This window comes from Paramisgurnus dabryanus, chromosome 19, assembly GCF_030506205.2.
Source record: "Paramisgurnus dabryanus chromosome 19, PD_genome_1.1, whole genome shotgun sequence".
In the NCBI taxonomy this organism is placed as follows: Eukaryota; Metazoa; Chordata; class Actinopteri; order Cypriniformes; family Cobitidae; genus Paramisgurnus; species Paramisgurnus dabryanus.
The window spans coordinates 25,157,821-25,301,999 of record NC_133355.1 but is presented as its reverse complement, the minus strand read 5'-3'; the positions used below and the strand labels follow the sequence as shown (position 1 = coordinate 25,301,999).

At 39.5% G+C, this 144,179-nt stretch overlaps 5 protein-coding genes and 1 long non-coding RNA gene across 7 annotated transcripts; 3 read left to right on the top strand and 3 right to left on the bottom strand.

Moving 5' to 3' along the window:
* Nucleotides 1-34,741: 34,741 nt before the first annotated feature.
* med10 (mediator complex subunit 10) lies at nt 34,742-38,841 on the bottom strand. The gene is made up of 4 exons (XM_065294495.2): nt 38,584-38,841; nt 38,343-38,426; nt 37,975-38,077; nt 34,742-35,158 (listed from the first exon to the last, which is right to left on the bottom strand). Exons 1-4 carry the CDS (start codon nt 38,703-38,705, stop codon nt 35,063-35,065), a joined length of 405 nt encoding a protein of 134 aa, XP_065150567.1. The 5' UTR covers nt 38,706-38,841; the 3' UTR covers nt 34,742-35,062.
* A 165-nt stretch (nt 38,842-39,006) lies between these two features.
* ube2ql1 (ubiquitin conjugating enzyme E2 QL1) lies at nt 39,007-53,096 on the top strand. The gene is made up of 3 exons (XM_065294330.2): nt 39,007-39,786; nt 39,995-40,812; nt 48,054-53,096. The coding sequence occupies exons 2-3, from the start codon at nt 40,114-40,116 to the stop codon at nt 48,183-48,185; spliced, it is 831 nt and encodes a 276-aa protein (XP_065150402.1). The 5' UTR covers nt 39,007-39,786; nt 39,995-40,113; the 3' UTR covers nt 48,186-53,096.
* An 8,549-nt stretch (nt 53,097-61,645) lies between these two features.
* On the bottom strand, nt 61,646-69,967 carry LOC135784053 (uncharacterized). Its single transcript, XR_010545975.1, has 3 exons — nt 69,256-69,967; nt 61,899-62,097; nt 61,646-61,708 (listed from the first exon to the last, which is right to left on the bottom strand). It is a non-coding gene; the product is annotated as an uncharacterized lncRNA (long non-coding RNA).
* A 9,280-nt stretch (nt 69,968-79,247) lies between these two features.
* Nucleotides 79,248-104,022, bottom strand: nsun2 (NOP2/Sun RNA methyltransferase 2). Its single transcript, XM_065293849.2, has 19 exons — nt 103,806-104,022; nt 103,472-103,629; nt 102,998-103,102; nt 102,791-102,896; nt 102,613-102,684; nt 102,081-102,165; nt 101,801-101,993; nt 97,413-97,487; nt 97,132-97,262; nt 96,933-97,006; nt 95,779-95,909; nt 93,027-93,123; nt 91,477-91,682; nt 91,173-91,265; nt 90,634-90,769; nt 86,788-86,868; nt 85,841-85,979; nt 85,593-85,632; nt 79,248-79,984 (listed from the first exon to the last, which is right to left on the bottom strand). Exons 1-19 carry the CDS (start codon nt 103,884-103,886, stop codon nt 79,666-79,668), a joined length of 2,322 nt encoding a protein of 773 aa, XP_065149921.1. The 5' UTR covers nt 103,887-104,022; the 3' UTR covers nt 79,248-79,665.
* A 511-nt stretch (nt 104,023-104,533) lies between these two features.
* Nucleotides 104,534-111,080, top strand: srd5a1 (steroid-5-alpha-reductase, alpha polypeptide 1 (3-oxo-5 alpha-steroid delta 4-dehydrogenase alpha 1)). Its single transcript, XM_065294362.2, has 5 exons — nt 104,534-105,024; nt 105,109-105,275; nt 106,039-106,140; nt 106,966-107,116; nt 107,983-111,080. The coding sequence occupies exons 1-5, from the start codon at nt 104,717-104,719 to the stop codon at nt 108,047-108,049; spliced, it is 795 nt and encodes a 264-aa protein (XP_065150434.1). The 5' UTR covers nt 104,534-104,716; the 3' UTR covers nt 108,050-111,080.
* Nucleotides 111,081-111,617: 537 nt separating this feature from the next.
* Nucleotides 111,618-129,865, top strand: tent4a (terminal nucleotidyltransferase 4A). Of its 2 annotated transcripts, none has more exons than XM_065293834.1 (13): nt 111,618-112,715; nt 114,179-114,302; nt 114,404-114,450; nt 115,449-115,569; nt 115,668-115,775; nt 121,416-121,544; nt 121,727-121,940; nt 122,044-122,170; nt 122,261-122,367; nt 122,447-122,628; nt 122,902-123,048; nt 123,169-123,222; nt 127,534-129,865. In XM_065293834.1, the coding sequence occupies exons 1-13, from the start codon at nt 111,922-111,924 to the stop codon at nt 127,678-127,680; spliced, it is 2,301 nt and encodes a 766-aa protein (XP_065149906.1). In that variant the 5' UTR covers nt 111,618-111,921; the 3' UTR covers nt 127,681-129,865. The 2 variants fall into 2 exon arrangements, with proteins under 2 accessions (XP_065149906.1, XP_065149899.1); XM_065293827.1 differs by having other exon boundaries at nt 111,619-112,715; nt 123,169-123,324.
* Nucleotides 129,866-144,179: the final 14,314 nt, after the last annotated feature.

Genomic DNA, 144,179 nt, shown 5'->3' with positions numbered 1-144,179 from the left:
ATTTCCTAATTATAAGCTTTTGATGAAATTGCACCAAAACTAAACGTGCATAAAAACATAAAAAAAATCATTTAAATAAGCGAAAAATCTTTTTTATGAGCTCAAAATGTTGAATATAATGTGCTATTGCTGAAAATTGCCCATCTCTAAAGAAGAATATTCATCTTTAAAGTTAAAGAAACAAAAAAGTACTGATAAGCATTCTCAAATATGTATATTCTGCAAGCACTCATTTATCCATAATGATGTAATTTATTTTTTAATAACATATTGTCGCTGTCGGGCAAAGATACTCTCTGGACACCAAGACCATGTCTATGGGTTCAAGAATAACAAAATATTGGCCATTTGAAACTCGAAAGTCATCACTTTATTTTGTCCCATTGTTTTCCATTTTGCGGGTGATAAAACTCCTGTGCACGTCGTTCAAATTCATTGAAATTTTGTTCACTTGTAGTTTAGCAAGTATGTATAATACAATTTCAATAATGTTTTTACACTGCACATCGTCTGAGGAAATCCGAAGTTGCGTCGAGGGGAACCAAGCTGACAGCCGCGACAGCAGAGATTGTCACGTAGTACCTACAAAAGGGTACCTGCAGCGATATCATTCTGGCTTGGTGGGATGTCAGCCAGCGAGAGTCCTCTGATTCTGGCCTTGTTCTTTTACTCCTCAGAGTCTAAAACCAGGAGGGCATATTAAGTATTCATTGTATTTTCATTTTAACAGAGCAGCTATGGTTGCGCGTTTCACACACCTCTCCAAACCACGTTGTTAACACTATGCTTGTTCGACTTCATGCGGCGCCACAAGAACCGACAGCCGGATGACGTCAGAGTACCGCGAAAATGATTCAAGAAATCATATTTCGCCTCGCTCTCGCGATACTGTGACGTCTTCCGGCTGTCGATTCTCGGGGCGCCGCATGAAGTCGAACAAGCCTATTGACAGCAGCAAAAGCTACGCATGCGCTTTTAACTTGTAAAACTCAAAGGTGTATGGGTAATGTAGTCTCTGCTCTCGGTGGGACGAATTAGGTAGCTTGCATTGTGAAGGGCGCTTTGAAAAGCGGCAGCGCAGCCAAAGGATTAAATTAAGCCTCTGATTTAAACAGATGTGCAAATGAGCGTTCTGGTACGCTAGAAGTACGTTCTGGGCGCAGGGAGAGGTGGTGGTACGCAAGAGCTATATTTGGAAGTGGCGGTACTGAGTACTGGCGCCTACCGGCCCACATTAAAGCACTGGCGGTAGCAAAGGTAGACGGCCCTTTGAAAAGCAAAAGAAAGCTGATAAAAATGAGAAACCCACACTGAAATAAATTGGAGTAGGATTTAGGCTACTTAACAAAATCTAAACATTTTTCACTCAGAAAAGGCTAGTAAATATAAACAAAATTATCAGCAGCTTTAACTTTATTACTTTTTTAATTTTAATTCACTCTTTGTTTCAGCGATGTTTATAAATATACTATATTTTTGCATTTTGATTACAAACTGTTCTACACTGAAAAGAAACTAATGTAATCTTCATGATTTAATCACGTAAAACACAAGTCTAAACACAAGCACCACTTTTCTGAATGATGATAATCACAAACATCCCAGAGTTTGTAAACCAATTGTTTGTAAACATATTTAATGCTAACTACTTAAAAATTCAGAAAATATTTTTTACAGTGTATAAATAAAAAGACATGAAGGAAGTTAATTCCAAAATGTAATTAATTGTACATGGTTTAGCTGCTTGTTTTAGCAGCTACCAGTGACACAGAGTCAAGAAATTAAAAACCACCCACCCCTAGGTCTGCCAATTCTTTGCCAACCCCCAATGCTAATCGATCACCTCATCATCAGGGAATCAAAAGAAAACCGGTTTATCCAGTTTTCACCAGCGCGTTGGGTTTTAATTTCAACCCTTGCAGTTTCTTTGTTAAAATGCTATTTAAGCAAATAGGCCTAATACATACGCTGTATGTTATTTTAAATGAATGTTTATAACTTATAAAATTAAGTGGATATCAGGTAACTTAATTTGACATATGTTGATATAACCTAGGCTCTTTTTGTTATGAAACATGTTCAATGGTTACAGTGCCTCATGGTGGGGTTGAACCCCTGGTTCAGTTTACCCCATCTGGTTCACTTTGCCCCACAGCCACCGTTTTGGAAAACTGCCTAGCTTAGTAATTCAGGCTAATCTTTAGCTAAATCATTCACATGGTTTTATACATTAGCCTATCACCAATATGTATGGTATAAATATTTAGACCTGGATAAATCTACTTTGACATAACAGCCATTATACCTGGTATGTATACATTTTACTTTGATAGGATAAAAACTTTTTTTTTTTTTTTTTAAATCATACTTTAATCATAACTCTTTAATTTGTCCTTCTCTTTAACATAGCCAAATATAAATTATGGTTGCTACCTGTATTTGTGGTCACACGGCTACAAATCTGTATGGTTGCCTAGATAAAGGGGGTGGGTCAACTTACCCACTGGCTCACTTTGCCCCACTCTCCCCTACTTGGTATTGAGAAACGGGCATTGTTTATCGAAGCCGGAGCGCGAGCTACAAACTACAGAGCGAGTGCGCGGGTGCACAATGGTGAAAGAGCAACACACGATGTAAATAACTAAACCAGTGCTCGCAGTACAGACACTTTATATTTTAGCGTACTGCGTACCTTCACTTTCTTTTGCGTGCCACCACTTCTCATGTTGCTGGTACTTTGCCTTAAAGAGTCAAAGGGCGTTTCTATGTGGCGCTGCGCAGACAGTTCGGCAACTAAGACATCAAAGTACCGCGAGAGCAAGTCGAAATGTTACAAATGGTCCGACTTTACCTTTGCTCTCGCGGTACTCTGATGTCATACGCCGACCAGTCAGCGCCGCACCATTTAAAGTCGAACACACAAAGCGTCAAGGCAGGGCCGCTGGAAGTCATTTTGAACAGGGGGTGCTGTGAATTTTTTTAACCAAAAAACCTATGAGCCTATAGGCCTATTTAAAATACATTTTAAAAATAAATACATTGAGATTTACTACTTTATTGTCATATACACTTCAGGGCACACAGCCAGGGTCTGAAACACAGACATCATCAGTTCTCAGATGAATATGCGCTATTAATCAGAAGCAAAAATACTTATCCCAGGGGGAATTACTTTCGTTACAATTTACATACAACATATAATATTATAACAACATATAATATTAATTAAACTTCACAGTTTTCAATGTCCATGCGGACGAACATATTTTACTTTCGTTTTTAAGTTAAGATCACACGTCGATTAACAGATGTAAAATATTCTTACATTAACATACCAAGTATATTTTTATATAGATCTTTTTTTACTAAATAGTACTATTACTGTCTTTTTTAAACATATAAATAATTCATAATTTGAACAAAAATAATAATGGGTTTAGTTCTGATATTGTATACTTTTAATAAGAAAAACATGGTGTATAATTACATTTTTAGAATAGGCTTTATATAAGGTTTGTACTGTAAAAATACTTTATTTGTTACAAACAAAAGATAAAGAATTTACAAACGTGTGGAGAGCCATTTCAGCACTTGGACAGCGAAATGTTTTTTTTAAAAGCATTACTTAAAATGTTTTCTCATCTCACCATATCTACAGGTGCAGAGTCATTATATACAATAAATCCGTTGGGTAGCATTTAAAAAAAAACATTTAAAAGTAGATGCATTTGTTTAAAGCAAAGCATTTATTTACTTAGCTACAGATGAAGCAGCTCTTTGCGCCTTCTAACGTCTCATAATTGGTCATCATTTATGTCCAAGAGACTCAATAATAATCTGTTACATTTTAATCCTTTAATTTTTCATATTAAAAAGCGTTTTTGTGCTGCTGCGCATCCATGTAATAAACAAACCCGCGTTGTCATTCCGTTAATACGCATATTATCAACGCGCTCTTTACTCGAACAGAAAAAACTCGCCTCGCGAATTGCGCCGGTTGTATAGAGATTCCAAAGTCTCTCATGAGCTAGAGGACAAATATCCAGGGAGTTCAGTATTTCTGTGTGGGCATGCATCAGGGAAAGGTGTGTGAGTCTTTTCTGGGTCATGGTGCTGCATACCAATGTCTTCAAAAGATGCAAGGCGGAGAAAGTGCGCTCGGATGAGGCCACGGATAGGCACAGTAATGAAATTAAAATCCAAAATACACGTAATAACCTACGTGTGTCAAAAATAATTTCCTAAAATATTCATAAGTAATATATCAATTGTGCAAAATATTTTAACCTAAAAAAAATATATTTCTCGCCTTCCCGCGACCATGCGTCAAGGTCTGGAGGAAAATGATACCTGCCCGGATCCCACGCACGCATCTGCAGTTATATACATTTTACAAAACCAGTATTCATTAGATTTTAAGAACTTTTTTGCCACTTTTAAAACTGTAAAACTAAATAAAAAAGATATCATATGCCGAATAAGCATGTAAGCATATGTTTTCTTGTTCGCTCCACGCAACACGGGTTTAAACGCCGTTTTTTTTCTAAAGAATAATGTTTACACTTTATTGGTGGTGGTTGAGAATAATTTATATTGCTTGCAGAATAATGTATATTGCATTTTAGCGCAATATAAATGTATCATATTGTTATTCTTAAATTAAAGAATACTAATATATTTTTTACAACATTTTTAACTTTAAAACATACATATAAAGATGCTTTGTACAATAGCTTTGCTTCTGACAACAATTTTCTGTAATAAATCAGTAAATGAATCACAAAATGTGTTGAAAGTGGCGAATAAAATGCTTGTCAATTCAAACAAAGGTGTATAAAACCGCTTTAATTAACAATAACTAAACTGTGCTCTTTTGCATACCTCTACTTTTCTCATGTCTTTCTTTATACCACCTTTATCTTTTTAAAATCTTGCCACTTTTAGAAATAATTTGTTTGCATTTTTTGTATACTGCACACTTTATTTGCATCAACTATACCCATAATAACATTTTCTACGTTTTTCTTTCAATAAGGAAATCTGTTTATTGTTATGAATAACGGGATAAAAAAGGATAAAAAAAAATCATAACACTGACTGCCTATATGCGCAAGAAAGGTATTATTAAAGTTTTAAATATGTAAAACTAAATAAAGATATCATATGCCCACTGTACAGTATGTAAGCATAGGCCCATGTTTTCTTGTTCGCTCTGCGTGGGTTTAAACGCTATTTTTCTAAAGAATATTTTTTTTTACTTTATTGGTGGTGGTTGAGAAGAATTCCTCTTTCCATATGTATAGCATTTTAGCGCAATATACATGTGTCATATTATTGTTCTTAATATATTAAGAACAATAATACTAATATATTTTTACAACATTTTTAACTTTAAAACATGTATTTTTATACCACATGAATCTCTTTAAAATAGTAATACTTTTAGAAAAACGGACATAATTATTAATATTATGAACAAACAATGAAACGGTGTCAAAATTCGACAACACAAATAATTAAGATATTCATTGTAAATAGAGTTAAGGGTATTAGGCTCACACTAAATTCTTTGTTGCACTTAGTATAAATGCCCATTGCACGTACAGTCATCTTAATAAATGTATGCGCTGTTATGCTGGCAAGAAGGGGTTGACGTCACTTTGCTGTTTTAATAGAAATATTAAATATTCAGCAATGCCCTTATTAACTTCTGGAAACAACCGCAATGACAACGCATATAAAAATGTAGTTTTTTATGCGCCACCTGGTGGATTTTCTGTGAAGCGAAACACATTAAGGGAAAAGGGAAAGTAGCCCCCCCGAAAACACTTGCAGAATTCTGCGTGACTCCGCGAGACGATTTGGCGAATGCCGCGGGAGAAAACGCGCGTTTTTAAAGGCCACATCTGTACCTAACAATAGCCTAAACATTATACTTTGCCTTAACATTAGCTAACAGCTATTTCAGAAAAAATGGAAAGTCGTTTCAAGGCGGAGCAAGCTTTATGTTTACATTTACTACACTGTACAGTATACTTTAAATAATTATGTAAATTTAAAATAAATGTAACTATATATATATATATATATATATATATATATATATATATATATAGTTGTGTCCTTTTTACGGTGTAACAACCCAGTCTCACCCCATTTCGTCAATATTTGACGACACTTGACCATTCGTCATATGTTGACGTGAAGGGTATACCTTTCGCGTCATTTTTTGACGAACTGGGGACTTCAATACTATTACGTCCGTTGCATTCTCTTTCCTATTTTATTACCATTTGCGCGTCGGTTTAGGGTTAGATTTACATAACGAATGGTCAAGTGTCGTCAAATATTGATGAAATGGGGTGAGACTATGTTACGTGTAATTATACATTTAGGTACTGACTGAGTAATAATGATTAACAACATTTATACCACGGGTCTATTGAATGCTGTATTGTGATTGGCTGAGAAATGTTCCACTTGTATGCATTATTTTTTCTTACCGCACACCTAACTTGTCAAATGTCTTAAAAATAGGCAATGTTTGTGGTAAACGTGGTATAAGAGGAATAATTGACTCCGTTCCTTTGAATTATAGGAAAATAATGCACACCCGCAGGGAAATGGCACTCCGCTTCACGTTGTTTTGCGTGCATTACCACCTTGGGTGTGCATTTTTTTCTTATAATTCAATGGCCCGTCGTCAATTATTCCTTACATACTTACTATAAAACATTTGGTAACAGTTTATTTACATATATTTATAATTACTATAATAATAACAACAGTAAATTATACATAATTACATGTAACTAACCCTAATCCTTGTCAAAAATTACTTATAAAAACAAGTTGAAATTGTTTAACTTGTTAACATAAAAATATATGTTGATTTGATATCATTTTTTACAGTGTACAGTATTACTGGCAGCTGGGTGCCAGTAACTTACTGTAGACTTTACATTTATGTTATTACTGGCAACAGTTTGTTCAAAGTTAAATGAACATAAAACATTTTCCGTCTTTATCTTCTACAGTATACCAATAAGCAAACAAAGATCACTTGCCTTAGAAATGATAAACCACAAAATCCAGTGAGATAAACTCTGGTTGATTTTACCAAATCTCCATTTCTCCAGAACTTGAAAACAATTGAATCAAATATTGATAAATTGTCATGTTTATGTAACATTTCTGCCAAAGGAACTGTCACAAATGCTCATTTTCCGCTATGCAATCTAACCAGCATTCAGCTTTTCAACCATAGACAGTAATGACCACCTTTGGTCTGTTGCTGTGATATGTCAACATTGCCAACATATGGGGAGGGGGACTGCTCTATGAAAAATGTGGACTGCAATTTTTCAGGATAAAAATAATCTATAATATCTTACCATGTACCAAGTAACCAATAGTGTTCAAGATCTACAAACATTGGACACATTTAGAAAATCCACCAGAAATAATACATCCATTCACATTTGTCATACAGTATATGATTAAAAATAAAAAAAATATATACTATTCCTAATCAGATACTATTTCTTTTATCGTTGAATACGTTTCATCATTTTTATTGAATCGGTGCCATGTGTTTTCATTGTAGATTCTCTACTGTGCAACATGGGGGAGGAACCCCATGTGTCATGATGATGCATCTGGCAAACAAAGGATGCACAGCCAATGGTGCACCAATGAAGATCACTAGGAAGCATCCTTCACAAAACAAGTAAAAATGATGGTGAAATGTTGTCCGTGTATAAGCAGAGCTATGGTGACAGTGAAAAGCAATTAGCTAGCTAGGGAATTTCATAGAAATTTGGCAATGAGAATTATTGGCAGACTTGAAGAGAATGAAAGAGCTGAAGGACTGAATAAAGGAACACAGACACATCCTTTCAGTACAGTATGCCTTTCAAAATAGCATTTAAAGAATTAACAATATTTAAAATATGTGGGATTATCCACAGTGGGCTGTGTTGAGATGATGATGTAGGTCCTGGGCTCTTCTTGAGTCACAGTCAAATCCACTATAATGTAATGTAATATAGTTCCACTATCGTTGCGTAGGAATTAAATCAGAATTTCTTACTGAACACCTACAGCAGTGTAGGCAAATATAATATGACTACTAGTCCTTGAGAGCAAGAGATGTGGGTTTGAATCGTGCATGTGGGCATTAACAGGAATCCCTGGTTTTACGAAAAAACTCAGAACTTGCATCATTAAAATGTCAAGCACTTACATAGCACTTAGACCCAGGTCTCACAGTGGAAAATCAGTTAGTGACCCAATGGCATTAACTTTTAAAGAACAATGTATTTGTTTTGCTTGGAGTCCATGTTCTCCACCATTTTTTTTTTTATGGCTTCTTAGCTCCCATTGCTTTATGAGATAGCAAAATGTCCGCTGGTTGCTTCAGAATTTGAATGAATGCAGCATGTAACCTGTGCATCATTTGCCTGCTGTATTATAAATATATACTATTCATCTGAAATTCAGCTTTGCATTCTGGGTAGCATGGAAGTATGCATATTTGAAATGTAAAATTCACATGAAATGTCTATCACCCACAGTTTTAGGAGCAAAAGAAGGAGATTTATGCTTCCTCCTCCTTTCCATCGACGTGATGACATTCAGATCCGCTCAGAGAATGAAACCGAGGTTGTCCCCCCACACACCCTCCCTGCGGGACACGTGCGCAAGTGTGCAAAAACACAGACACAGGCTGTACTGATGATGTGGGGGGCAGAGAGCAGAGTAGACAGAGATTAATTATGTTCAAATGGCCATGCATAACTCACATCTGCTGCACCTAAGGATCCCGGGGCGCGAGCTGGAAACAATGAGCCTGTTACAGACTATTAGACATGTCCCCATCCTCCCCCCAAATCTATTCATGTAGGGGTTCCTGAATCGTGCCGGGTGACCACCCGCCAGCCAGCAACCCCCTGAACAACTGCTTATTATTCAAGCTGTCTTGTTCGAATACAACTAGAACTAAACTAAACTTAATATTAAACTTGAACAGTCAGTGAATCGTCATGCAAAAGTATGGACATGATTTAATAACATGAATTTTATTTCACTGATCTCCAGATCTTCTGGGTATCTCCAGGTGGGATGGTAGATATGGTTTATGTACATAGACACACACATGCGCGCGCGTCTATAGAAAGGGCAGAGGTGACGGCCGAATGGCAACACAAAAGCAGACAGTGCTGTAGAGTTTCATGGGGTTTATATTCATCTGGCATCGTCCTTAACAATCCAAGGGGACATTCTGCCCTAAGCAGAATCTGTCTTATGACACTGTGGGGATAAGGCTAAATAAATTAACATCCAGTTGGGTATTGTGGCATGCTAATTATGACCCGTCGGCTGGCCTGCTGGAAACTTCTGAAACAAATTAGAGGCAAATAAATAGTTTGAATTTAACTATTTACTATTTTATTATGGTAACAATCTTTTTCGTGTCTCCCGCACAAATTTCTATAAATATTTTTTGTGTCCATGGAACGACTTTCTTTTGTGTCATTTTATGTATTATTTTTAAATGAAATATGTTTTTTTAAATAAATATTATTTTATTTTAAAATCATTGTTGCCTGGGGTTGGGGTTAGATTTGGGGTTTGGATTAGCATGTACTTTTATGTATTGTTTTTCTTCCACATTTAAAACTATTCTTTGGGTTAGGATGTCTAAAAATGTAACAGAAAGTGATTCTAACCCCAAACCCAAGCGACAATGGTAAAAAATTGAAAAAATTATCAGAAACCAATACATAAAATGAATGTCGTGCAACGTACGCGAAAGTCTATTTATAGAAATTTGTGCGAGTGACACAAAAATGACATTCAAAAAAAGCTGTGAGATCAGTCTGTGTATACCTGTCTTCAGTGGAACTCATATATATCATAATTGTCTGGTGGTCTTTTCCTTACAATAGCTGCGTTTCCATTGCAAATCTTTAGTGTTATTTTCTAAATGATAAAAAAGACAGTGTTTCCTTTACTCAACGATATGCGACTGAAACGCCTCACAATAAGTCATTCCAAAAATAACATAGACTGATGTTGGTAAGTTTAATAATATCACATTCACCGCACTATTATTTTTAACCGAAAGAGACGTAAGAGTATTATCCAAACATTAATGCCAAGGAAAGCGCCCTTATACTTAGTAGCGACAACGTATAGTTGTTTCTTGAAGGTAACCTCTTATATTTGAGAGAGCAGACATGTGTTGAGGTGTTTCTGGGAGGTTTTAGTACATACCGCTTCATCTTCAAATAATGATTGTATGACTTACTTACATCAGTTGACCTGAAAATGTGAATAAACTGTTAACAATGCAGTTTTGATAAATTCACATTTTCCAAATTGGCTGAAAAACCACTTCATGTGAGCCTAAAACGTTTTGCGATATATGGGAGTTTTTGCAAAATTGACTTGTTTCCGATGGCTTCTTTTTTAATTCGCAATGTCAATTTGAGCAATTTAAAGGGTAATGGAAATGCAGCTTTTAAAAATTAAAGAAATTACACAAACTCGAGCTACACTGTCAAAAAATATGGTAAAAATCGAAAGAGTTTGGTTCCAAAACGCTAAAAACGCCATTTTAAAAAAAAAAAATACCGCCAAAATCAGTATTGTATCAAGTGAGTATTTGAAAGTAAATTTTTTTATTTTATGCAAAATACAATATCCGGCGTGTCATATTTTCTCTCTTTTTTCCCAAAACCCGCAGGAAAAAGTTGGCCCCAAGGGGATCTTATGAACTTTCCATTATTTTACGCAAAGCCAACGAAAATCAAGCAGGACCATTAATGTTTATTTTTTATCAGTGTATACCACTAGTCAACTAAATGAATATAAATTGGCAAAGATGAATGCACATTTATTTACTGATTCAATAGATTTATAGCATTTTGAAAAAAAACTTGGATTTATTGCATTTTGTGAAAAAAAAATTTGTTTTTTAATAAATCTTTGAAAATCAAATTATGGATTTACATTTTTTTATGTTTTTATAACCTAAAGATGCTGTGTGAACGTTTGTAAAAGAAAATAGTAGTTTTCAACTTGTCACTTTCTTGGTATAGAAAACACATTTTTACCAAAAATTGTCAAAATGGATTTATAGCGTTTTGGAACCAAACTATTCATCTGTACCATTTCAGATATGCACCCAAAAAGTTTAGAATAGTACCTTGGAGGTACATATTTGTACCAACGTGCTTATTAGTACCTCAAAGATACATATTAGTAGCTCATATTTGTACCAAATGTATACATACAGTACATATTAGGACCTTTATAAAGGGCACTGCCCCATTGACAGCTCGGGTGCATTTTTTTCTAACAGTGTACAAAAATGAAATTTAGACCTATAGACCATTTTTTTTACATTTTAGTGACCGAGTCTGTAAAAACCCAGATTAAAAAAGATTTTGGGCCCTATTTTAACGATTTGAAACGCAAGTGCGAAGCGCAAAAGCGCAAGTAAGTTTGTGGGCGGATCTTGGGCGCTGTTGTTATCTTCCCGACGTGAGAAATAACTCTTGCGCCAGGCGCAAATCAATAAGAGGTTGGTCTGAAGTAGGTTCATTATTCATTGGTGTGGTTTGGGCGTAACGTCAAATAAACCAATCAGAACGCTATCCAACATTCCCTTTACACGCAAGAGTGCAAGTTCCATGGCAGGTTGCTATTATTATGACGGATTTACCAGGCGCACGCCAGGAGCGGTTCACAGCCGAGGAGACCCACGTTCTTGTAAGAGCAGTCAAAGACAGAGATTTTTTTTGTTTTGTATGCTGATAGGAGAAACCCGCCCAAATCAGCGTAGGTTAAACAGGAGTGAGAGGAAATAGCCACAGTCTCATCAGCTGGTATCCCCATCGTTGCGCCAAGCGCTACAATGATGTCAGGAGACGGGGGAATCCCAAGCTTGCCAGCATAAATCGGGCACACCATGTAACGGGAACTGGATCTGCCTCCACACATGACCTGAAACCAGCAGAGGACATCACATTTTAATCGTTATTTGCATGAGAATTTTTTAACGCAGCCACACAATAAATAAAAACTATCACCACAATGCTCACCACTATGATTCCCCTTATGTGTTAATATTTTTTATTGTAACAATTTATGATTTGCAAAAATAACTGTTGCATCTGTGTAGATTAGATAAGCAAAGGGTGTGCGCGTTGTGCACGCTATACATTATGGTCAAGCATGCGCCCTTAAATAGCATTATGAACCACGTGCAACGCGCCACTGACTTTAAACTTTTTTTTTCTGGTCAGTTGCGCAATTGTTTTTTGAAACTGCAAAATAGCATCAGGGATGGTTTGCGCCGCAACACGCCTCTTTTTTTGCGCTGAACCACCCAGGGAATGCAAGTTCATTCCCTAGTTTGCCGACGTGCGTCTGTGGAGGGAAAAACCCGTTGTGCGCCGGTGCAAAATACGAATGATACATGCGTCACTGACAAAGTCAATTGCGCTGGGTGCAAGATAAGGCCCTTACTGTTTTCTGCATAAAATCATTATACATAATGTAAAGCACATTCTGTGAAACTATAGAATTGATGTATTTAATATTGACTGAGTAAGGTCATGTCAAAGATTGAAATCATTGTTAAATCAATGACTGAAATTAAACTTTGATCAAATGGTCCATGTGCCAGAGTTCATCCATTTATGTTACAGGATTTCACTCATAGCGTTTATCCTTTTACGGCTTTCTCTGTGACTGTCCTTATATCAGTTTACCATTTTGAGTGAGGAATGAATCTCTTTAAGACACTTGCTAAATGCCTGAAAAGTATTTCAGGTAGGCATTTCACTTGATCTTAGCCCCATGATTGATCACAAGAGCCATTTGCAATACACATGACTGCTTTTCTCAAATAGCAAACACTGTCAGAAAAAAATTGGCGAAAAATGGTCCCTAGCTGTCACTGACGCATTCCTCTTTCAAAAAAATGTTTTTTTGTACTTTCATATTTCATATTATTATTAGAGGTACATACCAAGAGTTTATATCTGTACCTAACGGTACATACTGTATTAGGACCTTTTCAAAGCCCCATTGACAGCTTGGGATGATTGTTTGATCATTTTTCTTGACGCTGTAACCAATTACGTTTCATATACACACTGGTTCATTGATCTTTTGGGTTGGATTGTTGTTTCTTTAACCACAGTCCTTACATTTCAGTGCAGTTGGAAGTGCATTGGAAATGTTCCTCACAAGCTATCTTCTCTTACAGAAGTCAAGGGTTTATTCTAGTAAAGGTTTAGTAACCATGGTTGTATTGATTTCCATTTGTGAAACCATGGTTTCACTACAAAAAACTGTTACAAAAATAGTTACTGTAGTAAAGAGATGATTAAGAGGTCTAGGTCTAAGACAACCTAGTCTCAGCCACAGACTGAATGTCTTATGCATGTGGCACACTTTACTGGAAACATTTCTGCAGATTCAAAGTTGTCTCCTGATTGGCTGAATTATACAGTTTAGGATTTCTGGGAGATGTGTGTGTCGCGATCTTTAACGGTCCATCCGGAAACCACACAAAGCCGTCTGATCGAATAAGAAAGAATGCTTCGTTCAGAGAAGTGAAAATGCTTTGTCAATATCACTTGATGCCTCGAAAAGTATGCGAGATTCATGGCATAAAGTCTTTCAATGACATCCAATAGTTTTTTTTGAAGCAATGGGTGACCCTTAAAGAGCACCTATTTCATTGCTAAAAAAAACATTATTTTGTGTTTTTGGTATAATACAATGTGTGGTTCGCGTGGTTTATGGTTAAAAAACACATTATTTTCCACATATCGTAAATTTTTGTATCTCCAGATTTCACTCTCTTTCTGAAAAGCTCTGTGTCCCTGATTGGCCAGCTAATCTGTACATTGTGATTGGCCTGAATACCTCTGACGTCAAAAGGAAATGTGACGCGCCTTACCATGTTTGAAAGATTCACTCACAATGCAATGCTAACAGGAGTTAACTATGTTTACATTAATGCGTTAATCCTTTAAAACGCGTTACTTTTGCTATGTTTACGCCTTTCATTTACTCTACACCACCGGTTTTGACCCTCATAAACGGATTCGTTCGCAAACGCTGCAGACCCTGTTTTAGTTTGAGAACTCAGACGTTGCGCTGCAGTGTAAATGAACGATGACGGAGTCTTATGTAAATGAACAGCTGATTTTAACGTGACAGCGCATCATTTTCAAACTAAAAATTATTTTTATTCAGGTAAACAGGTAAACAACGGAGGTTTTGCCAAAAATAGTAAACATACCAACCAGATATTATAAAAGATTTTTTTTTAACATGTATCCTTATAGATAATGTCTGTTTTATATTTATGTGTGAGTATTGTTGAGTTTGAATATTGTTGTAATGTTGTTTATGTTTTGTTTAAATTTGGTTAGCTTATTAAGACGCCATATAGGGCGTTGTAAAGGCCAATATGAAGGGAGAATTGTAATGGGTCAGACATTATTTTCGAGTTTAATTTAAGTTTTGTTTGCTACTTTAAAATGAATTTCGTTTCATATAATTTGTCTCTTAATTTTAATCGATGTTTTGTTGATAAGTTTTGTTATATAAATTAATAAAAACAATAAAATTAATGTCATATTAATATTTAATGCTCGTTTAGCTGATTGCGCTTTTTGCTAATTCTGTGTTGCTAGAGGAGGACGTGCACGGACTTCGCACACTTTTAAAAATTAACGTCATATTAATTTTTTATAAGTTATTCGGTGTTTTTCTAAAAAATACAGTCAGCTCGTACGAAAATTTTTAAATGGACTAAGATCATAAATATGAACTATGAACAATTAACTATTATAAATATAACAGCGTGAAATGGTTGAAGAGGAACTCTCTACATTAAAGCAATAAGCATTTCTGTAGGCTAAAACTATACTTCACCTCTTATTATGATTTGATTGAAGTTTGCATTTGCTGAAATTTCGCTACTGTTTAGTACTGTTCACTTGAATGCTTTCTTTTTAACATGTACTAATACACACTTACACACCAAAGCACATGTAAAATCGTGAATCGGACCATTAGCGCTCTTTAAAATAGGTATTCAATGTGTTTGCCATTGTTGTTATAAACTTTAGAGACCTTCATAAATAAATGATGTACTTGTTGGACACCAGTCTGTTATTGTGGAGACATTTCCTCACCCCTAAACATGACGCAGCATAAAGTGAAACGTGCATAGTTGCTATACATGTCAGTCATATGGCTTCTTGTGCAATCCTTGGCCATTCAATGTTGCCATGGCTACGCAAGACTATTTTTAACGCGTTAGGTCAAAAATAGATAATGTTTATATTAAGTCATATATTGATGTCTATATTAAGCCAGAAAATGTTTATATTTGACCCAACAATGGATTAAAATAACATCAGTTCCTATTTACGTTGAACAAATATAGGGTACAAGAAGACAGATATTACATTTTGTGTGAATGTTCTCTTCATGTCCTTGACCTTGTACTGCCTTTACATTTCATTATTTTTAATTAAACTCTGAATCATCAGAGCAGAACAAGCCAGGACAAAATGTTCAAATGCCCTTTGTATAAATAATATTGCATTTGCATGGGTGAACCGTATCAAAAGCGGTGAGAACAGCACACAACTCCACAGAGTACCGAAGATGACGACCACACTCTTAAGAATAAAGGTGCATCACAATGCCATAGGTGAACCATTTTTGTCTGAATACTTCTATAAAGAATCTTTAACATCAAAAAAAGGTTTAAAGATTATAAAAAGGTATGAATTAAATGATTCTTCTATAGCATCGCTGTGAAAAACCCTTTAAACACCATTATTTTTAAAGCGGACATATAATAAAAATCTGACTTTTGGGTCCCCAGTGCTTCAATCGACCTGGAAAATGTGAAAAAGATCAACCCAGTAACTTAGTTTTGGTAAACCATTCTCTGCAAGCATGTGAAAAATGAGGTCATTAAAATGTGGCTCCCCTTGTGATGTCAAAAGGGGTTCTTATTATAATAATACCACCCCTAAATCTGCACTATCCAATCACAACACTGCCATTTAGTGCAAAGAGAGAGAGAAATAATTGACAGCACAAAAGAGTTTCAATTTCAACAAACCATCATTTGGGTGATCAGTGTTTGCATTTCATCAGCTCATTTGCATTTAAAGGGACACATCCAAAAACGGCACATTTTAATGCTATAATAAATTATCTATCTGGTATTTTGAGCTAAAACTTCACATACACACTTTGGGGACACCCAAGACTTATTTAACATGTTTAAAAAAAGTGTCATAAAATGTCCCCTTTAAGAGTGCAGCGGGTCCTTTTTTAATAATCCAGCTGTCAACATTACTCAACATCAAGCACTGATAGATTTTGCATTGGTACATTATCTAACACAACACCATCATTACTCCAACAGGAGGGAAATGGTTTAAAGCTGAAGGCTGTCAACAAACAGTCCTAATTAAACCTATGGGAACTCAAAGAGCATCGTAAGCCTCTACGCACCGGCCCTGTGTGGTGCGTTAGATACTTGTCGGAAAATCATACTGATTGTATATTAAATAAGAAGCCTGGGGCTGAGGGACAATAGGCAGGGAGGAAGGGAAGAAATTAGATTTGATTCCCAGCAGGCCTCTGATATTCGAATAAATGCTGCGGGAAAAAGAAATTGTTTGCCTACTTTGATATATTTGCTCACTCATTATGCATAGAAGTACATGATGACAGTTTTTTTTTCTTTTGATGAACTGCCTCTTTAAAGTGGAAATGACAATTTATTGATAATCCATATGTCATTGGTTGTTGTTGTTGTTGTTGTTTTTTGCAAGAGATGAGTCAAGATACAGCACCACATGACCAGCCGCGGCTTTGTGCCTTGCCACGTTTTAATGAGGGAAGGATTGAGAGAGCAAGACGTCCATCTCCATGGAGACCAAAGAGATGTACAACATTGCCCTTTCTCTGAGCAACCCTCAAGGCTATAGTTTCTATCTCTAAATGAATGGTCCTGACAAACAACACTTAAATGCAGCCCACTATAGATTTGAGCATACACACTGACCAGGGCATATGATGCATGCACTCTTCAAAGGTTCCTAAAATGTTTCAAAAAGAACTTTTAACATCCACCGAACCTTTCTGTTGCACAAAAAGTTCATGGTTTTGAAAACTTTCTATAGATCATAAAAAGGAAAGAAGTCGATCTTTAAAGAAGCTTTGACTGAACGGTTCTTTGGAGAACCAAAAATGTTTTGTGTGCACTGAGAAGAACCATTGTTAGAAATCATATTATGAAAATATGTTACACTCTTAAAGGACAAGTTCGGTATTTTACACTTAAAGCCCTGTTTTCTGTTTATTTATGATGAAATATTCAAGCTCTCAACGGAAGAATGTACGGGTGTGAGGCGTTTGGAAAAATAGGTCCACAAGTTTACAACGAATGCTAAAACTCCTGTTGGAAAGCATCTTTTGCAGCGATTTTTGTGTGAGCATATCAGTGAACACCCCTGACCACTCGGTGAGTTTCACGTCTTTGTAAACGTTTTGTGAAAGTTTACTGCATTTTAGAAAGGAGTGTTTCAGTGCAACTATACAGCCATTGTAGAGGTGGGAGGTGATAGAACAGAAACCGAAAATTCTCGGGCCAGCATCATATTTACAAATTTCAGTCAAAACCGTTCTATTTCATCATAAACAATCTGAAAACAGGGCTTTAAGTGTAAAATACCGAACTTGTCCTTTAAAAATAAATGTTTCCACCAAAAAAGGTTATTTTATGGCATCTTGAAGCACTTTTATTTTTAAAGTCCCACTGTGGGGAAACCAGGTTTTTATTGTTGCTTATATGTGGTGTTTTTAAATTCATCATTTAACGCCATTGCTGAGTATTTTCTCTATAAAATTAGAGACTGTTTCATTTATGCATTTTGAAATCGCCTTGGTTTCCAACCTCAAAAACATGTAACCAATCATATTAACACATTTAAACGTGTGGATGTGTTTCAGTTATAATTATTATGTATGGATGCCGTGTAGATCAAAGGGGCTGTTTGGAATTAAGATGTGTTTTCATCGATCGGATCACAGGTGGACGAGAGAGACACATTACGTTTACACCTGGTATTTAAATCCGTCTCTTTTGTCCACTTTCGACCGCTTCTGTCCTGAATACTGTGAGGGGACGGTCCGTGAGACGGTGGGCGAGTCTCTCTGCTGACAGTCGACTGCTTGTTTAGCAAGTAAATGTGCTGCACAGAGTTTTGTACGTGTGTATGTAAGAGCTTTCTCTGAATTTTCAGCGCAATTCATGAAATAGGATCGCGCAACTTGCACGCTTGCAAAACGAAACTACGGAGATCCTCCGCTTTAGTTTTATCAATGAAATGCTAAAAATAGCGCTGTTCACCGTATGTTCACGCCAGAAGTCAAAAAAAGACGTAAAACTTGTGTTTAATACCTCAGATTAGATAAATGGGCGGAGAGAAGGCGGTCGCGTGTGGCTGTTCGAACACATTCAACCACATATGCGTTCCGCAACTCCAAAGCGATCCGATCGAAAGTGGTTTCGACTACCTCTGGATGTGGTTGAAAGTGGTCGATAGTGGACGAGCTCAAAACGTTTTGAACACCGTTAACACCTGGCATTAACGTCGTCCACTTGTGATCCGATCGACGAAAACGCATGTTAATGCCAAGTGTAAACAGCCTCAAAGATCAGTTCACGTATGCATTGTGTAAAACCTTATGTGTCTGAAACTGCTAAATGTAGCATCTATTTACATTTATATCTATGGTCCGAAGTGGTGCGAAAGAGTGGAGGCGGGGACTAATTCGCATATTCATATCTATGGTCTGAGTTGTGCAATTGAGTAGAGGCGGGGACTAATTTGCATATTCATAGATCCGCCTATAATAAATGAGGCAAGGGTGTAGTTACATTCAAGGTGAGACAGGTAAAACTTGTAAATATGCTATTTTGATCCTCAAAGATGCATTTTAAATGATACAATTTTTGACTGCAGGGTGACTTTAATAGTGTAAGATCATGAAAACTATCATATGAACCGGTGATAGATGAAGGTGCACATTATGCAACTCAGAACTAAAACATCACTACAGCTGCCCTGATATTAGCATTCACCCCTGCACGCATGCACACGTGTGCCCAATCCATTTCTGCAAATTCACAGCTATTGCAACCTTTAGCCCGAAAGGGTAAAATGTGAATGACTCAAACACATATGCAGATGAGTAGTTTGCTTTGAACATATGCATGTATGCGTGTGTCTGTTAAATATGCATCAGATCCTGTTCCGACACATGTCCCTCTTTCTCCACCCCCTATACGGCGGCTTTTGTCTTCACCCTCGGAAGGCGGGGTACGTCGCCATGGTGACTATTGCAACAGGAGGCTGAAGGGTTTGACTTCCCCATGACCTTCACAGAAGGGAGTGATTGTCTCTGAAATAGAGCCAGAGCTTTCCTTCATGTGGAAAGTGTTAAATCAAGAGAAAAATTATCAGACTGCATGATGAAGCACCTTTATACAGCATTACAAAACCAGTACAATAATAATTAAGGTAGCATTCGGCAGCCCACTAATCATGAAGCATACACACGGGCATTGCATAGGACTAACAGGGAAAATAAAAGGTTTATACATTGTATTTGTGGAGAAGTCTTGTTTAGGTTCATCAGTATGCAAACAAAGTTATTAAATGCCATGATGCCACAGTGGTGTTACAAGGCATCAAAAGCATCAATTTGGCTAATGCGTACACTTAAGCGTGAATTATCGTTCTGCATAGGACCTACACATTAAGCTACGCATCACGCCCCGTTAAGCAGTGTTCGAGTTATGTCATTAGGTGTGTTCGAGATCATCCGGCGCCGCTGCGCAGACCGATCGGCGAGGTTTGCCGTTTGCAGTCGAGGGAGGAACTGAAGACGGAGCCGTCAAGCCGGACACCTGCTGCTTGCCGTAGTGACGTGTGTGCCGTGTTTCCTTTAATCGCTAGATGCTGAATTTGATAAATTAAACCTTTTAATAAAAAGTTGCAACCAGAAACACTTTATATCGAATATTTTAATTGCTGCTTATACTGTATACCCGAAAATAATAGGAAACAAGCCTATATTATTAAAATACCAATAGAGTTTGTTATTGGCATTTTTATTTTATTACACGACACAATATTACATATTTTAGCATATTAAAGTGTTTTTTCCTGTTTTAAAACATGAATTTATATTGTTTATTAGTGGAACTAAAGGTTGGATTAAACTCGCACGTGATCGTTGTCATCAGTGAGGCAACCAATCACGTAAAGCTGTGTTGTCATCACAACTCCGTGCAGCCGCTCTGGAGAAGCTGCACCGGCTGAGCTGGCCGGCTACTCTCGAAACACATTCGCGGTACTTAAAAACCATATGACACAGTCACGTGCCTGCAGCGCCAGCTGAAGTCGGACAAGATTACTAACGGTAATGCACTGCTTCAAGTCAGCCGCCGATCGGTCTGCGCAGCGCCGCATGAAGTCGAACACACCTAATGACTGTGGGAGTCTGTAGCAAAGCACAGGAGTTTTAAATTCCTGTAATATTTTAATTTTAATCAAATCCAGTGGCCCCCCTACTTTATATTTTTGTGCTTTATAGGGGGTCCCTCAATGCTTATAGGAGGTCCAGGACCTGCCCCCATCATCATAAATATTACACATACCTTATATGGTTATGTCACAGGAGTGACGATCTTTGAGGCGGAACCAAAAATTGGGAAGTTTTGGTTCCGCCCGGATGTTTCCGCCCGGACCGGAAAGAGCAAACACCGGAAATCCGGTGGCGTCGCGAAGGCTGTAATCAGCTAAACTACACACAGCTGAGAGCTATTAAGAGGAGCGCCGGGTGATTGGAGGAGAACAGCACCCAGGGGAGTATAAAAAGACAAGTCAAATCACAGTCTGGGCGGATGTTATCCACCGATGTGTTGGTGTGTATTGTAGTGCCGAGTTGAGCTCGCCTAATACGCTATATTCGGATTGTTGTATTGCTCTCTCTCCACGTAAGGATTATAGATCGATGGAAATGAGGACATTGAAGACCTTAAAGGTGAAGTACTAGCCGGACACTGACATTGTTTGAGAGAAACGGAAGGAGAGGAAAACTTACCACTGTGAGTATATACCTGTGGGAACAGTGGTGTTTGTGGCTGGAAAGCGCCCTGTCTAGCTGCCTGAGTTACTGTTGGCATGAAGACAACTTAGGACGAAGAAAGATAGAGACCGTGAGTAACCAAAACCCTTGAAGTGAATGTTGATATACATATTGGATTGATTCATTGTTTGAGTGTTCTTAAGAGAGAGATCGAGTGGCCCTACCCCTGGACCAGTGTGGTGGGTGAGCCGAAGGTTTCCGTGGGAAAGTAGCTACAGCAACGACAGCAAACAAACGCTAGGCCATTACCATCTCCCTATTTCTCGCCCAGAGCGACGTGGAAGAGGACGGGTGTCTATTGTGTGCACTGAGCGTGGTGGGGTGAGTCTTTGGAAATTTTCACTTGAAGTGGTGTTGTGTAATGCCGTGTATTGCAGTGTGAGTGCTGTGTCTTGTTTGACGAAATCCCGTTCCCAGTCACTCGTCCCGGGACGGTGAAGAGGAAAGAACGGCGCTAGAAAACCCTGTATAATACTGCTGTAGTGTGCTTTCAGTTTCACAGAATTACAGAGTGGCGGCGAAGAACTGTGCGAGTAGCAGTGTGTGTGAATACTGTACCTATTATTGTTAACTTACCTGTGTTCTCTCATCATCACAGAGTAGAGGCAGGAGAGATCCGCTGGCCCGAGGTCTCGACGAAAGGGCGCCCCGGTCCAGTTTTCGATTGACCAACGGGTCTCGAGGAACGGGCAGCGTTCGACCCGGTGTGCCGGCGTGGTTCTCGCCCCTCTGTTCATCAACGGGTTCGCCGAGAGGGTCTTGGCCCCCGGCGTCCCAGTACAAACCACTGCTTAATCGCCGCATTGCAGAAACTAGCCAGCGTAAGCTCGCGACCCCTGTAAGTCTCTATGTAATTTGTTACGTCTGCTGATTGACAGGAAAGCGAGTGAGTTGTGTGAGCTGTGGAGAGAAAGAGAGCCAACGTTGAACACTGAGATACAGAACTGTGGAAAGAAGGAGAGCCATACCTACCTAGAAGCTGTAATCAGCGCAGAGGTGAGCAACGTCTTGAGAACGATTTACTGTGTCCCTGTACCCCAGCAGAGTCTGTGGAGAGAAAGAGAGCTAACGTGAACACTGAGAAATCAAGCTGTGGAGAGAGCCATACCTACCTAGAAGCTGTAATCAGCGCAGAGGTGAGCGAACGTCTTGAGAACGATTTACTGTGTCCCTGTACCCCAGCAGAGTCTGTGGAGAGAAAGAGAGCTAACGTGAACACTGAGATATCAAGCTGTGGAGAGAGCCATACCTACCTGGAAGCTGTAATCAGCGCAGAGGTGAGCGAACGTCTTGAGAACGATTTACTGTGTCCCTGTATCCCAGCAGCCGTCTGTGGAGAGAAAGAGAGTCAACGTGAACACTGAGATATCAAGCTGTGGAGAGAGCCATACCTACCTAGAAGCTGTAATCAGCGCAGAGGTGAGCAAACGTCTTGAGAACGATTCACTGTGTCCCTGTATTTCAGCAGTCGTCTGTGGAGAGAAAGAGAGCTAAAGTGAGTCACCGAGCAAGGACCTGTGGAAAGTAGGCGGTGCACCGCTGTGCGCCGAGTCAAGGTACAACAACAGAAAAAGACCCATACCAGCACTCATTGTGTTTTTATTCTGCCTCCAGGAAGGAAGAGGAGCGCGCCACGAGTAGAGGGAACCCGAGGCAGGAGCCCGTTCCCCCACGTACGACCTCCCACCCTTAGTCCTTCATTGGGCCGTGGCCCCCCCTGGAGGGCAGAACTTGAAATTAGTTTTAATTTCCCCTTTCCCAGTTCCCCCCCCATATTTTAATTATTTAACTCAATAAAGAACATTTTATATTTACTTGTGCTCGTTGTTGTCTGGTCATTGGGTTGGTTTTGGGGACCTCCTCGAGGTGGAAGTTTAGAAGGGGCGTGGTTTATACAACTAGTAGCCAGCCCCTGGCCGGTGACAGATTTTGGCGTAGTCGGCAGGGCCCCACCTCGAGTTGAGTAACCAGACTAGCCCAATGACCGACAACGCAGGGCCTGCAGCCCAACCCCGTGCGGTGCCTGTCTTTATGGGCAGCCCTTGGGTCCAAAAGTATGGAGGAATAGAGTCGGAAATACGACTAACGGAATGGAAGGCCCAGTTGGAGTACTTAGCCGACCTGCAAAGCCTTAGTGTAGCCCAGCGGCTCCAGTTCGTATTAAACTCCCTAGAGGGAGAAGCGCGGCGAGAAGTACAGGCCGCCCCTGAAGCTGTCCGAGCCAGTGCCCAAACTATATTTCAGTTCCTTACCGAGCAATATGGTGACCACACCCCCGTAGCTGTCCTCCGTTCCCAATTCTTCAACAGTAAACAAGGCCCCCGACAACCCATTAGAGCTTTTGCCCTGAGACTGCGAGAGCAGTTCACCCGGCTACAGGCCCGCCGCGATCATGGATTGGGAGATGGCGAGACTTTGCTGCGCGACCAATTCCTCCTGGGGATGAAAGAGGGCCCCGTGAGGCAGAGTTTGAGGGTCCAGTTTCGCAGAGACCCCGACCTCACATTTGAAGATCTAAGGAAGGAGGCGTTAGCCTTGGAGGGCGATGAGGTCGAGGTGAGTGAGACCCCAGTCTGTGCCGCGGTAAACGAAAGCGTGCCACCACCACCAGAGCGCACGGATTGGAAGCAGGCTATAAAAGTAGAACTGTTGAAGGATGTCCGGGAGCAGATGTCAGAGTTATCCAAAACTCTTCTGGGAGAGCTGCGCCAAGGTAGGGCGCGGGAGGAGCCAAGGCCGGCACCCCGAGAGCGAGTATACTCGGAGAGGAGCCGAGAGCCGCCGGGACGCCCAAACCGCTATAATAGACCCCGTTTTGAGTGGGATGACCAGGGACGACCGATTTGCAATCGTTGTGGTGAGCCCGGGCATTACAGTCGTCAGTGTGGGCCTCGCAGGGCATCTGAAGGGGGTTTTTAGGACGACCGGCCACAGTGGGTCGTGTGGCCGGGACCCCTCAAGAAGACCCGGGAAGAAGGAACGGTTCAAGGCAACAGATGATCGGGCATAGCCCGGTGGCAGAAGTAAAAGTGTGTGGCAAGTGGATTCAGTGCCTGGTAGATACGGGCTCACAGGTAACGATGTTTGCAGAAAGCCTCTCCAAGGAGATATTCGGACGAGAAGGAGTACAAGGAGCAGAGGCCCCCTGGTTGACGTTGAAGGGCGCTAATGGCCTGGAAATCCCCTACATCGGCTATCGCCTAACGGATCTGGAAGTGCATGGGGTGGTCGTCCCCCAAAAAGGTGTGGTCATTGTGGAGGATAGGTGCTTAGGCACCCACAGAGCCCTATTGGGCATGAACGTCCTCTCTGAGTGCTGGGAGGAGATATTCCGGGCTAGGCCTGGTCCAAGGATCTCACCTGCCGAGAGGCCCAAGTGGGAGCGCGTGGTGGCTGACTGCCGCCGGGTCCAAATGAATCAGGTGCGTAGAGATCGGGAGGAAGTGGGAAGAGTAATGTGTCGTTTTGCTTTGTCTATTCCCCCTAGGAGCGAAGCTATCGTCTGGGCAAGAGTGCCCCTTCGGGAAGCGAACCCCGAGGAGTGGGTGTTGGTGGAGCCACACACGGATTGTCCACAAGTGGAGGTAGCACGGGGACTAGCGGCGGTATACCGGGGAAGGATCCCTGTGAGAGTGAGAAATGAGCACCCCTATGCAGTCCAACTATATCGACACCAACGACTGGCCCGGCTAACGACGGTCACGCCTCACCAGGTGAGAGAAGAAAGGGACGTCAGTTTTCGTCAGGTGTGCCCCACTGTGATAGAGGTGGCCCTGACCCAGATGGATGCCCCGGCGAGTAGCCAGGGGGGAGGTATGCCGAAACATCTGGCGGGTGAGTCACTGCAAGGGGATGACCTGGGACGGGTACAGACACAGAAACTGCAGGCACTCCTTCGGAAGTGGCAACATGTGTTCGCAAGGCATGATGAGGACTATGGGTGCACCCGGGTGGTGGAACACCATATCCCCACTGGGGATGCGGGGCCAAGCAGGGAGAGGTATCGACCGATCCCACCTACCTTATATGCGGAAGTACGTACACTTCTGCAGGGCATGTTGAGCCGGGGCATCGTCAGAGAGAGTAGTAGCCCCTGGGCGGCCCCCATCGTGCTCGTACAAAAGAAGACAGGAGCCTGGAGGTTCTGTGTGGACTATCGTAAGCTGAACCTGGTAACAAAGAAAGATGCTTTCCCTCTACCACGAATTGAAGACTCCCTCGCTAGCCTCACGCAGTCAGCCTGGTATTCCACCTTAGATCTGGCCAGTGGATATTGGCAGGTACAGGTGGCCGAGGTGGATCGGGAGAAGACGGCCTTCACGACCCCATTCGGATTGTTCGAGTGGGACCGGATGCCTTTCGGACTCTGCAACGCTCCAGCCACCTTCCAACGCTTGATGCAACGCTGCCTGGGAGGTCAGTTGATGGAGTCGGTATTGGTGTATTTGGATGATGTGATTGTGTATTCCCCAGATTTCGATTCCCACCTCCGGCATCTAGAGGAAGTCTTTCGAGCCATGGAGAGATACGGGCTGAAACTGCAGCCGGACAAATGCCACCTGCTGCGGCGAGAAGTGAAGTTCCTGGGCCATGTGGTTAGTGCAGCGGGGGTGGCCGTGGACCCCGAGAAAGTCTCTGCCGTAAAGGAGTGGAATGCGCCGAAAACTGTGAGGCAAGTACGATCCTTTCTAGGGTTCGTGGGATATTACAGACGGTTTATTAAAGATTTCTCCAAGATTGCCAAGCCTCTTAACCAGTTGCTGGTTGGCACAGGACGAAGCCGGGGCCGTGGATCGCCCTTTATTAACTGGGGTGATGATTGTGAGAGGGCTTTTCAGAGGCTGAAGCAGGAGTTGTTACAGGCCCCCATCTTGGCGTATGCTGACTTTTCTAAACCCTTTGTCTTGTATACAGACGCGAGCAACCTGGGACTGGGGGCGGTATTGGCCCAACGACAAGAAGGAGCTGAGCGGGTGATCGCCTATGCGAGCCGAAGCCTCCATCCGGCAGAGAGGAATGATGCCAATTATAGTTCCTTTAAGCTGGAGCTGCTGGCCCTGAAGTGGGCCTTGAGCGAAAAGTTCAAGGACTACCTTTGGGGAGCCGAGGTAACGGTTATTACAGACAATAACCCTCTAGTGCATTTACAGACGGCGAAGTTGGGGGCTGTGGAACAGCGATGGGTGGCTCAGCTGGCCAACTTCAATTACAAGTTGCAGTATCGGCCCGGGCGAGAGCATACGAACGCAGACGTCCTTTCGAGATTGCCAGAGGCAAAGAGCCCCAGACGCCAGGGGTATCAAAGGGAGGATAGCCACGAGGAGGGCTATATGATAGGGGTCGTGGAAGCACCAGGAGGCCAGAAGGAGGCCGTGCCAGGGAACTGGGGGTGGGACCCCCGCCGATGGATAGAGAGGCAAGCTCAGGACCGGGACGTGCGCCAAGTGAAGGTGTGGGTGGAGCAGGGCCAACGGCCCACGCCGGCTGAAAGATTAGCCCAGACGGAGACGGGGAGAAAGTTACTGGGACAGTGGGAGAAGCTGGAGCTACAGGAGGGGGTGCTTTGCCGGAAAACCCGCGACCCGAAATTGGGAGAAGAAGTGTGCCAGATTGTGGTGCCCGCCGACCAGGTAAATGCATTAGTCTCAGTCTATCATGACCAGTTGGGACACCAGGGACAGGAGAGAACCGTATCCTTATTACGTAGATTCTTCTACTGGCCGGGGCTGGAGGCGTCTGTGCACAACTTGATTCAAGCTTGCCCCCGGTGCATGTTGTTCAAGTCTAGACGAGAGGCCCGAGCACCGATGGTACCTATCCATGCGAAAGCCCCCCTCCATATAATGGCCATGGACTTCCTGACGCTGGGCCGCCCTCAGGACCGTTATCAGAACATCCTGGTCATCACTGATCTGTTTACTAAATACGCCTGGGCAGTTCCAACGCTTGATCAGACAGCCAATACCACCGCCACAGCCTTATGGCGCCATGTTTTTCAGACGTTTGGATGCCCCGAGTTCCTGCACTCCGACCAAGGGGCGAATTTTGAGTCCAAGGTAATCCGTGAGTTGTGCCAGTTGTATGGATGCACAAAGACCCACACCACGTCGTATCATCCCCAGGGAAACGGAGGCTGCGAGAGGTTTAATCAGACCCTATTGGGGTTACTGGGGACCTTAGACCAACAGCAGCAGAGAGATTGGGTGAGTGCTTTACCGAACCTTTTGCAAGCGTATAATAACAGTGTTCATAGCACAACGGGGTATGCCCCTACTTACCTGATGTTCGGCAGGCACGTGCGAATGCCCACTGACCTGGTCTTGGGGGTAGCAGCAGACCGGGAAGAAGTGAGTGTAACAGAGTGGGTGGGGCGCCATCACCAGCGCTTACACTTCGCGTATGAACAGGTGTCGAGGAGAATACAGACGGCAGGAGAAAGGAGCAAACGGCTGTATGATCGGACTGCCCGAGATGCCCCCCTGTTACCAGGTAAGAGGGTCCTGGCGAGAGATAACCGGCGGCAGGGAAAGGGCAAGCTAAGCAATCGCTGGGAGGCTATCCCGTATGTGGTCTGCAAACAGCAGAGGCCGGGACAACCGGTGTACACCATCCGACCCGAGGGAAAGCCTGGCCCCGAACGTGTGGTACACCGTAATATGCTTCGCCCTTGTCCGAACTACCCTGAGGCCGTGATAGAAGGGCCCGCCGAGCCAGTATCGGAGGCCCCCTGGTTGGAAGGATGGGCTGTGGTACCAGGGAGACCCATGGTAGCGCTACCCCCGGCCGCCCAGAGACAGCCAGAGGTGGCACCAGAGCCAGTCGAACCCCCAGTGGCCCAGATGCAGCCTGAGCTGGCACCTGAGCCGGTTGAGCCCCCGGCGGCCCAGATACAACCAGAGGTAGTACCCGGGCCAGCCGAGCCCGATTCACCCGTAAGGCGCTCCCAACGAGAGAGTCGAGGACGCCCCCCTGCCCGGTACGGTGAGTGGACAACGCCGAGGCATTCTAGGGACTAGAATGTATTGGTGGGGGAGGATGTCACAGGAGTGACGATCTTTGAGGCGGAACCAAAAATTGGGAAGTTTTGGTTCCGCCCGGATGTTTCCGCCCGGACCGGAAAGAGCAAACACCGGAAATCCGGTGGCGTCGCGAAGGCTGTAATCAGCTAAACTACACACAGCTGAGAGCTATTAAGAGGAGCGCCGGGTGATTGGAGGAGAACAGCACCCAGGGGAGTATAAAAAGACAAGTCAAATCACAGTCTGGGCGGATGTTATCCACCGATGTGTTGGTGTGTATTGTAGTGCCGAGTTGAGCTCGCCTAATACGCTATATTCGGATTGTTGTATTGCTCTCTCTCCACGTAAGGATTATAGATCGATGGAAATGAGGACATTGAAGACCTTAAAGGTGAAGTACTAGCCGGACACTGACATTGTTTGAGAGAAACGGAAGGAGAGGAAAACTTACCACTGTGAGTATATACCTGTGGGAACAGTGGTGTTTGTGGCTGGAAAGCGCCCTGTCTAGCTGCCTGAGTTACTGTTGGCATGAAGACAACTTAGGACGAAGAAAGATAGAGACCGTGAGTAACCAAAACCCTTGAAGTGAATGTTGATATACATATTGGATTGATTCATTGTTTGAGTGTTCTTAAGAGAGAGATCGAGTGGCCCTACCCCTGGACCAGTGTGGTGGGTGAGCCGAAGGTTTCCGTGGGAAAGTAGCTACAGCAACGACAGCAAACAAACGCTAGGCCATTACCATCTCCCTATTTCTCGCCCAGAGCGACGTGGAAGAGGACGGGTGTCTATTGTGTGCACTGAGCGTGGTGGGGTGAGTCTTTGGAAATTTTCACTTGAAGTGGTGTTGTGTAATGCCGTGTATTGCAGTGTGAGTGCTGTGTCTTGTTTGACGAAATCCCGTTCCCAGTCACTCGTCCCGGGACGGTGAAGAGGAAAGAACGGCGCTAGAAAACCCTGTATAATACTGCTGTAGTGTGCTTTCAGTTTCACAGAATTACAGAGTGGCGGCGAAGAACTGTGCGAGTAGCAGTGTGTGTGAATACTGTACCTATTATTGTTAACTTACCTGTGTTCTCTCATCATCACAGAGTAGAGGCAGGAGAGATCCGCTGGCCCGAGGTCTCGACGAAAGGGCGCCCCGGTCCAGTTTTCGATTGACCAACGGGTCTCGAGGAACGGGCAGCGTTCGACCCGGTGTGCCGGCGTGGTTCTCGCCCCTCTGTTCATCAACGGGTTCGCCGAGAGGGTCTTGGCCCCCGGCGTCCCAGTACAAACCACTGCTTAATCGCCGCATTGCAGAAACTAGCCAGCGTAAGCTCGCGACCCCTGTAAGTCTCTATGTAATTTGTTACGTCTGCTGATTGACAGGAAAGCGAGTGAGTTGTGTGAGCTGTGGAGAGAAAGAGAGCCAACGTTGAACACTGAGATACAGAACTGTGGAAAGAAGGAGAGCCATACCTACCTAGAAGCTGTAATCAGCGCAGAGGTGAGCAACGTCTTGAGAACGATTTACTGTGTCCCTGTACCCCAGCAGAGTCTGTGGAGAGAAAGAGAGCTAACGTGAACACTGAGAAATCAAGCTGTGGAGAGAGCCATACCTACCTAGAAGCTGTAATCAGCGCAGAGGTGAGCGAACGTCTTGAGAACGATTTACTGTGTCCCTGTACCCCAGCAGAGTCTGTGGAGAGAAAGAGAGCTAACGTGAACACTGAGATATCAAGCTGTGGAGAGAGCCATACCTACCTGGAAGCTGTAATCAGCGCAGAGGTGAGCGAACGTCTTGAGAACGATTTACTGTGTCCCTGTATCCCAGCAGCCGTCTGTGGAGAGAAAGAGAGTCAACGTGAACACTGAGATATCAAGCTGTGGAGAGAGCCATACCTACCTAGAAGCTGTAATCAGCGCAGAGGTGAGCAAACGTCTTGAGAACGATTCACTGTGTCCCTGTATTTCAGCAGTCGTCTGTGGAGAGAAAGAGAGCTAAAGTGAGTCACCGAGCAAGGACCTGTGGAAAGTAGGCGGTGCACCGCTGTGCGCCGAGTCAAGGTACAACAACAGAAAAAGACCCATACCAGCACTCATTGTGTTTTTATTCTGCCTCCAGGAAGGAAGAGGAGCGCGCCACGAGTAGAGGGAACCCGAGGCAGGAGCCCGTTCCCCCACGTACGACCTCCCACCCTTAGTCCTTCATTGGGCCGTGGCCCCCCCTGGAGGGCAGAACTTGAAATTAGTTTTAATTTCCCCTTTCCCAGTTCCCCCCCCCATATTTTAATTATTTAACTCAATAAAGAACATTTTATATTTACTTGTGCTCGTTGTTGTCTGGTCATTGGGTTGGTTTTGGGGACCTCCTCGAGGTGGAAGTTTAGAAGGGGCGTGGTTTATACAACTAGTAGCCAGCCCCTGGCCGGTGACAGTTACACTTACTTAATCTGGCAACCCAAGAGGGGTACATACAGGAGCATAACTGACAATGGAAAGCATAAGTTAAATGCTAGGTTTTGCAATGTTTTATTTTTTTTATAAAATTACAAACCCACTCTTGTAGATTTTTTTTACTCAATCGGAAGTGGTGTCAACCGGAGTTTGCATTTATGGGCCATTGCGGTCTCATTTAAGCAACCATGGCACCCAAGCTGTCTCAATCTTATTGGGTATTTGGCAGTGGGCAGGATCACACAAACCAAGACAAAAACTGACATTCCCACACGGAGAGAATCTAGCTACAGTATTGTTTTTCAGAGAATTAGATACGTTAACTTAGCATGTTTCCTAAATATCTATGAATTTATTATAGTTTTATTATTTATTTAGTACAGTCAAAAACCTACATACAGCTCATATGGGTGCTTCTGGGTGGCTTCGTGGATCATGTTGTAAAACTGTAAACTCTATTTTTTCATTGTTTGAAACGTCTCAAGTTAATAATCAAGAAAACAAAAACAACTGCCTGTCATGTTATTTATTATTCTAAATAAACACATTTATATATTTAAAATAAAACGCCACTGTCTATCACATATAATAATTTTTAAGTAGAAAATAAAAGTTTGCAGAGTTTATTTTCAGTGTACTCAAGCTAACTCCATGGCAGTCATCTCATATTCTGATGGGAACTATTGAGTCAGATGTCAAATGTCAAATGTACGTCGTATGTACACTTAAAGAGCACCTATTGTGCGATTCACGTTTTTGAATTTCCTTTGGTGTGTAAGGGTGTATTAGTACATGTTAACAATATGCAAAAGGTACAAACCCCAAAGTAAACAATGACACGAGTTATCGTCTCCAACGTAAATCTCTTTTCTTGGACAACAACAAACACACGGATTAGGCAACAGTTTACTTCCTGGGATTAGTGATGTAGACAACACCGACATTATCATAATTCCTCCCGCTTTGACTCACAGCCTGTAAGTTAACTCCTGTTAGCATTGCATTGTGACCGAATCTTTCAAACATGGTAAGGAGCGTCACATTTACGGCTGACGTCAGAGGTATTCAGGCCAATCACAATGTACAGATTAGCTGGCCAATCAGGGACACAATGCTTTTCAAATAGCCTACGTGCAATTCAGGAAGAGAGATCTGGAGCTACAGAAATGTACGATATGTGGAAAATAATGAGTTTTTAACCATAAACCACGGTTTGGACTACAACCCTCTATTTCCTGCTTTAATGATGTCAGTAGAACAGTTTTTGACTAAACTCCGCCCACAGGAATACGTCAGTCACCAGCTAAGCTAACGGTAAGCTACACTACCCAAACTACACAAACTACACAATCAAAACTCAATACGTATTTCTGAAGGAGGGACTTCATAGAACAAGGAAGACATCAGCCCGTTTTTAGGACAGTGAAAACAGCGCTATACAGATAAGTAAACTAGGGTGACCAAACGTGCCATTCTTCCCGGACGCATCCCGTCCAGGATTTTGTGTTCGTCTTCCAGAAGACGTATTTGTCGACCGCATACGTCATAGAGGATTATTATTATTATTACAGAAAAGCAACCGTTACATTTTAAGGTAAGAATGAAAATACGATTGTATATCTTATGTTTTTAACTGAATGGCGTATGCGGTCAACAAATACGACTTCCGGAAAACGCACCGAAATCCTGGACGGGATGCGTCCGGGAAGAATGGCACGTATGGTTACCCTAAGTAAACTGTGTGAAAAAACGGGTTTTTTTAACATGTGAAACATGAACGCATTATATATATTGTGCACTGTAAACACAATCAAAGCTTCAAAAACACAGAAAGAACGGGACCTTTAAGATCTGTCAGTTCAAGTAATTTTTTTAGCTAGGTCTAGGACTAAAGCCTTGTCTGAAATGATATGAGGTGGTTTCAGCACAGCTTTAGTATTACATTTTGTAACTCTCTTGTAATGCTACAGACCTTAAAATAAGATATTAATGCATGACTTGTTGAGAAGATGTGTGATTGGATGATAAAACAAGCACACTGAATTATATTTAAAGCGACAGGAATATCACAGCAGGGCTCCAGACTGCCACCAAATGGTGGCATTTTGCCACCAAAATCTGAGAGTGTGCCACTGAATTTTACATCCAGTCGCACATGTGCGACCAGTAAATTTGACCTTTTTTGTGATGTGAGAATGAATTTGAAACAGCACATTGTACTTTCTGGATCTATCATTATAGTATTTATTAGTAATACAGTGGAAATTTGTAGAAATGTTAATATTTGGTTAGCATGTTGATTTACAGTGTGTGCCCTTACATTTTCTGGTTGCGCCCCTAAAATTTTCAGTTGGGGCCACTGTGCTCCTAGTGAAAAAAGTTAGTCTGGAGCCCTGCACAGAAAATGTGGGGTCTTCTTCAACTTATGCCAGTCACAACAACCTGTCGACCTGTAACACCTTACAGCAGCAATCTTGACACCATATATGTATATGGACCACAAAACTAAGTAGCACGTGTATATAGTTGCAATAGCAGAAAATACATTGTATGTGTCAAAAAAATTATGCCAGAAATCATTAGGATAATTAAGATGGCTCTCCTGATTTTGCCAAGTGCTTGATGTCCTCAGGGCGACATTATGTAGACCCTGGGACAACATTTCAATCAACCAATCAGATTTCAGAAATAGGTTTACAGTTTGTTTTAAGTTTAAGCTTACAAACAGGATTAGCTGTTTATAAACCATTGTTTTTCTCTGATTTTAGGGTTTGGTTATGGTTAGGGTTGGGTTTAGGTTTTTTAGAAAATTATGTCCTTGGGTCAACACAATGTTGCCATGAGGACATCTCTCACTTGGAAAATCAGTTCGAGCAATTAAGATCATGCTATATAAAGATATTTTGTAAATTTCCTACAGTAAATATTATTTTAACATTAGTAATATAATGTGTTGCTATGGACTTCATTTGGACAACTTTAAAGGCTTTTTTTAATATTTAGATTTTTTTTGCATACTTAGATTCGAGATTTTCACATTTTTGTCTTGACCAAATATTGTCCTTCAATATGCAAATTGTGTAATTCTATAAATCTCTCTTTTTTATTGACCCTTATGGATGGTTTTGTGGTCCAGGGACATATATACCAACTGGTTGTAAATCATATACAAATATGAAATTTAAAAAGTATGCTTCCAAAGAATAATATTTCTGAAAACACGTACAAGTAAATGAGTGATACAGCGTTAAGTTTTTCAAGGTTGTTAAGGAATGCGTCATCACTTCCAATTGAAAGGAGGTGGAAGAGGTGTTTGTTGTATAGATGAACAAATTATTTCACTTCATGAGTCATCAGATGTTCACTATTCAATTACAAAAAGTCAAGGTGGTGAACAAAGCCTGATTGCTGCCCACTACATGCAAGTACACGCACACCACCTTCCTGACATGAAGTACCTGAGAAGATGAATAGCAGGTTCCTTTATAAGTGCCTCTGCTGCTAAACCTTCACTCCCACTACAGATTTTATGCTTGGGTGCATTGCACACACAAGATGATGACTAGACTCGAAAAGAATTTTTAAAAGAAGTTAAAGAGGAAGCTTCCAATTACCTTCTGCATCACGAACACACCATTAAAATTCTCTTGTTCATCTGACTATATATTTTCTGTGTCATAAGAGCAGATGTTCAAAGTTTAAATTCAAAGAACCCCACGACTGGGACAAAGGGTATTTCAGGGAGACAAATATTTAAACTTTTAGCCTTTGTTATTTAAGTACAAAGGTACAACATCATTCAAAGCCATTCATGTTCCAACTGCAATGTAAATTAATAAAGGACCCCTCTGAAAAACAATTGTCACGAGAAAAGACACCTGCAGTTTGTTGAAACAGGAAAAACTGCCATTAGATTGTCATATAGGGTACCTACGTATATCATAAGGTTACTTACAAATCCATTCCCTAACCACAACACCAAACATAAATTAGACAGAAGGTAACTTTAAACAGTTGCTTTAATAAAACCAAAAACACACATATTTTCCATTATAAATGAAAGAAATACAATCACATAAACAAAAAACCTGTTGTGACTACAAAACAATCAATTTATTCAACTGGAAAATGCTGCAAAAATTACAAGGCATTAAGAAAAATCCCCCAGTTTTCCAACCACTATTTTGTGAAATACGAAGGCAAATGCAAACATGAAAAAGCTGTAGAAACTTGCATATCTGACTGATATGATCAGAATCATAAAAAACATTTTATATTAATATCCACATATGTACATCTTGTGTTTGAACCGGAAACGGCGATCATGAAGGAGGGTCGTCTCCGTGAATAGCCTTATATTTGGCCATCTCTTCAGGAAAAACTTTTCCCAGCTCGGATATAAGGAGGCTTTTAAATTTCTGTGAAAACAAAAGAAACCACAGAACACAGTAAAAGGGTGTGCCTTTCTTTACATTATTCCCACTGCCCACAGTTTGTTTGCAATACGTCTGATAAAAAGCTCAGTCTGTTTACATTTATGCATCTGGCTGACACTGTAATCCAAGTAACTTGCAGTCAATTCAAGTAAAGTTTTATCAGCAGGTGCATTTCCTGGGAATCAACCTCATGACCTTTATGCTGCAAACACAACCCTCTGCATTGCTCGATATATGCACTGATCAGACTTTACACAAATTCAGTTTATTGTTTTTATGTATTTTTTTTGTATAACCTTTTGTAAAGAGCGTTGCACCAATAGATATATGTGACCCTGGGCCAGAAAATCAGTCAAAAGAGTAAATTATTTAAATTGAGATTTATACATCATCTGTAAGTTGAATAAATATGCTGATGTGTGGTTTGTAAGGATAAGACAATATTTGGCCAATATACAACTATTAGAAGATCTGTACTCTGAGGGTGCAAAATCTAAAATTTGGGAAAATCACCTTTTAAGTTGTCCAAATGAAGTCATTAGCAACACATATAATACTACTAATAATAATAATAGGGTAGGAAATTTACAAAATATCTTTATGAAACATGAACATTCATGAATCATATCAACATTCAGAAAAATATTTGGTTTTATATTTATTGGTTCATTCTAACCCCAAATAGCTGGAAGAAATCTAAAATTCAAGCCAAACCAAAGCTCGTGTCTTAGGAGGTTAAAAAGAAAAATCGATAACGTTGTATACACAATGTATTTTTGGCTATTGCTACAAATATACCCGTGCTACTTATGACTGATTTTGTTGTCCAGGCTCACATATATACATAGATGCCTCATTAGTGCCTGTTTCTATAGGCCGCTATATGCAGGTCACTTGCCATATTGGTATGTACCAACGCTGTATTTAAACCAGTGCTGTCAAGTGCGCAGTATTCCCGCAGAATCTGATAACTTTAAAACTCACAATGCGAATTGTTTTCCAACGAGTTAAAGGTAGGGTAACAGATTTGATCCTGAAACATTTTTAGTTATGCTGGTTAAAAGTCTCCTCACATCCTGATAGCAATCACTGTGTTAAGTTGTTTAAATGTATTTGTAGAAATTTATGTCATCTGTGAAAGGCGTAGGAACAAAAAATGTTCAACAAATCATAGATTTCGGTGCGAACGGACGTTTTCTTTTTTGTCCCTCATACGTAAGCGCAATTTAAATGCCCACCGCGCAGCGAGTCCACGCAGACACCATACGTCATCGGCGCGTTCACGTGCGCTCATCTCCTGTCTGTAAACAGCGAGAATGGCAAACTTTTCTGCTGAATTGACACAGGAGGCACAAAACTAAAGGCATCTTTTATAACAACAACAGCAAAAACTGCCTGGATCAGCAAGAGCAAAAACTCAAACTAACATCTGTAAATTTACTGCTTTACCACGAGATGAAAACAGCTGCAGGAGGCAAAGGGTCTGAAAGGGTCGTTGCACTGTTTATTTTGGTAAGGTAGGTACGCGATATGTTTGTATTGAGATGGATTCAGATATTCTACTTTGATGAAACATTGTGTTGCTTATGAAATTTGTGTTCGTTTACGGATTAGTGTAACGATATAGTTACTACGTCTACACAACCGAACGTGTGCTTAAACTAATTCTGATGTAAACCAGTTGTTTATGTTGGTTATTTTGGAAGTGTTGTTCGCTTTGTACTGTAAAGTTTTCTTACTGCTGAATGAGACATCTGACGTGACCGTCTGATCTGTGCGTGTTCATGTGTTTGGAAAGAGGCGTGACTTTGGATGGCGATTTGACTTGAGGGTGGGATCAGGATTTCATTGCTAGGCGGCTACCGTTAAATGTAGAAGGATTTTGTTTATCGGCTGTGAATACTGAAGTAAGATTATTTTATTTATGAGAGTAAAGTTTATATATTTGGGCTAAGGTCATAGTGATAGATTTGAAATTTTCCATTGGGGTGGTTTTGTTACACAAATCTGCCAACCCTGCCAACTTGGTCCATAAACACTAAAGAGCAAGCTGACCGTGTGTCCAAAACAGCAGTTATATGTATGTTTATGATTTTCAAATCTTATCTGCTGTTGTGTATAATTGCTAAACTTTGTGTATTTTCGTTTGTAAGTTTAAATCTGGATATTTTTCATACACAATTGCATTGATTGCCCTCAGAAGGCCTTTATTAACCCATAGGAGCCATGTGGATTACTTCTGTGAAGGATATATGCACTTTTGGGGGGTTAAGAGTCAAGGATCCTGTTTTCTACAGTTTTAAAGCTTAGAAGAGGACATTTTCTAAAATAACTGAAATTGTGTTCGTCTGAAAGATGATGGGCATATGCCTCTCGGATGGCTTGTGGGTAAATAATGGGGTAATTTTTATTTTTCACTGATTTATTCCTTTAATAATTTTGGTCATTACTTTAAACGAACAAGTCAATATTCGCTCGTTTCTGCAGCTTACATTCAGATATCAGATTTAAACCTGGAGACACTAAAACAGTCACAATGAATAAATAAAAATTTATAAAAATTAAAACTAAACTGTACTTTAGCCCCCTCCATTACTACTGACTACAGTGGTCTGCCCCTTTAGCAAAAAACAATTTATCATTCAGCCAGTGAAGATGAATGGGAAAAGGACGGAAACAATGTTAATACGTATTAATATTTATCTGTAACCAGAATCTGCAACTCACAAACATGTTCAATAATGTAATTTTATAACAAATATTGTTAGTTTATAGCGCCAACACTATAAAATACTCACCGTCAAGGTGTCAATCTTTCCCTTAACCTGTTCATTTTTAGCCAATGCTCGCTCTAAGCACTCCTTGGTATAAAGTTGAGGGTTACGACCCTGATCAATATACCTGTGGGCAAAAATCAATAGTCATCTTGAGTGTTCATATCTATGCAAATGTATGATATGTTCCTAACAATAGCAGGTTTGTTCATTACATAGTGACTGAATTGATCCAAAACTGATTCTGAATGAAAGGAGTTTACAATCAGAGGATCTTTTATAAATAACTTTAACATGTTACCTACAATGTGCACCATTTTAATTGATAAGAATTTATATATTAAAAAGATTTAAAGCAAGTTTGTGTTGCTTGGTAGGTCCAAATCACTCACTCGAACACCTCCAAAGGTACATTAATGTCATGAAGTTGCTGTCTACATTTCTCAACGTCCTGTAATCCAGTGACCATAAAGTTCCTGAAAAATAAATGACCAGGTTTAATCGTACACTAAAACAGTACTGCTAATGCAACAACAATTGGACAAACTCAAGCAGCATTATTCATTATTAGCTATTATTTGAAGAAATCCCCGTAATGTTGCAGATAAATGTTAAGGTCAAAAGACAACTCACAGTTTCTGATTGAGTCCCGTTTGACTGCTTGGTTGAAAATCGCTGACAATTATACCGAGTTGACGAATGTTCTCGATAAATTTCTCGAGATGTTCCTCAAGATTATCAAACTTCTCCGCCATGTTGACTCGTGTTTGACATAAAGTTAAGTGTGTACTAAAGTTAATGGGGATAAAATGATTAAGTTAGTGACAAAAGACGGACATCTCTTCACGTTACGCAGCTCCCATGACAGGCGTTCCGCTTTACGGCGGCGTTGTATCCAATAGCGTAAGAGAATGTACTGTTGCCTTGGTAACGTTGTGCTGCAAAGCGTTTCCAATTGCTGCAATGACTATGTCGGAAAGCATTACACAAATATTTGGAAATTGTAGCATTTCTGCTATAAACCCTTTCGTCATATACTGCCAACAAAGTAAAAAACATTTTACATATAACAAAATATGAATTTCTTTTATTTTCTATGTAAAAATGACTACTCTATACATTTATTTATTTTAGTTCATTTCAACAGATTTATGTTTATGCATACGGCAGACGCTTTTTTCCAAAGGGACTCACGGTGCATTCAAGATACACATTTTATCAATATTGCTGGGATCAAACCCATGACCTTTGCGTTGTCAACGCAACTTAAACGATCTAATGCATAAAACTGTTCTTTAATAAAGGTCGGTCTAGCTGAGGGGGAGGTGTATTAACTCATTGGCATAACACAGCTGAGGCATCGGAAGCTCTCTAGTCCCTCTCCCCCTCTCACAGTAGCGCATAGACGCATTATTTATGTCCCCAACTCGTATTCTGACAAGTCCAGCCTACTTTAGCATGATTGGTTAGTTGCCGATCTATGATTGGCCAATTGAGGCGTCAATCGTACAGCTGTGGAAACCGCATCAAACAGCGATCCGCACAAGGGGCGGGGCTTGTCGTAATACGGGTGGGAAGAAAAAAAATAACGCGTGCAAGCAGCTTCATTACTCATTCCGTCCAGGTACAGCGGATGCCAGCCGACCTAAAGCGCTCCGCGTCTGCTATTCTTGTATGTGTGTGTACACTTTGTGCTAGATTATCGGCTCGAGCAACATTATCGCTGCTGCAGTTTTATCAAAGGCTTTGATTCACATTGGGATAGCAGGCGCACACCATTATCGCACTTGTGTACGTATCATCGGATGCTTTTATACGATCAAACGAATTATTGGGGTAAGTCTATGAGAAACAACACAATAATACATGATGTCGATGTGGTACCCATAGTTAAACACTGTGTGGCTATCTGCAGTCGCCGCATATAAGAGCGTCGACCAATTCATATCTTCAATCGATTATCATGACATTTATTTTCAAATATGCATGTTGATTGCATGTTCCCAGATAATCTGCGCTATAAATGATCAATTTTGTGTTACAGTGCAGTCGTGCGGAGAAATGATGCATTGAGGACGGCACTGCGTTGCGGTCGTATCTTCCGAGCCACATTACGCGCATCTCAATCGGGAGAACTGTCAATATTACGCGCAGGGAAACGCAATGGCGACTCTTTTGCGCAAAATCGGCCTCATCCGCTTGCACGACCGAGACACGGAGGACCCGAAGCATCATCACCAAGGCTCGCTAAAAGGGACTAAAGGCAAAAACAACACGAAGCACTGCAACGCCAGCAACGAGACCAACAACATCCTCAGCACGCCAGAGATCAAAGCCAAGCGCTTCGACGTGTCCGGTAAGGAAAAACAAGTCGTCAAACAGGACAAACCGATCAAGGACGCGAAGGAGAAACAACAAACGGGGGGTAGCAAGTCCACGAGCGCTGCCGTGATGCCTCCGCACGCGGCTAACCGGCAGCACTGCACGCAGGTGCGGACGCGGAGACTGATGAAGGAGCTGCAGGAGATCCGGCGGCTCGGGGATCACTTTATCACGGTGGAGCTGGCGGACGATAACCTGTTTGACTGGAACGTCAAGCTGCACCAGGTGGACAAGGACTCGGCGCTGTGGCAGGACATGAAGGAGACCAACACCGAGTACATACTGCTGAATGTCACCTTCCCCGACAATTTCCCCTTCTCCCCGCCGTTCATGCGCGTCCTCACGCCGCGCCTGGAGAACGGATACGTGCTAGACGGCGGTGCGATCTGCATGGAGTTATTAACGCCTCGCGGCTGGTCGAGCGCGTACACCGTCGAGGCCGTGATGAGGCAGTTCGCAGCCAGTCTGGTGAAAGGACAGGTGAGAAATGCGTCGTGCGCGCTGCGTTATCACCATCTCTTGTTTCTTGACGCCATTTTTGCATCCATGCACAGGTGATTTTGTCCATCATAAAGCATGCAGTAGTACATATCCAAAACTGTGCTTGTGTTGTCAAAATCATCGTTTCCATACTGGCCATATAATGGGGTCCATGTTGCATGTAACTGTTGTAATTGCATAGCAGTGACAGTGTAATTACAAGGGAGGATTATTGACTATTACAGTGGATCTCAACCTTTTTGACCTTTGTACAACAATATTTGAAGGCATAAATGTAAATTTAGGAGAGGTATATTCATTAAAACATAACCATGCACTAAGAAATATCTCGAATTTTAGCTTATTCTTTTAGCTTGCTTATTTTAAATCATTTAAGCCCCCCCCCAACTCCCTTGGATATCTGTTGTGGCCTCATTGAAAAACACTGGCCTATTAGCATTACTACATGGAACATTGTAGGAGGATGATGTATTTGTCATTGTGACATTGCATTGGTCTTAATGCAGATCTTCATATTTTCTACTGCATTACTTGCACTCAAAAGCAAGACTGATATAGCTTATGTGTGATATATTTCAAAATAGGGTTCTTTATTTAACCCACACCAAAATGGGTCTTGCTGCAGTTTAAAGCATCGTAATCTGGTGCCATTTTAAACCATCTTACTTAAGGGAAGCCTGCAGCCTGAATCTTAACTAGTAATGAGATTAGATTGGCTACACAGATAGATCACACTGGTCATTAGATGGTACTCCTCTAGAGATGACTGCAGAGACCACTGTGGATCATGGAAATGGATGCAGATCCATAATGAATGCTGAAGCTAGCCATTAACCCTCCGTTGTAAATTTAAGAGATAGGGCCTGTTCATTTTCCTCTACCTCAACGTGTCAGGAGCTCTTAAATGGCAAATTCATGATGAGTCTGAGCCAGCACTGACTGAATAACCATTTTTCCTCAAATGATCCTAAAGCACTCAGGGGTAATTACCATTTAAGCTGTTACTGACACAACAGAGCCCCATTTAGCATGCAGTGAATTTACGATATAAAGAAATGGTCGCATTTTGTCTTTCAGTGCGGGGCATTTATGCTTTCACGTCCTTGGGTTATATACTTTTCAAAGTCAATCATTTTTTAATGATTTAATGAAGCCTCTTTAATGGATTCGCTGTGAACACAGATATGTCCGACCATCATTAAACTTTTAAAAGGTTTTTTATTGTTTAAATTCTGCGTAACAAAAATTATGCATTTAGTTGCATTCGTGGACATGTCGTATATAGCAGTGAAATTTTAATTTGTATTGTAAAACAAATCTTACGAAGGTGATGTTAAGTAGTACAATAATCTATTCGATCTCCATAAGTGATTAACAGTATGCATTGCATTCATAGTCTCTTCACATGTGACGTAAGCATGTGAATAAATCACACATGGGCATGTGATGCTATGAAGCAAAGAGCACTGCTGTTTACCCTTATCTGCCACATGCAGGTTACGTAATCGCCGTCTGGGTTATCCCAGAACTCACAAAGGCCGAGCGTGGCCATTGACTGATCTCCATTCACAGGATTACCCATCGGGCACTTCACACGGGTACAGCGTCTCGCTCGATACGTGTTACACCAAAATAGTGCAGCGGACGCTGGTGATGCCTTTAGCACACTGCAGGAGAAATGCAGACACTGACACGACTCCCCGCACATTCCCTTTCTCCTCTCCAGAGCTCCCGTATGGGATCTCATGCGTGAGAGAGGCGATTTCCAAAAGAGACGGTAAACACTATAAAGCTTAATTGAGGGTCCATTGGTTTCTTTTAATCCAAAAATCACAGGCTTTTCTAGCCACTTCTCGATCCAGCTCACGCTGTTACTTCTGGGCCATTAGAGCTCGGTCTGACTGATAGAGCCCAGGGGAACAGAGAGTTATTTCTGTCTCGCTGTCCCTGCTGCCTTACATCAGCACTGGCACTCGACTGACCCCAGTCCTGGGGCATTTTAAACTACATCCTTTTTTGCTCAATTTGTGGATGCCAAGCCTGCAAGAGTGTTTGTCTTGTGCAGTGGTGTGAGATTTATATGATAATGCATCGGTGCAGAATCTTTTTGCTGGTCCTTAAAGGAATAGTTCACCAAAAAATTGAAACATGGAAATATAGGGACGATATAAAAAGCGACACATACCACAAAAAAAATCTGGGTTATTTTAACACAATCTCGTGGCAATCTGTATGTATTTTACAAGAGGTGGCTAATTCGTATTCCTTCATACGACCACATTCATACATTTAGCTAAAAATCTAAACAGTGGACCTTTAACCCATCGTTGGGGCAAATATAAATATTTTCTAAGTTAATTTAACCCAGCGGCTGGGTTTGTCCCTTTTGACCCAACACTGAGTTGAAAGTAACCAGGCATTTTTAGAGTGAACATGTCTGAGTGCTTTTTTCTATACAAAAGATCAGCGCTCATAAATGCATTATAAAGGTATACCGTTATATAACACTATTCACTGTCTTCATAGTATTCTGCATGCATATAAAAGCTTTGTGTGAGGAACAGACACAGTCCTCTTTTACAGAGCCATATTTTATTTGAGCTTGTGCTTAATTCAGTAATATTGATTTTTGGAAGTTTAAATTTATGAATAATTAATGTATGTGAGCTATAGCAAAAAGAGAGGATTGTTATCGAATTTATGCAATATTTGACCTCATTTTGGGCGAAAATGTTTAGAATATAGCACAACAGTCGTGATAACTTTTATAGCTTTAGTTTAACAGTACAATACAGCAATGGCAAGTGCTATCAACGGCAAGGTCATGGGTTCAAATCCAAAGGAAACACATGGGTACCTTGAATGCATTGCAAGTTACATTGGATATAAGCATCTGCCAAATGCATGTCTAAATATAATGCAACAATCCACATTTATTGCATGGTAAGAGCAGCATATTTTGCGTTTCTAAAATAATATAGGGTAAGTAAATTATGTCATGTGTTTATTTTTTTTAGATGAGTTACGTATTATGCTCCTGTATAGCTTAGTGTAGTGCATTGCATTAACAGCACAGAAGTTAATGTGTTTAAATACTGATAAATAACGCATACCTTGTAAGACATTTTGGATAAAAGCATCTGCCAAATTAATAAATCTAAATAATGCTTTTAAATATGCACATTTCTTGTATGTTACGACCAGATTTGAGGTCATAATTTGATCTTCTATTATTTATTAAAAAAAAAAATTTGTTTTGCTTATGCATTACAATGGCGTCCCGCGTGTCACTGTGGTGTGCTACCAGGTCAAACCAGGTTGTTGGCTGCCATTTTGAGCATGCCAGGCCAAAAGTGCTTTCTTTTGTGCTTATATAGTGCATCATTGGCAGAATGAAGAAGAGGCTTTAGGGTTTGGTGGTGAGTCAGAGACATGGCCTCTGTAAACACCTTGATTCATTAGTGGGCGAGTATAAGCATGTAGATGCCTGTGTGCATTGCAGTATGGATATTCTTGTACACCTTATTTTTCAACAGATCACATTTTGAAGTTATTTGTAATTCTGAGCCTTGTTGTGCATGTTTCAATGTCCACATTATTTCAAATAAATTAAAATGTTTATTTTTTTCCTAATATTTGACATTATGACAGGCTTTCTCAATTCAGTATTTCTAAGAATAACATTTGCATTTTTTTATCTTTACGTTTTTAGTTTTGCTCAGATCAGAGATGTAAAAAGCAGTTTCGTGTTGACATCTCAGCATGGTTGTTTTTGATGGAGTCTTATAATCTTTGGTTCTTTGAGGAAAATGGCGATACATTGCGCATCTTAATACATTAGCGAAAACCTTGCTTTTATGGTATATAACAACTCTTGTGTTACACTTTAAAATTATCACTTCAGAGGAAGAACGTCTGGGTGTTTTTACTGTGCAATGCAACATGGATCACTTTAATTCTGAATATATGTTTTAGCAGTGAAATAGATGAACCTGATGCTCCTAAAGCTTGTTTAAATAATTCAGCCCCAGGTTTTGTAAAGCACGGCCTCTTGATTTACTGTATCTTCAAAGCTCAGAGCAGTCAGCTTTGAAATTAAAAATTGAGAAACCTTTGAAAATGGTGCACCAGCATTTATTCACACCATAATCAGTTATTCACAGTTTTGCATTTGCATGTCTGTTGCGTAATATCAAAGATATTGGATATACAGTAACAAGATTGAGCACTGCTATCATTACTGTGAATACGTCTTACTGTATGTTCACACAGCCACCGATTCGAGCTTCCAAAGTTACCGGAAGTCATTCATTTACAATGGAAGCTGGCTTCTCTCTGACCAGAGCGTCAATCAGAAAGTTGAAAGAAGCTCAACTTTATGGTAATGAGCTATGACGCGGTTCAGCGGCAAACAGCGGTAAAACGCCAGCAACCAATCAGAATATAGCCTGGCTGATTCCGGTGAAACATACAATGTAAACTTTCATTCCTACCAAAACATTAGTTTAGAGAAAACGGACTTCAGAGCGGCCAAAGCGTCAACAAGCTTCCTCATACTTTTTGACCGGGCGGCCTGAGCTTCATTGGAATCTCAAGTCGGCGGCGATGTGAATGTACAGTTATTCAGCCTGCCGCCATACTGTTTCCAAACCGAGGCTGTAAGGGATTGACGTCCAGAGCATGCGCTTTTAACCTATTGTTTTGTATCCGGATGCTGCTCATTCAGCCATCAAAACACAGAAAATACATAATTTTAAAAATTTCCACAGGACACTGAACCTCAGAATTCATGGATTGTTCAAATGAAAAGGGACCATGGCCGGACTTACCATTGGGCTTGAGCCCAGGGGCCTCGGCCAGTAGATTTCCGTATACCCACAAGCGCGAGGATATGTAATACTAGCGTGTGACAAACTTTTGACACTTACATTCATAAATTGACATTTGAATCACTCACCATTCACATGCTCCACTTTTGGCGGTTTGAACCTCATATACAGTCGGCTATTTGGTATTTGGCTTCATGCGGCACTGCGCGATCCGATCATCATATGATATAAAATTATAGCAGATTCGCTGGATTAATCTAAACCATGTCGGAAACTGCCCTTTAATATAGCTCTGATATATTTTTTATTTTAGGTTGTTTACTGTATGTGCACAATTTACACAAGTGGTCAGTGGGGTGGTACCCTTTCAAATAGTACACCTTTGTACCTAAAGAGTGCATATAATGGGTACAAATGTATCCATATCTGTACGTAAATGGTAAATATTAGGACCCATTTAAAGGTTACCGTCCCAGTGACCGCTTTTGTAGCTTTTATTCTGAGAGTGTAGGGCCCAACATTTATTCAAGCCCAGGGGCCCCCACCCCGGTAAGTCCTGCCCTGGAAGGGACATTTTTGTTTTGTTAGTAGCCTGTTTGCCAATTGCTAATTTCGAATGTTGTGTGCATGTTTACTTTTCTTTAAAAAACTAATATAGTCCTTTAACTCAGTACTGTACATATCTCCAATTTATACAGATTACCAAAAACGCAAGGCACGAATATGTTAAAAACTTTTCTCTGGTAAGTTTTTTTTTAAAACACATTGACTGAAATCAACAGTAGTAGGATTAATTTCTAACTAAATAACATTTGGACACAACTTTGATTGTTCATATGAGGTTTTACCTCTAACAATACTTGCACAACGGCCTATCACGTAATTAGCTTGTTATCAAGTTATTCCTGTATCATGTCCTGAAAAAACATAATGGAGAAAACACATGCGGGACATACTCTTATGATCTATACAATCTGGAGATGTATACTTGATTGTAGTCATAAAATATTGTATTGTTGCACTATATTGGTGTTTTAAAGAAAAGCAAGCATGCTTACAACATAAAAAATTAGCGATTAGCCAACAGGCTAATAACAAACAAAATGTTATGTACACAATGCGCTGCTCTTATCTCAAAATTAGGTCATATGTGCCTTCTTATTTTAACAATCCATGATTTCTGCGGTTCTTTGTGTTTTGATGACTGAAAGACCAGCATCCTGGTACAAAACAATAGGTTTAAAGCGCACGCTCTGGATGTCAATCCCTCACAGCCTCGGTTTGGAATCAACATGGCGGCGGACTGAGTAAGGCGTATAGCGGACAAGCCAATGCTCAAAATGGCCACTCCTTCAACGCAAGTCCCGCTTTATAGTTAAATGAACCAATCATAAATCGACAAAAAAATTATGATTTTCTGGGGGAGAGTCAGGTGAGGCGCTTGCCAAAAGTTATGATAACGTTGATGTCAGGTTTAATTGTTGGATTGAAATATGTTGTTTAATTGTGATTTTAGCACCCAATTTTAGAGATATCTGTCTTTTCGCATTCAACTAGATAGGACTTTTGTAGAGTGACTTCCCTGAAGGGACTTAACTAAGAAAAACAGATAAATAAATCATTTTCAGCGTGCAACCCCCCTTGTATAAGGTGCATCCCTTTAATGGCCCCCCCAAAGAAAATGTACAAAAAAATTTAATTTTAATTTAACAAAACACTTTACACAACGTAGTGCTGTTGGTTAGTAGCCTTATTTTTCTGAGTTTTAATAACACCGAATTTATGATAAATTAAACTGTGGCCCCCCTGGCACTGTCTCAGGGCCCCCAGTTTGAGAACCACTGATGTAGATAACAGTAAATTGAAAAAATGACTTTAGCTGGGTTTTACAGACTGGGTCACATTTTTCACGTGGCCATTCGATACATCCATCTTTATTAAGCCTGTCAGAAAACCTATATTTGTGATCTTGGCTTGGACCACACAACCAGTTACAAGGGTCAGTTCTTCGAAACTGAGATTTATACATCATCTAAAAGCTGAATTAATACGTTTTCATTGATGTATGGTTTGTTAGGATAGGACAATATTTGGATAAAACTATTTGAAAATCTGCAATCTGAGGCTGCAAAAAAAATCTAAATATTGAGAAAATCGTTTTTAAAATTGTACAAATGAAGTCCTTAGCAACACAAATAACTAATGATGAATAAATTTTTAATATATTTTCTATATGAAATGTAAAAAATATCTTCATGGAACCATTTTTGGCATTCAAAAATTTATTGTTGTCTGTTGCTACTAATATACAAGTGCAACTACTTTTGTGGTCCAAGGTTTTTTTTTATTGTATATTTCCAAAGTTAACCCAAACGTTTTGTTTTTTTCCAGGGCCGCATCTGCAGGAAAGCAGGCAAGTCTAAGAAGTCCTTCAGTCGTAAGGAAGCCGAAGCTACCTTTAAAAGCCTGGTGAAGACCCACGAGAAATATGGCTGGGTTTCCCCGCCCGTGTCTGACGGCTGATGTCAGCACGTTTGACGGCGATCCTGACATGGCTTTTTTTAGTTGGGTTTTCTTCTTTCTTCATCATCAAACTTAACCACGAGAAAAAAAACAAATGCTACCGCGTCATATCTCGCACATCTCTGAACATTCACAGTCGCCTCGAACGGTCTTCACTCTTCATACAGGTGCAAAGGACACCGGCTGTGACATCACAATGACTGGCTGTGACATCACCATTTCTCATGAGCGGGCATCATTACGGCTAGGATATGACTTTGGATATGAAAAAAGCTGAAAGCGAAGTGAAACGTGCACCTATTTCACAACTTTATAGGCCTGTCAACTTGTCTGTATGTTTTCCTCTTTCTCCATCCTGACCATTTCTCTTTTTTTATAGCTGACAATGCATTGCACTGAACAGCGTCAGACTTGCCCCCATTTACATGCAAATGACTTTGTTAATACTTAATAGATAGGCAGATCATTACAGTACATTTGAGGTTCAGTTGTTCTCGTTTCCTTCTCTTTGGCTGTGTTGTTTTTCACGGTTGGATGCAACATGATGATTGTAATTTATGTAGAGCTGTGCTCTCTCTCTCTCTCTCTCTCTCTCTCTCTCTCTTCTGTCTCTTTCTCTCCATTACTCTCTATACGCGTGGCAAAACGTAGACATCACTGTGTTGCGTAGATGGTCATCGATTTCCAATGGAGATAAAATGCTATTCTTGTTGCTTATGCAGAGGTCCGAGAAAAAAATAAACGTGGTAGGGAACCACCTCTGTTGGTCATTATATTATTTGTTTTTGGAGAAGACCAAAAGCTCTTTATTCTGATGATTTAGATACCAGATGGCTTGACGTCCCAATGGGATCTGGGTTAGCATGTGACATGTATGGTGATGTTTGCACGTCAGGCTTATTCGAAATCTCCCTGTGGAGAACAAAGCTGAAAACAAGCGGACTGAGCCCTTTGTTAGCGCCAGCATAAGGACATCCCCGTAAATTGGCACATTGCATGTCACAGCCGATGGCCTGAGAGACAAAATCTATTGACGGCAGTACTTTCTTATAGTTCTGGTTCATGGATCGATATGTTTTTGGTCGTGGGCCCAATACCTCAGTAGACTAAAGCAGTGGTAACCAGGACAAAATGGATGACAAACCAGGATGTATTGTTTAGAAAATGCGGGTCGGTCAGCTGGTCAAGGTCACGCGTACCTGGTGCCACCCTCCACTGTCGATAAAATCCATAAAAAGATGGACAGGGAAAGAGCGAGTGGGAAGAATCCTTTGTTCACCAGCCTTGAGGAATGAATGCGGCCCGTTTAGTCACCTGATTGATGTTCCCTGACGCCTTGATGTTTATTGACTTCTTCAAATGTCAGCGTGAATCTGGAGCAGCGCAGGACTGCATCTTGGGAGCCTCAAGATGTAAAAGAGCTCTGTTGATTTTAGATTTCACCCATGGTGCTCTACAACACAGCATCTGAAATACGAACGGCACAATAGATTGAGATTGCTGTGATACTAATAGTTGTATTAAAGGGACAGTTGACCCAAAAAATTATCGTTTACTCATCTTCATTGAAGGTTGTACTGGCCAGACAAATTGTTTAAAATCCATACTTCTAAGAAGTTGATAGTATTTCCATCTCATGTTGTGTGTCACAGAAGAGAGAAAGCTCAAACAGGATTTGGAAGAAAATCAGGCTGAGTAATCAATGATGTTTTATTGGAAAAAATCGGATGTTCTTGCTGGTTGCAACACAATCTAGGGCTGCGTGGTTTATCGAGTTTTGGTAATATATTGGCGAATTTTCCCAGCGGGATATAGGATGAGACAATACCGTCAATATCGGTACGTCTGATATGACCCTCCTTTGCAACAGAAGCTTTGCCAGAAACCTACACTGAGGTCAGACGTAAGCTTTTCAACCAGCTTTTATGTTGTGTAGTTGTGTATTTTCAAATGGGGAGGAATCCCCTGTCTTTGAATTTCAAATTCATCATACGCTGCCTTAATAAAAATGATTGTGACATCTCACGAGGCTTTGACTTTGTAGAAAATGCAGAGGTATTTATCGTACATACCGAGATATGAATTTCGGTCGATATCGCACACAATCTAATGGCAATTCGATCTATTTTACGTTTTAGATACTTGGTGGCTAATTCATATGAATTTGTGCGATGTCATTTGTGTCCCTGAATCACAAAACCGTTCAGTTTTTTGAAATTGAGATTTATACATCATCTGAAAGCTGAATAAATAACCTTTTCATTGTAACATGCATTGTTTTTAAATTTGGCCGAGATACAAACAATTTGAAAATCTGGAATCTGAGGGTGCAAATCGCCTTTAAAGTTGTTCAAATGAAGTCATTAGCAATTGCATCCACTCATAAAAATAAAGCTTTGATACATTTACGGTAGGAAATTTGCTAAATATCTTCAGGGTACATGATCTTTAAGTAATATCCTAATGAGTTATGGCAATTATGACCCATACAATGTATTGTTGGCTATTGCTAAGAATATACGCATGCGTTTTAAAGCGACACTCCACTTTTTTTGAAAATATTCTCATTTTCCAGCTCCCCTAGAGTTAAACAACTGATTTTTACTGTTTTGGAATCCATTCAGCCGATCTCCGGGTCTGGCCCTAGCACTTTTAGGGGCTGGACACACCAAAACTTTTAAACGCGACTGAAAACGTCTTGAGGACGCCGAATGCCAGCTGTTTTTCAGCTAAGTGCCAGCTTTCTTCAGCTGAGCGCTTTGGTAGCTGTGATACTTCAGCTGCGAGCCGGTTGGTTGCTGTGGTAATGTCCCGCCCCTCCTCCACTGTGATTGGGCGGCCGTGTGAGAACTGACATTGACGAGTGGAGCTTTTCTCCTAAAGTTGAATCTCTTTCAACTGTCGACGCTCAGCGCCGAGCGTTGAAAAACCGCAGAGTGCCGGTTTTCAGCGCGGAAAAAACCCGCTAGCTGCTGGCTTATTTGAAAAACGCCGGGCTTCCATTGGAAACAATTGAAAACATGCGCCGGCCGCGGGCGTAAAAGTTTTGGTGTACACAACCCCTTAGCATAGCTTAGCATAATCCATTGAATCTGATTAGACCATTAGCATCGGGCTAAAAAATAACCAAAGAGTTTTAATATTTGTTCTATTTAAAACTTGACTCTTCTGTAGTTACATCGTGTACTAAGACCGATGGAAAATTAAAAGTTGTGATTTTCTAGGCCGATATGTCTAGCAACTATACTCTCATTCTAGCGTAATAATCAAGGAATTTGCTGCCGTAACATGGCTGCAGCAGGTTCAATGATATTACGCAGTCCCGAAAATAGTCCCCTTGGTAACTTTCAAAAGCAGGGGACTATTTAAAAAAAACGGATTGTCCCTTTAAAACTAGTTTTCTGTGGTCCAGGGTCACATTTGTACATTTTCTTATGGTCTGCTTTTGCCCAAGTGAGGGTTGTGTTCAGGAGTGGAGTTAATTGCAGAAGTATGGTCCATTATTTGCGTGTACACGAGGGTGACGCAATTTTCATCATCAAAAGAGTGTGCGCGTACTGAATGCGATTTTTGAAACCTCGTGTACAGTGTACATGTAGGTCGCCCATGCGCGTACATGAATATGTAGTATGTAGCATGTAATGCGCATGCATCGAACAGTAGCACACGTGTATGAGTCAAATAAACTACGCTTTGCAAGGCTGTGCATTCAACTATGTGCATACGCTCACTTTTGTGTAAAAACAGACTATACGCAGGGCGTATTTCCACGTATTTCCTTAAAATCAACTGTTTTGTAACTCGCAAAGTACGAATTTATATTAATTGCCACCTTGTGAGTATCAGTAGGCCTATTGCATTTGAATTATGAAACAGGAAGATGCTGATGTGGTTTTCCACATGGAAGGACTGAGAGAGATTAGTTTGTAATTGATTTATTATTTATTTATGCGTAGTAGCTGTCCTTGTGTTTATGATAATAAGGAAATTCAATCCAGTGTATGTGTCAAGTGCTTTAAAAGGCAGTCTGGTTCAAAGCACTACTGTACGTTCTGCTGTATGCAATGATCGTTGAATTCTGATCGTGAAAATTGGAATGACGTTAATCACCAGAAAACATCAAATTTGTTTACGTGTTATTGCAGCGATTGTGATTGCTCAAGTCGCGTGGCTTCTTTGCAAATTTCTGTGTCTGGATGCAGATGGTATCTTGTATCGGCAACAAAGAGCGTTTGGTCTTCCCCGGAGACATTATTGAGAAGTGGTTGTGTGTTTTCCTATTTAGCGAGAGGAGATACTATACCAAGGACTTACTATAACCAGTCAAAAATATCTCGAAATTGGATGTTTGCCGGTTTAAAGCGCATCATTTTGTGATATAGTTTAGATCTGTAGTTCGCAGAAACTAACTAACAGAGTTAATCGTCCAATCGAGTGAGATGATTCTGTTGTATTATATCTGCATGTGGTCTGTGATTGTTAGCTAGCTAACTTGTTTTCTTTTTCTTTGTTTTTCACCAGAAAAAAAGAAATGAAAAAACGCAGAAAATATGCTTTCAGTTCGTCCTAATTTCCGTTATTAATGTCCTTAAATGTCGAATTGTGTTCTATGAATGTGTTTTAATTTATTTGTAGTTTGCCAAAATGAAGATTTTGAAGCATGTTGCAGGCATTGTCACTGATGATAAAAGAGAAAGAAAAACAAATAAATGACAAATATAATATATGTATCTGAATTGAAAGGAGTCTGGTATATGTAGTGACCTCAGGCTTTCACGGGGTGAAAGGTGAAACTACGGGACAATGTGTTTTCTGCACTGCATAAACATCATGCCAGGATGTGGTCAGAGCAAAACCAAACAGGAATGTGCAATAAAAGCTGTAGGCTGATTCCACCCTGCAGAACAATTTTGTGTTTGTCTTCTTTCTATGAAGTTTCTCTGCCGTAACACACAGTGTTGTTCTGTCCGGTGGGGTGGAGGATATCAAATCACCCGTGCTGATGAAATATAATACCAGCTTCTCATGAGAAACAGCTCTATAAAATGTTTAATAACTCATATTTTCCATCAATCATTAATACCATACACACATTTCCAACATTTTGATTGTTTGTTGACTCGATACTTGTCAAAATCTTAAAGAAATAATACGCAACTGGTATTGCAGTTATAAAAAACGATATCAGAATCTCAGCTATGATTATGTGAAAGTTTAAAAATAAGTTAAATTGTCCTTACTTACAATCAGTTTTAAAAAATAATTTGGTAACTAACATAATCTCTTATTTGATGACAAACATGTTCAACCCTAAAATCAAAAACACAAGATAAATACTCTCAAAAAATGTTTGGGTTATTTTTACACATTGGTGGGTCAAATACAGTATTCGAATTTGGGGGGCTGGGGTGGTCCAGGACCTCCTATAAGCATTATGTGACCCCTTTAAAGCACTAGATAAATTTCGCAATAACGAGGGGTAAAAGTTTGATTGATTGGTTTCTTTAATTAAAACAATATATATCAATATATGACCCTATAATTGGCCGTGCACCCCCACAATCTTTGACATAATTTGAACACTGATCAAATATAAACATTTTCTGGGTATATTTAACCCAACCACTGGATTTGTCCAAAAAAAAAATAATTTACTCAAACTCAAGTTGTTTTTTTAAATTTTGAAACTTTACTGAACACAAAAAAGACACCAAACTGTTTTGGGGCACCATTGACTTTCAGCATTTTCCTACTATGGAAGTCAGTGGTGCTCCAAAACTGCTTGGTTACAAACATTGCTTCCTTATTGTTCAGTATACAGGTTTGAGTAAATTAATTTGACAGAATTTTCATTTTTGGTTGAACTATCCCTTCATTAGTAGAAATAATTTATGAGTATTTCTTCTGACGTGGTTTTTTTATTAGTTGTGAAAATTCATATGTTACAGTTTAGTATTCATTTTTATTGTCCTAATCTGCTGTTGCATTGTGAGATATTTGTGCGTCTTGTGCGCGAATGCATTAGACCATCGATGTGAAAACTGTACGGTACACTGTGTTCTCACTTTTTGGCTTGGGTCTTTTTGCAAACTCATCCATTTGAAGAAGCTGTTAGACATTTGCCATTGACATCTAGATAATAGGTACGATGTTATAAAAGCTGGGAAAAAGGACTCAGGGAGAGAAAAAAACAACACTTTATCTAAGTTGTAAACAGGTTTTATGTTATTACTGAAGATGACTCAAAATGTTGTTCGTGGGGTATGAGACAAAATCAATGAGTGGTGCTAAGGCAAGCATCATTATTGCTATTGATCATACACTATTGATCATTAATTAAAAAGACATATGCTATTACTTATAAGCAATTAAAGAGAATAGATCCAGAGAATAACAACCTAGTAGCTATCCTATAAGCACCCTAGCTTAGCAAGGCCCAGGCTACAACCCAAATATCCCAGCTGTGAGGTTTGCACTGGCAAAAATGTCAAGTTAAAAAACAAAATCCGTTTTAGACTCAGATTAGAAGGCCAAAGGGTCACTGTGTGGGTTACTTCATGTCCTGTTGGCAGATTTAGGAACAGTATGTACAGGAATCAAGGATATCATGACCCCAATGTCTGCTCCGCCATGCGGCTCACAAGGACACAGATAAGTATGAAGGTGGCCAGGTCATGAGGGTCGAACACATTTTTCATCCAAACAAAACACCTTTGCGTACTGTACATGAGCCAGCCAGCTTTGGTCTCATCGACATATAAGACCGTGTGTGGTGAAGGCAGTAATAATTGAACCCAGAGCACAGACCTGCTTGAACTTTTCTCACCGAGACTGAGGACAACCTGCACTGTGCTGACCAGGAGAAATTTATTTCATTATTAAATAGAAATAATCAGCCTGGTCTTATTCAATCTCAGCATGTCGAGAACGGTTAAGAGACTCATGAAAAATAACTGTTTGGCATCCTTGATGTCGTAGCATAAACCTTAACCTTCAGTTCACCCCAAAATTCAAATTTGCCCACGTTTTACTCACCCTCAAGCCATACTAGGGGTATATGACCTTATTTCATCCAAACAGAGTTGTAGTTATATTATATATCCTGGCTCTTTTCAGATTTATAGTGGTATTGGATAGTGCCCCACCTTTAAAGCTTCAAAAAGCTCATGTATCATTTAAAAACAAATCCACCTGACCTCAACTCTCTTGTAAATGTATGGCTGTAGATTATTAAGTTTGCAATATAAATGTTTCTTAAAGGGGTCATATAATGAGATTTTTCTAAGATGTGAAATAAATCTTTGGTGTCCCCAGACACTTTGTAAAGTTTTAGCCCACAGATAATTTATTATAGCATGTTAAAATTGCCAATTGTGAGCCAAAATTAGCTGTTTTTGGGTGTGTCCTTTTAAATGCAAATGAGCTGATGAAATGCAAACACTGATCGCCATAATGGTGGTTTGTTGAAACTGAAACTCAATTATGCCATCAATTATTTAGTGCAGATTAAGGGGTGGAAGTTACCGAGTTGTTCTTTTTCAATTTTTTTTAGGTTGATAGTAGCACTGGGGACCCAATTATAGCACTTAAACATGGAAAATGTCAGATTATATTGCTATGACTATGAAAATGAAAAGAAATTCTGACCCAACTGTGGTCTTTGGACGGTTGTGGGCGGGGCCTGCACAAAGTGACATCAGTTTGCTCAGAAAACCCATCACTTAGCCTCGAAAGACTATAATAACTATATGGATTTGTTTTTAATACTTTTTGATACTTAGAAATGGGGCACTATGCAATACAAATCTAAAAAAGGCAGGATATTATTTAATATAAATCCGACTGTGGGACAGAAGAAAATCATGCATGATTGTAACTAGCATTTTCATTTATTTCCTATCTGTACACTGCAAATCTCTTTGCTCAAAATAAGCATTAAGAAATCTATTCTGCACACAGCTCCATCACAAACCCTTATAAAAATTAGACATGGTTTTACTACAGTTAAAACAAAACAAAAACATGGTTACTATACACAGTCAGAAACAAAATTCAAAATATGTACCCTAGCTGGGGTAGTACCCTTTAAAAGGTCCTATTATACCTTTGAGGTACTAATAAGCTCTCTTTGGTACCAATATATACTTCTGATGTATATATCTCTTTACATACATATATAACTAAAAATATAACTCTTTACATACTTTAATGAAAGCTGGGGTATATATTTTCACCTTTTTTTCTGACAAAAACAATGGTTTTGCCAGTGGTAATCAATACACCAAAGAACCATGGTTAACACACAATTTATTTATTTTATTTTTTCATTTTTGTAAAGGAAAACCAAACATGTTTTCAGTAACCACAAACACAGACAGACATTATTGAACTGTAAAATAAACCATATTAAGGGATTGTTGTAACCCTGAGTTGGTCTACTCCTAGAATGCAATACAGGCAATATACTGACATGCTTGCTTTTCAGATAGTAAGCAAATCCTGCTGGATGGCTCACAGAAGATAGGCAGCTGACAATCCACCTCTCTTCTGCTGTCTTCTGAATGTTATATCACAGACCAAAACAACAACAAAATCCCAGCAGGATGCGATAAAATAGAGGCTGTTTTTTCAGAATGCTGCTGGGTGGAGCCGATTTGTTTTTCAGTGTTGTCGTGCATCCCAGCAGACGCTGTTCTGATTTCCTTCTGACCTTTCGGCCATGACGGTCGTGTCACGGTTGACGGCGTGTTTAAAATCGCTCTGCGTTTTAATATTTATATCAGACTCAACAAGCTTATCATTCATTTCTTATTTCTGTATCACAGCAGACAATACATGCAACTTCCAAGCAAGTGCTTCGTTCCTGCATTGCACTAGCACTAGTTTGATTTCCAGGGATCACAAATATGTTTACTTTATATGCAATGTAAGTCACTGCCAGATGCATAAACGTAAACATAATCGCTGCCCATCACAAAGACAAACATTAAATGATTAATGACAACATTTATGCATATTGAAATGCGAGGCATTTAAAATGAATGCTTCTTTGTGGTCGTGATATGGGCCAGTGATAAATATCAGATGTTTTGATGTTTTATTCAAGACTTGGACTTAGGGTTGCCACCTTTCTGAAATGGAAATAAGGAACGGGGGGGGGTGTATGCCCGTGTCCGGTGACATGCCCCCACAGAAGAGAATTTTTTTTAAATAACCCCTGAAATAAAGACTTCTGGTGAAAATAATGGAAACTAATTAATACATTTAGATAAATATATTTTATAAAACTTCTTAGACCCTAAATATTAAATGAATAGCAAAGTATGCCTAAGTATACAAGACTGAACCACATAGATGTGAAATATAAAGGCTATCATTATCATTTTGCCAAAAATGAACCATGGTTTTAATTTAAGTTTATAATACGCCCTCTTCAAAGACCCCACCCCTTTTTAAACCTTGAGCTATCTAACTCCATAATTATTTAATAAGACACCCATCAGAAATGATTGACACATTTTGAGACTGGAGGGAGCGGGACACAGGAACAGAGGGAGAGCACTGGAGAGATATATATGTGGATTGTTCGGGTAAATCTGTACTATCTCTTTTAATATAATCACTTTCTTATCAACTATATTTGAGTTTTAAAAATCCACATAATTACATACCATATGAGCCTTTGGAGACGACTGACGGACAATGAACTTTAACATTGCTCCCTGTGCCCGCAGCCTCTCGCTCCTCTTGTGATTATCTCCTCATGCGTGATGCTTTATATCACACACTCCGCCGTGACAAACAGAATAAACGCGACGGCATATGGTACAATTGGCCTTGTATTCATTGTCTCTCATGCATTCCAGCCACGGGTAGTCATTTTCCAATTCAATTCTATATTTTTGTGCTCGTTTCTTTTTCGCCGGCTGCTCGGATGCAGTCATTTTTACATTTCCCGCTGTTGTCACTTGTCGTCATCGTTGCTATGATACGTGACATCACAATGACTGAAACGACCAATGGGCATTCCCTGATGGGGCTGCAACGCTACTCAGATCATAGACAAACAGAGGGAGAAATTACCGCACCGTCAGGGTTTTCTTATACAAATGACGGGGTCTTCGTTCATGGCTGACATTATAAGCTATGTGTCTGTCATGTATTTGCAATGAATTAATTTTCATAAAATACGGAACAAACTGCGTTCCGTATCAGTTCAATACGGAACAAGAATTTTATGTGTCAAATACGGGACGATTCCGTATTATACGGAACGGTTGGCAACCCTACTTGGACTTGACGAATGAATTGAAATGCCATTGTGCTATGTGCTCTCATGTGCTGCGTAGCTGCCCCTGTAAAAGCAAATAAAACTTTTTTTGTGTGTTCCAACAGTATTTGTAAATAAGCACAGAAAATCAATTTGATTCTTTGCTGTTTTCGCATTTACAGTTTATTGCACCTTTCTTCACGTGAATTGCTCCATAGAAATGTGTGCCGTATTTAAAGGGACATTCCCCTTTTTGTGAAAATATTCTCATTTTCCAGCTCCCCTAGAGTTAAACATTTGATTCTTACCGTTCTGAAATCCATTCAGCTGATCTCCGGGTCTGGTGGTACCACTTTTAGCATAGCTTAGCACAATCCATTGAATCTGATTAGACCATTAGCATCGCGCAAAAACTAACAAGAGTTATTTTTCCTATTTAAAACTTGACTCTTCTGTAGTTACATCGTGTACTAAGACCGACAGAAAATTAAAAGTTGAGATTTTCTAGGCAGATATGGCTAGGAACTATAGTCTCAAACTGGCGTAATAATCAAGGACTTCGTTGATGTAACATGGCTGCAGCAGGCGTAGTGATATTACGCAGTGCCCGAATATAGTCCCCTGCTCTTAATAGGCCCTGTCCCAAATGGCGCACTTCATGTGGACTTTCTGTCTCGTAGCCTTAAATTGCTCGCTTAGTCAACGAGTCCGTAGGGTGTCCCATCTGTCATTTTTACGCTTTGAAGTGTGCTCATCAGCGCCTCCTTTGCCCCCTTGATGCGGTCTTCACACTGCAGCAGGCTTGTGCACTTTACCAACCCAGAAGTCCTTGCGAAAGAGCAATCAGACCAATCAGACGTGGGAGGCAGGAGTTCACACTGACGGGCAACTTCTCTACCTATTTCCGTTGTGACGCTCGAGTCTGTCCCAAAATACGACTCCAGTGCACCCACGTGGACTTGCATCAAGGGTCCCTAAAGTCTGCACTACATGATGTCATCAAAGTGTGCACTCTGAGTAGGACCACAAGTCGGGAGTGTGCCATTTGGGACAGGGCCAAAGTAACCAAGGGGACTATTTTCGGGCAGTGCGTAATATCACTACGCCTGCTGCAGCCATGTTACAGCAGCAAAGTCCTTGATTATTACGCCAGAATGAGAGTATAGTTCCTAGCCATATCTGCCTAGAAAATCACAACTTTTAATTTTCCGTCGGTCTTAGTACACGATGTAACTACAGAAGAGTCAAGTTTTAAATAGGAAAAATATTGAAACTCTTTGGTTATTTTTTTGCGTGATGCTAATGGTCTAATCAGATTCAATTGATTGTGCTAAGCTAAGCTAAAAGTGCTAGCGCCAGATCCGTAGATCGGCTGAATGGATTCCAAAACGGTAAGAATCAACTGCTTAACTCTAGGGGAGCTGGAAAATAAGCCTATTTTGTGTCCCTTTAAGCGGTTGGGTCTACATGACCCTTAGTGCTGAGTAGGGAGACTATTGTTCCAGGTCACCTGATATAAGAAATTCACTTTGAAATGATGTTTGAACATAATTGTGTGTCACCTGTGTGTGTACACATCCACTCCGTAAAGATAAAAATCTGCCCTCATTTTTTGAAATCCTCATAAAACCTCAACAGTGTCATGAGACATGCTGTTGCTGTTTTCTGAGCAAACTGATGTCACTTTGTGCAGGCCCCGCCCACAACCGTCCAAACACCACAGTTGGGTCAGAATTTTTTTTTAAAGGGGTCATAGCGTGAAAATCTGTCTTTATTAGGAAATGCCATATTAGGTGACCTTTAATGTTTACCTTTATGCATTTGACAGAAACGTTTATTTAAAGTGACTTACAGTGCATTCAAGGTATACATTTGTTATCAAAATGTATCACTGCTATCCAACCCAGTTTGTGTTGCAAACCCACTGCTCTACCAACCGAACCACAGGAACATCCTTATGTGTTAAGGCCGTTTCACATGGTACGCGGCAACCGCGAGTGTTTAGTTCTTTTTCAATAGGAGACGTGCGGAAAGCGGCAAAACGGGGGCGGTTACAGAGGTGAAGCGGACTTGGTCCACACGCCTTGCTCGTGCACCCAAAATCCTATTCCTTCTCCGGACATGGTACTTCATGAGAGGCGCCGTTGAAGATAAACATATTTGCACTACATGCTGCACAAAACGCTTCCAATACAAGAGAAAAGCTGAAGCCGCACGGCGATTTTGCCGCTTACCGCGTACCGTGTGAAACACCATTACTAATGGAATTCTTGTGAGTTAATGTGTATTTATAAAAATGGTCCTTTTCTTGTATCCTTGCAATTTATAGTATTTAAGTGAAAGTGTCAAAATGTGACCTCTGCATTTAACCCATCCCAGTGAGTAGTGAACACACACACACACCCAGAGCAGTGGGCAGCTATCCCTACAGCACCCGGGAGCAGCTGAGGTTAAGGGCAACAACCCATCAGCCATAAGATTCTGGCAACTCTCATGTTACTAACCCGACTCTCTAACCACTAGGCTACGACTGCCCCATTTACATGGTCATGGCAAGTGTTTGGATATAAATGTTGAAAATAACTTTTCACAGACATGGTTACTAAGCAACTGTATGTCTCTGTATAAATTGTGCATTTAGTTACATTTATTCCAGCATTATGCTTTGCCCCACTATACAATGTCAAGTATTATCTTTTTACGCAACGTTCTTATCAGACCGTATTCCTGTTTGAGGACTAGACCAGCACTTAGGTACTCATATGGACTCGTGTGTGACCGGTTTTGGTGTCTGGTTGTGTAAGACTGCGGCCACTGCAATGAGAGAAGAGACTGCTGTTGATATTGGAGACGCGTGTCTAAACCTGTGCTCTTATCTCAGACTGCGGCTGCCATATTATGTAAGTCTCTAACTCTCTCTCTTTCTCTCTCTCTCTCTCTCTCATTTTTCCAGTGTTCTCTTTGAACCTTGTGAATATTTCAAGACTGTTGCATCAACGCTAGTGCAGCAGATTGTGGTGAACTATATTTTATAGCACAGTGCATGTGGGAAAACGTATTTTTAGATTTATTTCGGAGCTCATTAGGAAATTGTGGACACACTGTATCCCCATATATATCCTTTGTGAAATAAGGACAGTAATAAATGAGTTGATGTCTCACAGTATACCATAAAGGAAATTTTTCTAAAGGTGATTCCAAGATTCCTCTTTCTCCTCTCTAGGATTCGCTATGATTTTTGAAAGTTCCAATTCTGAAAGAAAAAAGGGCAGTAGGGACAGAAATGGTGTAGGATTATAATGACATCATATTTTGGGGCGGGGCTAAAACACAATCTAATCACACACAGCACAATATGTGACGAACACCAGCATACATAGAGCTGCCAATCCGAGCGATCTTTGAATAGGAAAATGATTTATGTGCTGTAGGAAAATATTCACCTGTTGACATTGAGGTTGTTGTGATGAGTCGGTCGTTTCGGGAATCATTTTTGCATGTGCAGAAAATAATCCAGGGTAATACCGGTCAGGATAATCTTGGATGGCTATATTGGGCAAATAATCTCCCAGCATCAGTATGCTGAATAATCCCAGATGATTTGTCTCTTCAAAATTGCATGAGCTGAATCAAACGCAGGCTCTGAGAAATGAAATGTTATAGGATTAATAATAAACACAAGTTGCAATACGTTTTAGTGATGATGTAAGTTAGATAAATAGTTACATTTATTAATAATAATAATAATAATAATATTTATCAGAACTAGACCTGAGTGGTGCTTGGCTGTACAAAACTGCAACCACAGATTTTCAACACAATGCTGTCACGGATATGGTCACTGTACCCTTTGTAAAGGTTACTTGGTTGCATTAAAGGGACACTTCACCCATTTGCATTAAGCTTTGTATCGTTAGAAACACATGTTTTTGAACGGTCGTGCATCATTATCTCAGTTTCCCCGGAGATGGGAGAAATACAGATTTCAGTATTGCACTTTCTTCTTTAAATTTTTTGGTGGTGCATTGTGAGACTTGTAGTTTTCCATACAAATGCGCCTTAATTCTGTCCTTTCTCGGTCAAATAGGCACCAAATTCTAAGTTTATGTTACATTTCGACTACAAATATGACACACTTTCAATAAAGATTAATGTGTCTACCGGTGAAATGTCCCTTTAATGTGTGTAATTTTATTTGAGTAATTCAACTTAATAAATATGTTGTCAACTCATATTTTAAGTTGAATTAACTCAACATTTAAGGAAACCAGGTAACTTACTTTTTTAAGGTATATACATGTATACATTTGGTACTAGTATATTTGAGATACTAATATGAGTACTCTTAAGATATATTTTTTAAAAGGGTACCATTCCAGCGACAGTTTTTGTACCTTTTTCTGAGAGTCAATGGGACTTTTACAGCCGTTTTATTAGCTGCCATGTGAAAATTGTAATACTGATCACTTGGCAATAGTTGTAGGGTATTAGCAACTGTATTAGTGATGCTTAATTTCGTTGTCAACTGTTCACAGGTGTCAAGCAACACAACTTACTACTTTAAAGGTGCCAAAGAATGCATTGAAATAAAATGTTCAGTTGTTGTTTACATAGAAGGCATTAATATTCATAGGCTCTGTAAACAAGCAATGAATCTTGCGGTATACAGGTAATAGTCGATCAGAGGACCAGACGGACATTTGGAGCAATTATTCTTCTATATAGGACCGTTTGATCTTAATTGATCTTAACTGAATTAACCTTACTTGGGTTACAAACTCTTGCATTTTTATCCACTTAACCGATAGCAAGTCGAGCTCCAACAATGCTGTACAACAATGCTAATGAGACAAACTGAAATCCGAAATCGTGCCTTAATAAGGATCCTGAGATTTTAATGTGCGAGTTAACTTACATCTAAAGCTTTAACTATCAACAGCAGTATATCACCTCAACACGCATACATTAACATAATAAACGCTTAATGCAAAACAAAATTCAGTTTGAATTTGCCTATGTTAGTTCAGGTGTCACATGAATACCGTGTGCACTACATCACCAGTACATGCAAACAAAGATGTGATGTGCAAACTGAAGTCCAGACAGAAGTCGAGGTACAAACACCATGGCAACCCTCTTTCGTTTAAAGGTGCTCTAAGCGAATTGAAGCGTTTTAGACCATAAAACATTTTTTGTTACATACCGGAAACATCTCCTCACTATCTGCTTGCTGCCTGTCTCCTGATCAAACTGTAAAAAAACGCGATCTCTGTAGACAGCCCAGGCTTCACAAACGGCCATATCAACAAATGGCCAAACCTAGCCAGCACAAAACAAAACAAAGTATTCCAGCCAATAAACGACAAGAAGGATTTGGGGGTGGGGGTTGGGCGCGTTCATGAAAGCACGGAAGGGAGGGGGAGGGGGAGGAGTTAACTACGCTCTGTCTGTTTGAAAACAGTTCAAACATCAACAGGAAGTGACGTCGCACATTATTCGCTTAGAGCGCCTTTAACTGCAATGTTTAAACTGAAGGAATTTCGTAACCCCCCTCCCATTTCTCTTCATGAAAAAGAGTTCCTCGCCCAAACCCCTTCAGTGCTAAAAATCTCTGTGAAATTGAATACCTCATTTCTTTTACGTGGCTTTGGTGCCTCTGGTGTTTTTCAAAGGGGTGATCGGTCTGGGTGAGATTTAAGGTTTATAGAGTTGTGAAGCTATTCGAGAGATGCACATCCCCTCGAGCCTTCACCCCCAACCTGTTACTTGTCTGTTACTAGGCAACACCTGCTGGCATGTGCTAAATAAAGATTAGCACCGGGGCAAACCGCCTGGCAGAGATGTAATGGCTTGAGAACAAAAGCACAGATCCAGCTTTCTTACAAGTTATAATGGTCAACTCACAGGGTCTGGCACGATATATCTGCCAAAAACAGATCTTCCATTTCCTGATGCAGGGATGCATTTACACACTAAACTTTCGGAGAAATCCCATAAGAATTTTATATTTGAAATTATATTTTTTTTATCTTGCTTTGCTTAATTATTATGTTAGGATCAACTAAAAAAACACAAAAGTGACAACTAACTATTACCTTTTAAAAGACATTTGGCACACATATAGGATTATCACAAAACATACATTAATATAATGTATTTGATATAGGTTGTAATTTCACAATAAAGGTGGAACAGCTTCTGACATGATTTAGCTTTGTTTCATCTTTTTTAAATCACAAAATCTGCTATTTTAACAGGGATGTTTAGACTTTTTATATGCACTGTATATATAGATTAATTTATTATGTGCGGATGAGACCGAAGTTGAACTTTGGCCGTTATACCAAAATATTAGTTTGGCACAAAAAAACCCACTTCAAATCACCAAATGAACACCATGCCCACAGTAAAGCATGGAGGTGCCAGCATCATACTTTGTGGCTGCATTTCTTCAGCTGGAACTGGGGCTTTAATCAGGGTGGGTGGAATAATGAATAGCTCCAAATACCCATCAATTTTGACCCAAAACCTTAATGCTTCTGCCAAAACACTTTTTACAGGAATTTTACCTTTCAGAATGACAACGACCCGAAGCACACCTCCAAATCAACAAAAGAATGGCTTTACCAAAACAAGATCAAGATTTTGGAATGGCCCGGCTAGAGTCCAGATCCAAATCCCATCCAAAATCTGTGAGGTGATTTAAAGAGGGCTGTACACAGGAGACACCAAACAATTTGACAGAGATCGAAAGCTTGTGCAAGGAAAAATGGCAAAGTATTGCAAGGTCAAGATGTGCAAAACAGAATGCTTTGATAAAATCTAAAGATGCTTTAACCAAGTTTAAGTTTAGGGGTGTGCACACTTATGCAACATGGTTATTATACAATTTTACTTGCCATTTTCCACCCTAAAATGATTCTTATTGTTATTCGCTTTAATAGGTTGCAATTTTGCAATTAAAGGTGGAACAGATTCGAACATGATTCATCTTGGTTTTATTTTTTTACATCATAAAAACCTGCAATTTGACTAAATAGTTAGTTTTTTAAAGGGTACTGCTCCAGTGACAGCTTGGGACCATTTATTTATTTATATTTTTTCATTATTTTGGTCTGTTTAACAGGTTGAAACAAACTGTTAGGAATTTGCAGGAGAGAGAACCCAATTGCAGACAATGTCGGGGGTAAACAGAGAACACTTTATTAATTGACAAAAACAAAAAGCCCACAAGGGGGCAAACAACATTAAACAACATACACTCACCTAAAGGATTATTAGGAACACCTGTTCAATTTCTCATTAATGCAATAATCTAATCAACCAATCACATGGCAGTTGCTTCAATGCATTTAGGGGTGTGGTCCTGGTCAAGACAATCTCCTGAACTCCAAACTGAATGTCAGAATGGGAAAGAAAAGAAGATTTAAGCAATTCTGAGCGTGGCATGGTTGTTGGTGCCAGACAGGCCGGTCTGAGTATTCTCCGGTCAGAGGAGAATGGGCCGACTGATTCAAGGTGATAGAAGAGCAACTTTGACTGAAATAACCACTCGTTACAACTGAGGTATGCAGCAAAGCATTTGTGAAGCCACAACACGCACAACCTTGAGGCGGATGGGCTACAACAGCAGAAGACCCCACCGGGTTCCACTCAACACTTAATCAAAACTAAACAACAGATTTGTAAATGAAAAGGTTTAATTACAGTACTGACTTAAAGTTACAGTTGAAATGGTTACACTATAAATACATGAAATGGTAAATAATACAAACAATTGACTGTTTCCAATGTATGTAAGATATTACCTGATAAGATAGAGCAGTGGTTCTCAAATGGGGGTACGCGTACCCCTAGGGGTACTTTGGGGTACTGCAGGGGGTACGTGAGAGAAAGTGGAAACTGACATTTAGGAATAAATTAATAAAATCAGTAATTCATGATGATAGTATTTTTATATGACATTAGGACTACACAAAGATGCATTAAAAAAATCATAAATTTAAAGCACATTGTACAAAATGCATGTGCGAGTTCAACCTGTTGACCTTGTCTGGCGCATGCACAAGGTTTCAGTTCAGCAGCTTCAGCAACGGAGATACAAGGAGTCTGCTCCTGTTATCATTTCATACTTAAAGTTTACTTTCTTTTGTGGTGTTGCTGTGCGTATATATATATATTCAAGTAAGTGACATCTGTCAGTGTTGTAAATATGTTTGAGTTTTATTTAAATGTACCTCATTAAATCTTCCATAATAACCTTGGGAAAGCAGCTGTATTCCACACAAATTCCTACAGGTAGCTCGCTCGTAGGTTTATTTATTTTCTGTGGTTATGGCGCATTTGGATGTCTGGTTACAAGCGCCTGTGGTAAAGACGTGTTTGACGTCGCGTTGAGCTGTGTAGACCGGTTTATCATATGACATCAGTAATTTAATTACCGCGGCGCGGCAACCGGACGATCCGCGCAACGCTGTGAAGCCCGCGGCGCGGCAACGGGACGATCCGCGCAACGCTGTGAAGCCCGGGCCGCGGCAACCGGACGATCCGCGCACATCTCGAGTCGAGGCACTATGGTTAAAATGGATGCCGTCATTTTCTGATTCATTTTTGATAAAACGAAAATACAGTCGTCACAAGTTCAATATCATCTCATATTTAAACATCAAATGTCAAGAGATACCAGAGAGCCATACGTGACATACATGCACATCCCTATTATGAATCCAAAAGCAGTAAATACTCTATGTTTGGATCATCTTTCTAAATCTGATCTTTAATAATTTATTTTTTTATTCAAAATGTGGTATTTTTGGACGCATCCTACCCATATAAGAGGTGATAAAAAAGTATAAATAAAGACAACATGAAAGTTTTTTTGTTGTTTAAAAGGATCTGTTCTTATATTTGATGTATTGTATGTTTATGTTTAAAGAAAAGCATTTTCAATTACAATTTTGTGAAAAATAAAAAAATCCTGGCACTGGCTGGCAACTTTTTTTTTTAAATGCTGGCGGGGAAAGAGTTCAAATCACAGTGAGTTCATAGACAGGTGTCTATGAACTCACTAATTTAAGTATAAGGTGACACAAGTAGCTCTCGACCACTTTTATTTTTAGAAAGTAGCTCTCCAATAAAAAAAGGTTGGAGACCCCTGATATATGTTCAGTACTGAGATCATTAACAGTACTTATTGAGACCTGAATCCAAAATCAGGAGCAGGGTCTGCGCAAAATAATAAAAGTTATGAGAGGTGGCTTCTTAAAAGAGGATGCTTAAAAGAAAAAACAAACCAGAGCCTCAAAAATACCACCAGTTTTGTGATGAATACTAATAAGCAATAAACCTGCTCTGGGGCATCAGATATAATAACTGTCTCACTCTCATTTCGCTGTATCTCAAAATCAAATGTTGTTGACTGGTTAAGGGGTACTTGGCTTGAAAAAATCATAAAAAGGGGTACTTCAGCCAAAAAAGTTTGAGAACCACTGAGATAGAGAACAGAGAAAGAAAGAACGTTTAGAAGAAAGAGAACTGGAACCTAGGCCTAATGGCCTGAACCCCAGTGAAGAAGAAAGGAAAGGGAAAAGGCCAAGGCAAAAGGCAAAAAGCAAAAGCCCAGAGCTCATAAAAACCTTAACCTATATCCTCTATCCCTTGACAATGTGACTAAACCTAACTTGATACATTCAAATTGACCAATCAGAAGATCACCTTTAACCCCCAATGTACTTGACCAAACCCAACATAATACATTCAAACTGACCAATCAGAAGACCACCTTTAACCCCCACTGTATTGGATAAACAGTTGTGACAATAGTCTTTGATCACTATCAGCATAGGGGGTTGTGACAAATTGTGACCAAGTAATACATTCCTATATTTTTAATCTTACAATGACAATGAGTTCACTGTACTAAAATAGCCCCCACAGTCACCAGATCTCAACTAGGGTGACCACCTGCTAATAAGCCCAAGGGGGGACAAGGGGTGTGTTTCTGAGGGACAATGTGGGACACTCCCTGGCCCGGCGGTGCACCCGACCCACGGGCCGACTTATTGATAGTGGTTTACCCATTTCTAGCAAATACCACCTTACACTGCAAAAAACTTATTTTCTAGAAAAAAAATCTTGTATTTTTGTCTTGTTTTCAGTAAAAATATCTAAAAATTCTTAAATGAAGATGCTTTTTCTTGACGAGCAAAACGACCCAAGAAAATAAGTCTAGTTTGTAGACAAAAAAAAATCACATTTAAGTGATTTTGTGCACAAAACAAAAAAATCTGCCAATGGGGTAAGCAAATTTTTTTTTCTAAAACACTAAATTCAAGATTTTTTCATTGTTTTATGCACAAAATCACTTAAATTTGATATTTTTGGTCTAAAAAATAGACTTATTTTCTAGGGTCGTTTTGCTCCTTAGGAAAAAGCATCTTAATTTAAGAATTTTTAGATATTTTTACTGAAAACAAGGCAAAAATACCAAGACATTTTTTTCTTGAAAATCATTTTTTGCCGTGTACATGGCATGTTAATAATGCCCTATTCCCCTAAACATTATGTATGCTCATGAATAGGACAACCAATGTGTATTTTTTTTTTAAATAAAGATTCATAATATTTTGAACATTCAATGATTGACAGATGCACTTTCACTTACGATTTACTTTAGCTATTTAATTTATTTTTCATTATAATTGATTCACTTTAAATACATTATAATATAAAATTATAGAATTAACAGGAATTGAAGTTGCTCAAATACACAGAAACAGTAAAAAAAAAGTCTTAACTCACAACTCCAGGGGTTCACGGAACGAGAAGAGGGAGGAAGGATGGTGAACTTGCATGTTAGTAAAGGCAGGCGCAGGAAAAAAACTGTTCAGTGTTCTGGAAACATCTTTAGGACTTTCAGCCACAAATATTTATTTTCCCAGTCTTTCTTGTACCCACACCTTCTCTTTTTAATTGATGATGGCGGTGCAGAGTCAGACTCAGTCTCTTTCTCCATTTTTCGAATTGGAAAGCGCGCATCTAAAAGGGATACACGTGCGTGGCTGCGTGCGGACTGCGCTGTCATGACAACAACGAAAAGTTAACAACAACCTAGTCAGCAGTTCAGCTGAGGGGCAACAGTAGCGTGCGAGTAGCGAGTGGGGAGCGAGCCTGAACTGTCTAGTAATGTTCGTTTGGCTGCCTGGGGCTCAAGGATATAGAGCGACCAACTTTTTTTAAGCAAGCATTGATTATGCGTGACACGGTCTCAATTTGCGGGACGCATGAATTGGGCTTCAAACGCTGTGCGTTCACGCGCTACGCGGGACGGGTGGTCACCCTAATCTCAACCCAATAGAGCATCTTTGGGATGTGGTGGAACGGGAGCTTCGTGCCCTGGATGTGCATCCCACAAATCTCCATCAACTGCAAGATGCTATCCTATCAATATGGGCCAACATTTCTAAAGAATGCTTTCAGCACTTTGTTGAATCAATGCCAAGTAGAATTAAGGCAGTTCTGATGGTGAAAGTGGGTCAAACACAGTATTAGTATGGTGTTCCTAATAATCCTTTAGGTGAGTGTATTTAAGACACTAGACAGACTTAACACAAAACTAGACTTAACACTAGACTAGAACCCTTGACTAGATTTAGCCGACAACATACAGGCGAACACAAATGAACGAGCACAGGACAACAAACACAAGGGCATTAAATAAAGGAGGAAATCATGAGGGGAACATGTGATAAGGATCAAACAATAAAGACCAAGGATGACAAGGGAGCGGGGTAAAAGAGACGAGACAAGGGAAACACGTGGCCTGTTCCCACACAAAACATGGTACTGTCAGAAGCCTGTCAAATGGAACTAGACGTTAAATCAAGACAAGATTCTGACAGGTTTCGGACACAAACTAGACAACATTTTTGGAAAGATGTTTATTTATTCTGAGGTTTGGCATAGATGATAGTTTGCATTGTGTTATGTAACTGATAATGCACAGCCAGTGTTTGGGACCCTGATGTGAATCATTGTCCCATTAATATAACACAGCTATTTACTAAAAAAAGAAACAGACATGAAATATTAAATAGAAATTAAAATTGTCATGCAAAATGAGACATCGATATAGGGCGCTGTAAAATGCCAATCAAATACAGTTTACCTAATATTATGCAAACATGTTTGACCAAAGATTCAATACACTGTAAAAAAACCTATTTGTTGGTTAAACTTTAAAAAGTATTTATTAAAAGTAAAAAGTATCCTTAAAACTTAAAAATATTAGTTAACTCAAAAAAGTTGTGTAAAAGTTGTTTCGACTAATATTTTTTAAGTTGAATTAACTCAAATTTTAAGGCAACCAGGCAACTTACTTTTTTAAGTTGAACCAACAAATCTTTTCTTGTGCATAAACATATCGGGTTAGTTATAATCAGTGCTACCGTGCTAATATTGGTCAATGTGCAATGTTGGGATGAAATTTGTATATTTAAAATTTGAGACATGTGATGCTTTAACCTACCGTTTGTAACTTTCCATCATTGAATATTTACATTGATGGGAAATGAAGCCTCAAATGAAGCACAGATACTTCCCCCTCTCCCTAAACTAAAGCATTATTCGGACGGGATTAGTTTTCAAAACAAAGTTTGAGTTTGAACATGTCCCCCCATGCCGTCTGTGCTTTTAGCACGATTTTACCAGAGGTCCCCCTGTAAAACTAATCCCGTCCGAAAACGGCTTAAGATTTAAAGCTTCGCGAGTGTCAAAAATAGTGCCATCTGTTGATTAATTAAAAATATGAAGTCGCTTCTGGGAAAAGCTACGTTTAACGTTTTCACGTTTGACTTCATGCAGCACCGCAAGAACTAACAGGCGGATGACATCAAAGTACCGCGAGAGCAATTAGAGAAATCATACAGATCATCTTGGTCCCTTTACGTCACCCGCATGGCGTTTTTTCGGCGGCGCATGAATTCGAACACACCTTACGTTTGTCATTGGCCACGTGATTTCTACGTTAACACAAGCTTCAAATCGATTCCCATTTTTGCTCAACAAAAGCTCAGTGGCCTCACCTCGAATGTCACATCACTAGGTATCATCATTTAAATATCCGCAATAGACTGTACAGTCCATTCAACTCATATCGATCGATCGAAAGATAGAGATGTATTCTGTACGAGGCACAACCACTTAACAACAGCAATCTATTTAATCCTCACAGAAGCACACGCTCTTCTGCCAGTGTGCCGTTTCTGTGCCGGCGGCCGTTGCATAACCCCTTCATTACATAATGCCAAACGCACATTCATGTCCAACAGGCTTATCTATCTTAGTGCTTCATCACATGAGAAGCATCTCATCCATGAGGCAGAGGAGGAGTAAAATATCCCACAAACACCTCCAGACGTCCTGCTCCACCAGCCTGATCATATGAGAGTGATCGGGTGATGCATCAGCGTACTCCCACATACAGGGATTGTTTTGAATCTAAAATTACATCATGACAAAAAGCAAGCATGAACATGGGGGTGGCGAGTTAAGGAAATCCATTGTGAGGCATTTAAAGCCGAATATACTGCACACTTTGTCTGAGGCCAGTGCTGTAAATGATTTTGGAGAGTAAGAATTTGAAATTGGAGAAAAAGAAGAGAATCGATCTGTTAAACAAGCTAGATTTAAAGGGTTTTATGACATGTTTTGAAACACTTGATATTCTGGTTACTAGATATATCCTGGGGCTCATCCTATAATACAAGCCTATGAAATTTATTGAACGGTTTTTGCCAGCCTGGCAAAAATAATAAAGTAATAACCCAGCAAAACACCACACGTGAAGCATTGCATTCTGCCATTTTTTTCACTTAAGTTAAATATTTCAAACTTGCGTGAAAACGTGTTTGAAGCGAATAGCATTTGTTTTCGTGGCAATCGCCACGCCCAATTAGGTAATGGGGCATACACACCAAACGCGAGTTCAACGTTTTGTGCGAGTAGATTACATACAAAGTCAATGCAAAGACGCGATCAGACGACTCCTTGCGCAGGGCGATGCAAATTACGCGATATGACATGCGGTATTTGCCTGAACGCGTCTTTGCACAAGTCAAAAATATTCAAGTCAAGACAAAAATTTGCATGACACGCAGTTAAATCACGCGAGTAATCTAACTGTGGGTTCACAAAAGACGCATGTGAGGCGTCAAATTCACGTCTACCGCGCGTAGTTGGACGCTTGAAAATTTTTAGTGTACTCGCTTAATTCGTGCTTGAGCCACACGTGAAATTCTAGTCATCGAGACATTCACGCAGAAATTTGCGTCATGGGAGAGGCTTCTGCGACTCTGCTTTCTGTAATCACGTCACTACTAGAGAAAGCTTCTTCTTCTTTCGTGTGTCCTCATCAAATGTCCAGCTCAGTAGAACTCAGCCATGTTCGCATCTCAGGTCCCACATCGAAGAGGCCGGCCTCCGAGGGTGGTTTATACAATGGACAGATGGTGATTATGTGCTCAGCGGTCTGCTCTGGCTCCCCGCAGTCACACACTGCACTGTCCTCCAGGCCCCACTTCCTCATCGATGCTTTGTAACGTACAACCCCAGTTCGCAGGCGGTTTAGCAGGGTCCATTGCCGGCGTGGCAGATCCTCTCCTTCAAGACCGCCTCCAGGGTCAAAGATGTAACGGTGGATTCATGAGGGCCCTGTTGACTCCCACTCCTGCTTCCAGGCTGCCGCGAGCCATGCCTCTGTGGACAGGTCCTCAGGGATAGACCTGAGCAGATCTTGTGCCGCCTTGTTGTACGGGTGGCGGGACTTCAGTCTATGAGGTGGCAATGCTGTTATGGTGGTATTGTGCAGGATATGCCAGTTGTATCTTTGGGCTTTCCTTGCAAGAGCGAGGGTAGCAGCCTCTCGTCGGAGGCCGGCCGGGGCAATTCCCGCTAGTATTGGCAGATGGTAAACAGGGGTGGATTTCAGACAACCAGTTATGATCCGAAGGGCAGTGTTTATGGCAGTGTCGACTTTCCTGACGTGTGGGCTTCTGCACCAGGCTGGAGCACAGTATTCAGCTGTGGAGAAAACGAGAGCTACTGTTGATATTTGAAGCACCTTGGCAGTTGCACCCCAGCTAGTACCAGCGAGGCGTCGAATTATTGCGACCCTTGATGACACTTTGGCCGTCACTTCTTCAAGGTGTTGTTTGAATGTTAAAGATCTATCCAGGCGTACGCCAAGGTACCGTGGGGCTTGCTGGAACTCAAGGCGCTTGTTATTCACGAATATGTCCAGTTCCCGTCTGGCCTCACTGTTGTTCAAATGGTAAGCTGCTGCAACTGTCTTGCCGATGCTGAGCTGTAAACGCCACTCACGCAGGTAGGCTGCCAAGGTGTCCATGTCCTGGTTTAGGCTGGCCTGCATCTGCTCCCATGTTTGTCGTCTCGTCATAATGGCCAGGTCGTCAGCGTAACCATATTTCCGGGATGTTGTTTCCGGTAAGTCGTGGATGTAGATATTGAATAACATCGGTGCGAGGACAGAACCCTGCGGAACACCATTCCTCAGCCTTCTAAGCCTGCTGCATTGACCGTCACTGGTCTTTAAGGTGAAGCTGCGGTTCGTCACCATCTCAATGATGAACTTCACCATGTGCCGGTCGGGAATGAACTTTAATAGCTTTAGGTGGAGTCCGCGGTGCCAGACAGTATCATAAGCAGCTGTGAGATCAAGCAACACTACTCCAGCCTTCTGTTTTTCTTGAAAGCTGTCCTCAATGTCTTGGGTGAGCAGTGTCACCTGGTCAACCGTTGACCGACCGCGCCGGAAGCTGGCTTGTTCCCGTGGGAGTTGGGGGTCCACTATTGGCTCGATACGAGTACAGATCAGCCTCTCCATGATTTTGAATGGGACGCAGAGCAGTGAGATGGGTCGGTAGGATTTGGGGTCTTCAGCAGGCTTGTTTGGTTTTGGAAGGGCTATGACAGCAGCGCGGCGCCATATCCTCGGGAGCTTTGACCTCCGAAGGCATGTCGAGTAGAATGAGCAGAGCCATACAGATGTTCTTGCACTCTGGTGGATCACAAACTCAGGGTGGATGTAATCATGGCCTGGTGCTTTCCCTTGTTTGGTCTTACTCAAGGCAGTCTGGAGTTCAGCTATTGTGAATTCCCCTGACAAGTTGGCATCCACACTAGCTGCTCTACACAGGGAAGTCACCTGGTGTGAGGTTGTGCGGGCAAAGTTCTTATCGGCATCAGGAAAACAGCTGTTCTTAAGGAGCTGGGATGCGATGGCATTTGCTGTTATTGGGCACCGGGAGGTCGATGGTGTTCTACCTGTCAGCTGATTTATTGTCCGCCACGCCTTACGGCTGGAGTGGGTGAAGTCAATTGACTGAACTACTTCTGTCCACCTTGACCTTCGGGTGGCATCTAGCTTCTGAAGAAGTACCGTTGCAGATTCTTCAACTTCCTCCCTGGAGCTCGCCTGCTGATGGACATGCAGGAGGTGGCTACATTCTCCATCCCAGACCGGGATGTAGTTTGTGTTAAAGCCACGGGGGATGGTTTTTCTTGCTGCCCCAAGGAGTACTCTACAGTAGGCTGCATACCCAGCGTCCACATCGGCATTGTCTGGTTCTGGGAGACAGGATGATGTCTTTTCTGTCTCCTCAGTGAATAACTGCCAGTTTGCCTTACGAAAGTTCCATCTCCTGACGGGTTTCCCAGCAACTGGCTGCACCAGGGATGGGACCTTTATGATGGACGGTCGGTGGTGTGAGCGGGGGAACCTATCAAGGACACGTCTCTCTGGCTTTTGAGCCGTGTGCCACACAGCGAAAGCCAAGTCCGGGTTGGTGTAGGTGTTCCAGCGTGCTGAAAAGAAGCTTGGAGGTTCTTTGGGGTCAAACAGCAGCAACGCATTGGCACTGGAGGCCCATTGGCTTAATGTCTCTCCATTTGGTGTAGTATGACTGTAACCCCAGTCTATGTGTTGGCAGTTAAAGTCCCCTGCATAGATGGCGGGTGCAGGTGCCGGTGGAAGTGATGCCATGGTCAGCATTGATGGTGGGGGCTTGTAGACATTGACAACCGTTGTGGCTTGCACCTTACTGGACATAAACTTACTGGAGATTGGCCAGTGGCTGTCCAACTAAGGTTGTTCCTTACGAAGGTTGCAAGTCCATGCTGTTTGCTGTAGGTAGACCAAGCAAGCTGGAAACCAGGCAGTTTGAGGATGTTATCACTGTCGCGGTGTGTCTCCTGGAGAAGGACGGCTGCTACTTTGTGGGAGTCAACGAGATGGTAGATGACTTCCATTTTGGCGGTGGTAAGGCCCTCTACATTAAGTTGGAACACCGACAGACCTTGGTACTCGATGGTCAGGATGGTCACTCGTCCTGACCTGGACGCACCATGTCCCTTTGGTCTCTTGCACCTCGGCCTGCCAGCTAGATGATGATGATGATGATGACTGGTTGGCGACATTAGTTTCGCAAGCTGGTCTTGCACCATTTCTTGCTACTTATGGAGGAGGCCACGTGAAGGCTGTCGTCGTCGAGAAAGCTCCTGATTGGTTAACGTTTTTCTACCAAAGTTCCGATTTTTCAACTCGCGCGTTTCCCACGGCAAAGCTCAATTCGCGTCATCGCGCAAACTAGACATGCGAATGAGGCAGAATCGCATCTCCCACGCAGCGCTTAATGCCTCATTCGCACCACGAATTGAAAATCACTTGCGCTTGACGCCTCTACTGCGGCTGGTGTGAAAGCAGCATAAAGCGAGTAACACGATGCCCCACATTTGGTGTGTATGTAGCATAATTTGGATCGTTCCCACTCGAGATTGCATCTATTTCGCGTTTTTGCATTGACTTTGTCCCCAGCAAACTCAGAACATTACCCTAACGTTAAATTTTAGTTCACCTTTGGTTATTTTTTGGGAACCAAATAATAATGTTCTTTGCAGGTTTTATTTTTGCAACCATAAAATAAAGTTAAGATAAAGTTGTTATTTAAAAAACTAAAAATAACTTTTATAGAACGTTCTATAATGGTTATTTTTGGGGGGTTTTGAGGAAATTAACACGAACATTAAGAGAACATTAGTCTAACATTAACTCTTTCACCGCCAGCATTTTTAAAAAAAGTTGCCAGCCAGCGCCAGCGTTTTTCATGATTTTCACCAAAGTTTAATGCCTTCCAGAAAATGTTCTTCTTTAAATATATAAACATACAATATACCAAATGAAAGAACAGACCCTCTGCTTTCAAACAAAAAAAAACGTTTCATCCTACCTTTAGTGGTTCTTTTGCAATCAGCTTTTGAATATGGGTAGGTTTTTGCAAAAACACCATATTTTGAGCAAAAAGTAGAGATAATTCCATTTTTATGACGGACTTTTCATAGAGATCATATTCAGAGCGATCTTTAAAACAGACACAGACATGCAGCAGCTTGCCATAGGGCAATACTTCCGGTTTTAAAAAGTTGCGGAAGGGCGCCACCTGGTGGATAATAGCGGTATTGCGGAAAGACGGAAAATCTCGTCATTGGCGGGGAAGCGTTTTCTCTTAATTGACGAGATATCTCGTCAATGGCGGGGAAAGAGTTAAGAGAACATTAGTCTAACATTAAGAGAACGTTTTACGAACCTAAAAATAACTGGATTTTCTTAAAGAAAACTTTCCTGGCTAACCAAAAACAAACCTTGAAAAAAAAATAATGTTCTGGAAACCAAAAAAGACAAGGGAACGTTTTGGGAACCAAAAGTTGTTAGCTGGGTAATATACTTGAGCAAATCGTTGAATTCGCATTTGGTGTGTACGTCCAAAGACTCACAGACAACAATTTCTGTATGCATATTTGGTCAGCTTTGTTCTGTCACAGAGCAGCTCTACATTTCAGTAAAATGCAAGATTTTAGCAAGCATGTGGTGCTGTGGCATTTCCTGTGTGCCTGCACCTACTTGCTTTTGTCATTGTAGTTAATTATGTACAGACAGAGCCTTCTGCTCACTGCAGTGACCATAGTAACAATCTCCACCGTCTCTAGCACAAACCAGAATGACCAGAGAGCGAGCGAGCAAGTCAGTGTCACTCAAAGCTGGAAACGATTTAAGAGACGAAATAGGTTCTGTCAGTCTAAGAGAAAGAAAACAGACCATTAAAGAGTGAGATGGATGCCCTCAGGAAAACATAATCACCATGAGCTAATGAAGGGAGATAAACCAAACAACCAGCAGCCAAGTCAACATAGACAGACAGACAGACAGACTATTAACTGTAGAGGGATTGTGATCATGCCCAACCTGACAAGTCTGAGTCCAGAGGGACGGTGAAGTAACACTGAATGCTATTGGATGCCTTTAAAGGACGCAAATGCTAGTCAATGAGACAGATTGAACCTCGAAACACGTACAAAGAATTTCAAGGTGAAAACTGAAGGACGATGGATACTAAAGATAAGTCATCAGTGGAGAGGGTGGGGGAAATAGAAAGTGATGAGGAGCAGGTGGGCTGCGTGTCCAGGGTATGACGTCAAAAGCCCGGAATACACTACAGGATTTTTACCATCCTATAAGACCTTATAACACTGTGCGCCATGGATCATTTAAACTTGGGTAAAACATACATATAGAGTGTATGATAAGAAATCTATTAAATCATAAGCTGTGATGGCTGCCACACACGTTAGCGCAACGTCATCAGCATGCGCTACTGCTAAACAAATACCGGTACGAAAGTCGTAGCAGCAAACACACGTGCGTTGATCATGCTAAATTTCTGACAGTACCAGAAAACTTTCATAGGCTATATTTGGTCACAAGACCAGAAAAACACCTGTCTTTCAACCTCTCTCACTGTACTACATGGGACCACCAATTAAGAGCCACGACCACAGAAATCGCACAATGTAAATTTACCTTAATCCGGCTAAAATTCTAATCGAAGTAAACAAATCAAATTGAGTTCTTATATTCTCTTTAAAAAAAAAGTAAAAAAGCCTTTATTTCTATGGCTTAGTCATTATAAACCTATAAAAACTCAGACGCGTTTCGCCATGCAAGCCATTGTCATTTAACCAGGTTTATTTAACCTGATTAGATAAAGCTGATTTAAATTAATTTAATTAATCAAATTAAATATTAAAATTATAATGTCTTATTTACATCAAACATAATCATTTTGATTTGGTATAAAGGTTTTTTTTAATAATTTCGACATCAAGGGTGCCCCCTAGTGGTGTGGAGGCCTTATGCAAATTGCATAATTTGCGTATAGGAAAGACCGGCACTGCAAGTGTGGAGAAAGAGGACCGTTCTGATGTTGTTGTAGTATGTTGAATGATACGAATTAATATCTTTGTGTCAGTTTGTTGTTTAAAATGGTCAGCAAGTGTGCGTTTCATATTTGTAACGCGTGACCTCAACATGATTGCAATATGCAAGGTCGAGCTGGCGCTTCACACGGCTAGTGCAAGACGAGTTTTGGGATTGTTTAGAGCCCTTTGAAGCTGCACTGAAACGTTTTTAAACTGCATTGAAACTGTAAACTGTTGAGGTCCAATAAAGTCTATTAAAATTTAGAAAAATCCTTGAATGAATTCCTTAAAAAAAAAAAAAACAACAACACGTAATTGCTTCTCGACTGAACAAAGAAAGAAAGACCAACATCTTGGATGACATTGGGGTGAGTAAATTTTTTTATGATAAAATTTTCAACTACAGGGGGACTTTAAGTTAACCCAAAATGTAGAATGTGCGTGGCATAGAGAGCACTAACAAATTATTAAGATGCTGTTTATTTCAAGTTCATGTACAATGTAATGCTGAACAAAGTACATTACAATGTGTACAAGGGTCTGAGCAAATGAAATGCATTGGTGGAAAGCCCTTATTGTACACATGGCTTACTGCTGAAAGATGTTAACAAATAAGAGGAACATTTTAAATAGGCTTCCTTTGAGTTACCACAGATTTTTACTATGAACAGATAATACAAATAATAAAAACAACATATGCTTTAATTATAAAAAACTGAAAATGACAAAAAAATAAAAATCAAAAATTTTTATTCCATCTCTCACAGTTCGTCAAATCTTAACCATCCAGATACTCCAAGGACACTTTGTTGTTTGGAAAAGCATTTCAGGAGCCTGATTTCCTTTTTATCATGTGTATCCACTGAGGTTAAAACATCTAACTCACACAGTCCCATCTAAAGTGCTTTCAGCAGGTTCAGGTTCAGTCCTGTTAGTGTCAGACTCTGAGGAGTTTTCCTTAGTCTCTGCGTTATCTTGCTCTATAAGGTCTCCCTCTTGGCTTTGAGCCTCAGAATCCTCAACGTTCCCTTCCTGAGTTTCCGTGGAACCGTCGTTCCTCTTTCCCTGTTTGTCACGGAAGACCTCCAAGCCGACCAAGCGAAGGTAATGAAACCGTTCGTTACGTGGAACGAAAGCCCTTATGGAAGTTTTTCCCCTCCAGCCACACAAATCTATTTGGCACTGAGGAGCATCAGGATCCCTGGAGAGATGGACAGAGGGCAATAGAAAAATAACTTAAATATGTCAAATAAATCTTTGGTGTCCTCAGAGTACATATATGAAGTTTTAGCTCATAATAGCATATAGGCAATTTATTATAACATGTTAAAATTGTCACTTTGTAGATGCGAGCAAAAATGAGCCGTTTTGGGTGTGTCCTTTAAAATGCTAATGAGTTGATCTCTGCACTAAATGGCAGTGCTGTGGTTGGATAGTGCAGATTAAGGGGTGGTATTATCCCCTTCTGACATCACATGCGGAACAAAATCTGAATTACCTATTTTTTACATGCTTGCATAGAATGGTTTACCAAGTTACTGGGTTGAACTTATTCAAATTTTTTAGGTTGATAAAAGCACTGGGCACCAAATTATAGCACTTAAACATGAAAATATGTCCCCTTTAATGATAAGAGGAAAATAGATTAAAGAATGAGAGATAGAGAAAGAAAGAGAACTGTTCCACTTTAAGAACGACTAAGACGGATGGAAAGCGAGAGTGAAAGATGATCAGATGCCGATGATCAGTCCCGTCATGTTTTCGTGAGCATCCAGCAACACGCTGCCAACAGTGAAGAATGACACCACACGCTGCTAATCACTGTGAGATCAGAGATCCTGTAACGTCCTGTCATTCAGTGTCATCAAACCATTAACAACTATGCATGCGTCAACGTGTGTAACTGTGCTTTATGAAGACAGATTTAGATAAAGAGGGGGTTTCGTGACCCATTAAAAGATGGATTTTGCGAAAACACTTCCTCTTATTCAAAGTTAAGAAGAGACAACGACTGTATAAGCTCATAAAATCACAGACTGAAAATGTAGCTTTCAGTACATCAAACTTTTCAGGCATCCTGACCAGGCCTAAATATTGCAACAACCAGGGTATGACTTGTTGGGAGGATGGGGTAGACTATCTTTATATCCCTGCCTCTTGATTAATTATTGTTTCTATCCCCCCATAATTAAAGCAACACCAAAGAGTTTTTTTTACCTTAAAATAACGCTTCCAAAACAGTTTCAGTCGTTCATCCACCCTAAACAGGGTGAACAGCACTTTCACATTCGCTTTGCAGCCCTCTATCGGCCAAAACCGCACTAAAGAAGTTTCCAACCGTCGGGTAGTGGTCCTGTAGTCCGAGTGAATACTACAAAAACTTGCTTTACGGCAGACCTACAATCCAATCAGAGCCAGCTATGCCTCAGTATTTATGACAGTGGGTAATGGACAATTACGCTTCTAACCTGTAGGGGGAGCAAAGAGCCAAAACTCTTTGGTGTTGCTTTAATAGTCATCAAACGGCTATATAAATGGCCTAAAATAAAGTTAATATTTTATTGCCATGCAATAGTGCAAACAACAGTAAAATCAGGAATGTTGTATAACTGTCTGTGCTTCCGCTCCTGTGACAATAGGTGACCGCGCATCTAGGCTATGTGATAATCCTTTTTTAATCCATGCCCAGATTTTTCCAAATGTCGCCAAGCACCAATAGTCTATTTCAGCGCAAAAACAGCCAAATAGTAAATGAAAAGAAGCATATAATTGTATTTTTCAGGACCGTAACAAAACAAATCCAAGAAATATTACCATTGAAGATAAGAGCAGAAATACAGTTTTTAGAATAAAGGGGAACTCACCGGATGACACAGAAAAGGCAAAAGTCCGTCATCAAACAGACTATTTTCTTTGCCTGACATCTAGTCCAAGTACCTTATTTTCCGGACTATAAGTCGCATCAGTCAAAAAATGTGTCAGAGAGGAAAAAACATATATAAGTCGCACTGGACTATAAGTCGCATTTATTTAAAAAATTATTATTCTTTTTGGGGGTATTTTGTTTGCCAAGTCTTTCTCCGTTGTCTTTAATGTTTCAGTTAACATTTTTTTTCAGGGGTAGGCTACAGGAGCAACATATAGCACCCTCTTGTGGCTGTAGACAGTAATGTTTTCTTTTGGTTCATGTTAGTCAGTATGAATTCATTTTGACGTACAAGTCGCACCTGACTATAAGTCGCAAGATCAGACAAACTATGAAAAAAGTGTGACTTATAGTCCGGAAAATACGGTATTCATATATAGCCTGTTTATTTTTATATTGAGAGTATGTTGTGCATTGCTTTTTTCCATTTAATATTAAAATTATAAACAAGTGTTGTCTGGCGCAAACCATAAAGGTAAAATGCAGTATGGTTCAAGTTCTGTAATTGTTTTATTAAGTTTTTGTAACAAAGACCTCAAGAGCTCTTTAGCCTCCTTGTCATGCTGCGTTCACACCAGCCACGGTAGAGGCATCAAGCGCGAGTGATTTCAATGTTAAGTCAATGTGAAGATGCGTTGACACGCGTCTGGAGGTCTCGCGGTGCGAATGAGGAGGTTAGTACGACGCTGTAGACGCGATTCCGCCTCATTCGTGGGTCTAGTTCGTGCGAATGGTGCAAATTAAGCGTTGCCGTGGCAAACGCGAGAGTTGAAAAATTTGAACTTTGGCAGAAAAACGTGCCGCGTTAACCAATCAAGAGCTTGCTGTAGTAGGGACCGGATTGCAGAAAGCGAGCGGAGTCGCAAAAGCCGCTCCCATGACACAAATTTCTGCGTGAATGTCTCGATGACTAGAATTTCACGTGTGAATGAAGCGAGTAAACTCAAACAGTTCAAGTGGCAAACTAGGCGCGGTACACACGAATTTGACGCCTCAAACGCAGCTGGTGTGAACCCACGGTTAGAGGCTAGCATGCGACTTTCATGCCAGAACAAGAGGGTGCGTTTCCCAAAAGCATAGTTAGCCAACTACTGTCGTAAGTTTCGTTGTTATTGACAAAGTTCAATGATTTGGTGTTTGCCAAAACCATAACTAAACTAACTGAATCGCAAACTTGTATGGTACGAACGACAGCTCTTCACCTGTGGTTAGAAGCATAGTTTCTTGTTGTTATTGTACATGTAGACTTATGTTGATCATGCTTTTGAACAAAATAAACAAAAAACATGTAGTGCATTTTATATCCATCATTCTAAATAGATACAGATTTTATTTTTCGTCTTCAAGTTTGTAAACAGAATTAAAGCACTGTATTTAAAAACTGCGCATGTGCAAAACCAGTCTTCTGATGCAATGTACGTTATTTACAGCAATAATCTGACATTAAATCAATTTGAACAGATTAATTAGTACTCCTCCTTTCACGTGACATCATTAACCATGTGGTTGAACCTATGAATCGTACTATGGTGGTTAAGCAGCGAGTTATGTCGTTGTTCGGGAAATGCACCCCAAAGTATACCCCGAATAATCAATATAAGCCAGTGGTTCATAATTTATTATCATAAATAAAAATTTGAAAAACTCCCCCCCCCCTCGCACCAACATTGGTTCAACAAATGTAATGAGTATTGGTCATCAATTACCAACAAAACAAATACGGAGGAAGGGCTAGGTCATTTTTGGTACTGCCTAGGATGGGAAAACTAACTAATAATAATTCCAGCTGGGTTTTCTGCTTGCAGTTCCCATGATTTGCTACAATCAGAGGTTTTTGGTGCAGACTGAAAACATGAAAGACCAACAAGCCTTTTTGTTGTAGTGTGCGCTCGCCCTAAAGATCAATGAAAGACAAAGAATCTACCTAAGAGTGCACATCTGGTACAACCACAAATCCTATTGAGGTTTAACGGTTAAAATGATGGGTGTGTGACGGAGAAGAGAGCCCACTTTACATCTACACCGACTAGTTTTATACACTGTAAGGGTAGCAGTAAAAAATCTGGCTAGCCAAACAATGGGCTTTCTGCTGAGAGCGACAATGAAGAGCTATTTATCTGTAAAGAGGAAGCTGGGTGCATCAGTTCGAGCCCTTTAATTATGAGACAAGGGGCGTAATGGATACAAAGCGCTCAATCTTCATTCATTTGTCTCCTGACTGGCAGGAGGGCCATCACAGAGCCCTTATATGTCGACGTACAACACACTGCCACAGCTGCTGGATACAGGACACGTATAAGATTTCATTCGATCAAACATTATAAACTCTTTCACCTAGAAAAAAAAGTTTAAAGGGCACATATTGTGCAAAATCCACTTTTACAATGTGTTTGGACATAAATGTGTGTTGGCAACAACCCTACAATGAAAAAAAAATCCACCCATTAAATGTCTTAATTCCTCATTAAACCAAAGCAGCCTCATTAGACTCTTGTTAATGTTCATTGATAAAGCCCCGCCCACAGCTTCTGACTGACAGTCCTGCACTACCACAGTTTCCGTCGTCTGCGAGTTGTACACTGTCTGTCATATCTCAATAGTGAGATACTATTGTCTCAGACTGTATTCACAGGAATCACATCTATTTTTAACCGAAAGGAGAGCAGTCGCTTACTTGCATGTAAAGGTACAGACAGGAAAACAGCTTAGGATCCAACCCCAATTAGGGGCATTTTGGACATGCTATAATAAATGATCTGTAGGGTATTTCAAACAACATACATTTTTCTGGACACACCCAAGACTTATATTACATGGGCACAATAGGTGGCCTTTGAGGTTTGAGAGTAACCTTATGCTGCATGTTCCTTGGGCCTAAACTATAAGGCTTTGATGCATTGCAGGAAGCTCACCAAATGAAATGTGACCAAATATGTGACATAAACCAGGATAAACTCTCAATCTACTTATGAGATTAGGAGCATCAAAGTTTGATCTTTAACACATGACCTTACTCCGTCAATGTTAAAGATATCAAGGTTATATTTTCATACAAATGTTCTTTCAGGGTTCCCACACCTTAGTTAACTTTAAATTCAAGGACCTTTCAAGGACTTTCCAGGTTCAATACCCTCAAATTTAAGGACTAAATGTGGGTACACATTTCAAGTGAGAGCAAGGTTACATTGTGTTACCTTTTAAGATACATTGTTACAGTTCACTTTCAAGGGAACTTGCGCTGCGTCACTGCGGTGACACTTTGAGGACACCTCCAGGTGTAAGTACATCTGAATGTGTATATCAAATTCAACCAATGGTGAGGCTTAACTACAAAGACAGGGTGATGCAGGAGCCAGGAAGTATATCGCTATCTGAAATATTGCCAAAGACGGTGTTACAGGGACGCAGGAAGTATGGCAAGGGAGACGCAGCGTCTCATTCCCTTCTCAGGGAACAACAGTTACATACGTAACCAGATACGTTTTCATGTGTCAAACACAACTATGCAAAAAAGCATTTTGGTATGAATCAACATTCGCATACAGAAGATATAAGCATTTAAAGCGAACAGTTTAGCACGTGTGCTTAAAAACTCTAGAATTTTTATGATATTATCCTACACTACACAGGGAATAATATGGATTTTTTTTTTTCAGAAAACTTCTATCATAAAATAGATTCAAGCACTTTCAATGATCTTTACACTATGAAGAAATTTTTTTTTGCATTTCTCAAAGGCATAAATTGCCAACTTTGGACGTTGTTACCACTGAACTCCATTTGGAACGACAGAATTTGTGACCATAGTTGTTTTCGGGAAACGCACCCCTGGTCTGCACTGTTAGGTTTATGCATTAACAGGGATTAGTAAATGTGCACTTACTTTGGATCTGGCAGGTATCTTAAAACAATGCTGCCCATTTCTGGAGAAAGAGTGAACAACAGCATCATTAAATTAATGCTTTGAAATATATCAGCATGTGTGTCCAAAACGCTCTCAAACTTGCAAATGTTAGCCCTGCAAACACTGACCACAAGGGCAATGCCACTGACATTGTAAAGCCAGACATGATTTGCATCCATTTGCATAAGAAACATACACATAAGTGTCACTTTAAGGAAGACACTGACCAAGCTTCTTGGCCTGACTGTGCGCATCATCTCCCAGCTTGCTGAGAAAGGGGTTTTCCTGGGTGAGGAGAACCTTCACGTCCTCCACGCTGACATTGATGATTCTGGCTCTGATGTAGGGGCAAACTGTGTAAATACCCTGAAGAACGGAGAACATGCAATGAAATAACCTCTTGGGCACATACATACATACATTCTTCCTGTCCTGCTTCAATGCAGTCTTTGAAAAAAAAATTATCCAGTGAAAAAAATAAAAGTCCAAACAAACAAATTGTCATGACAGATCTTCCTGTGTATGTTTAAAAAAAAATCAATACTCTGTACACGCAAGGGAACTTTTATTACTATTTCAACAAAGGCAGGCAGAGAGGTTAATAATGCCATATAGAGATTCACTCATTTCCTTTTAGACTTCTGAACCCAGTTTTTGCAAGAAAAACAACCGAGACGACCTGGTATTGGCTACAGACTGTTTACTGAAGGACTGCTTCTTTTCTAAAGACTTTATGGATGACAAATAAATTGCACTTGTGAAAAACAACCATTATGTCATTATATTTAAATACGTTATATCTTTCTTTCAGCGACATAAACACGACTAGACAAAAGGGACGTTAGTGTGGGGTGAACACAGAAGCAAATAAAATACGATTCGTACAAAATTGGTAATTTTGCAGATTCTTACAAAGCAGCAATGTTTTCCAGTATGCATGCATTGTTTTGTTTACCTTAAATGTTGTCTTTCACAGCATTTGAGAAACTATATGCAATTATGGCATATAGATACAATATCGATTTTTTTTCAGATATTAATTCTAAAAAAATCCTTGAAATTTTTTTCCAGTTTAATGCATCAACTTGTACATCACCCATATTTAATTCATACCAAAATCAATTGCACCAAAACCCCCACAAAACTTACACTTGGTTACATTTAGGACACTCACCTCCTGAGCCAATCTAAATGCACATCCAAACTGTTCACCGTCCGTATTCCTGGACCACACCTTCACTCCTGTGTTTATTACCTGCAGCACAGACAGAAAATGAGCACTTGACCTTTTTTCATTTTCATTTTTGCTAGTTTGTGTGTTAAATCTAGGATTGAAAGTAATGATTTTTCCATAATCGTTTAATCTGCCGATTCTTTTTTCAATTAATTGACTAATCGAATGAAAACATAAGTATTTACTCAATTAGATGTTTTTACTTATATAACCTATCACCAAGTCACTGAATTAGAGTATTCACATGTAGAAGTATTTTTAAAAATGCGGTGCACGGGGCACAAACTAACGCTGGGTTAATTGTAACACGGACCGTTTACATTGTTGCACAGGGTTAAAGGATTCTTTTTTTCTGTATTGTTTTCATGCTGCCAAAAGACAGTCTCCTGCAAATTTATGGAAATGTATAATGCTTCTCCAGAGAGTTATTGATGAACGAGTTTGGGTGACATGCAAGTAAATTTTTTCATCATATGTTTTTTTAATCGGTTTTTGAGTTGGGTGCAAGATACCAAAACCAATGTTATTTCATCTTAATCAGTGTCTTGTTGACTAAAACATAGGATCTTAACAACTTTTTTAGTGGGCTTAAAAATATTTTTACAGAGTGGGGTTAATTGTAACACTGTGTGGTCATTTGTAGCAGAGATGTGTGTGTTGCTTGCGTAAAAATATAATTATAAAATGGCCCGTTCTGGTTCTTCATTCTGATTGGTTGAAACGCGTTCTAAGTAAGGGATAATGTAGAGGCAGCCGGTAGTTATCGGGAAATAAGCCCCGACAGTGTGATCAGGACCCGACGCGAAGCAGAGGGTCTTGTATCACACTGAAGGGGCTTATTTCCCGATAACTACCGGCTGACTCTACATTATCCCGCTTATTACACGGCTACTTGTCACATAAGAAAAAAAACTGGACATGAATATGAATTTGAAACATTTTATTGGCATATTTGTTTTAAATTAACATTTTTATCCTTCCGCGAAACTTTGCACAGATGCATAAAATGATCGTAATACCTTATTAAGATCCTCTGCTTCATACTTGTCTGTCTCCATTTTTTTCTCTTTTAGCCAGTCTTTGAGAAGTTTTAATGCCCATTCTGTATTTTTTTGTGTGTTGGCTTCGTAGCTGTCATGCTCTATTTTGTCAAGTTCAGTCTCAGTAAGCTCTCTGTGTCTTGTCGTGGTTGTCCAGTGTTTGTCACAAGATGGCGCCAAACAAACAGTAATCTTTATTGATCTTTATTGGCGCGGAGCGATCTTACTCATAAAAGTAGTACCGGCTATGCGTTATTATTTTGGAGCGGTTATTATTCGAAAAGAACGAACCTGCAAATGTCTCAACTGACCAATCAGAATCAAGCATTCCAGAGAGCCGTGTAATAAGCTGTGATAACCCCCGGTAACCCCCCGGTTCAGACGACATTACATAAGTATTACTGCGTCACTGTTGCGGCATACTGATTTATGAAAATGAGTCTTTAAAGGACAAGTTCGGCATTTTAGACTTAAAGCCCTGTTTTCAGATTGTTTATGGTCAAATAGAATGGTTTTGACTGAAATTTCGACATTTTCGGCTGCCCTGAGAATTTTCGCGTGTTTGTGTTTCAGCTCAGACCTCTATAATGGCTTTATAGGTGCACTGGAACAATCCTTCCTAAAATGCATTAAACTTTCGTTTACAAAGACGTGAAACTCACCGAGTGGTCAGGGGTGTTCACTGATATGCTCACACAAAAATCGCTGCAAAAGACGCATTCCAACAGCTGTTTTAGCATTCGTTGTTAACTTGTGGACCTATTTCCCCAAACGCCTCACACCCGTACATTCTTCCGCTTAGAGCTTGAATAATAAACACTCCAGCCCAGGTGGTGGCGCTAATCCGCCTTTGCCAATTGCAAGAATAGAAACAAAGTTCCCGGCGCGGAGTAATACCGTACCTCACAGGACGTCTAATACAGTCAATGGAGTTGGTAAAAACTACGATAAAACCTGTTGGAATGCGTCTTTTGCAGCGATTTTTGTGTGAGCATACCAGTAAACAACCCTGACCACTCGGTGAGTTTCACGTCTTTGTAAACGAAAGTTTAATGCATTTTAGGAAGGATTGTTCCAGTGCACCTATAGACCCATTGTAGAGGTCTGAGCTGAAACACAAACACGCGAAAATTCTCAGGGCAGCCGAAAATGTCGAAATTTCAGTCAAAACCATTCTATTTGACCATAAACAATCTGAAAACAGGGCTTTAAGTCTAAAATACCGAACTTGTCCTTTAATCATATTTAAAAATTTTCTACAATTGCACAATTAAAGGCGATATCCAGATAAATGTCAATAAATATTGTTGGGTCATCTCGTCAATAAAGAGAAAACGTTCTCTGAGGAGTTTCTACCTTAAATTGATAGGTCCGCTAATATCCACTAGATGGCGATCTTACACAACTTAAACACTGACGCATTCACTCAACACTGGAAACACTGTGTAGTACTGTTCATGGTTCTGAATCTGATCTCTTACAAAAGTTCTTCACAAAAATGCAATTATCTCTGCTTTTAGCTGAAAATTTGAGAGGTGATAAGAGAACAAATGTAGGTACGATGAAACTAGTTTTTTTTTTTTAAGCGGATGGTCTGTTCTTTCATTTGATATATTTCATGTTTATTTAAAAAAAGATCATTTTTCTGGAAGCCATTAAACTTAAAACTGGGTGGCAACTTAAAAAAAAAAAAAAATGCTGACGGAGAAAGAGTTAAAGTTAAGCATGCTTCTACGCATATTGATTATCATTGACTATCACTTCAACAGTTGCATGATATAAATGTTAATGTATATTTAAAACATTTTTTTTTTTATAAAAATAAACACCACAGTCTCTAATCGTAATGTCATTGTGTCTTTGCTGCGTCTGTGTTGGTTGAGAACTGCGCTCTGCTGCAGCCACACTAGCTTCTGAGGAATTACTTTGTTTGGCGGAAGAGTAATATTTGTACTAATATTATTACAACTTATTTGTGTTTTATTTTATAAAATCCTGCTAACGTTATGCATATGAAGTAACCGTTTTATAAAAGCAATAAGCCCCGCAAAGCAGCAGGGTTACACTGCATTTTATAACAGCCCTTAGCTTATTGCGTTATTTAATCAAACTAACATGGCTGTAGGAGGCGCAATGATATTACACAGCAGCCAAAAATAGTCCCCTTAGTAACTTTCAATATCAGAGGTCTATTTTTAGGCGCTGCAAATATCATTGCACCTCATGCAGCCATGTTACGGCAGCAAAGTCCTTGATTATTACGCCAGGATGAGAGTATAGTTCCTTGTCATATCGGCCTAGAAAATCACAACTTTTAATTTTCTGTCAGTCTTAGTACACAATGTAACTACAGAAGAGTTAAGTTTTAAATAGGAAAAATATCCAAACTCTTTGGTTATTTTTTAGCGTGATGCTAATGGTCTAATCAGATTCAATGGATTGTGAAAAAGCGCCTTATTCATTGATAACGAATTTTATAATTGATTGTTTTTGATTTTATCTATTAGTTGTTGCATCCCTAGTTAAATCTTATGCAAACAATTTTCACATTTAAGAGACAACAGATGTTTAAAGGGCACATATTATACAAAATACACTTTTACAAAGTAGTTGGACAAGCATACAATAAAAAACACCCTCTACTTTTCAAATCCCCATTTTATCAAACACGTTTTCCAAGACATTCGGATTTGATTCGTTTGTTAATGTGATGTCACATTAAAAAGCCCCGAACCCTCAGACTTGCCTTCATTTTCTCGCTGTTGTTGAGGAGAACGTTGCGCAGCTCTTTGGACACCATATACAGGTGTCTCTTCTTTCCTTCATGGCTCCGAGTCAGCACGTTCAGCTTGGGGAAATCGGGGGAAAGATCGTAGAAAGTCCTGAAATACACATAAACATCATAAAGTAAAATAAATGATGGTTAGATGAACAAAAAAATTAGCAAAAGCGCATATGCGCTAAACACGCGACGACATATGGTGCTGCGGCAGAGATGGCGTCTCCAACTGTCTAAATCAAAAATGGCATTTTGCCAGCACTGTGGCATCTGTGCCATAAATAAATAAGATTCATCACAGACAAAAGAAGGGACCACAAACGACCCAACAACCATGATAAAATAAACAGGTTGGATATATGCGGAGATAAATGCTCATATCACACACACACACACACACACGTACGGTTAAAACGAAGTGGGATCAGGCAAACGTAAAATAAAATTAAAACAAGATAGGAGTGTTTTTGTATTCAGTAGCAAGGTGTAAAAGGAGAAGCACTTACTGGATAGGAAGGAAAATGGGATCATCCTCTGTCATAAACACAAAAGGATCCTCTTTGAAGCCAAAGAGTTTCATCTTCTTTGGTGGTGGGGGGCTGGAACACAGTGAACACTTCATGTCAATGGGGAACACTGACAGCAGATGAATAGCAATATTAAACAGACCACCAGGGGGCAGTTTAAACAAATCGACACATGAAGGGTCTGCAATGTACTTTAACCGCACATCAGTCTTCAAAGGGGGTCCGGGGACCCCAGGGAGTTTTGTTATCGAATATCAATTTACACCCTACTAAATTCACTTACCCACAAACATTATCTTTCTTGGCCTCTGGATTTTCAGGGGTATCGGGGACAGGTGGCTCGCCCTCTGCAGGAGTCTCGCTTATTGCTTCTAGTGGGTCATCAGTGGGTGAGTCAGCAACAGGGGCGACCTCAGCAGGTGACTCCTCAATCTGAAGCTCCTCTGGGGGTGCCACTTCATTGGAAGAGTTTGCATCCTTATTACGAAGCTAAAAAGAGAGCGCAAGATATAATAATGGTATTGATGTACAAATGCTAGCCTTTGATTTCAAAGGCAATGACAAGCAGGTTAAACCCAAGGCTTGCTAAGTAAAAGGGGAAAAGAGGTGGGGTACAAACAATAGCGCCACCTTAATGTGCCCTGTTCACATTTCCTTGCAAATCCCGGTTTGGAAATTCAACCCAATTGCTGCCTAAAACGCTTACAGCTGCTTAAAGCATATTATTTACTTATGAGACTGTAATGCTTTTTCTTCCCATGCACAACAAAGAGGTTTAGTAGAAAAATAGCTTGGACAAAGAAAGAAAGAAAGTGAATGGAGATCCTCCCAAAGAAACAAACAAGGACCAAAAAAGCAGTCCATACAGCTTGTACACCACATACGAAATGAAATAATATGGAACACAACCATGACGAACAGCTTAATTTTTATTCCACATTTTTTATGAATATATATATTATATATATTTATATTATATTATATTATATTATATTATATTATATTATATTATATTATATTATATTATATTATATTATATATATATATATATATATATATATATATATATATATATATATATATATATATATATATATATATATATATATATATATTAATTAAAAATATACGTGTTACATCAATTGACACAAATCGGTTACACCACATTGACATTTTCGCAATTATCCCCCAAATATTCTTTCAAAATGAAATAAAACCAGAAACTTTAAACTTCCTCTAAAAAGAGAGGTCCTCAAAAAACAGAAAGTAATCTGAAATTTATTTCGAAACTTTAACCCTTTTATGCTGCGTTTACACCAGCCGCGGTAGAGGCGGCAAGCGCGGGTGATTTACATGTTAAGCCAATGCAAAGATGCGATTACACGCGGATTATTATCCTGCGGCGCGGTAGGCTTGAATTGAGCGTTGCCGCGGGAAACGCGCAAGTTGAAAGATCTGAACTTCGGCGGATTTCCACGCCGCGTTAACCAATCAGGACCTTGCTGTAGTATTGACGTGATTAGAAGAAGCGAGCAGAGGGGCGGAGTCTCCGCTGAGTCACAGAAGCCCCTCCTATGACACGGATTTCCACGTGAATTTCTCAAATGACTAGAATTTCACGCACGGCTTTCACACGCGGATATAGCGAGTGAACTCAAATGTTCAAGCGTCCAACTACGCACAAATAGCGCGTTTTTGCCGCCCCTACCGCGGCTGGTGTAAACGCAACATTACATTTAATTGAACCATACAGACACAAAATAATTAACGTCACGTCATTGACCCTTCAAAACCATGAATAGATGAATCTGAGCAAACTCGACTGTCTTGTACCTTTGGGTAACGGCGGTTCCAGGGCATGGGAGCCTTTTTCACCAGCACAGCTACAAAGAAACCCCCTGTGTTCTGGTGATGGGGCAAAATTCTCATACTAAAAACACAAAAACATATTAAATACATTACCAGAAAAATCAAGGCAACTGGTCTCGCAGACCCATTTACATGTATGCATTTGGTGGACGCTTTTGCCCAAAATAACTTTTACATTTTAATCAGTATGCGTGTTCCCTGGGTTCAAACCCATGATCTTTTGCGCTACTTACGCAATGCTTTACCACTGAGCTATACAGGAGACCCGGTGACTTTTACCGGAGCACTTTATAGCAATGATCCAACCCAAAAAATAAGGAGGAGGTGCCATAATACTCTCAGCTACAAAATGTGTGTCCCAAATATTAAGCACTTTTCTACACCATCTTAACACACATTGAAAACTCCAACAAGTGCAACTTAACTATCCAGATGATGCACATTATTCAATAAAAAAACTGTCACACTGCTAGGCTCATGTTGCAGAAGATAGGAGGTGCTATCAGTTCACCTGCAGATGTTTAAATTTATTTTCACTGACTCGCATTATGTTATGTTATGAATTTATTTGACATATTTGGACCTCGTCCTGGGAAACCGCTATACTTCCGGTTACTAAATGGGGTTTAGGGTATCGTTTGACATGATACTGCCATACCAAAACACATACGTTTAACAGTGCATCATGTAAGTGCATAGTGTATAGTATGTCATCTGACACAAAAATACAGTCTTCCCTATTTAACACATGTGATTCAAATCACCAGCCTATTTGCAGACACCAAAAAAAAAAACTGAACTGGGTGTGTCAGATAAGACATAAAATGTGCAATGCTATGGATTGCCAGGAATTGAGAACCACAGAACTATAATGGTGTACTGCCATCTGGTGGAGAGTTTTGAGTGCTAATCTTCACTTCTGGAGTGCCACCATGACCCTCTTTCAAGTGTAGATTACATTTATGCATTTGGTAGACACATACCTGAAACAACTTAAAGTGCATCTTTGTGACATTTTATTAGTATGTGTTTTCTAAAGTAAAGCATTTGAAGTACAGAAATCACAGCCTTGATAAGCTTGTTCAGGTTTGCTTCAAGTATGAAAGTCAAGTACGTTTGACACTAGGGGTGTCAACTATAATCGATTCGGCAATGCATCGCAATGCTGAATCGTGCATGCGCGCATCGATGCAGCAAATGCCATAATCGATTATGTCACTGTTTATTTTCTGGAGATGACCGTGATAGACGGGTAAATAAAAACACACCCTTTTCCATGGAAAGTGGACATATGGGCACATTTCGGATTCTATGAAGTTAATGGGGAACAAGACTTAATTACTCTATGTGTAAAATTCTCATCGCGGGCAGGGCTCGCAAAATCGCTAGCCCGACGTCTCGTTTCTATTGTGAATTCCTGTCGGGCTACCAAAATGTATCTCCACCCTGCCCGTCGGGCTATCTTGGGGAGGAAATAATATTTTAATGTTTTTGCTTTGTCTCAGATTTAGTTAGGTAATTATAGTGTATGTATTTCGGTGTCCTCTTGTCAGTCATTGTCCTCACGTACCAAGTGAAACTGTCAGGAAATGAAGTGAAAGCATAAATAAACTCATCCTCTAATGTGCATGTCTGATATGCGCGCGACCCTCTGCACGTGCTTCTAGGTTCTTCACGAACACCTGCTTGCGCGAACTCAAGTCATTTAATAAAATTCATTTTTACCTCATAGACTAACATTGTTTTATCGTATTTTTTTTCTTTCTTCAGTTAGTAACTTAAATATGTGAGAAGGAAAATATGTTTGAGTGATTTACGTCTAGGCTATTGAGAGTATGATGTTACAAGCTGATAGGTGACTAAACAGCAGTGGTAAGATATGTTTACCTAAAGTGAATAGAATGTGTGTTTGTCATTTCGTTTTACCTCAGAGTCTAACATTAGGGGAACATAAAGGGAATTATGTTTATTTCCTTTTAATAAATATCTGCTTTAAGTCTTCTATATTGTGTTAAAGTCAGTGGTTGTTTATATATTTGATAAAATACCATGTTATCTAAATACAATGTGTGATGTGTTGAGGTATTTTTTATAAAAAATAACCTGTATTATAATACATTCATATAATATTTCAGTAATATAACAATTAAATTATTCTAACGTTAGGGGAACGGTAAAATAACCTAAAAATAACATTAGGGGAATGTTTATTTTCTTAAAGAAAACATTCCTGGCTAACCAAAAACCTTGGAAAATAGGGGAACGTTTTGGGAACCAAATTGTTAGCTGGGATGGGCAGGAATATTTGGCTTACATGGAAATCCAGGATTTATCAATATTCTACATTAAACAGTGTATTTTTTATTCTGGGTACTAATATTCATTTCAGGCTACCAAAAATTAAAGAGTGTCTGCCCAAAGGGCTACCAGGGATTTTAAAATTTTGCGAGCCCTGGTCAGCTTTCGTTTTTGTTGAGAATAGTTGCACTTGAGTTTACTACTTGACTTATTAAAAATTAGCCGCGTTGTGTACAGTAGAATTCTGATGCATTGCAATGCATCGTAGAATCGAATTGAATCGTTACCTGGTGAATCGTAATTGAATTGAATTGTGAGGGCAGTGCCAATGCACACCCCTATTTGACACCTCTACTGTGTCATGATGAACAAAAGTTGAATTTTTTTGCTTTTATCGTTTAGTTCAAAAGAAACTTACCATCTTTCCAGCCTCATATTTGCCAACTTCTCCGAGTCGGTGGGGGGAAACATAGTGGGTCTGATCTGAGTGTGTCGATTTGTTGGGACCTCTGACCAGTCTGAGTACCACTGACTGTCTTTGGTCATTACCTGTGAAAGAGCAGACAACCAGACTATAACACCAGTCAATTTTAACAACACTACAAAAACATTAAAGGGACACTCCACTTTTTTGAAAATATGCTCATTTTCCAGCTCCTCTAGGGTTAAACATGATTCATACCAGTTTGAAATCCATTCAGCTGATCTCAGGTTCTGGCACTAGCACTTTTAGCATAGCTTAGCATAATCCATTAAATCTGATTAGACCATTAGCATCGCGTTAAAAAAATAACCAAAGTGTTTCGATATTTTTCCAATTTAAAACTTGACTCTTCTTTAGTTACATCGTGTACTAAGACCGACAGAAAATTAAAAGTTGATATTTTCTAGGCAGATACGGCTAGGAACTATACTCTCATTCTGGGGTAATAATCAAGGACTTTGCTGCTGTGACATGGCTGCAGCGGGCACCATGATATTACGCAGCAGCCAAAAATAGTCCCCTTGCTTACTTTCAATATCACTACGCCTGCTCCCGCCATGTTACAGCAGCAAAGTCCTTGATTTAAACGCCAGAATGAGACTATAGTTCCTAACCATATCTGCCTAGAAAATCTCAACGTTTAATTTTCTGTCGGTCTTAATATACAATGTAACTACAGAAGAGTCAAGTTTTAAATAGGAAAAATATCAAAACTCTTTGGTTATTATTTGAGCGCGATGCTAATGGTCTAATCAGATTCAATGGATTATGCGAAACTATGCTAAAAGTGCTAGCGCCAGAAGCTGAGATCAGCTGAATGGATTTCAAAACAGTATGAATCAAATGTTTAACTCTAGAGGAGCTGGAAAAATGGCATATTTTCAAAAAAAGTACCTTTAATACTCTACTTAACCAACTATGACAATGAGATGTCATTTATGTCTAATGTTACAAATACAACTCTTTTCATGGTCTCTTGTATTTGCAATGCAGAGATGTTGGACCATATGCACATGTCAAATGCTATTTTGAGGCTTCCTAAAAAACTGTGACTTATGGAATAAAAGGTTAATAGTTTCGTTTATTACTTTCCAAGAAGTAATTCCCGGCATATATTTGAGGCCTGGAAGATCTGAAGAGGCATCTGCCAACTCCAAAGCACCTGAGAGAGAGATAAATAAATAAATAAAGAGAGAGCAAGACATAAAAGAAAAGAAAGATGTGATTTTGTGAGATTAACAAAAAAAGTGCTGATATGGATGCATTTTTGGATTGGATTTGATTAACCTTCACTCTTCTCCAGCAGGGCGGCGATGACGGCTTCATCCTCCACTGGGTTTAGAGAGCAGGTGGAGTACACCATCCTGCCACCCACCGCCAGCTGTTCAACTCCACGCACTGCGATCCTTAACTGCAGTCTGTCAGATAATAAAAGACACATACAGACACTTCAATATATATTGCCAAATTAATCATGGTAAATAGTGTGTGAAAGATCATTCACACTGGAATTGAATCAAGCGCAATGCATTCTGGGATACAGCATACAGAAACTGTACTTTTCTTACCCATGCAGCTGCAGGCTGTTGCTGGTTGTCCATTTTTTCCACACATCAATGTTTTTCCTCATTGTCCCATCACCACTAGACATGTGAAGATATTAAATTATTCCAACTGTTTGTTTCACAGAATTTCAGATCAAACAATGGTTATTAGATTGTATTCCCTCCCCTAAAGACACAGACTTCTGTGTTAAATAGTATTTATTACACGGCTCTCTGGAATGCTTGATTCTGATTGGTCAGTTGAGACATTTGCAGGTTCGTTCTTTTCAAATAATAACCGATCCAAAGTAATAACGCATAGCCGGTACTACTTGTACGATTAAAATCGCTCCGCGCCAATAAAGATTACTGTTTGGCGCCATCTTGTGACAAACACTGGACAACCACAACATTTTGACATTAATTTTAACATGTACGGAAAAAACAAATCATTTAAACAGTGGATAGAAGAACGAACAACGACAAGACACAGAGAGCTTACTGAGACTGAACTTGACAAAATAGAGCATGACAGCTACGAAGCCAACACATAAAAAAATACAGAATGGGCATTAAAACTTCTCAAAGACTGGCTAAAAGAGAAAAAAATGGAGACAAGTATGAAGCAGAGGATCTTAATAAGGTATTACGATCATTTTATGCATCTGTGCAAAGTTTGCGGAAGGATTAAAATGTTAATTTAAAACAAATATGCCAATAAAATGTTTCAAATTCATATTCATGTCCAGTTTTTTTTCTTATGTGGCAAGTAGTCGTGTAAAAAGCGGGATAATGTAGAGGCAGCCGGTAGTTATCGGGAAATAAGCCCCGACAGTGTGATCAGGACCCGACGCGAAGCGTTACATTATCCCTTAACTTGTAATTCACCCGGCACAAACAAGAAACATTAAGACATGATGTTTAAGTCTCATTTTGACATTTCTTAAAATTGGGTCATTGCTGCAACAATCATTTTAAGCTGTATAACCTATAGAGTTTCATGTGGTAATGACATCATTTCCTTTTTGCCATTACATCAGTTTTCGGTTAACAAGGCAGCAAATTTTGCTTCAAATGACACTGCCCTTTAGGAACGAATCCTTTTAGTTAAAGAGCTCTGATCCTATGCGGGCAAGAAGTCAGGCGTAATTATATCTTCAAGTTGACCTAAAACCATCATCAATAAAGAGAAATGTTTAGACAGCAAAAACAGCCTGACCACATTGTATGTGCAAGATGTTTGCCCTTCCCGGCCCTTGTTGTGCTTGGCACTTGATTCTGCCCCAGGCCAAGTATAGACTTCAGCAAGTATAAGCTCGGTTACATGCTAAAAAGAGAATCTAATGCAGTCCAGACTTCACTCGAGCCTGTTAATGTGATCACTATATTCACTGTGGTCATAAATCACAACAGCACCATCTGTGTGCAAACAAGCATCTGCCTGCTTTATGTCTGTAAACACAGTGGGAGTCTAACCTGAAGGACCTTTTTAAAATCGGCAAAAAAATGCAGATACTGATTGTAACGAATAGCTATAACCAATATTTTTAACTTGCTGGTTTATATAAACTCATTTAAATAGGGCTTCGTTTCACTGGGAGTCTTAATGCACAGATACCATCTTTTGACCCGGCTGTTTACAACTAAAGCCACGACTCGTATCTGATATCCATGTTTACAGTCTTGCTGGAGTATATAGTTGCTATGAACGCCACGATTCTGGATCGACTTTAAGAGATACTCCAGCCAAATATCAAAATTACCCCATGATTTACTCACCCTCAAGCAACCAGAGATACACATGTTCGTCATCTTTCAGACAAACACATTTAGAGTTATTTTAGTAGATGTCCTTGCTTTTCCAAGCTTATAATAGGGGGAAAACAGGGATCAGGGAACAATTTCTGACTTTAAACCACAAAAAAGTGCATTCATCCTTCACAGAAGTAATCCACACGGCTCCAAGGGGTTAATAAAGATCTTCTGCAGGTAATTGATGGGATTTTTTAAGAAAAATATCCAGATTTCAAACTTTATAAACTATAATACCACGCTTCTCGAGATTCACGAGAGTCACTGTGCAACGAACCTATTAGGGATGCACCGAATATTCGGCCACCGAAAATTTTCGGCCGAAAATGGCCCAAAAGAGCATTTTCGGCTTTTGGCCAAAAGACTTTTATCACCGAAAAATACGGCGGAAATGTTGTGATGACGCAAACAGAAACTGCGACCGGCACGTGCTTGTCTGAAGCAACATGTATGCGGCGTGGATGTATTTAACCGCAAAAAGGCGCTAAAGTACGCACAGAGGCACATGCGGTTGTGTCCGGTCCAGACGTGATCATCACAGTGAGTACGCCCTTCAAAGATCAGAACTCTTGATGTGTAAACTTAAGAGAGAGTCGCGCAAATGTGTCTCATACTGTATAGTCCATTAACATACATGTGCCGAATAAAGCAATGAAAAACAACGTAACGTTTTTATGCTGCGCTGTTTGGGATTCGCCTTCGTTCTCTGTGTGCGCGCGCCCTCAATAGTGCACACACGAGTGAGACGCAAACAAGCGAACGTAAAATCTTTCTGTTATTGACAGGGCACATATAAACAAAATAATCTCCAAAGTATTCTTTTTCTAATAAAAACATTTGTTTATGTCTTAAGTGTATGTATAGATTACAGTCATAAACCAGTCTCTGCTTATTTAAAGAGACAGTAACCTCAATTAACCTACTTAAGTCTAACAAAGAGACAAATAGCTCTAAAAATAATAATATATTTAATTTATACAATAAAGACAGTGTTATGACTCATTTAATTCGATTTCTGTACCTAATGCTAATGTTAGCCCTTATTAATGTGCAGCTTTGTTCTTTTTTTTAAATGTTTGTAATTTATTTATTTGTTATTAGATTTTCCCCACCCCCTTTTTGCTGATCTGAAAAATAATCCGATCCGTGCCTCAAAAACTGTAATGTGATCTGAACCGTGAGTTTTGTGATCTGTCACACATCCCTAGTAAAGTTAGTACACAGTGATAGCCATAAATGCATTTGTACTAATAATTGGCATAATAATTTATTTCGGTGTTTCGGTTTTTCGGCCTTGGTTTCCTCAGTTTCGGTTTTTCATTTCGGTGCATCCCTAGAACCTATGACAATGAGCGCTCACTATACTAAAACTCCAAGGCCGCTTCACGTTACCGGAAATATATGGATATTTTTCTTACAAAATTGCATGGATTACCCGTAGAAGACCCAGGTCTCTAGACTAACTTTTTGCACTGGTTGCACTAATTTTTTTCTTAGGTGCACCAGCACAAAAGTTAGGTGCACCCTATTTTTGATTGCATTGCATTTAATGCCGCAGTTTTACAAGCGCCCACGGTGGTAAAATGTGCATAATATAAACTAACATGTATTTTATAACTTTCATGCTGTGATTCTTTTTTCCCTTATAGCCTATAGCTTTTATGTTTGTTCTAAAATCTACTTCCTAAAAATACTTTTATTACATTACCTTGTGCCCATCTTTCATTGTAGTTTTAATGTTGTGTGCAGGATTTGCCATTGATGGTAACACAAAATAAGTTATATATTTGTAAGTGAAAACATAACTCCCCAGTCATACGAGACGCATAGGTAACGGTAAAGGAAACAGAGACTGAAAACATGAAACCTGTATATTTAATGGAGGGTATGTTTGTTGGCTAATGATGAATTTCTACAAGACAATGCAGCGATTATGAAGCGGTGTTATTTCTTAGGTACATTTCTGATTAATGAGTACAGGGCACACAATGGATTTATTTAACTGATTTGGCAATAGAGAATTGAGTATTAGCGAGATATTAGTCGATATAGGGGTAATAGTTAAAGGTGTTTCAGTGTTTCATGTATTTAGGCTTCCTTCTCTTGCGCAAACTCGCGCTGTTTAGCACACCCATTTTGTCTCTCTCTTTTGCACACAGACTCAGCCCATTTCGTGCATTTTGTCTCATTCATGCATTTTGTCTCTCTCATGCGCACATACTAGGACTCTTTTGTGCATTTTGTCGCACTGGTGCAACCACATTTTTTTTTTAAGTCGCACCATTGAAAGAATTGGTCACACTCTCGAACCCTGAGACATTTATTAAACCCTCGGAGCCAAGTGGAGGATAGATGCATTTTTTGGGGGTTTATAGTCAAAAGTTGTGCCTTGCCATACTTTAGGCACATTTTTATTTATGAAACTCAAACAATAGTATGTTTGTAACAAGTATCCTTGTGTGTATGTACATAGTATTATCCGTACACATTTTCTGATGGCTCTGAATCAGCATTAATGTTGAATTATTGTTCCACGCAATAACTCGGGGGTCAGTCATGCAAATCGAAACAAAAAACTTCAACAATAACCCTCATCTTACCTGCAGGGTACATCACAGAGGATCCTGTCGTAAAACAGGACTTCCTTCTTCCCATCCCGATCAAACTGCAGACGTGGAATGTTGGAGGCATCGTGGTTAACCACCATAATGCACGGACTGTTCAATCGCTTTGCCTGGTGGACTAGCAGGTAACAACGCTTGTTATCCACATCATTGGCAATTACGAAACCCTCTGGAGACACAGAAGAGATGATCATGAATTTAAAAGGTAATTGCATGTGCATAAATAGCAACGCAGGGACCACAATAATGACTTTACCAGGAAAAGGCACGTCCATGTCAGAATGAAGCATCTCAATTAGTTGAGCCGTCTTTGATCCCGGAGCCGCACACATGTCAAGAATCTATTTATACAAGCCAGAGAGATGATCTGAAATCTCAAATTATCTCTCAAAGCAAAGAAAATATACATTCTACAGATGCACAGATAAAACATTTCTGTGCCGATGCCGCTATTCAATTACTGAAATGGCATCTACCGATAGTTTTGCTTTTTACTTCTTGTATCAATGTATTATGTCATGAAATCTGCCGTTTTCTTGTCATCGAGACCCAATTCAAAATAAATCACATAGTGCGAGTTCAAATGTGTTTTTAATCCTGTTTGGTGGCCATGAAATAATCTGTCATGATCATAAGCTGTTGTCCGATAGTGGGGGAAATGCTGATATTGATTATAGGCCGATATATCGGCGAATCCCTAATATATAATAAACTAATACATTGCTTACATAAAATGAGTTAAAAAATAGGTATCGAGCAAAAAGTTCATGATGCTGATGATCACGTACCTTATGATGAGGCTCAATTTTCAGAAGAAGAGGAGGTAGCATACTGACAGCTTCTTGTCTGCTAATATTTCCCTGATGGTGAAAGAACAAATTAAACCATTTGCCTTGGAAATACAAAGCACCCTCAGAACAAGAACGAGTTCGGTTTGTACGTTTTCAATACAGATGTTTTATTTACCGATTCAGTTTCGCTGACCAAGAACTGGTGGAACTTCTCCAATAGTGGAGACTTGCGCAGAATCTTTCTGCTCAAATTTGTGTGCCATGCCAATTCATCTGGATACCTATAAGAGTATGATATGACTCAATTTCAGGTGTAAATTCAACACTATGCACAGATCTACATGGACAAAAATAATTGCATAACAGTTTTCAGCCATCTTACCAACTTAGGGGCTGTGGGGCTTCGATCTTCTGGCCATCTACCTCCAAGTCCTGCACTTCTTTAAAGTATTTCTCCTTAAGAGTATGAAGGATTTCTTTGGCATGGCTGATTTCAGGGTTGAGAAAAAAAATAAACATTTTAATATTATAAGATCTGTACAACCTATAATAATAGTAAACAATATTTGCTTGGCCAATAGCCACTGCTGATATGCAAGCATTGTGGTGGATAGAGAGTTGACAGAAATTTACTTACAATGGAAAATGGCAACCATACAACAGCTGCCCTATGAACTCCCATAGTTGTGCTTGACCATCAACAAAATTTCTTATTTGCTATATTGACCATCTACATGACTTATTCACAAATACCACAGCATAAAAATGATTGATAATAATGACATTCATTTATTCACTTCAACACCTGTTTGTCATTGAATGTGAAAATGTGGATGTTCACAAAACATCATGTAACCTCTTGTATCCTGTGATGCGTATGGTGGCTGGCAGTGGCTCTCTCATGGCCTCCATGAACTCCTCAAACTCTCCTTCAGGCACGATCTTTAGCTCTTGGTAGTAATGCTCAAAAAGTTTGTTCTCCTTGATGATCTCAGAGTATCCTGCTCCCCAACCCTGCCAACATAATTACACGTGTGAGTATAACTTGCATCACTACGCATGTCATTTATCATGTGATTGCACCTTGACAGGTGCTTGACAGTTATTGTGTCATATTTTGACATATGATGAATATGTTTAACATATAAACCTGTGTGTTCAGAAGTGCAAAGACTAGATGGCAAACTCACAGCGTCATCTCGATTTCTCTTTTCAGGTCTTCCGTCTCTGTTCTGCTGAGGTCTTTGCCGGTTTCTGTTTTTTCTTCCCATGTTTGACAAGCATATAACTCTGGATATAAACCTGCAATGCGTCTTGACAAACTGTATCAGAAACTGCAACTCTTCTGCTGCTTTTTCTGAACTCACGTGTTCCTGACGCAATCTAAACAAGCGCACGCTTCACATGAAAGACCCTTTGGTGTCCACTGTATTGCCTGATTTAAAGTAATTATTCGTTTTCAATTTAATTTTTACTTATATTACATACTATTCCTTAGGTATAGTATTTCATAGTGAGTAACCTAAACGTTTTCACACGAATGTAAAAATGTGTCCATTCAATATTACATTCCCATAGTTACATTTAGTTATATATATATTTTTTAAATATAAATGTATTTATGTATTTAAAATTAAGATGTAAATTGTTTTCTGTTGCAACCAGAAGATAACACAAAGTACAAATATATAAATATGTAATGCACAAAATAATACAAGGTATAAATATCAGGAATCAACATATTACTACAGATACGACGTCTTGACAGCTTTAGAATGGCTGCTTATTTAGCTCTAAAAAAAAAGGTTATTATTGATGATTAAAAGTAAAATATTAGTTTTGATTTATTAATGTTACAAAACCGCAATACATAATACAGTGGATTGCTGTTTCTAATTGGATAGAATTTAAATAAACCCCACCTACCGACGATTCTGATTGGTGAAACTCCTGTGGACCCAGACGGATTGTGGGCGTGTTTAATTCGTTCCCATGGCGCGACTGTCACTCACTTGAGCGAAACGTTAACATCACTTAGACATTTTGACAAAGCCATTCCGATGAATACAATATTAAGTATTTATTTTAGTAATTAACAACAATGGATGCTATTTTTAAGGCGTTGTTTTCTTCTGAAGATGGAGAATTGTACATATTGGATTGTTTATCCTACTTCATGATGCTTATGGCTTTCGTTACTTTCGTCGCTTTACTCTTTGTAAACGTGCCCTATGGCAGGTATGCATCCACCAGGTATGGATTTCCTGTAAATGTCAAATTCGCCTGGTTCGTCCAGGAACTACCAGCCTTTCTTGTACCTCTGGGATTGATGCTGAGTTCTTGTGCAAGGATAACACACCTGCCCAACCAGCTACTTCTGGTGATGTACCTATGCCATTATTTTCAAAGGTAGGATATTTTGTATGATAAGCAATTTTACAGTCTTGACAATTTACATACATTTGACTTTACTGGACAATGTTTTTCTCCCAGGTCCCTCATCTTCCCATTTTTAATTCGAGGAGGGAAATCAACACCGTTCATCTCATTTGCCCTGGCCTTTGTCTTCTGCATCTATAATGGGTACCTGCAGACAAGATACCTGAGTCACTATGCAGAATACCCACCAGATTGGGTTACACATCCTTATTTCATTATAGGTATGGGCTATTGGCATTCTTATATAATTGTTCACACTTATTAACAGTAAACTTTTTTTTAGATAGAGTCTAATCTTAAGTTTTATGAACAGTTTTTATAGGGGAACTTTTTTGGTCATAACAGACATAATCACTGGATGCTAGAGTATTTTCTTCAACATTAGGTCATTTGCAGGTTATGGGTCACAATTCATCCTTCATGATCTAGGTCTAGGTGACCTGTCATGGATGACCAGAGAGTATTTGTCATTCATTATTACTATACCCCCCTTTATATCTTCCAATTGTTATCACTAGACCTGTAGCATAGCAATACTTTTTGTCATTTTGTTATGGTTTAAAGCAACACCAAAGAGTTTTTTTTACCTTAAAATAACGTTTCCAAAAAAGTTTCAGTCGTTCATCCACTCGAAACAGGGTGAACGGCACTTTCACATTTCCTTTGCAGCCCTCCATCGGCCAAAAAAAACGCACTAAAGAAGTTTCCAACCGTCGGGTCGCAGTCCTGTATTTCGAGTGAAAACTACAAAAAGTTGCTTTACGGCAGACCTACAATCCAATCAGAGCTGCAGTAGGCTAAATTATGCTGCAGTAGGCTAAATTATTCACGACACTGCTAAAGGACAGTTCCGCTTCCAACCTGTAGGGGAAGCAAAAGGCAAGAACTCTTTAGTGTTGCTTTAAATGTCATAAATTATCTTAATTTAGTTGTTGTACTATAAAGCATTTGAGATCACATAACAGCTCATTTTTGTTTTTCAAGGGTCTTGTCTGTGGCTCGTGGGATGGATCATTAACATTCATTCTGACCATATCCTCAGGAACCTCCGTAAACCTGGAGAGACCGGCTATAAGATACCTAAAGGTAGGAGAACAATTATCATTATTCTTATGGGGCGTACACACCAATCGCGAAGTTGAAAATATTCCCATAACACAAAGTTCTAGAGCTAAAATTAATTTAGAGCGAGGATTGCAATGATTCGCGTTTGGTGTGTACACAGTATTATGGGGCATGCACACCAAACGCAAATTCAACTATTTGTGCGAGTAGATTACATACAAAGTCAATGTAAAGACGCAAATGATGCGAATTGGGTGCCGCGATTGACGCGAAAATGCGCTATTTTCTACAAATGTGTCTTCACGCAAGTTATAAATATTCAAGTGAAAAATTCACATGACAGGAAGTTAAATCCCACGAGTAATCTAGAGCAAGGAACGTGATGCTTTAACAATTCGCGCAAGTTGAAAATATTAAATTCGGGCAAAAAAATTGCATGACATGTAGTTAAATCCCACGAGTAATCTAGGGTGTGGAACGCGATGCTTCATGTTTGGTGTGTAGTACGAAGCATAAAGGGGATAGTTTACCCAAAAATGAAATTTCTGTCATAATTTACTCACCCTTATTTTGTTCTCAACCTGGATGAGTTCTATAGAAGCAAACAAATGAAAATTCTGTCATTATTTACACAACACACTCATGTCATCCCAAACCTGTACATCATTCTTCCATTGAAAAGAAACGTGAATTTTTGAAAAATATTTTGGATGCTTTATTAATATAATTAAAGTGACTGTGACAGTCAAGTTTCAAAGAATGTCAAAGATGCAAAAAATCATCATAGAATTGTCATAAAAGTAGTCTCTAGTGTGTTATAATCACCATTAGGTTCTATTCTTATAGGAGGCATGTTTAAGTATGTGTCAGGAGCAAACTTCTTGGGTGAGGTTGTAGAATGGACTGGGTTTGCTATTGCGGCTCACTCAATCCACAGTGCCGCCTTTGCCATCTTCACTCTTGTTGTGCTGTCCAGCAGAGCTTTGGCTCACCATAAGTAAGTGACTACAATGTGAATACCATCATTCATATTGTGAGTGCGGTGATCAGAAACCTACATTTGATTGTTTTTAACCCTGTAAATGCAGGATTGATTTACTGATCAGATATACTGTAAGGAGGTCAGATAGGGATGGTCAATATAAACAATATGCAATATAAACGATAGAAAATTGGCATACGATAGAGATTTTAAATCTATTGCACTATCGCGATAATGCGTGTTGATGACACAATCTACCCGCGAACTTTCGAGCCACGAGCTGCAGCCGAATAAACATGGATGAAAGCGTCAGCGAAACAGAGGAACTCGTGAAAAAGACAGATGCAACATTATTTGGATTTAAGCCGTCCAACAAGCAGCAGGAAAATATACTCTGTAGAGCAAGGGTGTCCAATACGGCAATGCTGGTAGATCGCACATAAGTTAACTGCTGCTCCATTTTAGGCCATATCGCCCATCCCTAAGGTCAGAGTCACATTTCATAGAAGAAACATAAAGAGATTGTATTTTGCATAAAAAAATAAAACCTATATTAAGAAAATTAGGGCTGCATTTATACTGTACGTTCCCATTTGTTGACTATATCAGATTTTTTTGTTCGACAACCCACTTACATCGTCATTTAAAATGACCTGTATTCAATATCTGCACCAATATGATTTGGTTTATTTCCACATATTAATGAGGCCTAAATTGTTCTGACAATATCAGAATCTATGCACTTTGTCCTGTTTACACATTTGTGGTACATATCCAATCTGTGCCACATGAGAGAAAAAAAATCGTGAATGAGTCACTTGTGCCATGCAGTGTAAATAAGATTTTTGCATTGTTGTTTATTGTGCCGTTTCATTTTACAGGTGGTATCTTGCGAAATTTGAAGACTATCCAAAATCAAGAAAAGCATTAATACCGTTTGTGTTCTAATCTCTGTACAGTATAAGCCTCCTTACTACACAATGTTTACATTGTTTCATAGACTTTTTAAGAAAGGAAGAAACACCATTGTAAAACCATATTATATACAAATCGGCTGACAGATGCATATATATTTAAAAACCTCCCTATTTGTTACTCCTTTAAGACATTGTGTCCGACAAACATGGAAGCTGCAGTCGCATTTCGTCACATATGAGCAATGGGTAAGGGCTGCCAGTTCTTGTCAGAAAAGACAAACATGATTCATTAGCTGGAAAGCAAGTGCGCATAAGCCATGTGCTTCAGATGTGTGACAGCAGCAGATTCATTTATCATCATCATCATATAGATTTTTTTCTAAATTTTCATACCGAGTTAGCATTTCTGTCAGATTAAATGGATAGCATTTTTCTTTAGCAGCTTTCTAATCCCCCATATCTTTCAAGGTCTAGAAATTGTTAAAAAAGTCCATGTGCCTACTGCCTACAGTGGATTAATCTTTATTTCCATATCAGTCTCTGATGTGCATTTACGAGAGCATCACAGCCCTGACAATGACGCATGCCATAAATTGGCAGGTGCCGCCACATTGGTCCGGGGATGAGCGCACCATAAACAGAAGTAAATGGGGGTGGTGTGTTTTTTTCTGCAAAAATGCACAATAACGTATTGCATCAGTGGACCAAAGTGCTGAAAGACACCTCTAGGCAGTGTTGGGGAAAGTTACTTTTAAAGTAATGCATTACAATATTAAGTTACTCCCCAAAAAAGTAACTAATTGCATTACTTAGTTACTTTTCATGGAAAGTAATGCTTACGTTACTTTTAAGTTACTTTTGCGTTACTTTTTCTTACTTGGCTGAGGCTTGATCTCTTTCAGCCCTTTGTAGGTGCTTTTTATGATCGCAAAAATGTCGAGCTCTGGCCTGCCATCTCCGTTTCTGACTCAAACTGTTCCTGCTCAGGCGCACAGAGTGCATAAATCTACATAAATATGTTCAGTTTAAGTCAGTACATTATTTTATTTTTAAATTGAATTAATTAAATTGAAAAGTAACTCGCATTACTTTTTAAAAAAAGTAACTAAAATATTAATGTGTACCTTCATAAAGTAATGCGTACTTTACTTGTTACTTCAGAAAAGTAATATTATTGCATAATGCGCGTTACTTGTAATGCGTTACCCCAACACTGCCTCTAGGCATTAATTATGTCTATGTGCATGTGGTGCTTGATGCAGGAGGTCAGAGTTCACAACATGTGTGTGAATGCATGTCGGAGACAAATACGGAGGAAAAGAAAATGTCGAATAAAGAATAAAGTTTCTTGCGCACAAATTATTCTTAAATGAAGAACAACTGCAGGCACACAGGCTATTTTAACAATGTCTTTACTGCTTTACTGGGTCTGCGTAAAGAGTCAATTATAGTTGTGTGTAAGTTCCATGCCTTAGCTACGCCGTAGGCTATGCATAGGCTTTAGAAAGCCTACAATTTAATAAAGCGCCTGTTCTACGCGGACCCGCAAGCACTGTGATTGGTCCACTAGAACCCCTCCCATCAGGACAAAAAAGTTTGAGTTAAATCACTCCTCAACTTGGCCCATCTTTGTTCTTACTGTGACAGGCGGAAATGCCTATGAAGAAATGCGACACCGATTTTTTTTTTACCTGATGGGAGGGGTTCTAGCAGACCAATCACAGTGCTTACGGTCTGCGTAGAACGGTCGCATTGTTACATTTTTGGCGAGGCGTGCGTCAGGCTACACAGAGCTACGCACAGCCTACGGCGTAGAACCTTGTACAGTGGTTGTGTTCACACACTGCCAACACACATTTCTGTCCAAACACCTTGTAAAAGTGGATTTCGCATAATAGGTGCCCTTTAAAAGGGTACTGGGAACTTTCAGGCATATGGCTGAGGTGATAGGTCAGCACATGAAGCTGTCAAAATAAAGTATTTCGATCAATAACAAAACATATACCAAGTGGGGGTGCTGCTGTCAAGGACATAAAAGATGTTTGAACCGGGTACCATGCCTTAAAAGGACCGCTACAGTTATTTATGGATAAAATGCCTGATTTTATGAGGTGATGTCAGTATTTGTCATTTACATCTGTAAGGTATGTATGTAAAAGTTGATGTTTTTACACTATTTTTTTTTGTAGTGAAAAATAAAGAAAAATTATTTAAAAAAAAAAACAATTATGTCAATGATTCATGTGAACCTCGCTCACAATTGCAGTAGCTACATCTGTTTTGTATATATTTTGTTTGTGACATCATCCTTTACCATTGCTGACACGTATTGACTCGTATGCTGTACTTATGCCTTTAAGGGATAACACATATAACATGTCAAGAGTTATGTGTTCTGTGTGTCAATGCTGTCAGCAAGAAAATTAGCTTGCCTTAGGTTTGTTTATCTCTGAATTGGGGAAGGTCATATGAATTATTATTAATCTAATTCAAGGAATCAATTGTTTCTGTTTTTTATCATTTGGATTAAAGATTTTCTTTTTAAACACATGCATCTGATGTAATTCTACAGAAATCATCAACAACTTTTATGTATTGACATATAATTTATCTAAACATACTCTCTGTTTTAGTTTATTCCCCTTAGCGTGCATGATCAATCTAGATCTGAGTTGAGGCGAGTAGTATTTAACTGTTCTTTGGGGAAATAACCGGGCAGCCACAGGCAAAGCAATGAAGAAATGCCCTTGCAAACCACACAACTCTATTTGCAGCACTTTTTGATTTATATGGGAGCATGCAGAAGACATTAGAAAGTGTAACATTTAACATAACACACACCTCTGTGCCTTCCAGCAAAGTGATCTCTTTATGCACTGCTGCATGTAGTGTGATAGTGTGACAGCACTGCCGAGATGCAAAGGGCACGAGACGTGAGTGTTCTGCGAGGAGCTCCCCCCTCTTGCTGCACGTGAACTGAAGACCAAGCGTACATTACGTAACCACCGTGGGAGGAGCTTATAGTAATACTTATCTAATTTAGTCATAGTAAAAAAATTGCCTTTATCAGTTTGTTGCTTGTTTTTAACAGAAAAAATGTCAATTTTACCAATGGTTGTAAAAATGTTATTTTTTTATATATAATTTTAATTATTTGCAATTAAAGTAGAATTAGATAAATTGTTTTCTGCTTTAAAATACAGACTCCGGTAGTTTTTTCAGACTGCTTCTAGTTGTTGGCTTTTGTAAACAATATATTGAAAACATGATGAGTCAATGTATCGTTTAAAATATTTGCCAACGCAACATTGTATAGTATTATTAAACATATAATTTATATTATAATCATATGTTTATATTGTGTGACTTATTTTGACAGATTTACAAAGCTTGTGCTTTATTAAATTACTGGATCTATTGTGCATGGGGAAATGCTTATAAAAAACCTTGCTGTGCGTTTATTTTAACGAGAATCTTCTCGTTTTGTCGCGATGCTTACATTGTGAATGGGTTTGGGGAGAAAAATATTCAAACACGTCCTCGCTTGATGCTGTTGAGAAGGGTGGGGTTGGTTAAAATATCGCGATTGCGCCTGCTCGGTGTGGTGTACTGCCTATAGGTGCAGACCGATTTAAATCCTACACATGCGTATTGGATATTGGGGTTCAGGCAGGGGGAATGTACGCCATATTGGAAACACTGTATAGTGTAGCTAACAGTTTATCGCTAGAGGGGGAAAGGGCCACTTATTGATTCGCGTTAGTTGTGGCGTTTGGCAAGTCGTTTATTTTCCCTGTAATTTCGTGCAACCCGATTTGGTGTCGGTCAGGAATCACACTTATCCGCTGAACGGTAACGAAAGGCGTTCATTTGCTTGACAGGGCTGTTAGAAAGAGGAGTTGAATGGATCCGAGGGTCGCTTGGATTCAGCCGGAACAGAAAGGTCCTGCGAACGCCTTATGGATGCGTGTGTGGGAAACGTCTCAGGTAAACCGGATTAACACGGGTCAGCACCATAACCACCATCATCACCAACAACACAACTTCTATTTTAATTCTCCGGCTTTTGACGCTTACAAGAATGTAGCGTCCGGCGTTTGCAGCCCTGCCTCTGCTCCATCCAGCAACAGCCACCATCAGAGCAATGCAAATAACACTAGTAACATTAAACACAACGGCACTGCAATCCTTGGCTTTGCAACGTTACCGGGAAGCCACCAGAACTCTGCGGTTCACGCGCTGAATGGAAACGCGGGGAAGGTAGGTACGGGAAACGGCGAAATGTCCCAAAAAACTGCTTCGGATTCATCGTCAGCGAATTTAGTATCCAGCTGCTCTAAAATAAGGACTACAAGCCCTAATACGATCGCTGGAAATATGAACAAGGGTGGCACGCATCCGCTTTTTAATTGCAGCGAGAGCGTGATGAATAATGTCAACCATCATCATCCTCATTTACGGAATTTTCACCAAGAGCAGCAGCAGCATCAAGGTTTCCAGCAGAACTGCGTAAAGCGACATCCGTCCCATCCGACAGCGGGACACCACCATCACCATCATCACCCGGGCCGGAGGAAAAGCGACAATAAGGCCAGCACCTACGGGATAAACTATTTGCTTTCCAACTGGACTAATGGCAATTATGTCAGCTCCGGCACGCCGTGGAAGACGAGGAAATATAACCCGGGAGTTGACGGGTGAGATGACCTCTTTTGGCCTTGTGGTGTCATTTTCGTGTATTTGAAATTTCACGGTAACGCTCGCGTTGATTATAACGGGGGCGTTGATCGTGTCGCTTCGGAACTGTGTCATGTACAGCATGTTGTTATGTGCTGTATGTTTAGGTTTATCTCTGTGATAAAGTGTCATGATATTTATTTGACGCGTTGGGCCGTGTTTCTTGGCTTTTAGCTTTAGCATGTTAGCAGCAGGGGTGTCCCAGGTTTGTGTCTCCGCGGTCTGTGGGTTGGGTCACTTGTGGAATGTGTGCGCGTGTGCGCACGCCGCGATTGATTCACGGTTTACGTGAAGTTGTATTTGATAAAAATATATATTTTTTAATTTATAATAACCATATTTTACCTTAAATGTATTTCCCCTCATTCCAAGTTTGCTGTTTTCCTAACACAACTAGTTTGTTTGATACATTTGACAACAACACTTTTATCTTATCAGGATGTGTGTGATTTTGTTGGTGACTGATTTTTGTCCCTGTTTTTTTTGCTAATTTCAAGATATTTCAACATGTCCGACATATATGTAACATTTAAAACTAGTAATTTATGAAATGGTTAGGTCTGTATAACCCAGCTAGTGTAGTCTAGTTGGGTCTACTCAATTATAACCTTGTTATATTTCAGGTTGATGGCTGTACCCCTCTAGACTAGAGTCATTTAAATGTTTTTCCAAAAAAAAATGTGAGCCTAGACGACATTATTTGCAACACAGATGTAAAATACTGTGTGTGTAGGCAAAATACCTCGTTTTGGGATGTCTTTTTAAAGAGTTTGGTGACTAGGTATGTTAAAGGGATAGTTTCCCTCAAAATGTAAATTTTGTCATAATTTTCCCACCCTTAAGTTGTTTCAAACCTGTAGGAAATTATTTTTGCTGAACACAAAGGAAGATACTTTGAGCAATGTTTGTAACCAGGCAGTTTTGGGGCACCATTGACTTCCATAGGATTTTTCCTACAATGGAAGTCAAATATGGCTTGACTACTACTAACATTTTCATTTTTAGGTGACCTATTTTTTTAAGTATTCCATACATGTATTTAATCAACAGCAATTAATGCATAAAATGGGATAACCAGCTAGTTACGACTTAGTTAGTCATACAGCTCACCATTTTTGCTATTTTTCTATATATGGTTTAACAATAAGGTTTATTGTTACATGGTTTGTTCGTTTTCCCCCCCAGTTCAGATTCTTAACCATGGGTTCCAAAAGAGAAAATTAAATGTAATGTTAGGTAATCAAGTTCTGTTTAAGTTTACGATTAGCAGTATGCGATTATAGAAATTGTATGTTGTTTCTAGTTGTGTTTTAATGTAATTTTATGGTGTTGTCCCGTCCAATGCTCAACATTCTTGCGAATCTGGATGAAATACACCAGCTGCCGTTTCCATTATTTTTTTTTTTTTTTTATTTTGACCAAGGCTGCACGAGGAGATCATGGACTTCTATAACTTCATGTCTCCTCGTCCCGAGGAGGCAACCATGAGACAGGAGGTGGTGGACAGGATAGAGTCCGTCATCAAGGAGTTATGGCCAACTGCTGATGTAAGCAAGAACTGATGTATTTGTAAACCCTTAGCATTTTAAATTAGAGGTCAATATCTTTAACATGGTGTGTATCTGAAAAGTTGTTTTGCTGTGCGTAGGTCCAGATTTTTGGCAGCTTTAGCACTGGACTCTATCTACCAACCAGGTAAATGAGCAAGTGTGACTTGCTTGATCTTGCATCTTACATCTACTTGACACACAAGTTTGAGTGGTCATATATTGATATTGTAAAGGCCAAAATATGGTCTGCGTACAGTGGCCGTGACGCAATTTTTATCACAAGTGTGCGCGTACTGTACTGTAAAACCCCGCATACACTGTACATATATGCTGCGCATGCACATGCACGATAGCGTAGTATCTAGCCCAGGAGATGAATTGCATTTTGTTGCAATACACATGTTTCGAACGTCTGTGTATGCTTTGCAAAGCTGTGCATTCGACCGACTATACTCCGCGATTAATACTCCTGGGATAGTTTATGATGGGAAGATCTGTTGTACATTCATAATTATGTATTCCCACAAAGATGATGCTTTTTAAAAAGGTGACATCTGTACATGCATGGTTTATTATCGATATATAACTAGCAAGCTATGCTTAAGCTGGTTTTTATTGTAAATTCTTAAAGCCTATTACAAAAGAAATCATTATTAATAATTAGATTTAATTTGTGTTCCTGAAAAGCTTTAAACTTTATCCGGTTTGTTAATATTGTTAGTATTCATGTCTGCTAAACACAGAATGAATGTGGTTTCCCTTTTAGCTAGTAGGACAGCGAGATGTATCGCAACTAGGGCTGCAAAACAATTAATCACAACAAATAATTTGTATATACATTTTTGTATTTGTATATCATTTATACATATATATATGTGCTTGTGCGTGCGTGTGTGTGTGTGTGTTTATATACACATAATTATTATACACAGTATACACACACACACATGATCTAAACAAAAACTTTTATTCTGCAAACGATTAGTCATGATTTATCGATTTGCAGCTGTATTTGCTACTTCCGGATGCATATAGCAAAACACATAGCAATAGTCTGATGTTAATACTTAAAAAAATACTTCAGATATTACATCTATGATACGAAAACATTTCAAACCCTCTGGTTTATTCTTCGTACTGTAGTGACATTGACCTGGTGGTGTTCGGGAAATGGGAGAGACCCCCGTTGCAGCAATTGGAGCAGGCCCTCAGAAAACACAGCGTGGCAGAACCCTACTCCATCAAAGTACTCGACAAAGCTACTGTAAGTACTCTTCCTTGTACTTAATGTTCATCTTAAGTCACTTTCTCCTCTCACTTCAAAGGAAATTTCTAATGCGATTTTTTTATTTTATTTGAAAGGTGCCGATCATCAAACTGACCGATCAGGAGACAGAAGTAAAGGTGGACATCAGTTTCAATGTGGAGACGGGCATCAAAGCTGCTAGCTTCATCAAAGAATATGTGAAGGTAAAAGACGTTTTGGAATGTCTGTGTTTGGTCTCAAAAGTGAGAACAACTGGATGTTGTTTGTAAGCTGACGATAAAGTATTCAAACTTGTTAATGTCAAAACTGAATGCTCATCAAGAGCCAATTGCAAGTAAAACTTGGCTCTTGCAAATAAATAAAACTTTACTGAGTTGCTGGCCAGTGGAAGGAATTTCAAAATAATTTGCAATACAAGATTTATCCATAACTTATCCTTTGTTGACACAACCTCACAAGATGCATATGGTTAACTTAAAAGTTTGATGGCTTGTGTGCTCCTACAACTTAAGATTGCCATGGGGACAACGAAAAGTTTAGACTTTTGTGAAACTGTTACAGTAGGTACTGAATTAGATGAAGTACCTACTCATTAATGGTAAAAACATTAGGTACTATATAGTATGTATGAATATGGATGGTATACATGAATTTGTACTTAATACATCTGCCATGTTAATGCATCATGTGACATACGTCGTCTTAACAAGAAGTTAGTTAATAAATGGAATGATGTTAAACAACGCAATTTAAATACAAGGGACAGCTGTTTAATACATTTGCATTTGAATAGTCGCGTTACTGCTTTCTGTTTTTCAAAAACTATAAATACTACTCTCCGCACCTACTGCTTTTTACCTTCTATATAGTAGGGCTGTGACGATTAATCATGCAAATGCGCGTTTTCTCAATTAATGAATTTTAATGAATTATGGTAAAATCCCGGCACATCCAAAAGCCAGAGGGCGCTCTGGTGCAGAAACTCCATTTGTGCCACAGACGAAGTACCATTACAAACACTATTTTTGTGTGTGTGTGTGTGTACAGAATATTTATATCTCTGTTCTTCAAATTGTTTCAGGTTAATAAATAATATTTTGAATTATTTTGTTCAAAGGATTAGTCAATTTTCTTAAAAAGAAATATCCAAATAATTGACTCACCACCATTTCATCCAAAATGTTGATTTCTTTCTTTGTTCAGTCGAGAAGAATTATGTTTTTTGAGGAAAACATTCCAGGATTTTTCTCATTTTAATGGATTTTATTGGACCCCAACACGTAACAGTTTTAATGCAGTTTAAAATTGCAGTTTCTACAAAGTTTCAAAGGAATTTAAACAATCCCAAACGAGGCATAAGGGTCTTATCTAGCTTTTCTTGTCATTTTTGACAAGAAAAATAAATATATGTACTTTTAAACCACAACTTCTCGTCTATCTCCGGTCCTGTGGCACGCCAGCGCGTCCTCACGTAATACATCATCACGTCAAGAGGTCATGGATGACGAATGCGAAACTACGCCCCAGTGTGGCGAAAGAGAACCGTTCAGACGTTGTTGTATGTCAACTTAATGTCTTTGTGTCAGTTTATTGTTTAAAATGGTCCGCAAATGTGCGTTTCATATATGTAACACGTGACCTCCCTACGTCACTACGCATTTACGTGAGGTCACACTGGCGCGTCACAGGACTGGAGATAGACAAGAAGTTGTGGTTTAAAAGTGCGTATTCTTCTTGTCAAAAATGACAATTGTTCTCTAGATAAGACCCTTATGCCTCATTTGGGATCGTTTAGAGTCCTTTGAAATCTGCAATTTTAAACTGCATTAAAACTGTAATGTGTTAGTGTCCATTAAAATGAGAAAACTCCTGGAATGTTTTCCTCAAAAAACATAATTTCTTCTTGACTCAACAAAGAAAGACATCAACATTTTGGATCACATGGTGGTGAGTAAATTATTATAATTTTTTTTTAAAGAAAATATACTAATCCTTTAATGAGATTTGCTTTTTCAAATGCACGTTATAAACGTCTTCCTACTGACCAAAACGCCATAGTACACGCACAAGCTGTGCATGAAACGCATAGATTCAGAATCGATTTCTGACTGGTATTTTTAATGCGACACGTGATTAATCAACACAACCCTACTATATAATATGAAAGTCAGCGGTTTCTGATGCAGCCAAAGTATTGTAAAACAGTAGGCAAAAAGTACCCAGATGACCTACTACTTCCGGCAAGATCCTGAAGTGTTCATCCGATGTACCTTACTGTATCCAATAAGCCCCCGGAATAAGAGTTAACCAACGAAGAACAAGGGGAGGTTTTGTTTTATTAAAAAAATGTCTGAAATGGGCAACATGGCTCTATTCAAATGCAAATACATATTAAAGTGCTAGTTAAATTGCGCTTGTTTAACGCCATTTTAGTTAACGACTAACTTAAGACAACGTATGTCACATGATGTATCAACATGGTGATGTAGTATGTCCGAATTCAATCATACTATCCATATTTATACTACATACTTCATCTAATTCAGCAGGGTATGTTTTTTGGTAGAAGTGCCAAGTATAGTTTTATAGCTGGTAAATTGTCTCTATTTACTTGCCAGGAAATTTGGGATCATGCTTGTGTTTACATGTTCTTTGTATTCCCAATTTGCTCCACATTGGCTGACTTTCCTACCAGGCCTATAGGGTTTATGTTTGTTTGACAAGAGTAGGAGGAGGTTTAACATCTGTCAGCAAGTTTTTAACCCAGCTGTTTGAATAAGGGGGTGACCGGCTGGTTGGACGCTCTACTGCCAAACTCATTTCCCCCTGCATACCTGCTGTAATCCCTTTTGACAGCAGATCACCTTTATAGTTCACATCTGTGCGTCTACAAGGACAGATTGCCAAGGGTTGTATTCGGATGAGAATGTTCCAGTCTTTTCCTCATATATGAATGACAGAGATCTTATCCTTGCTCAGAGGAATGTAAGGTTTATTGGCCCATCCAGTTATCACAACACACTTTACTTTTTGTTAAATGTCTGAATGCAGGGCTTGACAATAAGGATGGCCCTGGGCCAGCGTGAACGATGCTCGGGCCAGTTGACAGAACTGTCACCAGGGCTACCTCGTCACAAAAGCGTGACGTATTGCACGTGTTTTAAGGCTTGCTGGTTTAAATATTTAAGCAAAGAAGATGCAAAAAAAATTGTTGATGTGCTACTCAAGTGCTTTTTGAGAAGTTTTGTGTGTGCGCACATCCGAAGTGAGCATCCAAATGCTTTAGACACGAATGCTGAATTCAGGTTTTCCTGCACAAAAACATACATATTTACACAATATTATCTCAGAAGTGCGCAGATTGTCTATGCAAACATTGTCTGTAATAAATAGATGGCGCATTGACTGCTTCGGTTTGTTGCTTCGAGACTACATGGATTGTCTTGGTCACAGAATTGCATTTAAGATGCTGCTGTCTCTGCAGACCACTTAATGTGTAATGTGGGGCTTTTAGAAGGATCTCCTGACAGAAATGCAGTATAATATAGATCGTTTCAGCAATAACAACATAAACAAGCGGCTTACGTGGAAAACACGGAACTTCCGGTAAACTCCGCTAAGAATAAATAACAACAAAGTCCTTTTAAGGTAGTTTATTAATATAACAAGCAAAATAAACAACACATAGATTACCTAGGAAACCAAAACATTTGTTACGTTCGACAAGGTAAGTGATCAAGAGTTTAGTTTAGCAACTAGTCAGACCGTTAAACAAACAGAAACCGGAAGTTAAGTTCCGACCAGATGCGTAATCGCATCACCACACATGCATCCGATGAAACCATCTATATACATAACTATATAGATCAGTGATGTATAAAGACTAGGGCTGCAACAACCAATTAATTGGTTTGTGACATCACATGCTCCCGCAGCAACGTCGGACAGCGCCGACCCACATCCGCTTCAAACTCAGTCAGGCACTTTTTCTTCATACAACACACGCTCCACGTTAATCAGGTTCTTCTTCTCACCGCACGACCAGCTTGGTTAAAAGCAAAACAGCGTTGCCAGGTCCTCGTCCTATCGGCAGAGTTCTGAATTGGGCTACTTTTAAACTGTTTCTGCAAGTTAGAGAGAGTGATATATTTGGTTCATTCGTTGTTTGTATTTGGGCTGTGATTCGTCATTGGGATGCTTTTGGACTAATTTTGAATGGTCATTGGGCTGGTTGTGTTATGCGGATCTGGCAACCATGACAGGACAACGACGGAAGCAAAAGCCCAAACGAACACTGGTTAACAAAGGTTTAATTTCGTCCTTTAATATAAGTGAGTTTGTATTTGTTTAATTGTTGTTGGGATTTATAAAATAGTATGAACCACATACTAAGAGGGAAATCCAGGTTTGTTTTACTGTAACATGTATATTACTTTCATATCATATGGGTTATTTATTTTGTTATTAACAAATAATGTTAATTTTCATCTAGGTTTAAAGTTGAAGATTAAAATGAGTTTATTAATCTGGGGAAAATTCCTTACCAGCAAATCCCTGAATTCGTTTTATTTTTTATTTTTTTGACATTTAAAGATGTTTTACTATTTAAAAGCTGCACAATTTTTTTTTTATTTAAGGCTTGCAATATCAAAATCAAAAAGATTATATAAGTAAAACTCTGCACTAGTGTGTGGCTTTTCCGCTTTTAAAAGAAAAACACAAATATTTAATCCGATTAGTCGATTAATCGGAAAATAATCGCCTGATTAATCAATTATTACAATTATTGCTAGTTGCAGCCCTAATGAATACATTACATAATGAACTGTATTGTTTTTATTACCTTAGAATGAATTTTTTTTTATCTCCATACACCGCGGGTCCTCTTACATAGACGTCACAGTCATGTTTCTACAGTAGCCCTAAACGGACAAACTGCTCTACAGAGCATTTCCTCACTACATTGTTTAAGACGATGACATGTTTGTCTTGTGGCAGCCACTGTAGCTTCTCTATTAGAGCCAAAAACTCCAACCCTAACCAGGCCCTGGCCCGTAGTGTTCAAGCCCTACCCGACCCCAGCCCGACATTTCCTGTAATTTTTTCAGCCCGGACCCGACCCGAGACCAATATCAATCACTTTTAAGCTCTCTCTAATGCGCACGCTCTTTGATGCGTGCTCTCTCTCTCGGATGCGCGCTCTCAGATGCGCGCTGTCTCTGCTACACACGCAAACACACACACACAATGAGGAGAGACGCTAAAATAAGCCCGAGTCTGTAAAAAAAATGGCCCGAGCCCGGCCCAAATGGGCTTAGCCTGTCGGGCCCCAACGGGCGTGCAAGGCTCTATTCTCTATGCGTTTTGAAATTGCAGTTGGATTCACAATCTCACCTCAAGATGCCGCTAAAAAACTCGCACTGGACTTTTAATCTGAATTTGGATCTGTATTTCTGAATTAAAGGTGCAGTGTGTAAATTTTAGCGGCATCTAGTGGTGAGGTTGCGAATTGCAACCAATGGCTTAGTCCACTGCTCACCCCTCGCTTTTGAAACGCATAGAGAAGCTACGGTAGCCACCCCTGGACAAACATGTCATCTCAGTGACAACTTATTAAAAAATGTGTCCGTTGAAGGCTTCTGTAGAAAAATGGTGGCACAAAATGACGACGTCCATGTAAAACGCATAACGGTTCATTATGAAAGTTCATTATTTTGTATATTATTTTGCATTTCTGTCAAGAGATGCTTCTAAAATTACACACTGCACCTTTAATATGTGCTGTAAACAGTTAGTTGATTTCTAAAAAGCCTAAAATGTCTTTTTTTTTTTTGGCCACACAGAGGTATACCGTGCTGCCTTATTTAATCTTCGTGCTGAAACAGTTCCTCCTTCAGCGAGACCTCAATGAAGTCTTCACAGGAGGAATCAGCTCCTACAGTCTCATCCTAATGGTCATCAGCTTCTTGCAGGTGCAGTCTGCTTGTAACATTTAAAACATTTTCATTAAAGTATATTGAGCGGGATATGCAGTCTAGTTCTCTCGCATGATACGTTCAGATGTTTCTCCGTTTGCATTCATTTCATAAATGACTTTGCCTAACAAAGGGACTTTGTATTATCCTCCCCCCTGTTTATTGGCTTACACCCACAGTTACACCCGAGAATTGATGCTACAAATCCCAAGATGAACCTTGGCATTCTGCTTATCGAATTCTTCGAGCTGTATGGAAGACACTTTAACTACTTGAAGACGGGTATCAGGATAAAGGACGGAGGTGCTTACATGGCTAAAGACGACATCGTGAAGGCTATGAGCAATGGTTACAGGCCCTCCATGCTCTGTATCGAGGATCCTCTCTTGCCAGGTACCTAAACCTTAAGAGCCGTGAGAACTTCTAGAATAAATGTTGACATCATGAGAAATGCATTTTCAATTACAAACTGTTGTTGTTATTTTTGCTTGCTTAGGTAATGATGTTGGCAGGAGCTCATACGGGGCAATGCAGGTGAAAGACGCCTTTGACTACGCTTATATAATACTGGGCCACGCAGTCTCGCCTCTTGCGCGTTCCTACCCCAACAAAGACAGCGACAGGTACTTACTTATGCATATACACCCCAATTCTTATACGGCGCTCACCCGGTTGTTTTAATAATGGATACGTGACCGATCTTCTCCCCTCAGCACTTTGGGACGCATAATAAAAGTCACACAGGAAGTCATCAACTACAGGGAGTGGATTATAAAAAAATGGGGTGGCAGACACAACTCCCGTTTGGAGAGAAGCCCGGGTAAGGCTTACACAGATTGTGGGACCATTTACATGACTACGTTTTTATGGCCTGACCTTTCTATAACCTTTGCACATAGGTCCATCCCATAAGGACTCAGTGGAGCAGGTGGAGTCTGGGACAATGCTGGGTGTAGGTGTGGAGGATCAGCAGCAGAGGGACTCGGTGTCTCCTCACAGCGCAGACTCGCCCATGTCCCTCTCCAGTCCTCAGCAGCACTCCTCCGCCTCTTCTGCATCTTCACTCTCAGGCAGTGACATTGTGAGCATCCCTTTATAACCTCACCTGTGTCTTTAAAGGAATAGTTTACCTAACTAGTTGACCTTCACAATTATTTATTCACCGTCATGTCATAACCTGTATGACCACTAAAGGTGTATCCATAAATAAGGAAAGTGAATTGAAGGTCATCAAAACCTTTCTGAACAAATTGGGCAATGTTAGATGTGGTGTTTCAGGTTTGACTTCAATGACAGCTAAGGGATTTGTATATGGTTGTCATTTCCTCTCACATCTCACTTTTTTTTTCTTTAGGACTCTGACTCCACACCTTATGTTGCTCCGCCTGTAGCTCCCTTTCCTTTCCAGATTCTGGCTCCAGGTCCCTTGCCACCAGCGCATCAAATGGGCACAGGCAAAGCCAACATCACGGCAGCACTCACCATGCCCCCAGCTACCCAGGTGAGAAGATATGATGGTTAAGTACCAAACTGGCTTAATTATTAAATACAACTAGAATTGGGATTAAACTTGAAATGTTTTATTAGTAAGGTTACTTTAATCAAACTGTTTCTCTACCAGGCGAGAATGTCGATAGCAGGCAATCTGTCAATCCACGCTTTAGCTGGCAGACAGGTGTGTATGGCAGATGGACCACCCCCATACTTCCACATGCCTCCCCCTGCAATTCCCCCAGCTTCCCCCAGTCCTCTACCTAGTCCCCATCACCATCCAAAGGTATGCCCACGTGTACTGACAGAGGATGCTTTTGGCCCATTCAGGCATTATGAAAAGTTTAAACAATATTGCAGTAGCTTTGTGAAATTGGTGACAAAAATATGACTATAACATACGCTATTTCTGCTTATGTCAATCTTGAGTACCTATGGATAAGTATTGCATCCTTCATATATCCAAAGAGTCTTAAGTTTTATCAGATTTATAATAGACAGATTAACTGTACCGATTCTTTTCGAATAAACTCTGCCCCCTCGAGGCATACCGTGTACCGTATCCCACTATCTCTGGATTCACTACATGTTCGTATCATTTACATTATATGCACTTAAGCACCGCTTGCCAACAAAACACAGATATTTGATGCAGTTTTACTTATTTCCTGCAACTCATGACACAATTGGGTCCGCCCAATTTCAATGAAACCCAGCGTTACACACGCACAGGTACCCCGGATAAACAAACTATATCAATTGTTTCCACAATGCTAGGTTCTTTTGGAAGCTGAACTTGCTTAAATTCACCTCACAAGCAACAATACACTTTTTTTATGCTCTTGGTTTATGTGTAGGTTATTTCAGGTGTAATGCCCATATAAGGCTTCCTCTGTACTTCCTTCACGAAATGGCCCATAAAAGAAATAAAGCAAGATTGTTATGTATGAATCTTTTATGTTAGGAAAAAACTAAAAACGTGCACTTCGCCAGGGTTCGTACATTCGGCATGGGAAAAAAACAAAAAATGTTAACACTTTGCCTGTGTTTAGTATGAGGAATCCAACTCTTAAACAGTGTAAATAAGTCCGAATGCATGAAATAGCTTTAGACCCCGCCTATAGACCATTTGTGCAAGATGTAAACAACACTGGTTCAGTTTTTTAACACTGAACAAATTAGTAGTATTAATTAATATTAGAACAAAATACAACCCACTTATTCTTGAAATTTTGGCAAAAACATGTCCTACTAAGAAAAGTGCTAATTCTGTTGGAAATTAATAACATTTTCATGAAGAAAAGGAATCAATGTTATAATCAGGGGGTCCTTTGCACATATGTAAGGTTCTTTTATAGGTTTATTTTTTATTAATTCAATGATTATATGCTGGCCCATTGCCTACCAAATCAGCTGTCCTCGGTTAAGAGATAATCATTTCAACTTGATTAAAAAACCAAAAGTAATAATTGAATTGAATAATATATTTCCCACTTGAAAGAGTACATTGTAATATGTATTAAAAACTACAAACAGTGAGTTTTGAACAATATTTACTATTATTTTGTGATTGCTCAAAATGTATCCCACATATTCGTCACCACCGTCAGATATTTATAAAAAGCAATAAAATCAGACAACTACAGGGTCAACTGCATTCCTGAGGAGCCCATTTTCAAACCTTCAGCTCTACTGCATGCTTCAAGATCACTCAAGCTCCTGTATGTTTGCTATTTTCTCTTAAACTTGTTCATATTTTTGGACACTGCTACTGTGACAACCATAACATGTCAATACCGTCATCTTTGTAAAAAAATACTAGATTATGAAATAAATGTACCATTTTTAAGAAGACGTCTGAAGTAGCTAGCAACAGAGGGGAAACAAGATGGCTAATGTGAACAACTCATCTATTTTTTTTTTATCTATATTAGGTTTTTGTCACCACCGTCAGGTTTTCTGTCTTTTCTGTCAGGTTTTATGTATTTTAGGAAATTATGATTTGATATTTGTTCATCACAGTGCTCAGGATTGTTATTTTTTGGACCAAATATTTACATAAAGTTTAAGCAAGAAGTCATTGACTTGAGTGGTATACATTTTGGAATAATGAGGCCAATGTCACCACCGTCAGATGAGTTTTATTGAGTCAGAGTTTTATTTGTTTTAAATGAATATGCTTACCAAATGTTTCTTCAGTGCTGTTGAGTTATTAAATTAATAGTCTCTCTTAATACAAAAATATGTTTATTAAATAATCATTACTTTTTCCATTTAGGCTTAAAGTAAATGTTGAATGAGTAATAACTGGAAAAACACCTATTTTATGGAAAAAATACAAACAGGGGAGGTTGCACCGGTAAATTTCTGAACAGCCAAGACCTTGGTCTATAATGATATACCTTCAGATTTTGCAATTTAACAAATGTTTTTTTTTTCAACATTTAAACCCGTTTTATCCAAATTCCCAAGAATCGCTGAACAAACAGAAAATTTTGAATTGAATCAAAATGTAAAATAAATATGAACTAAAAGAAAAACCGTAAAAACAACAGGAAGTGCTTCTAGAGCAGTGTTGTTTACAGCTTGCAAAATGGTCTATAACAGTCACAGCCCGATCATGTTTTTGTGCCCCCAATTCAAGTTATTTTATTTTGAGTATCAAGTTGGTTGATCGTAGTGTCGAGCGCACACAGCTGAAATTCATCAGTAAGTGTTGTAGTGAGCTAGATACTATATAAGAGGACTGACTCATGAAAGCACTGACTCGCTGCATTTGTTGCATGTTGTGTCATCTTGTCAACTTGTAAGAAAATATTTCATAAACAACCAGTAGAGGGAGACAAAGTTTAGGTAGGTGGGTCATTCAAGTCAAACCAGAACAAAAGTCCCATATTTATTTATTTATTTATTTATATATAATGAGTTTTGTTGCAAAACGAGAGAAATCCATTTTTTTACATTTTTGTCAAAACATGTTTATTATTATGTTATCAACAATTGTTGTTATTATTTTTTTGGTGCTACTTCGCTGTATTTTTTAAGTTATGAATGTTTAAATCAAAACAAACCAACTGCAGCTGAATTGATATTTATTGTAATGCACAACCAAAAAACGAGATTTCTGAAAAAAAAAGGAGTTATCTCATTTTGCAATGAAACTCTTCATATATTGTTATATATATTGTTAGCGATGACATGTGACATTTTCCTGGAAAGGGTTAGTTCACCCAAAAATGAAAATAACCCCATGGTTTACATACCCTCAAGTAGAGGTCTTCACGGGTCCACTTAGATCTGAAACCCGAGGTTCGACCCGAGCGTCTTTGGGTCTTAAATTTTCACGTATTCCTCAGACATGGGTCGGGTATAATAATGGCGGCATCGAGTCTTGGGTATTTAAAATGAACATGTTTTTACCGAGACGACCCAAACTATCTCACGTGTATGCATCAATGTCCTTTTCCAACCCCCTCTCTGTTACATGAACGCTTGCGACAACATTTGGCTGGCGGTAGGTTAGTTTTCGTTGAGCCAGACCTGTCAATCAATTTTAAAAACATATTTTAGCTGTTACCTTGGTGAAATGAAGCAGCGGTCCAAATTGGATGCAAGGCCAATGGACACGTTGGTGCAGTTTACATTTGGGTTAAAAAATGACACTGGTTCGGGTCGGACTCGGGTCTAATTTTCCTTGGGTTTGTCTCGGATTGGGTCTTTTCATTTAAAAAAAAGTTTGGGAATAAAGTGATTTGGTTCATTTCGGGTCAGGTACATTTCTTTGGACCCGGGTAGACCTCTACGCTCAAGCCATCCTTGATGTACCTAATTATCTTTTTTGGACAAAAACAGTCCGTGCTATATAAGAAAGTATCCTGGCTGCTTTAAAGAGTAACTAAACCCCTGGTCAGAGCCTGACTCCACCCACTGCAATATTTGAAAAATGCAAGAAAAGTGGGCAGATCCCAACGGAGATAGAGGGGACGAACTAAGTGTGTGGTGAGATCGTAACAAGGGAGTGGTGAGCTTGAACCTGATTACGTCACTAGTTATTTCTTGGACCCAACATCCAATAGGAAAATTCAACTGCAGTAGCCACCGTTTAATCTGAAGAGGGCAGCACTCAGACGTTTTTACACCATATATTGTAGTATTGAAACACTTTATATCCAAATGTCAAAAAACTTACTAAAATCAATGAACATCACTAATAAAGCATCATTCTTACAGATCATTAACTAAAAAAAGTTGGTTTAGGGTTAAGTTACTCTTTAAGCTTTATAATGGTAGTAAATGGTGCTTCTGATTTGAAGCCCAATAAAGTCTAAACGCGTTCGTGCAGAGAGCAAAAAACCCCAGTAAGAAATAGAAATCTGAATAGATTGAGTCTTTACTTGAAGTTATTTTAGATTGTAAAGTTTGAAATACTTATACATTTCCACCTTATCAAATGTTATCAGTGCCATAATTTGTCATCTCTTTTTGTCTCCTCTAGACAGGTCCCAAGTACCCTCTGAAGGGCTTCCACAACCCCGCTGTCGCGCACAGTCCGGTCATTTCCACCCGAGGCCACTCTCAGTACAACCGCAACACGTGGCGGCGCAGGAAGCGGGACAGTCTACCGGCCAGTGTCAGCAGATAAAGACACGGCCGCCCCTTTTCGGACCTACTCCTTTACTCGCTCGCTCTTCCACACCTCCGATCCCATCTTTAAATGATGAGAACTCATCAAGCCTATCTACTGATGGTGTGAGGACAGAGAGACCAGCGTTTGAAACCCAGCTCCTCGTTTAGTAGTTGCGGTCATGGTGGTGCTAAGTACTTCTTCAGTCAGTCTGTCGCTGAATGCGTGCATGCGTATGTTTGCAACTTTTTTTGACCCGTGCAATCTTCCAGAGGAAGCGCTCGAGGACAGGAACTTTTTCGCGCTCCACGCCTACCTGTTGAATCCTGTAAACCCCTTTTTGTGTGTCATGCTCCTCGTTTATTCGTGTCTTCACGTATTTTATTGGGGACACCCTCCACGTGTGGGAAGAGCTGGATTTAATAAGTGTTATTCGTTGTGTGGGGATCAAGATAAAGTGTTTTCTAAGGTGATTGCCACTTTTGTGTCTGTGTGACGCTGGCTACAAATCCTGCACTGTGGAAATGCTTCCAGAGTCCCCATCATATCAACTATCACTCGACTTTTACGTTTTTGTGCAATAACTTGTTAAGTTTCTGTTTTTGTTCACTCTGGAAACATGGTGTTCTGTGTTTAGCATTTATGTCTGTTCGTTTTTGTAAAGAAAGGTGTTTTTATTTTTGTAATGTTTTTAATTTTGTTTATCGTTTACAGATCCTGTCAGACAGGCTCCTTAAGGGAAAAGTTTTAAAAGTCTTTGACAATTTATATTCCCTCCTCCCCTATTTTCTTGGCATAGGTTGCATCTGGATGAGACTGAGTTAGGGTGGCCGGTGTAGATCGAGCAGAATGACTTTCAACTCTTTGCCTATAGGTGACGCCATTTCGGTTTTGTTTGTCACGTGTCATCGAGGTTTTAAGCTACTCTCAGTCTGTGGATTCAAAACCGATCCAGATAGGAAAGAGTAGATTTGTTGGGAAAAGTGAGGCGCTGAAATAGCGTTGATTTATATGTATATATGTCTGTGTGTGTGTCCGTACGTCCATTTTAAAATTGCTATAGGTAAGAGAGATTATTTTAGGGAAGCTCTTAAGCAGACTCCGGATCAGTGCAGCTTTATGCAAGGTGCCCTAATCGAACCTTTTCGACTTTTGAGCAAGCACCCCAAAACAGACTAGCGGAGAAAGGGAATTTATTTTGATTCCTTTCTGGAATCTTCGTGCATTTATTGACAGGTACTTACTCCTAATATATGCCTTTTTGGTAACGACCTATTCCTGTACTGTATTGTATTGTATTTTTTTCTGTTTGTATATGGCACACTAAAACTGTATCGCTGTTGAACATCACAGCCATACAGGTTATTGTTACTATGCAAGTGGAGTTTTGAAAATCTCTTCCTCGTGACAGCCATTGCTTTTAAATCTGGTCAAGACACACAAAACTGGATTACCATTAATGGACCCAGGCCTGATATATCAAAGCTGCCTCATCTGGGTACATGAGAACGGCTCCTGTATGCAACTTTTTTTCGGAGGAAAAACATCCAAACGTCCTCTTTGGAACGTTCGGCCTCTGCTGCTTGGACTTCAACCGGATCAGAGTCGAGATCAAACGGACTGCTGTTATGACACTACAACCATGTTAATGGCAACTGTCTCTATGTATGGAATTACTTTAATTTGCCTAAACTTGTGTGAGGTATTTTAGTCTGATGCGGAGACTCTCAAGAACTAATTGAGCTACAGGATTGTCCTTTTACTCTCGCCAAATGTATTTCTAAATGCAGTCCCTGCTTTTAGACCGAACCAGCATCTTTTGCAAAGTGGGTCAGACATTGAGGCGACTCCTCCCATCCCTTTTGTTCCTGATGTAAGGACGTGTTGCGTATCTATTGATGGTTTGCCCACATGAATGCTTCCTTATTACTGTATGAATCTGTGAAGAACAGTTGAAAGTGTATCACTCTGTATTGGTCATGTACCGTTGCAGTGTGAATATCAATGACGGATTTTAAATGTAAACTTTTTTTTTTTTTGCTGATGTCTACTGTCACAGTGGCCAAAACATTCATTGTTAATCCTGATACAGATCCTTGTGGCCACCCAGCATCCAAGAGGTCAGGAGGAAGTGTTTTTTTCCTTCAATATTTTTATGTAATTTGTTTTCTATTTTATTTTTTAAATAAACATCTTAAGAACATGCAGGCTGTCATGTTTATTTTCTATTATTAAATTAAAACATTACACTAATCTCACAGTAAAATTGGATAATAAAACTGCGTTCGCCAAAATCTGACGTGTTACCACTAGAGAGCGTGCATGTACTGTTTCGCGTCTAACATGAACTCTCGCGAGAAAATTGTCAGTTGCATGTATCAGACAAGTTTTATGCATTTCCATTGATTTCTCAAGTGTACCATGCAAGATGGAACACTATAGTGCAGGACTAACAAGATATAAACTAAATGTAGCAGTAAATACGTAAAAAAAAAACTATATCATACACAATATGTTCACATGAAATGTAATGTATACAATTATAGTTTTATAATATGTATAGTAATAATAACAAAAATATTACAACAAATAAGTTCAAATCATAGCTAAAGCGTATCAAAAACTACACTGAGCTAACATTACTGTGTAAAATTAATGTACTTTAATTACAGATCAGCTGCCAACCCTACTGCAATTTCCAGCTAAGACCAGCATAAGCTGGTGAGCTGGTTTTAGATGGTCTCCTAGTTTTAGCTGTTTTTGCTGATGTAGCAAGCTGGTCTAACTGTGCTTTGCTCACTTTTTAAGATGGTCCAGCTGGACTTAGCGGGTCAGGCTGAAAGACCAGCTGACCCACCAGTTTTGCCAGACTGTGAGAACCAGTTTAAACCAGCTACTGCCACCTTAAACCAGCTAACGTTAGTTTATGTTGGTCTTAGCTGAATTTTTCAGAAGCCTTCCGTTCACATGGCGGTGATCGATGATCGCTGTCTCCCCTCGTCTTTAGGAAACCAAAACATTTTATATTTTGCAGTCTATTAAACATAGACCGGAAGTTAAATTCCGCCTAGATGCATAGCATGTGCTGAAACTATCAAATTGGAATTTTTAACATAACGTGGACATGTGCAATCTTTATTATAAATCGGGATTAGCAATGTAGGGATTATTAAAATGTGCAAACTGTTTAACATGCTGCAAATTATGAGAGAAATAGTCCACCTGAATCTACATACAACTTTACAACTTAGATCTAATACAATATTAAAATAAGAAAATATCTCACACACTAACGTTATACGTTCTACTCGAGATTTTAAACGAGGGGAGGCGTTACTCCCCGTACGTTACTTAAAATTATTTTTATTTCTAAGTGTTTATTTAAAGCTTAAAATCAAATTCATGTATACCATAGAGACAGAGCGCCGCGCGTCATAACCTGAAAACCACGCCCACCGGGGGGGGAAACAATCCAACCGTCTCCATTGACTTTGTATTGCGAGAGGCTGCCTCCTTGTCATTTCTGGCTTATAACAAAAAACAGAATAATGCCTAAAAACTGCTGTGTGACAATATCTACAGCTAACAAGCCAAAGAACACAGAAATAAGTTTTTATAAGCTGTCGAGCCGTAAAACCCTGTCTTTAAGGAGAATAAAGTGGATCGCCGACTACGTTTCCCCCTATTGGACGCAGTTCTACTAATAGTATTACTATGAAAAGTTGCCTGTTTCCATTTTTGTGTCTTTAAACGCTCGTTTTTGGGGTCGACAGCTTATAAAAACTTATTTACAGATTAAAATTAAAAACAGAATAATACATAAAAGCTGCTGTGTGACAAGGTGTACAGCTAAAAAGCCAAAAAACCCAGAAATAAGTTTTTTTTAAGCTGTCGACCTCATAAAACGAGCGTTTAAAGAAACAAAAGTGGAAACAGGCAACTTTTCATAGTACTTCTATTAGTAGAACTGCGTCCACTAGGGGGAAACGTAGTCGGCGATCCACTTTATTCTCCTTAAAAGCTGGGTTTTACGGCTCGACAGCTTATAAAAACTTATTTCTGGGTTCTTTGGCTTGTTAGCTGTACATATTGTCACACAGCAGCTTTTAGGCATTATTCTGTTTTTTGTTATAAGCCAGAAATGACAAGGAGGCAGCCTCTCGCAATACAAAGTCAATGGAGACGGTTGGATTGTTTTCCCCCGGTGGGCGTGGTTTTCAGGTTATGACGCGCGGCGCTCTGTCTCCGTATATATTTCTAATGTATGCACTGTAATTCTAACACGCAATAAAAGAAAAGTGCACCATCTAGTGTACAAAAACCGCAATGCGTCCATCATATCAGTTCATAACTATACCTTATAACTGAACTGATATCAGTTCATCTAGCGGTTGTCGTTCATAACTGGATTTGCTTATCCTTCACTACCACAAGTGTACATTTCTGGGGTGAGAGAATCTTATTAAAATTTCTACAAACAGCTTTTTGAAAATTTATTTGGGTTCAGAGGCCAAATCGAGCTGTAAAGACATGCGTTTATCGACCAAGTTGTCGGTACTTAACGTAACGTTAACTAACATAATTGTAGAACTAAACATCAAACAGCGCGAGTCACGTAAGTTAGCCTATTAATTATAAAAGTGTTTGATTAAAATGTATATGATTTTTTTAAGTAAACTGTTTGATAAAAGGGTGTTATTTTTATATAGGCTATGACACGATATTGGGGTGGTTTCCCAGACAGGGATTAGTTTAAGCCAGGCCTAGGCCTAGTTTTAACAAACATGTTTTACTAAAAACATTACTTGTGTGCATTTGAAGCAAAACAAAGGGCACTGATGTATTTTAAGATATGTCAGTGCAAGTTGTTTTCAGTTTGGACAGCTCTTACATTTATTTTAGGACTAACGTTAGTCTAACCCTGTCCGGGAAACCACCCCAATATAGCAGGTTAAACGTATACCATGCTAACCAGCCTTCCCCAAATTACAATACCTACCTGTGCTACCAGTAAAATAAAATTGTAAAAGTTTACAAAACTTTTACACCTTTTCATTTTACTGATATAAAGTGCTATCACATTTATGTTTTTATCATACTACCAAATATCTAGGGTGGCCATTCGTGCCAGTTCCGCCGGACACGTCCCGAACATGTTTTCGGGTTCGTTCTCCGGAAGTCGCGTTGGTCGACCGCATACGTCATCAAGGTTTAATATTTCGGGTTTAATTTAAAAAAAGCAACCGTTACATTTCAAGGTAAGAATGAAACTAGAATGATTGTAACTTATGTCTTAAAATAAATAAATATTAATTTTCTAATGTATTTTAACTGAAATGTGAGAACCTCAATGACGTATGCGGTCGAGCAACGCGACTTCCGAAGAACGAACCCGAAAACATGTTCGGGACGTGTCCGGCGGAACTGGCACGAATGGCCACCCTACAAATATCTTTGGCATGTACTTATGATGCTAAGCACTTATTAATTATGATAGTAACAAAAATATTCTAAATATACCATTACCCTTGCCACAAAATGTTACTGTAAAGGCTATTATGCTTAACAGTGTACCATATTATGTTTAATTTGTTGATTTATTTCTAGGAAACAGCTTGACCTTTTAAGCATGCAACAGAGAGAAAACTGATACAAAAAGGTGCTCCAGAAAGAGGAAAGAAGGGTCTAAGGAAAAAAATGTGTTTGAAGTGTGAAGTTGATAAGAATCAATGCTTCCTCTCCGAGATGATGTTTGGAGGAGATCCAGAGAGATAATGGAGTCAAACGTACAGGATTAAGGTATAGGACTTGGGCTGATAGGAAAGAGATGAAAAAACAATCAAAGTCTTCTCCAAATACCTCCAAGTAGCTCCAAAAGTAATGAACCCCTGTGAAACTGAGATTGCTGAGGCACGAAATGTCTGCTGCTATTTTTGGAGGCATTTTTGGAAGATTTTTGAAAGGATGCCCTGCTGGAAAACCAGCAAGACCATCATATGTTGTATTTTGGTGCTGGTTTGCTAGTGAACACCAGCATAGACCAGCATAATTCCCATGCTGGTTTGATGCTGTTTTTTAGCAGGGTGCCATTTCTACATTAGGCAATGTATTTACCATCATAATCTATTAAACAAATCATGCATTGGAGTATATGAGCAATTTACTGTTATGGATGTGACATTTTCAGTCAAAAATGTAATTATAATTTTCCAGAGAATGCATTTATTACCAATATATTGAACCATCTGTTCATGTTTTCCTAAACCCCTAATGATAGAGTCCATGCGTGCATGGATGTGACAATTAAATACACAAGGTTTTGGGAGACAACATACTTTGTAGGAAGTTGTGAATTAAAATGCACAAACCAGAAGCAATAATACCCAAACAAATGGAGATGGGACAGCTATTTAAAAAAAATTAAATTTTTGTGTGCACATTTATAAAGAAGAAACAACGTTATGAAAGTAACAATTCTGAAAGCTGCACTTATAATAATTTATAGAATTTGTCTTTTTGAAAATTCAGAGACATCGCATTGGTATTTAATGGGATTGTTCACCCAAAAATTAAAGGTCTGCCATCATTTACTCACTCTCATGTTGTTTTCCTATTAGAAAAAAACAATGCTATGGAAGTAAATGTGGTTTCTGATCGGTTTGGTTACAAAAATGTCTCAAAATATCTTCCTTTGTGTTCATCAGAGCAAAGAAATGTATACAACATAAGAGTAAGTTTGTAACAACATAAGAGTGAGAAAATCATGAAAATCAATTCATTTTTGGGTAAACTATACCTTTAAGCCACCAAATATTGGCATCTGAGATATCAGTATGGTTAAAAACGTTTGTTAAAAACTTATTTTTTTCCTGGTAAGGTTGACATTTTCATGGAATTGGCCAAAATCTGTGGACAGCTTCTTTTTAGAAACCCCTTTTAGATATGAACGAATACATCAGTACTTAAAATCACAATTTCAAAATGATATAAATCATAAGTTTGTGTCATCATATACTGCTAGCTTACCATGTTTTCTCAAATGTAAAATAAAATTCAACACAAAGGATTTGTGTTGTCGAGGTTCTTCATTGTCAGTTACATGCAAACGCCCAAATCCATTGTTTCACTAATGTCAGATTGTTAGACTGCTCTATTTTTCAAAGCTGTTGAAAACCATTTATATAACTTAATTAAATTCTCCTTTCTCAACAGTCTGCTATCACATCTATTTACGAACGCTGATTATGTTTTATGGTCTAACATGTTTCTTGTGAAAAGAGAGCCGTTCCCTTTTTTTTTTTTTTTTTAGAAAAATGGGTTCTGGTTGGACTCTATGTGCTTTTGTCTCTTGTAATTCATTTTCCTCTGACAGTGGACTTTGCTTAATGAATCAGACAATGACAGAGAGAGTTAAACCGCACTAGTCTGTCGTATCCCTGAGGATTTATTGGGAAGGCCTTATCTGAGTCTTTCAAAATTTATTCGTGATTTCTACGATATATCTAATTGCGGGGTATTTTCGTCTCTGGGGATAGAAGTAGAACCTCCCAATTAACTGATGACACACCAATTACATATTCAACCAAACCACCAGCCAAACAGATATGCCATCTCTGTTGTTACTGAGTCTCTGTGATATAAGGCGTGGAAAAGTCAAGAAACTCGCCTTGAGAGAATCCAATTAAATTCTTCCTTGTTATGCCACTGTTCAGAATGTGACAAGCAGAACTAGAAGTTTCTCACAGGGGATTTTGGGAAGTTGGCTTGGCATTTTTTGGAACAATTGTTTTATTAGATTGTTGGAGGCTCTTAAAGTCCACATGAATTTTTTTTAAAGAAATATAAACAATTTATCTGTGTGTCGTCATTATTAATGTGCCCTCGTAATTTTTAATCAAAAACGCAAATCTCCTCCCCTACTCGAAACGATCACGAGGAATGACTCGAGGGCGGGGCCCTGGAAAAGACTGCAGCGATTAGCAAATTAGCAACATTACTCAACTTTCAACAATCCAATCACTTCTTAATGGACGTTTATCGAATACCATGAATCCGGACCATAGACTGTAAAAAAGATAGACGACGCAACATCGCCTCCCTCCATTGTAATGAATTAAAGCCAAAAATGTCCGACCTTGGCTCTAAACTGACGTTTTTACATAATGTGGCGGCGACCATGGTCTGACATTTTTGGCTTGAATTCATTACAATGGAGGGAGGCGACGTTGCGTCGTCCGCCCCAAAGCTCGCGCGACCAATTCAACCACGCTAATCATAACGACACGCCACGTTTCCATAGCATCAAATTACAAGCTAAAATGAAACTTGTCAAAAAATGAACACTTGAACATATATCAGCGTGATAACAACTACTTTGAAAGGACCAAAACCATCTTTCGGAAACTTTTATTGAAATTGTAAATATTTTTTGGTTTAGAGCAGAGTCCCATTCGTTTGAATTAAAGTGCCGTTCTTATCACTGCTTTTCCACAAGTTAAATAGGTGAATGAGTTCCATAAAACATTTTTCAAAAGTTGTTTGCTCGAAATAGCTTGTAGGAAAAGATTGTTACCCATCTCTAGTAGCCTCTGTTTCAGTGCATTTCAGATAGTGCTTTTTTGAGCTGGTCATTGCATATTTATGAGCTGCTGCTCCTTTGATCACGCCCCACTTCTAACGTCATGTGCGCATGCGCAATGTTATCTCGAGCAGTGCAGACTGTATTATTATTTTATATATTATATATTATTATTAACGGTTTATGTATTGCCAACAGACAAATCATGCAAAAAAGTATCACTAATAAGTACATTCCAGGAGAAAAAAATTCACGACACATAATAATTCAAGAGTAAATTGTGATGTAGCAGTTTCAACAATACACTCGTTTTCCCTGGACAATGCTAACATATTCCCGTTATAAAACATTTTCAAACGCATTATTTTCGCAAATTACAGAAATAAAGACCCAGCGGGGGATGTATACTGCTTGTGGACAGCATGCTAATTGCTAGAAGCTAGCGGGAGGCCCGGACCGTATCTTGAGAAAGTGATAAGAGACTTGGTGGTACGTTAGGGTCGTCGGAAAAGCCGGGTCGGTAAGGCCCGGTCATGGTTAGTTTGGCAAAACACTATTACTTAGTAAGTTCATGTAGAATTATAAAACAAAGCAGTTAAATATTTCTTTTAACCTTCGAAAAGTACGGTAGCTGGTCACTGGCTTTGCAGGAGAAACCATGCTGCAAACTAACTAGCATAGCGGTTAGGCACCTCGTCCTTCTCAATGGCAAATGACTGCTAAAACACACACACAAGTTCACCCACTCGACGTGCACCAATTCGTGGGCGGGATGATGTCAGTTTTTTTCTGCTACTATCTACAAACATGAATAATATTAGAATTACTATACATCGTTTAAAATGTATAACTTACAGGTTTAGCATCAGTGTATGTTCTCTGTTTTGAGATACAGATGCTCTAGCATGATAAATGTTGTACTTTGTGACATAAGTCCAGTTGACAACATGCAAAATATAAACGTAACTTCTTACCTTTATGTTGATATAACGATTGCGAATCGAATCCAGTCTGTTTCAGATGTGTGAATAATTCATAAAAGTCCAATGAAATACATCCAATGACCATTTTTGTCCACAATTGCGAATAATCCGTGAAATATAGATACATAGTCTGTTGTTTACATCAGATTTCGCATGAACGTCTTGTAATAGAATATAATATCACCTACAATATGAGGACTATTTGTGTTGTAACACACTGTATATGAGATTACACTTTAGGTTCCTGTAAACTCATAAACACGCGTTAAAACTTTGTTTTTAAAAGTAGGCGGGAGTATAATACATAATATCCAAATAGCGCTGTTATTTCCGTTAGACATGATAACAGTATAGAGGATATCAGCAAAGTGACGGCACTGTGCTCTCTAGCTCCTGGTGGGTGGAGACCTGCGAGTAGGATGGAAAATTTAAACGGAATGTGACTACAAGGCTAGTTACGTCACAACGGAGCTGAGTTTGTAAACCGTGCAATCTGAGACTCAAGGCAGAGGACATTCAGAAACCTGTATCTCACTCAAAACAGCATGGATGGATTTTTTTCCAAATTTGTATGCGTGTGGAAGCACCAGAGACAAAAATGAACACCCCAAAACCCAGGAAAAGTGAGTTTTTCATAATACGGGGACTTTAAGAGGGCGGTTTATGACTTGTACTGCAGCCAGCCACCAGGGGGCGATCAAAGAGCCAGCGGCTTCACTTTACAAGACTTATGAGGCACACCCGATCCGGACATACAACTCGCCTCGCCTACTGATTTGGACACAGCGTCAGTTCCATTTTTGAATGAAATGCTTACTTTTTTATATCCAATCAATTCACAGAAAAAAACACAAGCTACGCCCACTATTTTTCTTGTGTGATATTCTGTTTCACTTGGAAATACGTCACAATATGGAAGGAAATTTGTTCGTTCCTGTTCATGGGAACTTTAACTCAACATTAGCTTTCTTTGCAATGCTGCTATCTATAATAATTGATTGATTCTTTTATTGTTTTCTTTATCAAGTTAGATATTATTTTAACAAGTAGACAGCCCCCTATTTGATTTAAACTTCATTTCATTTAAGAAACCAAAACAGTGATGCATAGCTCAGGTCAAATTGCATCAGATTACCCAATTACTAGAAACATGTTGCATAAAAAATGTGCAACCAGGAGGAAAAATTATGTGGTGCAAACTTAATGGCATTAATGGTTAGTGAGTGACCGTCGTATTTCATTTGCCGCCCTAATTTGATGGCAAATTTTGAAGCAGATATGCTCATCCGTGCAGTCAGGCTTATTTTTACAGGAATGTACACAAGTTTAAAGCTGGTCAGATGTGAACTGGGTAATCGGTGCGTGTAAAGTTGACCTGTAAACCTGTGATCTGTGAGTGACTGGAGTATGCCCGCATGTAGGTTATATGTGTAGTTGGTATTGTGCACGCACAGTTCCAGAAAGCGAATATATTTATGCATACACATCGAGGGAGTAGCTTCTTTTTTCTTGCTCCCATTCTGTCATGCACCCACCCACCCCAACCCTATTATCTGCAGATGTTATTCATTGCTTCATAGTTACCAATAGATGAAGAAACATGCTGGGAAATGACCAAATTGCTGACATGGTTTGTATGAGAAACACAATGAGACCCAAACCCAGTGTTAACAAAATGTCCACTCACTCTATTAACTCCATGTTTTAACATTGTTTTCCGTTTCGTCTCCATTTCCTTTTCTTTTCAAGATCTATTTTTGGCTCATTGTGGAGAAGACTGGAGACACCCACCTCTATCCAAAACAGCTTAAAAAAATTGCTCCGACTGTCTCTCAGTCTCTCTCACCTTAAGAAGCAATCTCAGTTTCGACACTTGTCGGGTCAATGATGTAAAGTAGTTTCTCTTCTTGCCTATACCCTTTTGCTGGAAGTGGAATTAGGCTCTTGACCTGTAGTTGTCTTTTGTATGGATCTATAAAGATTGTCTGGCTTCATTGACCTTTGTGCTGTTGTGAGGGGTTTTTGCAGTGACTAGTAATGATAAGTAATGTTTTAGTATGAGAAGATTCTGGTTTGAGCTTCCTGAAGTGTCTTCAGTCTGTCCTCGCCTGTCCACAGATTATACTGAGATGAAGACTCAAGCAGGGTCTGAAGTAGTTCATGCACCTCACAAAATAATTTACTCCCAAAGCTATGCTGTCCTTTGATATTTGATATTGGGGTGGTTTCCCAGATTATCTCTTTCCCCGCCACTGGCGAGTTATCTCGTCAATTAAGAGAAAACGTTTCCCTGCCAATGACGAAAATTTCCGGCTTTTCGCAATATCACTTTTATCCACCAGGTAGTGCACTTTCGCAACTTATACCACACGGTAGTAATGCCTCACGTGAAAGAACTCTGTGTATGTTTTAGGGATCACTTTTCATCTGATCTCTATCAGAAGTCCTTCGCAAAAAAGGAATTATCTCAAATCAGGGAGACCAGGAAGTGATGGTGTTTGTAAAATGAGGTCTGTGCGGAAACCATCTTCGGGCGGAACCAATATTTGCCGCTTTTAGTTCCGCACTATAAAGTTACCCTGTGACATCTATCTCAGTGCTGGGTTGCGCTGTCTAGAGCAAACATGGTGTCATCTGCTCTGCTATAAGTTTCCAAACTCCCTTTTAGCGATGAAAAACATCCACAGGTTGAGAATTAGTGACACCATAACAGTTTTTTCCAGACTTGCAGTTTGTGGCGGAACATTCACGACGAGATCGTCAGCATTATATATGCTTAAATGCAACTTCAATTAGGCTCAGCGGAGTGCGTCAACTGCTGACGCCACGGGTGTTTGAACAGAAACTGTCACGTGAGACAGTTAGATGTAGTGATAAACGCGATGTGCAAACATCTATTTGTGGTGGCCAATTTTAATTTTGTGGCAGACTGATAGATAAATAAATAAATGTATGGAAAGTACAACAACGCTCTTACTTGTATGATGTCACAGCAGTAGGCAACGTAAATATAACGACACGCCTATAATCCCTCCCACTCCGAAGTGATACCAAACTCGATGGAAAAGCTAACCATGCCAAAGTGAGGTGATCTGACCCGACCCAAACTAAACTAAACCGTGGAGCACTATGCAATGGAAAAGCACCATTGGGTAGCTCTTAGCTTAGCCCTGTTCATTCAATGGTACCAAACAGAGATGCACTGTAAAAAATTTCACTGTTAAATTACAGTAATATACTGGCAGCTAGATTTGCCAGCATATAGTTGTAATTTTACAGATTACCTACTGTAATTTACAACAACAGTTTTTTACTGTACAAATATTACGAGACAGTACTGTAAAAAAAGGGAGCTGCACAGTATAATACTGTCAGATGTTTGGATGCATTATACTGTTATTTTAGGGTTCCTGCTGTTATTTATACTGTAGAATGTGATTTTTCTAGCATTGTTAAAATGTAATTTTAAAATAAACACTTAAAATTGCTTGCAAAAAAATTCTCAAACAAAGGATGATGATAAAACACTGTTTTTATTAAATATAACAAAATTCAGTGCATTCTTAAATGTCAGTTTCTGCCTCACTAATGAGACTGGGCTGAATAAAACATAATGCTGTGATGTCACATAAATATCACAACACTGCAGAATACAATGTGAAAGCCACTCAAAGTCCATGAAGTTTTTGATGAGGGTGGTCACATGGGGATTAACAGTTGCTGCGTTTTTCTGGACAAGCTTTCCTGTCTTCTCGGACACCTTCACCTGCCTGGCTTTTGTTCACCTCTTAGGGTTCACACCAATTAAGCATCTACAAAGTACAATGAGAGAAGTAAAGATTAATTGCAATGAAGACAGATAAAACCAACTGCATTCACAGTATAAATATTCTGGTTGTTGCCATTCTGGCAGTAATGAGAGAGAAATACTTTATTCAAAAACATGTAGCATGACAACAAATTTGGCCAAAACCCAGTGTTATGTCTATATGCACATGCTAGCTTAAACTTCGACTTACTATTTAAAAGACCTAATGCAATTAAAGTCAATTTACAAAAAAGAAAGAGACACTAATTTAACGCAATGTGACATTCTTGAACAGCTAGTAGAGGATTTACCTTTGAACAAACTCCAGTGTCCTCGCAGCTTCATCTTGCCTTCACAGATGATGATGTTTTCACTGCTGATCATCCAACCTCCAAATGTTACTTCATCACCAGCAACTGATGCAGACAACAATTATAGTTAATGTCCCAAAAAACTATCAGATATTATACTGCTACAAATCCATTACTTAGAAAAGCTAATGATATTAAATACAGAAAGAGATTTTTTAGACAGACTGAAAGACTTTTCTATAGGCCTACTGTTTTATTGTTTTATACTCCATACCTTAGTGTTACACTTACCCAGCAGTATCAGCCTTGGACTAGCCGTTTTCAATATTTTACTATGTTCTTACCTCAACTTAGACAAATTAATACAGCCCTATCTTTTTTCAATGCGTGCACTTCATCTTTTACAGTGCCTCGTGAATGTGTTAGCATTTAGCCTAGCCCCAATCATTCCAATGGCTCCAAACAAAAGTTTTATTTTGTGCCAAACTTACTTGTGTAACTCCTCATGTAACAGTCTTTAAATAGGGAAAACATGCAAGTGTTTGGTGGCTTCTAAATTCATCCCTGTTTGGAGCCATAGGAATGAATGGGACTAGGCTAAATGTTAACACATTCACGAGGCGCAGTACAAAGATTAAAAGTGCACACATTGAAAAAAGATACAAACAAATGGTGAAACAGAGCCCAATCCCTCATGTAGATTTAAAAAAATATCAATAGATAATCGCACATCAGTCAGACATTTGATTAGATTGCAAATTAACATTAGCATCTTTATTTGTATTTAACCTATATAGCTAGTTGCCAATTCGTTTAACACTCTGCCCTAAATATGTCAAAATCAAATAAATCGTTTTTAGAAATATTTCAAAAATAAGCAAATATATATAACATTTTGTCAATTATTTCACTTAGAAACACAGACTCTGTTCAGTTTGTGCTTACCTTGATATACAGATGAGGAGTAAAAACACGTGAATTCGTCATCCGTCTCAGTGCTGGTAGGGTCACAATCGGAGTGAAAATGGATAGACAGTCTTTAATTCTGCTTCCTTCTCGTATAATAAAATGCAGAAAAACAGTGTAGTTAAATCAGTTTTACTCATGGTTGCAGATGAGCTCGTCACATGTCTGACATGCCTGACCAAACCAAAAAATACTGTATTATCCCGTAAGACTGAACAGGAGCTTGCTGTTATTATTTTGTTTGTCATATTAATGTTTATTTACAGTATTCAACTGTATTTATGAGAAACGGTAAATTACTGTCCAAAATTCCCCGTTTTTTTACAGCAATTTTTTACAGTGTGAAGTTAGAAACAGTATTCAAATTGAAGGGGTTCTGGGGGGTCCCGGACCTGCTATAAGCCTCAAGGGACCCCCCATAAACCACAAAAAGGTAGAAGACCCCCATAAGCTTTGACATAATTCGAACACTGGTTAGAAATGACCAAACATATCAACGTTTTCCCTATTTGAAACGAGTAGTTATACGATCAAATATGGTGGCACAAAATAAAACGTGGCGCTTTTTAAAAGGGTAACTATAATGTATGGCACAATAGCACTTTTGCGAGTACTTCGATCGGCGCAGTAAAAAGTCACGCCTGAAAAATCCGCTCCCCTTCTCCCTCTCATAAAAACCTCAAGATTTCTGAAGTTTTACATCCGTGATCCTTGGAGAGTCTTTGGCCACTTTAAATATTCTCCTTGCTGGGCAAGACTAGACACACATCCTCTTTCAGGCAGATTTGATATCTAGTCAATTAAAACGTCTTCATAATTGCCCTGATTGTGGAAATATATTTTTTCTGGATTTAACTATTTCCTTAAAGCCAGATTTTTCTTTGTGAAGCTCAACGGTCTTTTGCTGCACATCAGAAGTATGTTCTTTGTGTTTATCCATTGTGATGAATGAATAAAGGGATTTGAGCTTTGTGTTACTTCATATTTATTCCTCTGTTAAAGTGGAAGTTATGACTGGACAAAATCATGTTTCTAGTCACCTTAGTGCGCTAAGAAAATTTTCATATCAATAGGAATATACCTCAGAGATATTTTTACACATAAAAATGTCTAGGGGGGCGGGGAAATAATTGCGTCCAATGTATATTAGAGAAAAATATTTATTTATTAATGTAATCCCCCTCCTATTTTAAATGTTTTTCTTCAATAAAACATAGCATTTTTGTGATTTTTGTATACAACTGTATATTAAATCTTGTAAAATTTAGTATGTGCCCTTTAAAGGTGGGGTGCATGATTTCTGAAAGCCAATGTTGATATTTGAAATCACCTAAACAAACACGCCCCTACCCCAATAGAATCTGGACCTTCTTTTAAAAGAGCCGCCCCACACATACGCAACCCAGGAAAAACAAACAAAGCCGTTTAGTAGACACGCCCCTTACTGCTGATTGGCTACAAGTGTGTTTTGGTAGTCAGCCTAATTCCCTTTTCCAAAGGGTTTTTCAAAAATCATGCACCCCGCCTTTAGTTGTTCTATACTAGATAGCTGAGACTCTGTCAGTTTGGTGTATCTACAGTTCTCTATTAAAAGTATATGAAATATCATCCAGCATGGCAACAAGTAAATCTGAGAAATTGTGAGATGTCACCTCCATTACAAGAGCTTTAAAGATTAATTGCCAATGCCCTAAGTGCTTGAATTAAAAAAAGTTTGTACCACCAGAAGAAGGTCAGGCTTTAGGTTGTACTGGTCGACTCTGTCCATTAATTTCTGTTGAGTGTTCATGAATGTGTGTTTGTGCTGGTGGAGTACTTTAGATGCGTTCAATTAATGAGATCATCAATCAATTTCACTGCACAGACTCAGT

Bases quoted from the DNA above. Each gene is read 5' to 3' on its own strand.
- tent4a (XM_065293827.1), top strand. From the start codon at position 111,922: ATGGATCCGAGGGTCGCTTGGATTCAGCCGGAACAGAAAGGTCCTGCG. The intron at 114,303-114,403 runs GTAAGCAAGAAC...TGCTGTGCGTAG, and splicing joins AGTTATGGCCAACTGCTGAT to GTCCAGATTTTTGGCAGCTT. The intron at 114,451-115,448 runs GTAAATGAGCAA...TTCGTACTGTAG, and splicing joins GGACTCTATCTACCAACCAG to TGACATTGACCTGGTGGTGT.
- srd5a1 (XM_065294362.2), top strand. From the start codon at position 104,717: ATGGATGCTATTTTTAAGGCGTTGTTTTCTTCTGAAGATGGAGAATTG. The intron at 105,025-105,108 runs GTAGGATATTTT...TTTTTCTCCCAG, and splicing joins CTATGCCATTATTTTCAAAG to GTCCCTCATCTTCCCATTTT. The intron at 106,141-106,965 runs GTAGGAGAACAA...CTATTCTTATAG, and splicing joins CGGCTATAAGATACCTAAAG to GAGGCATGTTTAAGTATGTG.
- ube2ql1 (XM_065294330.2), top strand. From the start codon at position 40,114: ATGGCGACTCTTTTGCGCAAAATCGGCCTCATCCGCTTGCACGACCGA. The intron at 40,813-48,053 runs GTGAGAAATGCG...GTTTTTTTCCAG, and splicing joins CCAGTCTGGTGAAAGGACAG to GGCCGCATCTGCAGGAAAGC.
- med10 (XM_065294495.2), bottom strand. From the start codon at position 38,705: ATGGCGGAGAAGTTTGATAATCTTGAGGAACATCTCGAGAAATTTATC. The intron at 38,427-38,583 runs GTGAGTTGTCTT...TTTATTTTTCAG, and splicing joins ACGGGACTCAATCAGAAACT to GAACTTTATGGTCACTGGAT. The intron at 38,078-38,342 runs GTGAGTGATTTG...TTTTGCCCACAG, and splicing joins GTACCTTTGGAGGTGTTCGA to GTATATTGATCAGGGTCGTA.
- nsun2 (XM_065293849.2), bottom strand. From the start codon at position 103,886: ATGGGAAGAAAAAACAGAAACCGGCAAAGACCTCAGCAGAACAGAGAC. The intron at 103,630-103,805 runs GTGAGTTTGCCA...TTATGTTGGCAG, and splicing joins AGAGAAATCGAGATGACGCT to GGTTGGGGAGCAGGATACTC. The intron at 90,770-91,172 runs GTAAGTGCTTCT...TGTGTATTTCAG, and splicing joins CCCATTTTCCTTCCTATCCA to GACTTTCTACGATCTTTCCC.